General features: G+C 39.6%; 2 protein-coding genes across 12 annotated transcripts; one reads left to right on the forward strand and one right to left on the reverse strand.

Moving 5' to 3' along the window:
• Positions 1-16961: 16961 nt before the first annotated feature.
• GPR12 (G protein-coupled receptor 12) lies at positions 16962-35733 on the forward strand. 4 transcript variants are annotated; one of them, XR_014955581.1, is made up of 3 exons: positions 17021-17158; positions 28475-28585; positions 35597-35733. XR_014955581.1 is itself a non-coding variant. In XM_021542007.3 (2 exons), exon 2 carries the CDS (start codon positions 17748-17750, stop codon positions 18750-18752), a length of 1005 nt encoding a protein of 334 aa, XP_021397682.1. In that variant the 5' UTR covers positions 16962-17175; positions 17736-17747; the 3' UTR covers positions 18753-18896. The 4 variants fall into 4 exon arrangements, 3 of the variants coding, with proteins under 3 accessions (XP_021397682.1, XP_021397681.1, XP_021397680.1); XM_021542007.3 differs by lacking the exons at positions 28475-28585; positions 35597-35733 and adding an exon at positions 17736-18896 and having other exon boundaries at positions 16962-17175; XM_021542006.3 differs by lacking the exons at positions 28475-28585; positions 35597-35733 and adding an exon at positions 17733-18896 and having other exon boundaries at positions 16962-17158.
• Positions 35734-49569: 13836 nt separating this feature from the next.
• On the reverse strand, positions 49570-115069 carry WASF3 (WASP family member 3). Of its 8 annotated transcripts, none has more exons than XM_085580287.1 (11): positions 114993-115069; positions 96256-96346; positions 88197-88294; positions 72251-72393; positions 66171-66305; positions 62742-62895; positions 62196-62313; positions 58061-58236; positions 55226-55489; positions 52964-53319; positions 49570-52253 (listed from the first exon to the last, which is right to left on the reverse strand). In XM_085580287.1, the coding sequence occupies exons 4-11, from the start codon at positions 72381-72383 to the stop codon at positions 52096-52098; spliced, it is 1494 nt and encodes a 497-aa protein (XP_085436413.1). In that variant the 5' UTR covers positions 72384-72393; positions 88197-88294; positions 96256-96346; positions 114993-115069; the 3' UTR covers positions 49570-52095. The 8 variants fall into 8 exon arrangements, with proteins under 8 accessions (XP_085436413.1, XP_085436419.1, XP_021397686.1 ...); XM_085580293.1 differs by lacking the exons at positions 58061-58236; positions 88197-88294 and adding exons at positions 56161-56327; positions 95439-95530; XM_021542011.4 differs by lacking the exon at positions 88197-88294 and adding an exon at positions 95439-95530.
• Between the last annotated feature and the right edge of the window lie 6827 nt (positions 115070-121896).

A 121896-nucleotide genomic window follows, 5' to 3' on the forward strand; every position in this document is an offset into this window, starting at 1 on the left:
CAGCTAGACCACAGATTACTTTCAATTCTACCCTAATATATCTCAAGAATTTGCAGGATAAAATCTGCTCAAATGTCAGAACCTTCTCAGATTCTGCCTTTCATATGTGAACTGGTTTCTCCCTCACCAACCCACTGTGGCCTTAAATGCCTCCAGACTGAGTTCTATTATGTATTCTAGCTGAGCATACCTAGTAAACAGATACATGAGCCAAACTAATGATCAGGTTTATAAAAACCTGCTGCACTGTCATCTCTTCCCTTCTCACACATACCACCTGTTCTCTAGCTCATCTGGTTTGGGGTGTTTTTTTCCCCATCCATCTGTTACACTTTCCACTATCTTCACTGGTAAGCCCTGTGCTTCATCGTTGTATAGTAAGCGGCACAAAATTATACCTGCCAGCACTGAGATATTAATTAAGTTAGCAGTAGTGGGATGATAACAGAACCCCAGTTCAGTACAATTTTCACCTGAACCAGCTGAACACATTTACCTAAAGGAAACAAAGGCTGCTATTCCAGCATTTTATGAATTCACTATTTTTATTCATGGCACAATTAACCATTTATACCACTACAGACAGTGCTGGACAGTTTTATTTTAACAGCAGTCTGAGCAGTAAAGCTCTGACCTCTTGGTAGGGAACAGCAGACAGGCTTGCTTTTGCTCTGTAGTGGCAACAGCTCCCTGCAATGCTGTAATAAAAATGCTGTGACAACCAGTAATGACACTAGCCAGAAGACATCTGACAAATGCTGCAGTATTGTTGAAGTGAACAAAATATTTAACTCTGCAATTTCTTTACAGAGAAGCCAGGTCAGCTGCTTGCTGAAAGCAGGACCTGGTGCAGCTGCACAGGGCTGGAATGAGACAGTAATCTCTTTGGTGTGCAAATAATTGTGTGTAAAGATTGGAGGTTTTGGTTCCTTCTCTAGAAAGCAGAAGACTGTCCCTTGCATGCCCCACCTGATGTATGCTTGCACAGGTATGCATTAAAATATGTCTGCATAAAGTAACCTGCCTTTCTCCATCTCTCCCAGTCAAGAATGTGTGTTTATCACACAGCCAAGTAAGCAAGTGGAGTATTTGTAACCCTCCTCTTTTACCTAAAAGAGCTTTAGCTATGCATTTTTTCAAATTATTTTATACTTCCATGCTACACTTGCAGGGAGGAATTTCTCCTTCCCTGTGTCTGGACATATTTGGTTTATGGAGGAACTAACCATTTCTCCTAACTTTGACCTCAATTCTAAAGCAACCTGACTGTTTAAACAGGGGTTGAAAAAGGCTAATGAGGAAAACACAGCAGCTTTCTAGAACCTGTGTCCATCCAAGCATTTCACTCAGCACTGGCTGTTGTCACAGTCAAGTAAATCCCAGATACTCCCTTACCAGCTCAAGAATGTATCCTACAAAAGATGTATAATCAGGAAAATAACAAACTGCTACATTTAATCTCCCCATCCATGTATTTTGTACATACCCATCCAAGGTATGTACAAAATCCCAACAACCTTAAAGTTAAAAAATACTTACTGCTTTCTGGGTTTGATGTCTAAGACAGCACTTCATCAGGAACCTGCTCAAAATTATATAAACAGAGGGAATAAAACAAAGGGCCTCTAGACCCCAAGGACTGGCTGAATTCTCCCTTACAGCAATTTTGTGATTTATGTTTACATTTTTCATACAGAGCTACTGGCATTTTTGGAAGTTTAGTTTACATCCTGACAGCTCCAGCTGTCAGGTCAGTGCTGACAGACCAAGAGAATCTGAGAGGATCAGGGCCTTCTCTCCAAGTGTTAGTTGTTTCAAAAAGTCTGTAGCCAGTTACAGAGAAATAGAATGCTCCCTTCATGAAGTACTGCAGTACAGAAAATTTCCTCTTAATTAGTGAGGACATACAGATATTTGATTCTTTCTCTTTCCCGTTTGTATCAGAGATTTCTGTTACTTTTCGCATGGCTCTCACTCAAGCTTTTCAGACTACTTTCATTCTCATTGTAAAGACAGAAGAGCAGATTGCTCCATAGGAAAATGCACATGAAATAAAATGTGCTTTCCCTGAAGCACACAGCCTGCTCCATGGGGTAAAAGCTAAATGCCTCTGCATTGCCAGTAGATGCCTAATACGAAAGAAAGTACACAAAACAAAAGTAACCTGCTCTACAAAATACTGGCACAGATGCAATATTACTCTGTGCAGGTATCCAAAGTGCAATACTAGAGTCAAATACATATCTGCCTGCTGCTTTGCCTGAGTTACAACAGCAATGCTTTTGTCTCCTCTGTTTTCTTTAATTAGTGTCATATCAATTACTGAGCTGCAGCAAAACTGACATTTCAGGAAACAATGTCTGGCTCTTGCTAATCGGAAGGAGAGCTGTAAATCTCACAAGGAGAGCGGTTTTAATTTGTGCCTATAGGATTCTGATATTGAAATACTGGCCTTAAATATCTGCTCCGTGGGGAGTTGCTGCTGCACATTAATTCTGAACTTACCAATTGCTGAGCTGCAATAAGACCTAAAAAAAGAGTGATGAGTGACATAACACTACATGACATAGCACCAGGAATGCTGCAGAAAACACAGGAGTGCACTTACCCATGAAGCACACCATCCCAATATTCACCCCCTACACACAGCCTGTATTATCCATTTGGAGGAGGAACCAGCTTCAGACAGCCCAGCTTCACCAGAGATCCACTCGTCTACATACACGGAGAGATAGTTACAGGGAACAGCAACACACCCATCAGAGAGATGGGAGGTCACCATCTAATGTGCCACTTCATGCCTTATTTTGTTTCTTTGGCTATAATGACTCATACTGGGACATTTCATTGAGTCATCTTCCATGTAGCCTGTTAAAAAAAAAAAAAAAAAAAAAGGTCATATTAACTTAGAAAAGTTTTTGGAAGTGCCTCTCTCCAGCTTAACACACTTTTTGATTATGCACTTTCCTATTGTTTTTGTGAGGTGACATGAGATCATCATGATTCATTCAAGTTGTCTATGTTTCACTACATTTATTGCTGGAAATGGAACTCCAGAATGCAAATAACCTTAAAATTCCACAATCAATGGAAAAACTTCCACACCATATTTAGAAAGTCTCAAATGTCTCTCTGCTGTGGCCCTTCATAGAGGAACTTTTCCCAGGGATGGATTGCTGCTTATTTTTTAAGGTGCAGTAAGACCGTTTAAGGGTCTGTTCATTCTTTAGAAGTCTTGGTAATATACATACCATTATTTTTGTGCTTTTAAATAAGCTTGTAAAAATATGTAAAAATTCAGAATTCCCACATTTTACATGCAAAATCTTTCTAATACCAAATGGCAGCAAAAATAGATTTGGTAAATGCAAAACTACAAGGAAGTGTCAATTGGATGGAGACAAGCTCTCCTTTTTGCATTAGATAAATATTTATATTCATATAAGCTTCAATTATGATTCATAAATATCTCAAAATTATAAGCATCCTTGTGGCAGCTTCCTGAGGTACAGTAATGCTGTCATGTCTGCTTCAGAGAGGAGGAGCTGAAACACTGAGGTTCACCTCAGAACTTTTAGTTTCTTAATCTGAATTATTAACCTGGGTTCCTCACATCATGAAGTGAAAGAGAAGCAATCACTTTCAGAGTGACTGGTCCTTCCTAAACTAAGCCAGCTGAAATTACACTCAGACATTAACTCACCCTAAACTAGATACATGGAGAAACTGGAGGGCTAGCGGACACAAGACACTAATTTTTTTCCTGTGCATAAGGACTTCATTAACAAAGGAAGTATGCAGTAAAACATGATTTTGACCTCATATTTCTCAAAAGTCAGGCCCACATCTTAACTATTGAGTAACATAAAATAGTGGGCAAGACAATAAAATAAGCATTTGCTAAAAATTTTCTTTGATGGATTTGATGCAATAAGGAAATTACAAGATTAGTATAATCTATTAATAATTCTATAACACAGCTATTACAGATGCAGACCAAAGTAGCTTGTTTGAAAATGCTTGATAGGTATAATGATGTATGAAAAAGTTATTGCATATGAGAATGGTAAATCTAGTGACACAGCTGAATACTACAAACAACTCAAAACTGATGCAGCAAGTCGTCAAACACATAGGTGGATCATGCATTTGTTTTTTTCTTTTGAATCCACTAGGACAGGAAATTAAGCAGTATAGTCAAAAGCCAGTCTGGATTTCTGGAGTAAAGTGTACCAACTAATCAACTAAAAATGCAGATTTAAGGAATCATGTTGTTCATTTATCAAACATAATTTTATTTGGTTTTCTTTACTTTGTTTCTATTCCCTTGAAATATTCCCCTGTCACAAATCTTTCCTGGAGCTTTGGCATGAAATATGTCAGTTTTCAAGTAATACAAGGGCAGGAGAATGCACTAGCATTCAAAGAGAAAGGAGAGAATGAAGCCACAAGAGCATAGTTGAGTTTTAAGTGTGTTACAGTCATCTTATAAAATTCTCATCAGTTTGGCTACTTACACTGCAGTTTTTCCCCAAGATTTCTTTTCCAGAAGAAATGAAGTGTGATACTGTGGGTTGTGTTCAAAGTCAACTGCTATTGCTGATTTCAGTAGAGCTGCTTGGTGTGTAAAGCTAAGTGCAGAATTATGGTCCATCTTGTACAGCTAAATGAAAACAGGTGTTTATAACAGACAGAAAAAGGGTGGCCAAACCATAGGTCTATTTGAACTAGAATTAAATGTATTCCACATTTTGGAAGCTGAGTCACAGCCAAAGTGTTTTGGGTTTTACATAGTGTGATTTTACTTATTTCACTTTTACAATGATTTGACAATAACCAAGGTAATCAATTATGAATTTGAGGCAAAGTTCTGGCTTCTGCTGGACTTGTTTTTGTATGCTGTGGTATAGCTGAGAAATACATGAGGAATATTCCTTCTTTTTCTTTACCAAACTTGGCTGGTTTTCAACATTTGTATTTATTCTGAAATCAATTCTGATTAACGCACTTCTAATGAGCCTGCTCCTTCATCTACAATTTTAAAAGGGAACCAAAGTATTTAAAATAAATGTGTTCTAAACCTTGCTTACTCTGGTAAACAGGGTTCACATAGTGCACAGACAAGGAAATGTCAAAACACTGAAATAAAAGACCAAAGAAGTCAGTCTGCAGAACTGATACAGTTCTACGCCACAGCAGCTACAGAATCAGGAAAAAAGAAAAACAAAGGCATAGCAGAATGTTCCTATGGTTCAGACAAGTGGTGCCAGGCAACTTGTCAATATACTGGCTGTAATATCTCTTGCACTCTTTTTATGTGATGGAAAGGCATACATGAATATTTAGGTCAAATAAATAATACATGTCTCATAAATAGTACAAACCAGTGGGCGTGTCCTTGGAGGTTTCAGTTTAGTAGACAACATTTGTATCTTGAAAACAGATGCAAGTGTGCTTTAACCTTTTATATCAAGATGTGCTGGTTTGGGCTGGGGTAGAGGTAATTTTCTTCACAGTAGCTGGTGCAGTGCTTTGGATTTGTGCTGGAAACAGCAATAACATGGGGATGTTTTGGTTACTGCTGAGCAGGGCTTACACAGGGTCAAGGCCTTTTCTGCCTCTCACCCCACCCCACCAGCGAGTGGGCTGGGGGTGCACATGGAGTTGGGAGGGGACACAGCGGGGACAGCTGACCCCAGCTGACCAACAGGATATTCCAGACCATGTGGTGTCATGCTCAGCATACAAACTAGAGGGGAAGTTGGCTGGAGGCCAACTCAGCTCAGGGACTGGTTGGGCACTGGTCATTGTTTTTTATTCGCATCACTTATCTATAAGGTTTTATTAGTATCTTTTTTTATTATCTTCTTTTTCATTACAAGTTATCAATGTTAATATTATTGTTTTATTTTATCTCAGTTATTAAACCATTCTTATCTCAGTCCAGATGTTTTCTCACTTTTACCCTACCAATTGTCTTCTCCACCATCTTTCTGGCAAGGGATTGAGAGACCAAGTGCAGTGCTTAGTTGCCAGCTAGGGTTAAACAACAACACAAGAGCACTGGTGATTTAGTGATTTATATAATGTTCCTCTTTTTTTTTCTTTTAATATCTATATCCAGAAGGATGCACTTAGCAAAACAAAACAAAAACAAAACAAACAAACAAACAACAAAAACCAACCAAAAATTAAAAAAAAAAAAGAAAGAAAAAAAAAAAAGAAAAAATAAGAAAGAAAAAAACAAACAGGAAAATAAAAATCAAGGAAACCTATTCCAGGAATAAATGAAAAGATACTGGGTCAGTTGCTAGATCATTTTCTCTCATAAATAGGTCTCTTACCTACTTTTGTATAGCTACTGAGTAGTCCAGAATATTCCTCTTTCACTTGCCACAGGTTTGAATTCTGAAATAATGACTAAAATTAAGACTATAAGATTAATCACTTATGGAAGAGTACACAAAAGCATGGCAAATTAGGAATCAAAATGCAGACAGAGAGATGAAACTCTCCAGCAGTCTGAGACCAACAACTGTGTATTCCAGCTTCTCTTATATTATGTATTTATTTTTTCTTTACATCATACCGTACCTTTTCCTATTCATTATCAGCCAGCTACTATCAGGGATGAACATGTGCTCTCTAACTCACTGCTTTGCTTAATAATGCACTTGCTATATCTTCTTGTCTCACTTACTACACTTGTCACATTTCCAAGCACCCATTTCAAGCAGCTAATTACAGTCATAATTGGGGCACTTTCAGACCAGCATACATGCCTCGTGTTTGCCAGATGGTGGATCCAGATCTCCCTGTCTTGTGTGTACTCAGTAAACAGATATAACCACCGCCCAACATTTTGGAAACCTGTTTTAGATCAATGTTGCATCAGTATGTCACTGAGAACTGACTTGGCCTACATCACTAGAAGGTAGTTCTGCTTAACCTGTTTCATACTGAATTTCCCCAAGAGCTCTGACACTAAAAGACTTTTCACAAAATATTACAAAGATTCTAACCCCTAAAAGGTGTACTCTGCACCCCTAAAGGTGCAGCTTGCCTATCTGAATTTTAAGAGTGCTGTGACAGTTAAAGGCAATAACAACTTCAGGGTCCTGTCACTGGATGCACCACTCAGGATCTAACACGTCTGCAGCTCAGAGTTTCACAGTTTTTGTACTCACAGCTTGTCCTGCTCAGCACACAAGTAATAATGTAATGACAGACCAATCTCAAGCTGACAATGTATAGCCATAGAATTAATCAAAAACATCTAAGAAGAGGAAGAAATATTTAAGCTAGAATGCTTGGAGTGTTTCTGCCACAGGAACTTTACAGTTGAAAGGATATAAACTTGGGTATATTTATTTTTTCCATAAAATAGCCACCACACAGGATTTCAGAAACTTCTCATGTTGGTCAGCATTTTACTCCTTCATCTGGCCACTTAGCTTCCTTCTGTCCTGTTCCATGTGCCATCCCTCTGCCACACAGCTTTAGGAAGAAAGATGGAAAGAAGAAATTACCAGTCACTGCATCCATAAATGAGGACAGAGTATTGTTATAGCTTCTGGTCAGGCCATTTCTGCAGTGGTTATTGGCACATACAGCAGCTAGCCTGGAAACAGCTGAAACCTGAAGGATTACAGCAACCTTTGTGGCAAGACTGTTAAAAACAGAGCGAATAACAATAAAGATACAAAAAGCAAGGTTAGATTCTTCCATGCTGGGAATGAGTTTGCTACAAAGTTAAGCTATGAGTATGGACAGGCAGTGGAAGAGCATTACTTTAGGTTCAGAAGTGGTGCTTTCCCCAGGGAAGGCTCCCAGGAGAACCGCTTCCAACAATTTTTGTCCCACCCCCCTTTCCTCTCAACCATGTGAAGAAGTGCTGTATTTCCACCCTTGCCAGAGAGAGAAAAATGAGAGAAAAATCATTCTACCAGGCTTGAAATCCCCAAATGCTTTTAGTGGTTGTAATTTCCCCAGTGAGTAATTTTTAGCAGAATGAGCACATAAAATTACACTGTAAACCATCTGACTGAAGGATAGAATCTTCATGATAATCAGGCATCATTCTGGCAACTGTTTCATCTCAGGAATTCCTTGCATATTCATCCCTCTTAAAGGCAAGGGGACAGAGGTCTCTGAATAGATCCTGTATTCAGGAGTTCCTCCTATATTTTATTGCAATAGAAACAGTGGCTGCATATACAGGGCCTGGATTTGCTGTTCCATCGGGGTAATCCAAGGCAGCCCAGTGTTCCCAGTGTACAGCAGCTGTACAGTTGCACTGCTTGCACCATTGCTGTACCAGCCTTGGGTTCCCTACCAGGACTGTGGGAATATTAAATACCAGTCAGGCACTGAACCCAAATATGTACAGGTGACATTGAGTGGTTATAGATTTACAATAATGTAAATGAAATCACGATGAACCACCAGCTCTGCTCATCACACTTTTCCTCCTGGTCCTCAATCTGTCTTTCAAGTACCATTTTTTATTTAATATGACTGCTGTGAAAAATGATGGCTCTTATAAATCTTCAGATACTTAATCACATACCTCCTGCATCTATGATCAGGGTAGAAGCCCTATAGACCTGGATTTATAAGGCCACATTTCAATTATCAGCTCTATGGTCACGTATTTTACCATTCCTCTTTCCTTCACAGTTTCTAAATGTCAGATGCATAAAATATCTGACATTTAGGGAAATACCAGCATTATAATAAATATGACAATACACTAATTTTGAGACAATACATGCTAGTAAGCATGTAATATTCAAGATTTAATTTCAACCCTAGTATGCATATTTTAAAATCACCAATTTTAAAATTTAAATTGCTAGTATAAAAACATTAATTATCTGCATGATCACTAAACTAAAAATAGGAGTGACTTATAATTAGCATGCCAGCATATACATGCCATAATAGGAACTGATACTGGTTACAAATAATTGATTTGTGAATAGATATGTTCTCTGTGAACTTCAGAAATCTGTAACTCAGAATCATTGTCATTACAGAAACTGGTCATCTTAGGTGAAAATATGTCTATGGATGAATGATCCAAGAAAATTAATCACTTTTATGGCCACAGAAAGAGGTTGTTCTGGGTCACTGTCCAGATAGTAAAATATTAGAAGCCTGTGATCTAGTTTATAATTCATGATAGGCTATAGTTAGGTCTACAGATATTAAAAAAATCTTTCTTCTCCTGAAACAGAAATTGCTCTAGAGACCTCTACAGCTTTCAGAGTTTAAACACCCAGTCCAATGATTTTGTTAATATATGTCTGTAAATTACAAAATTTTTGAAGAAATTGTTTATTTGTATTTGAGATGGGCATGCCAAAAGAAAATAAACCTAGCTCCTAAAATTTCAGTATTGTTGTATTGTCCAAAAAGTACAATAGCAACTTTATTCTATCACTGTTTAACAGGGGAGTGAGAGTGAATGTAAGATGAGTCAATAGGAAACACAGGCTCTAACTTTTACCACAGCTTTGCCTTCAAAAGGGAATTCTGAAAGCAATCAAAAAGAAGTCCCTGTGTTGATGTTTCGTTATCTGTCACTGGGATCATGGTCTGCTGTCTAATGCCCAGTACCAGCAATAATAGCAATAATAGGTTTTTTTCTGTCATAAATTTGGTCTGTATTAGCCAAATGCATAGATGCTGCCTAGACAGTTCAGTAGCAAAAGGTGTCAGAGGAGGAGGAGGATTCTGAAGAGGCTATTTCTTCAAATATCACATAAATTAATTGAAAAATGCGATTATATAAAATAGAATAATATATATATAATATTTTATATAATTATATAAAATATAAAAATACCTCTGTTTTATACAAAATAAGAACACTTTTAGAAACATGATACACAGAAGTAAAATGTAGCATGTATGCCCAGCTACATACATGACACTGAGCATGCACAGCAAAAAGATCAAATAAAACTCAGAAATCATTGAGATTCCTAACATTTAGGACCAAAGTGTATCTTTGAATCAACAAGTCTGACCTCTGTAAGAGCACATCTAATAATTCTTACGTTTGAATTAATCAGTAAAAGCTTAAACAGTCATTTGAAAGGGGATTATGAGGTGGTGACAAAGATGTTTTATAGGACACACATGCCAAGTGTCAAAGGAAGTGATCAATAGGTAGCAGAGGATGGCTCCAGAAGCTCATTACAGGTGGTGAACACATCTCAATACTAAATTTAACATTTCTTGAAGAGTATTGAAGTATATATTTCATAGTTGAATATAACATCATATTTGAAATTTCAGAGGCCACAGTCAATGGAAGGTTGTTAAGAGGGGATTAAATTGTTAAAAGCACTGTTCTAGGTAAGTGACTTCTGCAAGCAGCACTTTGGATGGATATCAGCTGGAAAAGGCTCCATTTGTTGAGGTTGGTTAGAATTGTGCTTCAGTGATGGGGGACTGGGCAAGACTTATCACCATGCAGGGCGTGAAGAAAGGCAGTGTCCTAGTCTAAAGGACATAACTTGAGTCTGAAAGCAAAGAGACAGGGCTGAGTTAGAGAATAAGGGAATAACCTATGAAAAATAAGTAGGGAGGTGACCACTGACCAAGGTAGGAAATGACTGGGAAAGTCAGATAAAGAGGTGAGACGAGCAATGCCACTCTAGGGAAGTTTCATAACACAACTAAATGTGTTCCCTTTTAATAAAGTAGGGTAAATAGCTTCTGCTCCTGTCCAGAATGCTTTCTTTCACTCATGCATTCCCTAAGGAATGCATACATATATACACACACACACAAGTGTATTTCCTTTTTCTGAAGATGACTGGCTGGGAAAAAAAGTTATTTTTAACTTGCCTTTGTTGTGATGTCTTGAGAGAAAACTTAAAAGCAGTTCTGCTACTGCCGCTCTATAGATATGGTCATATGTGATACCCATTGTTAATATTTAAGATTCTGACTAAGAAGTTTATTGTAACTAAAAGAATATTTATATCAAGTAAAAATTAACAGTGATGTTTCCAGCTCCCCAGTTTTCCACATCATTAACTGTGATCACAGATAATTAAGCTTCTGTCTGACCTGTCCTAAATTGCACTTGCATTATTACACTCTTGGATTCCCCAGATGTCTGACACTATTTTTTACAAATAAACAATCAGAAAGGTGCTCTCATTCAGAGTGGAACTGCAAGCTTTTTCTTTCGGTGGATTTTTCCCAGGAAAATAAAACAACCTAACTTCCAATTGATTTCATGGATGGAATGAAGCATCACGCCTATGGATGTGATAATTCTGTGAAAGGCATGTGGGATTTACAAAGAATTTCTGACATTTTCTGCTTTGACACAGAAGAGGAAGTCAAACTCTTCCATTTAGTGGATTTTGCCACCAACCAAGCTCACAGCTAAACCTCTCTCACTGAACGTGCCATGTAAAACAAAACAATAATCAAACGATGAAGCTAATGTTTCTGCAGGAGGAGTGCATGTTGCTGGACAACCCCTGCATCCAACCTCCTCGCGCAGATAACATCTCCCACATCATGCACAGTAACACATCTGACTTCAAAATTCTTTTAATGACATTTGTGAGCTTGATAACATATCTTTAAGTGTTATTACCACAGTTTCCACCAAGGTGCAAGCATGAACATTTAAATAATTTATATGTCTCAATCAATCAATCAATCAATCATCAATCTCAATCAATCATCAACTTTTATCTGTCTCAACAATATTGTCACCCTTCAGACAACTATCTATTATAACTGGACATGCTTTTCAGAATGCTCCCAGAAATACTCTCCATGCTTTTAAGAGCCATGATGCCCATTATCTCCTTATAAAATAGCAGAATAATCAACATGCCTCAAATAATTTTCCACTTTGGGATATTACTTTGCTGGCCAAGAGAGCAATCAAATATAGCTGCAAGCCAGCCTTACTACTTAAGCATGGTCAATATAGGGGTTTGTAGCGCTAACTTTTTCCAGGACAACATACACCTTTTAATATCTTTAATATGCTGCTTTGTTTTCTCTTCCCTAATGTCCTCTGTGGTCTTTTGAAGAACTCCAAGTACTTTGTGGGGCTCTAAAGAAGCTCAGTGCTTCTCACTCATTCATCTCATGCTTTATGCCCAATGAGTAAATGAGGACTGTAATGAAAACCATTTTTGTTGAAGTAATAAAAAACTAGCAAAAAGCAGCTTATAAAAGCGTACTTTCTTCAGTTCCAGAGTAATCCACCCATGATAAATCCACCTCCCCCTACCCAAAACAAAACAAAACAAAAAAAAAGAAAAAAAGAGAGAGAGAAGGAAGTTATTTAAAGTACCTAAGAGAAGAAGAAGAACAGTCAGTTGTGTTAAAGGGAGCAGGAAAGAGACACTAGATACCAAGAAAAACATGAGATATATTTTCAGGGAAACATGCCCCCAAGACAGACAATTTTGAGGACTGTAAATACTCAGCCATTTATCAGACATAGGCAAAGAGCCCATCAGGATAGGACAACTCCTCAGAGCAGCCCAGACTACTGAGAACCCAAGGGAAAAGGGTTTGTTTTCAAACATCTCAGACCATCAGAGTACTATGCTCTTTCATCTGAAGAGAACAAACGGTAAGTTATAAGAAATTTCTCCTTGCTGTAATGGCCCACAAAAAGGAAAAAAATGAAATTACTACTAATTCACACTCATTTCTCAGTGCTTTTTAAAACACAGTGGCCTGGACTGTACAAAGTTTTCAAATATTGATTTCATCAGTTCCCTGTCCAGAAGAAATAATTATTTCCCTGCTTCTGATCATGATTCTCCTTTTATCACAGCAGCCCTCTGTCACAGCTCTGCATAAGAAACTTACATACAACCATCTACTTCCCATTCACAATCACTGCTGGCCCATACTTGGTACCCTATAATGTAGGAATGACTAAATAATATTTTTCTTAGAAATACAGTTATGTTTATAGCTGTATATACTAAAAACTAAATTGCCTGAGCAAGCTATGTGACAAAAGCTCCCCCCTCACCCTGAATCCACTGCTGTCTTCTTTGTTTACCATGATGTCCACTTGTCTTAATAACGTGTCCATTCTTTGTCTGTTCTGTGGGTTATGGAGTAAGTGCAAATCTAGCACAGGCTCTGGAAGCTGGTGTTTTAAGAGGTTGTAAGAAAGCAGGTATTAATCCCCTCCACAAGAATTTTAATGAAAATTGGCACTTCTGTTATAATGGCATATGATAAGACAAGTGCCTTTCAAAAATCTAGTGCATCTATGGAGAAACAAAATATGTCTTCCCATTGTAATAATATCTGTGTGACAAGACTTAGTTTTTATTAAATTGATATAAATTGGCAAGTATTCTTTTATGCTCCATTCTCTTTCTTTCCTTTGGAAATGGGCAAAGACTGATTTGAATAAACCCAAAATATCCTCTATATAACCCCTGCTTTAGTTATGCTCCTAATTGTTTGCAACTTGCCTAGCAATTTGGAAAACATAAGTGAAGACTTCAACAGTTAATTCACTTGGGAGGGAAAAAAAGAGAAAGTTAAAATAAAAAAAAAAAAAGGTTAAATGGGCTGTGCAGTGCCCAGGGTATGCTGGTTCAAAGATTCTGAAAGTTCAGTAATAACTGCACAGTTCTGTGCATGGGAAGAATTTGGTTCATTACATGGTCTGAGTGTCTAAATGACATTCATGTAACACTGAAGATTAAATCAATGTGAAGATGAAATTTCCTGAAAGGAAATTCTAACAAAAGCCATTTCTACAACGCACACAGGCTGCTGTCATATATTTAGGGTTTTCACAGCTTTTGTACAGCAAACCATCACTATCTGCAAGAGTTGTTACCAGAATATAAACTTTCTTTTCTTAATTTTATTTAAATTACTGCAAGACTACATATGGGAAAAAGTAAAATCCAAACGAAAAATAATTCCAGGTAATGAGGACTCACACTTAATTAGGTGATCCTTTAAGGTGGTTTTGATTATATGGATGAAAGACTAGGAGTCAAAACAGAGAGGGTGCTTAGGAACGAATAAGAGAGGCAGGGGACCCTGTAGGATTTCCTGAAGGGAGGCTTGCTAGATGGTAGGGACCCAGATGAAAAATATGTCAATATGTTATTTCAGGATCATTTTCTATTTGAATGGTACTGTTTAGTTTCTGTGGATAGCTTTATAATTTACTGGCTGGTAACTCCGGATGCATCTCAAAGCCTGATGCTCCTACTGTTCAGACCAGGAAGGCAATGGAGCAGATGATATTTTTCATCCCTCGACTGTATGAAGAGGCTCCCCATCCATGGCACATGGGGTCCTGGAAGCACACTTGCCCCTCAGGACGTGGCTGGGGCATGACCCTGGAGAGGAGATTGAATTGCCAGTTGCAGATACCTGAAGGAAAGAAGGGCATGTCCCTGAATTCACCCAAACCTCCTGGACACAGCAGGTCACTGACTGCCTTAAGAGTGTGAAACTTCCAGACTATGACCAAGACAGATAAGAGCACTAGACTCCACAGGTATATTATTCCACATAGGCATATATATTCCTCAGGATATGCCATTATTATGCAAAGTCATGTTGTGTTACCTGAGCTGAGCCAGAGTATCTTTGTACATCACCATGGCAGTCACAGCGTCAGACACAGATCCTAAGATCCTGGGTCCAAAGCCAGCACAGCCCGACCTCTGCTTCCAGTTCCAGCACTAGGCTGTTCTGTGCTAGCTTGGGGGTCAGCAAACATCTCTATCAGCAGGTTCATGAGAGGCAGAAATAAATAGCAAGATAGTGGTACAAAAGCTCTTTAGCTATGACCTATCACTAATTTTTGCATCTGGTAATCTTCATATTGCCTAAACAGAGATTTTCCTCTAAGTAACAAGTGTTCTGTTTCACTGGGTGAAATCCATGCCAATGCCATTTGCCCTAATGACGACAGTCTACCATCTCAGGAAAAAGTGACAAACTGGCAATATCCTGCAATACAGGATACAAACATTAGCTTGTTTATAATGTGTTATAATTGGAATGGAAATCATTCACAAATTAAATAAGTGGATAAACACAGCTCTCCAAGTCCTAAATTAAAATATTCAATTGAAACGCTTGTCTTAACCATTTGTGAAACAAATGTTAAAACATTTGAAGAAAAGCTTTTGTATTTTTATTGCAACTGTTCTAAATGGAAAAGTGACAGATGATGAAACACACTAAACATATTCAGTCCAGATCACAGGAAAGTATTTGTCACACTGTCACATAAGAAATTACTGGATAAAACTAGAAGACAAAGATCAGCAGCAATTTTTAATTCTTGCTATAAAGCAGGAGGGGCACCAGAAATATGAATGAATCATCTTGAGTCATCCAGCAAATTTTCACAAGTTTAGCACAGTGACTGAGGCTGATCTGAATGAAGGAGGGCACCATGCAGACCTGCTGAGTCCATAACTCAACAAGGGAGGAGGAAATCTTCCATCCAGATTCCAATCATTCCCCAGGGCCAGAGTTTCCAGAGGGTTTCAGGTGTATAGTGGTGTAAATGAGGACAAAGCGTGTTTTCCTAAAATTTCCCAGGTTCCTCTGTAGACCAACTTATCCCACTGTTTTGATATGCCCTGGAGGACACACTTCTCTCCACTGACTGTACAGAGGACCTCGGGAGACTATTTTCTGTGCAGAAACCATCAGTATCTGGCATTTAAAGCTGTTTGGTGTGGCTCCTCTGACCCAGCGGCCTATATCCGAGTCCCACTGGCCTGCCTGCACTACTCAATATCTAACACCTTTGTGTAAATATGCTCATGTGTCCCAAATGTCACCATCCAAAGATGGCAGGCACCCCCATGCCCATGCTACCCCAGCAGGCACTCTTTACAGGCAGAAGCTACCTGCTGTAGACCAGACCCTGGGCATCACTCTTTCAAATATTTTATGCCATATTTTCATTTTCATGTGGTTGTAGACCACAGAATCACAGAATGGTTGGGGCTCCAGAGCGCTTCTGGGCGTGGTCTGGTCCAGCCCCACTTCTCAAAGTAGGGTCAGTTAGAGGAGGCCATTCAGGACCTATTGGAACAGAGGTTGTAGCCAGGTGGGAGTCAGCCTCTTCTCCCAGGGAACAAGGATGAGAGGACATAGTCTTAAGCTGTGCCACAGGAAGCTTAGGCTAGACATGAGGAGGGATTTCTTCAGTGAAAGTGATTTAACATTGGATGGGCTGCTCAGGGAGGTGGTGGAGTCACTGTTCCTGGAGGTGCTTAAGGAAAGACTGGCTTGGGCACTCAGTGCCATGGTCTGGTTGACACGGTGGTGTTCGGTCATGGGTTGAACTCAAATATCTTAGAGGTTTGTCCAACCTAATTGATTCTAGCATTCTATGATTCATTTTCATGTGGTTGTAGACCACAGGATCACAGAAAGATTAGGCTCCAGGGTGCCTCTGGTGATGGTCTGCTTCGGCCCCACATCTCAAAACACTGCCAACTAGAACAGGTCATTCAGGACCACAGAATCACAGAACAGTGACGTAAACAGTAAAATGGTTTGGGTTGGAAGGCATTTTAAAGACTAGTATCAAATCTAGTTTCAAATGCCCTGCCATGGGAAGGGATGCCACCCACTAGATCAGGTCACTCAAGACCCCATGACATGTGGCCTCGAACACTACCAGGGACGGGGATGTCATCAGCTTTTGAGTTACCTCCAGAGGCGGGGACACCACAACCTCTGTGGGCAAACCCGAGCCGCCAGCACCTGACCAGCCCCACAGTACGAGGATAATTGTCATTTAACCATTTCCGGCCGGGCGGGCGTACCTCGGGGCGGAGGCGGAGCGGGCCGGGGGCGCGCCCCTTCCCCTCATCACCGCCTCCCCCGCGCGCACCTGCGCAGGCGCGCGGGCACGAGGCGCGCCCCCGCCCCCTCGCTCCCTCGCTCGCAGCCAGGCGCACGCTCACGCCCTGCGCGCGCGCGCGCGGGGGGCGCGCACCTGCGCTGCGCCCTCAGCTGCCCGCTCCCCCCCACCGCGCGCGCGGCGCCGGCCCCGCTGGCGCCTGGAAGGGAGCGCGGCGACCCCTCCGTGCCTCCTCCTCCTCCTCCATCCATCCTTCCTCCGAGCCGCCGGGGGACAGCACAGGTGATCCGCCGCCGGGGGTGCGTGGGGGATCCGTGCGTGTGCGCGTGTGTGGTGTCCGCGTCCAGTTTATAAGTTCTCAGAGGATATCGCCCTACTCTCCCCCAGCCCGGGCGGGGTTTCCTCTCTGGGGGTCGGTGAAAGATATTCCGCCTCCCCTCCTCCTTCCCCATGCTGTCCGCTCCTCCGTGACCAACGCAGCCCCGCGCTGGGGTCGCGGCTGCAGGGTAGCGGGGTTTGCGCTCCCCGCAGCCAGCCGCCACCCCGAATTGCGGCGCTTGGAGCGGCTTTAGCTGCTCTATGGGCTGCCGCCCGTGCCCGTGCCTCCCTCCCTGCGCAGGTTACCCTAAGCATCACTCAGCCTCCGTGCCTCGGTCCCTCGGAGGATAATCTCGGGCAGTTTTAAGTATCCTTCCCCCTCCCCCGTTTTTGTTTTTATTTTCTATTGTCACATTTATGTAACAAGTGCCTGCCTGCACATCGGGCTGGTGTTGCTGTCTAGGGCGTTGCATGCTCCGGGGGGGCGATGTATCCAGTGCTGTGGCTGAACATTAAAAACGGTGTCTTTCTGTTGAAGAAGACAGGGGTTAAAATGAATGAAGATCTGAAGGTTAATTTGAGCTGGCTGCCTCAGGATCATGTAGAAGCCAGCTCTACAGAGAATGCCTCAGCTGCAGGCTCCTCCCTGGTTCCTGCCGTAGACCCTGAGCCAGAGCTTTTGGTAAACCCCTGGGACATTGTCTTGTGTACTTCAGGGACTCTTATCTCCTGCGAAAATGCCATTGTGGTTCTGATCATTTTCCATAATCCCAGTCTTCGCGCTCCCATGTTCCTCCTGATAGGCAGCCTGGCGCTGGCAGATCTCTTAGCAGGCATTGGATTGATCGTCAATTTTGTTTTTGCCTACCTTCTGCAGTCAGAAGCTACAAAACTGGTTACGATTGGACTGATTGTTGCCTCTTTCTCAGCATCTGTTGGCAGTTTGCTGGCTATCACTGTTGATCGTTACCTCTCCCTGTATTACGCTCTGACTTACAATTCAGAGAGGACTGTCACTTTTACCTATGTCATGCTTATATTGCTCTGGGGAGCGTCTATCTGTATTGGACTGCTGCCTGTAATGGGCTGGAACTGCCTCAGAGATGAATCCACCTGCAGTGTTATCAGACCACTCACTAAAAATAATGCAGCTGTCCTTTCGGTCTCTTTCTTGCTTATGTTTGCCCTCATGCTGCAGCTCTACATTCAGATCTGTAAAATCGTGATGCGCCATGCCCATCAGATTGCCTTGCAACACCATTTCCTGGCCACTTCCCACTATGTGACCACCCGAAAAGGAGTGTCTACTTTGGCCATTATTTTGGGGACTTTTGCTGCTTGTTGGATGCCTTTTACACTCTATTCTTTAATAGCAGATTACACCTATCCTTCTATATACACCTATGCCACCCTCCTGCCAGCTACCTACAATTCCATCATCAATCCTGTAATATATGCTTTTAGAAACCAGGAGATACAGAAAGCACTTTGGCTCGTCTGTTGTGGCTGCATTCCTTCTAACCTGTCTCAGAGGGCAAGATCACCCAGTGATGTCTGATTGGCAGCCACCAGGACACTCCTTAACATGTTACTTTCCAGACATTCTGTCTTTGGTTTAGATGCATTCATTAAATGGTGTGTGATGGGTTCACCTAAAAACCACAGGATGGACTGACCTTTTTGTAAACAGAAAACTCCAGTGACCGAAATCAATCAAGTGGTTTAAGGAAGATTTCCAAAATCAAAATAATCAGTGTTCTTAACAGATTTATAATGTTGCTCAGGGTCTTTTTGTCATATTACCCAGACTTTGCCATGTTTGCCATGATTTTGCATTAAGTTTTCTAATTAAAATTAGATTGAAACACCATACTTCTTTAAAATCGTTTATGTGATTGAGTTTAGTCATACTGCATGTTACAATCTGTTGATTGGATATTTTTTTCCTCTTTAATTTTTTTTAAACAGAAAAAAACTCTCAAAACAAGTCCTGTTACCCCATCTGTATATCATCAGAATACTCTTCAAAATAATGGCCAATTGTACTGATTTATATGGAATTTATTGTAATCATGTCAGTGCAATGAATTTGCTCAAAGTGAGAAAGTACTTGTGCAGCTTTTTATTTTACATCTCAGCATGAACTAAGTTGACAATTGTTTTCAAGAGTTACCTGTTCTCTCATGTGTTCTGGCTGGATGTTAAAGCAAGAGATATGCGTTGCTTTCCTTTCAAAAATCAGACATATGTTTTCACTTGCATGTGGGACATTGGAGCTATGCTGTTGATTTTAAAACTGACAATCTTTGAAATTGATGAAACAATATGGCCTCTTTCAGCTATGCATTTGTAATAGATTGAAAGCTAGGTTTCTCAGACAAGTTTATCTTTTCAGGAGAGTATAAGAAATGTTTCATAAAACAATCTATAGATTGCTTACAGCACATATTTAGCACTACATGAAATGTTTCCCTTACATTTTTTACCAAGTCAATACTATTACCATTTGTTTTCACTGTTCTCCTATGTAATTTTAAATACTGACATTTATAAATTCTCAAAGCATATCTGGTTCATAATTATATGCAGCCAGGGCTGCAAGATGAAACAGTGTTTTCTCCTTTTCTGGCAGTTTCATTCTTTGCACTGTACGCACGTCAGTTCACTTCATTATAGTTCTGGTCTAGAAAGCAGAGCTTCCTCTCATGAATGGTTACATTTTGAACTGCTTCTAACCTTCCACTGAAGCCACATTAAAATGCGCTAGAAATAAAGCATTGTTTTCTGATTTGAAGACTACTTGATTGTCGGAGAGAAAATCTTCCTGGCACTTGTCTTCATGAAACTTATGATGTACCCTCATGTCAGCGCATGGGAGTTTAGGGTTCTGCTTCCATTAGTGTTGATGGGAGCTCAGAGTGTTCATGCCCTGGCATCAGCAGGAGGTTATACTCCCTTGGATGTCAAAGTCAGCATATTGTATTGTTGCTTCAGTACCTTCCATTAAAACAAAACAAAACAAAACAAACAAAACAAAACATCCAAAACTCAAGTGTAAAACTAGCAATATTTACAGTTCAATGAAAAAATATACCTGTGTAGTATAGATAGTATAGACAACTGTGCTACTGGTCTGGATTTTTCCAAATGGAATCTGTCCTTTCCATGTGGACGTTTGGATGACTGTAGCTTTTTGTGGCAAAGTTTCTGTGACGTTAAGAATCATATGCTGTACACAAAGCTGAATCTCAAATGTGAGTTGTCTGTAAACAAGGCTCTGTAGAGATTTTTATGAGCAATAATTAATTTTAGTTGCAATGCTGGGTTTAAATTCCATTATTTATTTGGTTCAACCTTCATGATATTTGGTTCTTACTTGATAATCTGATTAGTTTAATAATAATTGCATGGCCTGACCCAGTAGAGCTGTGAATTTAAGCTCCCCTGGCTTCCCTGTGATTTACAGATGCTCAGCAAGTTAGACTATGACCTCTGTTCAATGTAGGGTATCGGTGTTCTTTATCTACTTACGAATGTTACTGAAACTCTAGTCATTGAATTTTCTTACCATTTTTTGCATAAGAAATACTCACTTCATGAATATCCATGATACATATGTGTGCAGTTTTGCAAGTATGCAAACTATTGGGAAACAATAGCAGTAAAAGTCATGGGATGAATAATGTAGAGAGGCTGAATAATGTAGGATGGCACTTTTAAAAGAAAAAAATAACTTAAAGTCATGCAAACTTTGCTTCCCCTGCTTTTTTCCTTGTTTGTTCTTCTTTATCAAATTGCTAAAAGTATGATGAAGATGAGCAGCTATGACTGTGACCAAAACTCAGTCCTGAGGGCAACTGTTGTTTTCCCTTATGCAGATGTGTTCTCATCCTCTTGGATAACCTCACAGGCATTAGTGCTTTTCTCTAGGCAACACCTGTGTGGTAGGGATGCCAGAGAAAAACAGCACAGAGGGAGATAATGTCATTCCCTCTTCTCTTGTGGTTTCACCTCATGTCCTTGTCATCTTCCTCATTCCACAGACTGCTCAATTCTGCAGAGGCTCTCCAGTGTGCCGGGGGAGCCGACCTCTTCCTTGTGCCAGAGCAGAGAGATTTGTAATTGGAAGCTTCTCTCCTGAGGAGCAGAGCAAGTCAAACGGAGGAAAGAAGGATTAATTATAGCAATCCCACAAAGCTGGCTCACTGGGATGTGATTTGCCCTTGTTTGGGGAATTGTGCATGGTTACCTTCCACCACAAGCAGATGAGAAACATGATTCTGCCTCCAAAGATACTGCTGTGACCTCCAGTAAGGATTTTGCCTCTTCCAGAAATACGTTCCAAAACTGAGACTGTGCAGCATAGTCCAGAAAATCCTATTGAACATAGGTTTGCCTGCAGCTGTCAGGACAAACTTTATCATAGTCTGCAGCACCGGGATGGGTGCTACGTAACACACCTCTGAATGAGCTCTGGGAAATAGGGGCAGTGCTGTGGGTGCAAAGCTGCCTACCTCGCTCACCCACAATAATTGCTTGACAACCAGCAACCTTTCAGACCCTGCAGAATTAAGCAACTCTCTGCTCTCCCCTCAGAATGACAGTGGAGGCCCCTGTTCTCTATGGTGGGTGCCAGCATACATCCAAAGACCTCCTGGAACTGGCAGAAATCCAGCCAACCTGTAGTTTCCCATACTTTGTTGTCCCATCAAACAACAGCCATGCATAAGACCTGGGGGTTAGATTCACCATTCTGTGTGCAGTGAAGTAGCTTTCATATCTCTATTGTAATGACAAAAGGTGTTTTTTTTCCTTAATATGTCATTTAGTTTAAGGAATTGAAGTTCATATTTATTTATTAACACACTTGACCCAAAGTTAGTAACAGGTTAATTTTTCCTGATGGGAAAAATTTATTGTGGTCAGTTTTTCTCATACATTCATCCTCAAAGCTTAGGAGAGAATTTTTAAATAGTCTTCTTCTTTTTTTTTTTCTTTTTTTTTCCTAACCATTTACCCCAATAGTAGTATTTCAGCAATAAGGAGAAATATGGTTTTAGCACAAGAGCAATAAAATCCTCCATGATGTGGATACTATAAACTGCTGAGTAAACTCATAGCAATAGAGAGGAAGCAATATATACTTTAGACAAAAAAAGTAACTTGGATAAGGACTTTTAGTAAGCATAAGTCTTCCTTTGTTAAGCAGATCCTATCAGACCAATGTAAGATATTATTTCTGGTTGATTTGTTTTATAATCATTGAATTCCTGAATAGAATTACACAGCAATAACATTTTACCTTAATTCTTGGATCCTGAATTTGTGCTATTTGCTGGAAGAATTATGTACTGCATTGGGGAGTTTTATTCTTTTCATTGTTTGGCATATAGTTGTACAGCATTCTGTGGATAAATTAATAGTGCTCAAGAGTTCCAGTTATAACTTGATCCCGAGAATACCTGAACTGGTCATGCTCATCAGGGAAACTGATAAATGGTGCTAGCCTGTTCTGAAGACATCTTGGTTATGCTACCAGTGAAGAAAACCCCTACCAATACTCAGGCTCTTTGGAAGCAAGCTCAAAGGACTGATACTGCTTCTGTATCTTCCTACCATGGACACTCAGTGACATAAGCAGCTGCATCCATCCTTTAGTGTTCAGGGACCAGCCTTGAGGCATCTTGGAGTTGTTGAAACTCCTCCATGGACACCAGTGAACTTTGGCATAGACCAGTGCTCATGCTGTCCCCAAAGAACTATTATTCTCTTGCCTCATTTTTGTAGGGATTTTTTAGCTTTTAAAAACAAAATACATGTGACTTTATTTCCTCAAGTTGATAAGCAACCTGCTATATGACTGGAAGCTGGATGAAATAATATTGCTACAAATCAAACCCCTAAAGCTACACACTCATTGCTTTAAAAAAAAAAAAAACAAAGTGATTCTGTAACATTCAGAGAAATGTTTTCAAAATGTTGGCCCTGACTTTTATTAAGAGAAAGTATATAGGGTCTTTTTTTTCTTTGTACAAGAAATAAATAAAAATAAGAATTGGACAGAGCAGTTGCTATTTAAAAACCCAGCAACAATCCTGTCACTTTATCTGAGATACTGAGTGGTTCTAGATTGGCTTAGTGGTAGTTCAGAGATGTTCCATGGAGAAAAATAAGATCTTTCAATCTCTGCATATAGAGAAATAAAAGGAAGGTACTATAAGGGAGTGGTATAATTTATATCTCATGAATAAGCAATAGGTCAGGAAAGATAAATTAGGCATCTGTATCTCCCTTCTCTGTCAGTAAAAGAATGATGGTACTCCCAATAAACTTGAAAGGTCTCCTGACTGGAAATATTTTTTTGGTACAAGAGGAAATTACCTCTTAAAACTGGGTGCTGCTGTCTTATTCTGATCAAGAAAATGCAGTTCTTTTTAATGGATCAGAAATCTGAATGAAGTGCAAGGATATCTACTTTCATATTAAGTGGATGATGAAAGATGAGAGCTGGAAGTCTTTATAGCTTGGTGAATCAGCCAGATTCAATCACTCGGTGCTTGGCGTTGGCTGGGAAGGATGCTTGAATAAATGCACCCCCTGTAAGGAGGGTGTTTAGAACTTACCCCAGGCACACAGAGCCCCCAGGCTGGGGCTGCCCCTCTTCCAGGAGGTGGTGCAGCAGCCCCTTCTCCTTGGGGCTGGCAGTATGGCTGCCCCTCGTGAGTGGCGTTCAGAGAGCAGAGAGGAGGAGATACGATCAGAAGTGAGGTATCCCTTCCTTCAAAATATCGCCCCATATTTTATTCAGATTATTACTTGTCTTGTTAGCACAGTCTTGTGTGGCCCCACTTGAAATCAGAAGAGGGGTTTTGTGGAAAGACTACCAGAAGATTATTTTACAGTAAGTCATTATGTATTTCTGTTCCTTTTGGGGAGCAGCTAAGCCTATAACTTTGTAGTAAATGTTTCTTTGAAAACAGCATGCCTTTTTTTGCTCTAAAAAAGTCCATGCCGTGGTTTATTCACAAAGTTGTTGTGATCTTGTAAGCCCCACAAGAAGAAAGAGTTGCACATTTCACTGTTATAGAAGAGAAAGGAAAAATCCAAACTTGAATGTAGGTTAGATGAAACCATATTGCAGTTAATTAGTGTGTCACTGCTATGATGCAGACTAATTCAGTGTCCCGTAGAAAGCATGGGGGAGATTTTTTTTTTATTGCATTTTAACTGATGGCCATAGGATTACAGGTTGGGTTATTCACCTCCCCACCAGCCCAGCCCCCTGAAGTAAGATGTCTGGTACAGTCCTTTTTGTTTCAAGGCAAACATTGGTTTGCAGTTGGACTCAATGATCCTAAAGTTTTTTTTCAACCTAAATGATTCTTTGATTCTAAGTACCTGCCTCTCATAAGTACAGTGGTGCATTCCTAGGTAAAAACTGATTTACAAAGTATTTAATAGATTGTTATAACCCTTTCAAACATATCAGCAGCCCTTTTACATTAAACCACTTCAGTGAGCATTTCTCTTACATAGGAAATGTCTGATTCACCTGTGGGGAGGGAAAGCAAGTGTACTGCTACTGTTTTCTTTACACTGGTAATAATCTTTTTCCCCTAACCACTTGATCCCAACCATATGATCTACCATGATGCCCAAGCACAGACCTAGTCCTAGCTTCTCAAGGAAAAAATAATCCAATACCAACTGCACATGCTGAAGACTGCATCCTGCAATGATTTACCTTAGAAAATGGATGGACCTTTCCCTTTTAAGAAATAGATGCCAACAAAATGATTTTTTTTTCTTTTAAGTGTAAACTTATTCTTAAAAGGAAATACCTATGTCCAGGTTTAACATATTAGTTACATGCTGAGTAGAGAAACAGTTTCTTAGAGTATTTTAGTATGCTGTTAACTTGATTAAGTATGATGAGCTATCACTTTTAAATAGCATAATTACATACTTAAATATAATATATATACATGCATAATTATTATTATTATTTTAGTTTCTATATGTATGACATGCCATATATCATGCTCTATACCTTCATTGTGGATGTGGTTAAAGTGTAACTTCTTTCCTCAGCAGTTTCTTATGATCAAAGAAAAATATTTTCCAACGTGTATGAGTCTTGCAAACACTGAAAGATTCAGCAGTAATTGATATTTCAGCAAAGACAGGCAAGAGGTTTTGGAAGTGAAGCATATTCTCATGTCTTTAATTTGGACAAATCCCACTGCCATCTTTGAGATTACAGGAATGTTTTCCATGACCACAAATGGTACAGAATGTAGGAAGGGTACTTGCATGGAGCTATGGTACTGACAAGCAGGGGCCTATAAAGCAGTTATTACTTTCCCCACACACTGTTCCCTTTTCTCTCTTGATTTTTTCCATCTTCCATAGGTGCTTTGGTAACAGGACTGCACAGATCATGATTCCACAGTCGTGGGACACAGGCGGACACTTTGCTGGCTGATGCTAACCTGGGGTACCTAAAAAAATTTATGCATTCATTTTTAAAGGGCACACAAAATACATATATGCTTCAGGGGTTTTCTGGGAAAAAGGCGTAGGACCTCTAAGATTTAGGGCCAAAGTATAGAGCTCTAATGCATTGATTACTTACGAATTTTACCATAGAAATTTTCCGCTTTCTGATACCAATGTTCACTAAAATTAAACCCATCAAAATTATGAGGAATTGGCTTCCCCTGCTTTCAGGGGAGAGATATTTTATAGTATGCAAATAAAACCAGCATGACCTGGCCCTTCAAAAATTGAAATACCGACATCCAGAAAAGGACAAAAGGGTTGTGTCCCCATGGAGTGTGGGCAGTTGTGCCCCATCCATGAGTTTTTGTGTTGCCATTCTTTGGTTGCCCTCTGAAAATGTAGTTTGTCAGTATATAATCAACACTCAGTCCACCTTGTGGTGCCTCTGTCCCAGAGGGCTCAGGAGAAAAGAGTGCAGAGGTGAGGCTTTTGTGCTGTGTTGGTCACAGGTCACAGCACAAAGGGAGCTCTGCTCTCAGCACAGAGCTTTCTGAAGATGTGATAGAAAACAGAGAGCCTTCTTCAGTCACATTCCAGCCAAATCTTTTTTGTATTGCCTTCTCAGTGTAAGCAGAGCCTTTCCTTAGTTCAGGAGGAGGAGGGTGCGTGGTTGCTGGGAGTTAGCACGCTCCAGCACACAGCCTATTACACAGCAGCTATCCCAGAGCCAAGCAGCTGAAGGTACAGTAATCTGGTGCTGAACTCAGGCTGGTCCCTCTAGGAAGAAAATGCACTTTTCCAGAATGCAGGAACAGTGTGTGTGATTTGTGCCAAAAGTGTGGAATGAGTATTGCAGCTGAATAGGCAGGTAAATTGCCTGGATTACACATACAGCAAAATAGTCAGGCAGTCTCTAGGGTTACTTGCATGTACTCAAATATATTTTTTGTTGGAGCTGATAGCAGTCCTATATATGTATGGAGAAGGAGAAGAATATGGACTTTCTTGTTGGGCCTCAGCCAGAGCCAACCAAAGGAAATGGACATTTTTGGTTTTGTCATTGTTTCTGGAGAAAGACACATTACACCTCTGTCCATTTTCATGTCTATAGCTTTTTACTCCTTGGGGGCTAAAGCCCTCCTTTGTTTGGTCTGAGCTTTACTGTCATAGCCAAAATCTACAGAAGTTGATTGTAAATGTGTTTACAAGTGGAATTTCATAGGATAAGTGCTATAAGTGTGCCTCTGAAATAAAGCTGTAAACTCTTCTCTTTAATTTCAGGCTGTGGAATTTGGAATACCTGGGCTAGTAGAACCACTTGTAATTTTCTAGACTTACTAACTAGACCACCACAATTTTTGTTGCCAAATGCAACTACAAATAACCTATAGTTTACCATGTTCATGTAATCAAATCTTCAGAGAGAACTTTTCCTAGGAAACCTTGTACATTTCAGGTAGACACCTGATACTACTGACTGCAGTGTAGTTCCATGTTGAATTCTAAAAGCTTTAGCAAAAGCATCTGCATGAAGGATAGTTCTCATGCTCTACATCTCACTAGGAGCCAGGTGGATTGAAATCCTGCATGTTGTGCTTTTCATATGAGAATGAGTTACTGGTTTCGTACATAAAGGCCTGTGGCTATTTTTTATACTGATTTAGGTTTTTGGTCTGTTTTTTTTTTTTTAACCTTAACTGTGGTTGAAGTTTGAACCATAGCTTGCCAGTGTATGAAGTGATTTTAAAAGGATGTGAAACATCTTTGCCTCAGTTTCCCTTAAGCTTAAAGCTTTGAATTGCAACTACAGAGCTTCTTGTTGTATACAAGATAGTAATTTAATGCACTTTATTTTAAAAAGGCACAAATTATTTTCTTTATAAAATGTTACAATTGCACTATGCTGTAAGAATTGGTTATTAAATAGAAACTGTACAGTTTTGTAGTCAACATTGTGTTTAGTCATAAATGATTGAAACAATTACATGTTTCAGTTAAATGTTAATTTTATATGTGGTGTGTGTAGCCATAAATAAATCTTCCTTTTTAAAAAAAGAATGGTTAGTTGTTTTATTTCATTAAAGTCCCCATTCTGTTTCAAATAACAAAATTATATCCTTCTACAAATATAAGATTTAAGTGTGTTCCAGTGCAAAGAGATGACAGATGACACTGACTAAACTTGGGGGATTAAATTCACATGCACAAACTTAAGTTGAATTTCTGTAGATCCCCTGCATCTGCAACGCTGCAGAAGGAAATACTAAGTACTACAGACAAAAACTCTGAAAGAAGAGCTAACAGGAGATCTTGAACACAGAGTTTCAAGAAGCCTGCCATGTCTACCTTTCTTATTCAAGTTAATTTATCTATACTGCACTCCCTTCTGACACACTGCCTTTTATTATCATTGTATACACTCAGTTTTGGGGAATAAAATGCAATATGGATTATAAGAGGTTCTGCATTTGGTCATGCTAAATGGATCTAAATACTTAATACTTGTGTTAGCAGTCATTAACTGGGAGATGTAAAAGTTACTATGGAAGTAAGAAAATGTGTTAACCTAGATTTTTTTTTAGCAGTTTCGTCCTAATCCTTGAATCAAGTAACTGAAAAGTCAGATGCATGATCACAGTCCTGTATTTCCAATTTGACTGTTTTAGACAGGCTAAAAGAAAACAGTGGACTGTTTCCTTTTCCAAATTAAATTTTTGTATAAAATGTGTAACTTAATTCCTCTGAATTATTTTCTTGCACACCCATCTTATTTTCCAGGCATTTAAATCGATGGAACAAGTTACATCTCTAACCATAGGACTGTCATGCACCATAGCCATTGAAATGTGGCTTCTGAAAGAAATGGGACAGCAACTAACAGAAATCCAGGTAAATGATCAAGAGTGAGGCTGCTTCCTTTATTCTATGTAGGACTACAGTCCTGCATGTCAGATGGGTCCTGGAGGAGATCTTAGGGATGTTTACTTCTACCAGATACAGCTGTCCTCTCCACCTCTCATATCAGCATTAGGCACCACCTGTTTTGTCTTGAGAAGAAGGAACTGGTATCATGGTGCAGGAGTAGAGATCCAGTTTGTTTCTCTGAGGTTAAACTATATCCAAAAGGACTGCAGCCCAGTGGTGCCCAGGATGTATTTGCTAAAGGTAACAGAATTATGAATAATGGGTATAAAACTTATGTGGCCAATAATAAATGGCCACTGAATTTATAAGGATGAAACAGTTGAAACCTGTAAGGGTGTGAAATAATTTCCATGCTACAGTAAGCAAAACAAAGTATCGTTGTATGAGGCGCACAAGTGGAAATTAAAAAGTGTAGTTTCAGTGTTCTTTAGTTCACAGATGCTTGACTGCATCGTTCCAGGTGTGCCTGCCTATTCTTAGGTTCATTTAAGTGTCTGTAAGTCATGCCAGAAATGCAGAGTTGAACAGACTTTTGGACACATGCAGCATATCTTACCTTCTAACTAAATTCTTATGAATTGTCTTAGTTACAGCAGGATGTCAGAGAGCATCTACTACCTCACCACTGTCCTATACCATGAATCTTTGATGTCCATGCAAAGTGTGAGGCCAGTGCAGTTAATGGAGATTTTACATTCATTGCTGAAAATTTTATAGGATAATTCATCAATCTGACATGTATGACAAAGACAACTCCATTAGCAGATATTTTTTAAATCCTCAATTTTAAAGTTAATTTGAAATTATCTATAATCATACGCATCCAAGTATATTTTTTCTCTAAAATTGCTTTTGAAATTAGCAGCTCAAATCTAATTTTTCTTTTTTATTTTTTTTTTTTTAAATTTAAATGTCACCCTCAAAACAGAAATACTGCATGGGATTGGTGCTACTTTGCATTCTTCTAATGTGGATGTGAGCTGAGCAACCCCACTGCTGTACAGCACATTACAGGCAACACTGCATGCAGATCAGCTCTTACCTGAGCACATTCTGCTTGCAAATTTTATTGGGATTTTCTTTCATATCTGCAAAAGCCTTTCATCCCCATATTTTGCACTAATTGTGAAGCTGATGGCCTTTCAATGCAGACATTGCTTATCTGACAACAAAAGATATTTTCATGTAACCAGGACACTGCCTTCCCACCAGTGGCCTAGCAGAGTTGCTTTCACCTTCATTTTTATCATGATGTATGGCATTTAAGTGGCGCTTGACTGAAAGCCTATATAAACACATTTTCTAAGATACATTGAGTTTGCCATCATCATCATTTTGAGCTGTCAAGCTCAAAAACACACGATTTCCAGAACAAGATCAACACATTCCAAATCATTCAGCTTACAAGGGGAATACAGAGGATATGGCAAACTAAAGCGGGAGAGAGCTCTCACAACTCCAGTTTCAGGTATTAAACAGGTCTAAATGGCAGCAGAAGATTCCAAAATCTCAAACTAACCTCAAGATTTCCTTCACTCCCCTGGCTATTCCTACTCTTTCACCTTTCTATAATGGGTGATAAAGCGGGGGCTGGTTCTTGTTCCCCCCACCTCCCTCTCACAGGGCATCATTTGCTGCAGCCTCCAGCTCCACTTTTGTTTTTTCCAAGAGCTGGAATTCCTCAGTGGTACCACTGGTGATGCTGTGAAAGGACATACATGAAAATTACTGTTAATGTAGCAGATCATGTTGCTGCAAGGGCATCAGGCTGAAGAAGGAAGCATTTGCTATTTGCCAGTTTAGCCCAACCAAAAAAACTCCCTGACATCCAAGCAGGTCAGATAGCCCCACTGCTTTCAGTGCTTTTCCCACTGGCCCTGGCCTAGGGGCAGGGACTGTTTGGGTGGAGGGGCTGGTCCCTGCCCAGCCTGCAGACACTCACTTGGCTCTACTGCTCTGCAGACATTGTTGAGTTCCCTGCCTGACAAGGGAACTGAGCCAGGGCCACACAGCAGCAGCTCATCTCTCCCTTGATACTTTGGATCTTTCTGCAGCCTTGTTTCTCGCTCAGATGGGCTCCAGGATTTATTGTCAATGCTGGATTCCCAATTCCTCCACAGCTTTCTATGGGAACTAATAAAAGATATATGGTTTTTGTTGTTAATTAACCAGCCTATATTAGTGTCCCTGGAGCTCTCTGCACTGAGGTTAGTTTTGATTTGGGTTTTTACCCTCTCCTAGGAAGACGTCACAGAAAAATTGTGTGCTTTCTTCATGTTTGGTCCATTCCATTCATCATGCTTTTTCTGGAAGGTGTTTGCTTGCCTTCCACCCAGCCACAGCTTGTGCACAGCCTTTACAAAAACACAGTCAGCCTTGCCAATAGATGTGTCTGGTGTTAGATTTGCAAACCCCTGTGTCTGCCATCACAGGGTTATTCAGGCTGGCTCCCATTCAGCAGCTGCATGTCAGCTGCGGAATCGCGCTCAGAAGCCACCCCCTTCCCCAGGAGCAGAAGCAGCAGCGACCTGCCTTTGCTAAAATCAGGTGTTTCTCCTGGCAGAAGGGGTAGCCAAGAGAGTGTTCCTTGGTGTGCTATTTGCTGCTGCTGCTGTGGTCACCACATCCCTGGGGCCTGGGAAGGGTGGGTGTGAGGGTCAGGCAGCAACAGGCATCATTCAGGGAGGCTGATTTCCTTCCCTTGTGATCCCAGGTTGCAAGCAGGTGTAGGAACAGACATTAACCTGTCCAGGATATGTTTGCTGCTCAGCCATCCATGGTGCATCTTCCCTCTAAGATTCACCTGGCTAGCTGTGTGCTGACAGACACCAGTCCTGCCCTGTGGCCATGCAGTGATGCTGTGCTGTAGGAGTGTGTACACTGCAGACCCACAACAGCTTGTTGGCTTCCAGCTCATATCAATTCAATGTATTTCCTTGCCTTACCAAGGAATGTTGTATTCTTCTTCAGAGATGAGATAAAACATTCCTCCGAGCTCAGTAGTTTCCCTTATTTTCTTCAGTGTTTTTTTGCTTCTCCTTTATTCTATTAGAGGCTGTTTTAGTGAGCAGTCATTGATCACACACGTCTGTCTCCAGAGATCTAAACAGCAAAATCTCCATAATTTCCACTGCTTCACAAAATGATAGTGTTTCATTAAAGACAAGTTAAAAAAGAACAAAATGCTGCTCTATGTCCCTTTCAATCACCTCACCTTCAGCAGTCATTTGCAAAAAGACTGTTCCATTTTCCTCTGCTTAGAAGTTATTTTTTACACCAGTTAAATGACAGCTTAATCATACGATAAAAGGACTTCCCCAAGCACAGGTCTTCCCCTTGTGTCAAAACATCAGTGGATTCCATGTTTAACATCAGACGCAGCTGCATTGCAGCCGTAGGTAAAGTTTCCCCTGTTAATAGCTTGCATGGTATTCCATCGTTGTGGAGAGCGCATCCTCTTGGAAAGCTGCTCAGAGAGCTGCTCCAGCCCCCACAGTGGAAATCAGCAGCAAAAATCCTGAGCAGCAACTAAGTACCTGTAAAAATGTCAGTGTTCCTGGAAAGGTGGGGCCTTGTATAAAATAATTCAGACCTTTTATGATAAAGTAGCATTATTGTTTTGAAAGATACAGAAGGTTTGACAAACACTAAGTGCTTCATAACAGATGGCAACTTGAGCACAAAGAGGTCATATCAAGCATGTGGCACACCAATAATTGCTGCTCTTCCTTCTTGTTTCCCTGTGTTTGCTGTGAGAATGTGGCAGATAAGACTAGTGTTCTCTGCCACTGTGCAATTGTGGGATTAATGTATAAAATAAATTATTACAGTGGATTTAACATTTACTTAAAAGTTCTGAACAATTTCCACTCCTCAACTAGGCTACATCACATTACATCACCTGTATGTCTCCCTCTCAGTAGCTTATATCATCTGGAAAAGTGCACCACCACACAGCAGTTGTAAAGCTTAACATAATATTGCCTTGTTTCAATCTTAGAGTGTAAAACAGGTTGGCATCAGCCTTCTGCTGATGCAGAAGCAAATAGCAGTGTAAAAAAAGAGATGGCAATTTGAAAGGCTTCCAGTAATGGGGCAGGGGAGAGATAGGGATGCTTCACAGATTCTGTAGAGCTTTGGGCACTGTGCCTCCCCTTGCATGCCACAGACATGTCTCCAGTCTGAGCCAGGGAAAACCCAAGGGGAGAGACAGCAACTGAGAGTTTCTGGGCAGTGCATCAGGTTAGAATCTATGAGGCCTAAGGTTTATTTGATCCATTAAAATTTACTAAAAGCCTCATTTCCAAGAGGGTTTTGCCAGATGCATTTCTTTCCTGGTGAAGCTGGAGCCCTAGAGATATTTTGCAACCAGCATCCACTGGTTCAACTGCAGCAGAGGTACAATTTCCTGCAGAAAGGTCACAGGCCATTTACAGCTTTCTGAGTCAAAAGCAGTCTTTAAAACTCCATCTAAAAACCACCTGGCAGCCATTGTCAAGCACTGTAATTGCCCCTGTGTTGTAGCAGCTGACTGTGAGAACCAGAACTCGGAACAAAATCCTGCCCAGGAGAGATTATGGGTTTGTTACTGATAGTAAAAGCAGAGAAAATGTGTAAGTGGAAGAGCAGGATGTTGCTTTTGAGTGCACAGAATCATGGCTGGGATACGGTGTTCCAGAAATAAGTGGGGTAATGAGCTGGTGTTATGTGAGAGCTCATCTTATTTACAGTGAGCATTGTAAAAGAATTCAGGAAACAATGCAGAAACTTTTTGATAGGTCTGCTTTCCCTCTGTTTCAGCATGAGGAGAAAGAGAGGTCTGAGTAGCCGGTGAGGTATAGAGATGGTATTTCAGATTACTGTGAGACAAAAAGCTTGGAAACCATCAGGGCAGCTGAGAGGGACACAGCTTGGACCAGCCTGGATAAAAGGATTTTAATGTTGATGCCTGAGTTTTGATATGAAATCAAATTTAGTAGATGGAAGCACTAGGGAGGAACTGATGGGAAGCTCTGACATTTATGTAAAGCATACAGACATCTGTCCTTTAACCTACAAAGGCTTTATAATACCTAAATTGTCATCAAGATAACAGAGGTCAGACTGCTCAACAAATTGACATGATCTTGTGCTGATTTGGGTGTTAAGAGGTTTGTTTTATAAACACATATCCCTACAGGTAAGTTAGAGGTTGCACAACAGCCTGTGAGGAGACACTGAGGGAGCTTGGCTGGTTCAGCCTGGAGAAGATCTGGCTTCACAAGAACCCAACAAAGCTTGTGGGGGTGTTATCAAGACAACAGATCCAGGATCTTCACATGGTGCATGCTGAGAGCCTGCAGGCCCAAGTGAAACAGTGATCAGGAGACTGGATATAAGGCGAAACTATTTCCCCATCCCAACAGGAGGCAGTGGCACAGGTTGGCCAGAGAGGTGGTGCAATCTCTCTTGGAGGTTTTCAAGACTCCACTGGATAAAACCTTGAGCACCCTGGTCTGACCCTGCTCTGAGACAGAGGTTGGATCAGAGACCTCCTGAGGTTCCTGCCAACCTGAGCTATCCTGTGATTCTCGTGGACAGTGAGACACACCTGTGGGTGTCCATACCATGATCTGGAAGGCGTAGACCTTGACAGAGCATTATCATCGAATCATAGAATGTTAAGGGCTGGAATGGGCCTTAAAGATGATCCAGCCCCAACTCCCTGCCATGGGCAGAGACACCTCCCACTCAGCCAGGTTGCTCAAGGCTTTATCCAACCTGGCCTTGAACACTACCAGGGTTGGGACATTCACAGCTTCTCTGGGCAACCAGTGTCCATCCACCACTCTAATAATGAAAATTTTCTCTCTAATATCTAACCTAAATTTCCCATCTTTCAATTTGTACCTGTTACTATTTGTCTTATTTTTAGGTCATAACAAGGAGGTAGATGGAGACCAAGCCTTGGAAGATACTCCCCAGGAAATGGGGGATCTCCATCTCCTGCCGTGTAGATCAGCTACTGAAATGGCTTAAGCCAAGCACAAACTACTGGATTTAGTAGAATAATAAATGACACACAAATTAAAAGAGCCTATAAAATACTGGCCTAGCTCAAAGATCTAGTGGACATTTCTGGGCTTAAACAATGGGAATCAATGACCATGGTCACAGCAGAGGCATTGACACAGCCTCCACAAGTTATATATTGGATCTTCCTCCTATACCTCTTGGTATCTGCTGGCTTGAACAGCAACAAACAACTTCGGTGCTTTCCAAAGAGGAAGGGCAAAGAAAGAATGGGCCCCTGGCCATTTTTTTTTTCACTATGCCCTTCATAATTTTAAGGATTTCCCCTATTATTCATAACATTGGGTGCTTACTGAAGGTAACACATTTTAAAATTTCAGACATTACAAAAAGATCTGCCTTGGGGCATGAGCATTGGAAATAAAATTAATTAAAATTATACCAAGATCTTCATTGGCCCACAGTGGGTTTATGTCATATCAGAGGCAGTATTTAAAAAAAAAAAGTTAACACCTATGTGTCAGTCTACTCGACAGATAAACCAGAACAACAGAAAGACCAACAGAACAACAGAAAGAGTTACAGCATGAGGCAGCATTAGTATTTGGATTCTGAGTGGGAAACATTTCCTAATACCATTAAAAGCATGTTCTTTGTCCAACCAGACAGCTCACAGTTACTCAATTCCAGCCCAAGTTGTAGACAGATTTCAAGTCTGCAGAGCCATATCATCTGGCAGTAAAAGCAGAACCTTGTGTCTGCAGGGCATCTGGCACAACATGCCTTGGTCCTTACCTTAGAATCACAGATAAACTGTGTTTAATGCAAATAAAAAAATACAACTATCAATCACAATTATGAGTTCACCGTGATTTATTTATCTACTTGAAATAATTTGAGGGTATCAATCTAGTTGGTGGTGACTGATCCATTATTCCTTTGATGTTTGACTCTTATTCACAGACTGGAAAAGGACCAAGAGCACAAAAGTAACTTAAAGACATCCTGTCCCCCGTAGGACTGAGGTACAAGGAAAAGCTTGCACCATTTCTGGATGGAGTGAACCTTCCAGCCACCAGGACTACCAATGCTGAAGGCACAAGGGGATAAAAAAGGGAGGAAAAAAATCCTGCCTCTGCCAGCATTATTAATCAAGTACTAATGGTTATGACATGAACATTTTCTATGGCAGCTGGTGCATTGCTAAACTAATATATATTCCTTAATACTATTTTCCTTATGATTATGTCTGGCATTATCTCTCTAGATATAATACCATTTTGCTGCTATAACAGAATAAAATACTACATATCCACAGTTTATAGAAATGCCTGTTCCCTGCGCTGTCTTTACAGTGGACCAAACCACCTGAGTAAGTGAAGTAAAAGCTCATTTGTCTGTGTCCCAGCCACCTGTAAACACCCCTTGCTAGGAATCCTGGTCAAGCTGCTTTTAGGCTTTTGTCCTGTTGAAAAGATTAATTGAAAGTCTTGAATCTGCAACATGAACTCTTTCCTGATTTATATTGCTTGAATAAAGCAATATAAATTCTTATTGCTTTAAGAAACGTTCACACTCAAAAAATATCTGATGGAAGTCTCCATATCAGCCATCTGGACCAATTACAATGGGCCCACCACCATCCTGCCCAGCCAAAACCTGCTCACCTGGCAGCTTCCATCTCCATCAGCCAGAGAGTGAAACACGTCCCTAGTTCATTTGCAGCTGGTCACTGAAAACCCCAAATACTAACTCCTGAGCGATATTCAGGGAGCCACCTGAAACAGAGCAGAAGGTGCCCTACAAATCCTCAGCAGCTCAGCCTTGGAGGGTGTGAGGCTGCCAGGATGAGCCTGGGGATGAGGGAGGATGGGGGAAGGCTTGTTTTTAGTAGAATGTGGGCTAAACTGTACCAGGTTTCACCTTAAAAGAAAAGCATTATTTCCTAACTTTTCATATAAGGGTAAAAAAACATACCCACACAGAACAGGGTGAAAAAAAATGTCCCTCCTTGCCATATAAACCTGGACTGTCTGACCTGGGTTACTCTACTGACCACCAAAGGCCACCCTTTGGGTAGGAGGGAAGTTCTCGGGAAGGTGTAGAAAGTGAGACCTGGAGGACACATGCTTGCATCATTCCCTGAACAGTTGTGAAAATGAAGCTGTGTGGAGAATCCCTTCCACGTGGAGTGTATTCCACAATGGAGACTAGCAACAGAGAGATCATGAAGCTCCAGACGTACCAAAAATAATAGTGTCACACATTTACACCCACCCATAAGGTAAAGCCTGTCCATCACCACTCTGCTCCCTGACAGGAGAAGGAGCAGCTGAGGAGAGTTCCTGGGGGAACCTGCTTGGCATTGGTGTTTTCCCAAGTGGGGTCTGAGCAACAAAATGAAGTGGAGCTTACACAGCCCAGCAGAGCTGCACACCAGCTGTGCAGGGTGCCTCCCACCTACCTCTGCTACAGCACAAAATTGTGTGTGAAGAAGAAATCTGCCAAGAAGCTGATCTGAGGTGCACCAGAGCACATTCTCACTTGAAAGGCAAAGAAACTGAAATAAATGAAAGGAGAAATTTTGTCTTTATGAGTGTAACTCCCAGGATAGCAGGGCTTTCCCTCAGGTCTATATAACGAATAAAATGGAATTACAGAAACTACTTTACTAAAATTTTCTTAGGCCCATGCATATTCCTGCAAGCATTAGGAACAGATTAAAACCAGAGCAGCTAGTAACAATGTTATGTCATCCAAAAGATTTGCCTACCAATGAGAGACTGCTTGTGTAATGCTGTCCCAAGGAGAAGCCAAGCACCAGGAGCTGAAGGATCCCAAAGCTGCTGCAAGGCAGCCCTGGTGTGAGCAGTGGGGCAGAGGTGCCCTGAATGAAGCCCAAGGAGATGTGCAGGACAAGCTGCAGTGCCACCTCCCTTTTTGTCCTGGTTTGGTTTTTTTTGTTTGTGTGTTTTTCAATCTCTGCTCCATTCTAGTAGGTATTCTCTTCTCCCTTTCTGCTTCCTCTCTGCCTCCTGCCAAAGTAGTTCAGGAATTAGCAGGGGATGCTCTTTGGCCTCCTTGTCATTACATTTAATTAGAAGACACCCTCATCTGCTTTGCTTTTGCTCTCCTACCTGGCAGAGTAATTTGCATTTCATAGGCCATTCTTGAGTCTTGTTCTTCCTCTGCCTGAAGTGAGTAGCACAGAGTGTCACACTGAGTGGCTCAGCAGCAGCAGCTGTGGCACAGCCAGAGTTGACAGCTGAAAGAACACCTGGAAAGTCTACAGAACTGGTTAAAAATTAATGAAAAGGAAAATGCTGAACATGCAATAGGCCTGGGCTGTCTAAGGTCAGTGCAGACACAGAGCATCACAACTAGGTGGCACACGGAGAGCAAATTAAACCCTAAGCACCTCTCCAACACAGAGTGATAAAAAATTCATAGCAGTTGTATGATCTATGCCCTCTGCATGTACCTGGAATATCTGGACAGCAAATGTAGTTCTGGAATCCCCATCTCCTCTTCAAATGGCACCGCAGTGAGGCAGCAGTTCTGTTTCCAGGTCCCTTTGTTGTCCAGCTGTCCCAGTGCTGCTAACACATATCACATCCAGTGCTGAGTCACTCTTTTGGCTTCGTTGCATTATTTGCATCAGCAGTATCATAACAAACCATCTGCTTTCAGAGACCAGACATCTTTGCAACACCATGCCCCATACCATAAGTTAGTAATACAGCAACTCTCATGGGTACCCAGATGAAGATAATCACAAACACTTCCATAATGTATGAAATAAATCTGATCTCTCAGGAACAGTCACCTTCTCAGTGGATGCTAAGAGCTTTTCAGATCCCTGCTATAATAGTACAGATTACATTGAACCATTGCTCTTGACTTTGCTTTTGTCCCAGCTGTGCTTCCATGGCAGAAGCTTCCAGCCTTCAATACTTACAAGTGAAACTTGAACCTTTGGATGTGTGTAAGCTTTTCCTCAGGTCCACTCTTAAACTGGCACAGAATTACCAAAAATACTAGTGGGCCAGGAAAAATGTGCATGTTGCTACATCAAATCCTAAAAGAGATTCACTGCTGAGGAGGCAATCTAGGAACAGAATTATGAGAAGAATCCTGTCTGCTCTATTTCTTGCCACCTGTTCACATGAGGCTTTTTTAGCCTGGTTCACTTAAAGAAACAGCAGTCATCTGGCAGAGCTGAAATGCAAACACAAATCAAAATGCCAGCCCTGGAATTTGTTTTGGCTAGAGATTACAGTGATAGGAAAATATGATAACTGTACAACTCACAAACTCTAGGCATTTCAATAGAATTATCTATAAGCCACATTAATTACCTTAAAAGAAATAATTCAGAATCTGCTCTTTCCTAGAAAATATCAATATGTTTAATAAAATTTGCAGTATCTAAAGTTCTCTTCCATATTTTTTTGTCTAGATAGGGCACAAGCAAAGAAATCAAATTAATTCCTCATGACAGCATGGGAAATAAGGAATGCATAGTAGATACAGGCTTTAAATGCTGCAGTAGAGACAGTTTTACAGAAAAAAAAAAATTGTCTGTCTGTACATGGTTTTGCTGTACACACAAAAGCAGCTGCATTACAGAAAGTTATTAATCAAATAGGCTCAGCACTTTAATTTCTAATCCATAAGAAATTCTGAGAAAACCTCATTCTAAAGAAGTCAGTTTTGAGTAAACTACTTGGAAGTCATTACATGTTCTCTGAAGAAGGTATTTTTTTCAAGCTATTAAAACAGCCCATCTGAAAAGCCATCTATTTTCCTCCCACTCCCACAATTTTGTCATCCTCCTCCCCTACTTCAGTCCTCATACACCTGCTGGTTCTTCTTGCACATTTGTAAGCACAGAAGACAGACCTAACTTCTTTGTGCAAGCTGATTAAAACTGGAGGAGAAGAGGTGATGTAAAGAACCTGAATAAAGTTATATTGGATTAATGGCTGTATTCATCATACAGAAGAATAGAGAGCATTTGGGGGGGGGGAGGGTTAAAGAAAAATAGCACGACTTGGAGAAGGTGCAGGGAAACAGCCAGGGAGTGTCAATACTCAAGCACATCATGTTCACTGTGCCCTGCTACTGTGAATCACAGCACAAGGTTTTATGTACCAACCATGGCCATTCAGTCAATCTAAATTGTATTTCCTGTTGTGACATGCCTTTGAAAAGAGACATTGTTCTGACTGAAATGTTTTCTTTCACTCTCACTTCTCCAATCTATTCAGAGTCAAAGCGCATTATAGCAAAATAGAGCCCTTAGAATGGCTGAAGCAGATTGTTATATGGCTCCAGTTAGCTCAAAGGAAAGAACAAAAAAAATATCAAGTGGCAGCAATGCCTTTCCAAGACACAGCAGAAATGGATGCTGGACTGGGAATCACACCATTGCTGTAAGAATGCACTGGCAACACATTTCTCATTCAGAAAGGAAAAAAAAAAACATCTGGAAACAGCTAATATATCAAATTTATTAAGAGAGGATAAAATGATAAAACCTTTTATGCTATTAGTACTATTGACTTGTAATCTCTTGATGCAGTTTAGATATTATGGAATTTCAGATTTAATATTCTACCCAGAGGATGATATAAAAGCCTTTATTGATTTCCACTCCCTATAAGCAGACTTCATCTCTATGTAAATTAAAGATTGTATAATATATTTCACAGTATTGATTAGTTGTCATTAAACATTGATCAATTCTCATACCAACAGGCAAGTTCCAGGCAATAACACACCCACACCCAGTGGCCTTTGCCCGTTAACACTTGCATCTACAGGTACATCATCAAACACCATAAGGAAAATTTGGGATGTATTTCTTGTGAGAGGAGTGGTGTACACAGCAGTGCTGCAAAAAGCATCACTCACAATCATTGTCCCAGGGGAATAATTACACCCTTTCTACTCACCTGAGGAGGACAGGGGAAGACAGCAATGTCTTCCACCTACCAACTACTCAAATCCTTCAGATATTTGGAGAACTTCCAGAAGAGGGAAAGTAAAGCAGCAGCATCCACATGGTAAGGTCTCCCACACAGCACCCTAGCCAGCTTCTCCCCTAACCCACATGTGGGGAGCAGGGAACGCGGGCACTGCCAACAGCTCTCCCCATACCACAGCGAGGTGTTTCCTATGTGCTTGTCCCTTATGACCAGGAAGCATTTATTTTCTCCTCCTCAGAGTGACTGAGACTGAGGTCTCAATCATTTGGCAGGGGAAAGCTTAACCCCACCATGAACGTCCTTGTCACACACTGGGGGGAGAAAAAAACAAATGTTACTGTAGGCATTGGGGGCCACATCAAGCCTGGAGCAGCTTGGTTTGACCCTGTTCTGAGCAGGACACTGCGCAGGAGAGAACTCCTGAGGCATCCTCCTGCCTGAACTACCCTGTGATCCTATGAAAGAGCAATGGAAAGACTTTCTACCATGGAGTGGCTTCCACCACACAAAGGAGCAGCACTGGAACCTAAGGAAACAGCATTAGCTCTTGTTGCTGAACATACTTCCCTTCCTAACTAGGGCATGTGTTTCAAATCATCTCCCCATCCAAACCTGTGCTTGGACACGACAGAATATGGGGAAACTTAAGTCTGCCAAAACCCTGTTCTGACCCTTCAGTCCTTTTCTAAAAGGCAGCCACAAAACTCTTACCTCCTTGAAAAACAACCTTACCAAAACCAGCAAGGCCCTCATATTATTTCTCATTAGGTTGCTGATAGGCTTTAGAAAACCTCACTGGGTGGTGAAATTCAAAGCACATCACCCAAGCAAAGCTGGAGAATAATCAAGGTTTTCTAGTTTTGTATTAGGCTCAGCTCCTGCCATTGAAGTCTGATGATGAAACTTGGTGTGCAACTAACTTTTTCTTTAGTAATTCCTATTACCATGTCACTCAAAAGCTGAACATCACATCCACTTCTAATCACACACCATTTTCCCTGTAAAAAATGATTTTTAACTCAAACATTGCATTTACAGTAACACAGTTATTAAGCATGCATGGGCAGCATCTGTAGAGCTCAAGCACACAACTGAAAGCAACGGGCACAAAATGACACACAAGAGGATTCTTCTGAACTTCAGGAAATGCTCTTTCACTGTGACCCTGACTGGGCACTAGCACAGGTTACCCAGAGATGCTGTGGAGTCTCACTCCTCAGAGATAATCAAAAACCATCTGGACATGGTCCTGGGCAAACAGCTCTAGGTCATCCTCCTTCAGCAGGGGCTGGAACACATGACCTCCAGAGATTTCTTCTCACCTCAAGTCCCCTGTGATTCTGGGAATGAAAAGTTTAAAACATCCAACATTAAGCAATTCATATCCCTGTCCCAACTTCCTTGGAGGCCTCCTCTTCATCATCTCATAACCAGGGCAGGCTCAGGGGACTTGTGAGGACATCTATAGGTGGGAGCTCAGCCAAGGTGCTGTCAGACCTTGTCGCTTCAGTGCTTTTAACTTCATGGCAGTTTTACATTTCAGAGCACTTTGTTCCAAGTTTATCAAGAACGGAGACTCTGAGTCTCCAGCAGTCAAGCACAACTGCACATGCAGAGATTTTTTCTGTACATCCACTTTTACCATACTAGCACTCGATAACTCGGAGAGGAACGTCTCTCTCTAACTCGAACTTCTTCATCTTCTGTCTTCATACAGCTAAATTTTAATTAAAACAAGCTCTTATGATTGCCCCGTTTGTCCACTGGAGGTCAGTCTCTTGCTACAGAAAGACTGTCCCTCTTACCTAGTGAGTCTGCAGGGCACAGAAATCTTACAACACCTCATTTTCCTGTCACAGGATTTTAAGTCTTTAAAAGGGTACAAGGTGAGGAAAGAAGCCTAGTGCAGTCCATAATTAAGGTTGCTCCTGGCATGTTATTTCCCAGTCAAAGTGACACAAAGAATTGCAGGAAGCTCAAATGTAGCGTTTTCCCATCTATTGAGTAGGTTCGATCCAAAAGCTGCAAGTGCCTTCCTGCAGCTCTCCTGCCACCACTGCAGCATTGCAGGACCCAAGTGCCAGACTCCTCTCTTGGGTAAAAAAGCATCTTGTTGGGCAGAGAATTTGTAACTGATAAATGAGCATTTTGAAACATTTTCCTGCTTTCTGCATTACCTGGCCTTGTAAATCAAACACTAAAGTGTAATTACCAGCCAACAGATTTTTACTATCTAGTAAATCCTACTTGGCTTGTGTGCCAGGATGCGCTCCAGAGAAGGCGGCTGTTTCGGCTGCTGCTCAGGCTGCGTAGGAGAGGTGCTGCACCACGCTGCTTTCAGCAACACCCGCTCGTTAGCAAGGCTTCCTCAGCTGCTGCCAACACTTCGCCAGACATTCAGCACAAAGATACGGGTGTTTGCCTCTCCCAGGCTGAGCAACAGATGATGTTGAAGGATGGCAACAGCAGCGACCAGAGCCAGGGAGTGTGGCAAGGAAAGGTGAGCAGCCATGAGAACAGGGCTGTTCGGCAGGCACACACAGAGCACAGGCACGGGAGTCCATACCACTACTTTAGTTTGGATCAGAAGCACTTTGGAAGCAAATCTGCTTGCTCCATCTCTTCCTGCTGTAATTCCCATCATGGAACAAGCATGTGAATTCAATTCCTGCCAGATGCAGGTAAGCACAAGACCTGCTCTCACTACAGCTCCAGGCATTTAGTTTGCATGAAGCAGAACTGAAGCCCAGCGCCTGCCATGCCCTGGTCTAGGGACTTGGCTCCCTTTGAGCCCCATTTCTGAGTCACCTGGACGTGATCTCACTGGCCAGCTGACATCAGGGCTGTCTAGGCTGCAGTTTCAGCCATTAAGACTGATGAGATGAGACAGTCCCCATGCTGTGGATCAAGAGACCTGGAACTTTCAAGTTCTACTTTCTTTTCTTTAACTGCCATGCTAATAAATAAGTGGTGTCTGCTGTATCTTCAGTTCCTTCCTGCCAAGATCACTGATGTTCTCAGAGGGAAATTTTGTTCTTTCCATCCCACTAGCTCTCCATATAATTTCATATATGTTTCCTAAGGAACAACATTTTTCTGCATCCTTTCTAAAGCACTAATACCCCTGTTAGCATTCAAGCAGTTAGGTGAGAATAAATGGTTGCAGCCCAAACCCAGAAAGAAGCAATACCCACAGCAGGCTAGTAATTGCAGCAATTGTGCAAAGCCCACATCTGGAATCCTTAAAACAGAGCAGCACTTTACAGGTATGCTTTATCCACACATTCTTTTTATATATTCTACCACACTGAGTATAGTATGTTTTGCTTTCAGAGCAGAACACATTACCAGTTCACTAGATTACTTAAGCAATTTTTGTATTCATGAATTTTAAAAAAGACCTATTTACTATTTAAAATGTCAGTTTAAGTCTATTCATCCTAATCGGGTATCGAGGCTAGCAGCGCCACCAGTGCCATTTGTACCCTCATGTCTCATCTGATCAGTGAAGGAAATAAAAGCTGAGGCAGGCAGATGGCTGAATTGAAGGTAAAGGTCATTGCATACTGCAGCTGATAGGGTGAAGAGAATAAAATGGGGAAGGTGATCTTCAGGGAAAAGGTTAAAACATAGCCTCACCATTTGGAGGCTTCTGTATGGAGATAAAACAAAGAGAAGTATCATCAATTTCACCAAAGCACATTCTCCTATTGTTTAGAACAGAAAAAAAATTCCAGACCTTTCTCTTCTTCCCCATCTCTGTTGTAAAAATCTTTGTTTTCTACCTCCCATTTAAGAGACAGAAGAATGCCACAGATCTGTGCTGTTATTCTCCCCATGTAAACGATGCATCCATGCTTAAATGCTTTTACTTGGCTAAAACAGTAAATAAGCAGCAACGTTATAGACAACTGCCACATCTCCTCTCAAATTATTTTAGCTGTTTCAACTGCTTCACCATTTGGTGTATTTTAACTAGGTTTGAAAATCCCTAAAGTAAGGATTTATTATCTCTTTCAGTAAAGTATGAAGTAAATCTATAAAGCCATATAAATTATTCACATAAATTCTAGAAACATAGCAAATAGTATAGGACAGGAGGAGCACCTCAGGAGAGGGATGGCGCATCCTTTACTTAAAAGCCTTTGGTAGATCTAAATTCAGTTTTTTAAGCAGACCATGCCAATTTAAAAAGACGGCTCTTAAAATTTTTAAAAGCATGGTTGTCATGCTTTTAAAAAGAGTATAGGATATGATAAAAAAATGGGATACTCTTTCAGGTAAGCATTTGGCTGATGCCAGTCAGTTGAGTACTGATGTCTTAAGTTTTAGCTTTCATACTTTTCAGATTCTGTGCTGCCTTAGTGTATGACTCTGAACTTCATATAAAGTGTTAGCAAGTTTTCCTCACAGTTTAGTTAGACAAAACAATCCTTTTCCAGCCCAAGAACCAAGGACACTATTGCAGCTTCAGGCCCAAAAGGTATAAACAGCAAACTGAGGAGAGCAATCTGGGAGAATGAGACTTCATAAACTGAAGCTCTAACTGAACAATGAACCCCAATATGTAAACGGACCAAAACTTATAAAAGTGTGAAGACTCATGACTTGGGGTCCATCTTGGGTGGAGCCACAGCCAGGCTCTTGTACTGCCCAAGGTGTATCCTTTGAAAGCCTTTCAATAAATACCTACTTTATTCCTTTAACTCTGTCTAGCCTCTGCTCCAGGTCAGCCTCTCAAGGCAGCAGTCTGGCTTATCTTTCTGTAAACATTTGTGAAATGTCACAGTGGTGCTTAGCATCACTTATGCCAAATCATTGACTGGTACTGAGAGGAGCAGTGAGCCAGCAGGATCCAGGTGTTTTAAGGTAAACCCCAAATGCCCCAAGGAACTGCAGACATTTATAACTAATCAAGCTCACAGCACAACATTGCACACATTATACATCTTGAAAGTCTCAACACAGTCAGATTAAATATTCTGATGAACCTATATAAAAGTTCTTCACAGCAATACAAAAACTTTACCATCTGCTGTAAGGAAAACTTCTAAGCCTTTGTTACAGCAAAATGTGCTATAAATACAAGTTATATAGAAATAAATGTATGGGAAAACTTTAACAGCCATCCTTGAAAGTGTTACTTTGGTTGTCATTCTGAGCATATGAAACAAACAAAAATATTTCTTCCTCAAATACAGAAATAATGATTACAACATAATGGTAAGCGTAAGCACTGTACCCAGCTGTGTGAAGGCAACCTAAGAATTTTAGGAAGCATACTAAATTTCACAGGTGATACCTTGTGAAAGCTGACCTAGAACTGAGGCTATACAGAGTTAAATAAAGTAGGCATTTATTAAAAGGCCTCAATGGATACACCTTGGTCAGTACAACTGCCTGGTCAAGGCTACACCCAAGGAGAACCCAAAATGGTCACAAACTGGACAACCAGTCATGAGGTCTCACAGTTTTATGAGTTCTAGTCCATTAGCAAATTGTCCAATTATAGCTTTAGGTTATGAAGTCCCATCCTTCTTTCAATCTACATTGTTTATGCTCTTGGGCCTGAGATTTGGATCATTTGTCCTTGGTCCAAAGCTAGAGAAGGAATTGTTTTGTCTATCTACTCTGTGAACAGAGCTTATCATCCCTTAATAGGAAGCTCAGAACTATACACTAAAGCAGTACAGAATCTGAGAAACACAAAAACTAAAAACTAAGGCATCACAGGTAGAGCTGAAAACACCCCAAAACCAGACCAGAGAAAATGAATAGAAACAACCATGAAAGAGTGTCTCAAGTGAGGCTAAGCTGAGGCCTCACATAGTTGGAATAAGCAGCAACTTTAGAAAGTCTTTGTTTAGTGATAAAGTGTGACTCTGTGGTAAACAATCCTACTACCATCATCCTCCTCTATGGAGAGGAAAAGCCCTGTGCCTTGAAGCAGCACCCCTCTTAACATCCAGTGGTACCAGCACACTCACAGAACAAGGATCTACCCAAGGGAAAGACACCATGGCCAGCCAACCAAACCACAGGTCCTGCTGAAACGGGGAAGTGGAATACTTTTGGCTGGTAATGTGCAAACCACCTACTGAAAACCAGGACGAGACTCACAAGGAGAGGAGGCAGAGGGACAGGCTGCAGGTGACAGCCCATGCAGGGCTGCGGAGTTCAGGAGAGCAAGGGCACTGCCACCATGGCTGGTGACTGCATCCAGTTTGTGAAGGGTGACAGGCAGTGGGCATGGGCTATTCAGAAAGTAGAAAAGGTGACTGGTAAGGGACTAGAGAGTTAAACTCACTAGTGAAATCAAACATTAAGAGCAGGATGACTCAGGAAAACTTGACTAAAAATTGATTAAAAACTTAACTAAAAATTTCATCAGCACTGTCAGATACCAAGAGAACACCTGATTTCCAGGAACAGAGGAAAGAGATGAGTTCTGCCACCCCTTTGAGTGTAGTTGGCAGGACTTCTGTTTAGCATTGTTACCCCAGACAAAGAGGACAGGCTGTCCAGTATTAACTGGCATTAGGGTAACTAAGGTAGATTCCCAGGCCTCTTTTCCCTCCTTTACCCTACACTTGACTGGCAACAAGTGACAGCTGAACAGAGCAGTTTTCACTTGGTACCACAGCACAGAGTGATTGAAATGCAGAGTGATTCAGAAAGACAACATGCTTAAGACAAGCTGCTGAGATTTCTCAAAACAGTGGCCCTCAGCTCTAATCTCCAAATCACCCTGCACATAACCCCCGACAAGAGCAAAGCACAGAACTCCACCCAACCCTGGCTAATCAGATAAGAAGTTCTCTATTTATCTGCAGCAGTTACAATGATCTCCAAGAGACTATATTTAGCTAAGAATCTTAGAGGCAAGTTGTCTTCTTATGTAGCTGAAAAGCCCAGTCCAGCACAAACCTGAGAACACTTCCCAATTGTAGGAGTGTACATCTATGTCACCCACAGATGAGAACACATTTCTCCAGAGAAACCTACAGAGACTTGACAGCACATGAAGAGATTCTTTGCCTGTTAGTAGAGAAATATATGAAATTCCTTCTCCCTATTTATACCTAAAGGACATATTTTTCTCAGTATTCTTGTTCTTCCTCTTCTTTTTTTAACAAAAGATGGGCAATTGAGAGCCCACAGTCCTTCTGGAGTAGCCACACTTCCTTTAAAGTCCAAAGAAACTGGGAAGGTTGTTCCATGGTGAGCTCAAGTCTCTCATGACTGTTCTGCAGCTTACACCAGGGATTCTAGCAGGGATCATAATTTATTGTTATTCCCTATATATCACCTCCAGTGTTTTAGCACATGAATACATATCTGCCTCAATATCCTAGAAATCCTTGGACTTAAGTTCATGTATGTATGGACTCACTTTTACCAGGAATGCTTGACTCAGAATTAAAAATCCACACCCCCACAAGGCAAGCACTTTTCCCCAAAGCAGACAACAGCAGGCTGAATTTCTGTGTGGTTTTTCAGAAGGAAAAAAAGGTGTAATGTCACCTTAAAGAAAATTCACTGCAAAAAAACATCTCTGGATAAGCTGTTCTAATATTTATCTTACTTCTTGGCTAGGAACTAATACCTCAGCTCAAAATTTAATTTGTACAACTCCAGCTTCCAGTCATAGGATTCTAATGAAGTCTTCATTATTATCAGGTTTACACTCAGTTCAGTTCACAGTGAGATTTTAAACATTTTTAGAAATTACATCTTTCCTGTACTGTACGGTATGTTGTTTCAAGGGGAAAAGAACACTTCTTCATTATTGAAACATTGCCCAGCACAAGAGAGAGAACGCAGCTGAAAAATACATCAAACACCAATTTCTCAATGAGATGTTTCCTTCCCTCACAACTCCATCTGCATACTGCAAATTAGTTCAATTTTGAGCTTGTGCTCAACACCATGCACCCCCTTCTTACAACAAAGGCATTTTTCTTCTCCATTCATCTTGGTAAAGAGAAATCTCAAATACCCAAAAATCCAGTTCAGTTTAATTCCATGAAAATTATTTAAAATTCAAAGGACAATAACAAAAGCTGTAGAAGCAGCATCTGAGTGACCATCAGTCCTAACTCCAACCAACCTACAACAAGCAGTTATAAATGCTTTACTAAGAGAACCTTTGAACCAAAACATTTCAAGCTTGCATATTCAGTTTCTATGTAGAACTGGTGCTAAGAATTATGGTCTAAATTATTTGAATTAAGTTCAAATCAGAAAGTGGGAAATTTGAGAGAAGTAAGAACTGGGAGCCAGAGGACTGGGGTTTTCAGTTAAATAGAATAAAGATTAATTTATTTTCTCAATAAACAATTGAGTCTAAGATGCACAAACAAATCTGTTTAATTTACAATTAACCTACTATATTACACAATTGATTTATATAAGTTCTTCCCAGTAGGATGAAAAGCCTATCCTGTCTTTAATCTGATTACAATTAAAAGATTAAATTTAAAGTATTTTGCTAATAGGCCTACATGAGTTTGTATTTATAGTATTGTGTTGGGTGTCACTAACCTACAAAGATGACTTCTTATTAAAAAAGTGGGCAAGATTTGCTGATATAACTTGTATTTTCTGCCCATTTCTGTTCTTTAAGGAAGCAAAGCTGCCATTTAATGCATTACACTGGGAAAAAAAATCCCTAAAGTTACCTGTAGGGAAATTCATATCTGCTTAGGCCAACCACGAACTTGGAGCTTGAATCAAGGCTGCAAAAGAACCAAGTATGGATGCTAGCAGGAGCAGCAGTACCTCAGAGGAATCTGGTACTGTAGACTGCATCCTTCATCCCAGCAACATCATGCCTTGGGATCAGAGATAGCATTTGCAAGTCTTACATTTTCACTTCTGTTATTGGTAAGTTAAAATAAAGATTAACAGTAAAAATCTTACTCATCTAAGGAAAGAAACACAGGCTCAAAAGTGAGATTTTATTCATATTTGTTACTTACATACAACTCGAAGTATGATAAAACTGATAGAAACAGCCTAGAATAGTGTTTACATCACTAAATTCAATTCACACTTCGTCCATAAAATACCAAAAGGAAAATTACAACATTGCAAATTCAGAAAAACAGGTTGGCTACTATGACTGAAAAATCTACACTATCCTCACTGGTCACAACTGATTGCTTGTTTAATGCTTATTATTTAAAATAAGCACAAATTACAAAATTTCAGACACATCCAACTTCTGTGCTCATAAAATATATCTTCTGTCATATCAAATTGGAAAGACTGGAAAGAATTTTCTGTTGAGACATTTCATTTCAGCATGTATCAAAATAACATCAAGAGTGCTCTCACCACATATGCAGTGACATAACACTGAGGTCCCAGTTGCACCTTCAGCTACCTCTCCAAAGAATCATTTTGCAGGCCACTGTGCAAGCACACCATGATGGTAAGGACAACATGGTGTTCATCTGCAACATGGTGATGAAAGCCACCATCAGGCTACAGCCTAAATTCTGTCCTCCCTGGTGGACACACAGACCTCAGACTCCGGGACACAAAGCACACTTCAGCTCTGCATTTTAAGGCAAGAACAAAACCAGCTCAAACTGGGACGGTGATCAGCAAGTACTTTCAGCTGCCCCTGGTTACCAAGAGCATGGTTGCTCACCACTATGCAGAGATTGGTCACATTTTGTGTCATAAATTTTAACACCAGCCCTGAGGCAGCATGTTATCCCTCTACCATAAAGGCAGCCACCAAGGATTGAAAAATCATATGCAGATTAAACAGCAATGCAGTAGCCAACAGTTTGCATGCAAACATTGTGTTAGACTGTTACATTCTCAGGATTAAAACTGTTAATGATGTAAACACAGGTTAGATAATCACCTTCCACTTCTCTTTTTATTTTACATACTTCTTTTAAGAACAGATTGGGGGGGCCCTCACAAAACAAAGGAGGTTTACCAAATGTTAGACCTGGAATTACACAGACTTCTGTTACAAAGATTAAAACTGTAATCTGGTAAGGAAAGAAATCTTCCCCTGCTACGAATAAAATTTAAAAGCCTCATTAGGCAGAGCAGCAGCCTGACTCTTGGTCCAAAAAAAAAAAAAAACCAACCAAACAAACAACCCAAAAAAGAACCCAAAAAACCCAAAAACAAACAAACAAAAAAAAAAAAAAAAAAAAAAACAAAAAACCCACCAAAAAAACCCCAAAACAAGCCATTTTAATACTGTATGGCTGATTTAAAAAGTGGAAAATAAGGAAAACAGACAGTCAAAGCAGACTTTATGGGAACAACTATGCCTAGGAAAGGATTAAGAAAGTGAATGTGTGTGTGTATATATAAGGCATAATACTTCAACAACCATCAAAACTGCTTTAACTGCCCATGTTTTATCTATGGGATGTACTGGGAAAGAAATACATTCAAAATAAGAGCTCTGAATCAATGTGCCACACATCTACACATGTACAAATCAACCACAATAGAACTTATTTACACACATTTATACCTACAGGCATAAAGACCAAGTTTAATACTTGTGAAATGTATCTGATTGCTAGATCTGGACTGTTCCAATCTTCAGCAATAGCAGTAGCCTTTCTGCACTGTAACAGCCACAGGGTTTCCATCAGGTCTATCCTGCATCCAGTTGATCTTATTGTAAGACTGAAAAGCTCTACAGGTATTTTCATTTCCATTTATAACACGGACATGCATCTGCTACCCAGCAGAGACTCCCCCAACACTCTTCCCAACAAGCAACCAGCAACTTAAGAGCTGGTACTGTTACAGACAGATCTGACTGCTCACCAAATGTTCTTTCTGGATCATGTGGGTTCATTTTTCAAAGTATACATTTCATCAACTGCTACATTTTTAAGATAAAAAGGAAGATAGTATAAAATCAATTCTGTATGCATAAAAACTTAAGCCCAGAAGTGGTTAAAAATAGACTAAGGTGGGCATAATTAGTACCTAATAAAAAAGCTAATCACATTTATGGAACTCAACACTTCACTCAGCCATACAATTAGCTGCCCTCAAAGACTAACAACCAGACCAATTCACAAGTATCTAAGTTGCTTACATAATTAAAAGAATAAGATGTAAAGTCAAAAAAATATATTTTATCCCTTCAAGAACAGGAAAGTAAAATAAAATGCTGGTTCTGTAACAGTGCAACAACTGCATCATATTTTGCACGCAGCACAAGAGTTGCTACATTTAGTGGCACTTAAGTATTATGCAGTAAATACTGAAAGTAAGACAAGTTTCTGATCTGCATAAGCATAATCACATCATTATTACCAGAGTTGCTAAGCTACAGCATTCTGAATAATACCAATTCAATTTTAGCACTTCCCTCACTAGCCTTAATACATGTCAACGTCTTGCTTTACATCTTTCTAACAAAGCAGTCACTGAAGCCAAGTATTTAATATAGTTTCTAGCAGGCTTGGACGACGTTCAATCTGACCAGTCGTTCTCGTCAAACTCGGAGTCGTCGTCGGAATCGCTGTACTCCACGGCAATGCGCCTCGACAGGATGGTGGCCACGTCATTGCCAACGGGCTCGCGCTTCGCCTCCTGCTCACGCTGCTCCTGCACCTTTTTCAGCTGAATTCCTGCAGAGACAATCACTCTCAAAGTTTTCTAGCCAAGAAATTTCATATTTGACACTGTTATCGGTGAGTTTGTTGTATTCTCACAAAATACTCAGGAAGAAGGAGGGAAAAAGAAAGCAAGTATTGAGAGAGAGAGCCTCCTTGAGCAAGGAAGAGGGAAAGACAAAAAAGGCGGATGGGAAATAATTCTCAGACTGAATACTTCTGGACTTCTAAAACTGTCAACAATACGTTGAACTTAAATATTCAAGACTGTACAGGTCATCTTGATCTGAAGATGAAAGTTTTTAAAACTATATTTGGAAACAGTGTTAGACCTACAGCTCCATATTATAACTGAGGTCAGGAAGAGCTGTAAGCCACTGGTTAAAAAAAATCAGTGGGCTGAAGGCTGGCATTGGGTAATTCAGTTCTTCAACAGGAGGAAAAATCTGTGTACATGTATTGGCACTTTACAAAATGAACATAAGTGCTGTGTTCATTAGATTATGCCCACACAAACACTAGAACATGCTTGACAAAGCTGTGTAGCTTTAGTGCTAGAAAATAATCTAACCTCATGGCTGACAAATGTCAGAATGGGTGTGTAGTACCTGTAGTTAGTGAAATCTTCCCAGCTGGGAAAAGAAACCACAAACCCATTTCAGTGGAAAACACTGTGCTCTCACTGGAAAAAAGGAATACCTTAAGCTCAGTGAAAGTGCACTTACCCATCCTGATGGCAGCCAGCAGATCACTCCGTGCATCGCTCATTGGTGCCTGCTTCACCTCTGACGCTGGAGGAGCGTGCATGGGGGAGGAAGAGAGGGATGCACCTGCAGCAGGAGGGCCTGGAGGGGGAGGAGGTGGGCCGGGAGGAGGAGGAGCAGTGACAACAAGCCCACCAGAAGGAGGAGGATGAGTAGCTGCATATGTAGAGCCAGTCACCAGTCCGGAATGGGAAGGTGGCACAGGAAGCTGAAGGGGACTAACAAATGCAGTTTGTGCTGAAGGAATCATAGGAGGGGGAGGAGGAGGGGGAGGACCTGTAGGATTGTAATAATCCACCATCTGAGCTGGGAGCATCCTGTATAAAACAGAACAAAAACATTTAATGCATAAAAAGTTAGAACTTCCAAGATTATCGTCCCTTAAACTGTACTCATCCAACCTCAGGTAAAACAAAAATCAAAAGCAATTTACTGATGTCTTAAATATGCAAGTGATTATACATATAAGAATTGTCAAACTGTCAAATATTGCCGATTTATTGAGATTTAAGACAAATGTTGAAGTTAAAGGCAGTGTCCTTTCAGCATGCTACAAAGTGAGCTTCTTTATCCTAACTCTCCTGCCCAGTTAAGTACAAAGCTACATTTCTTATAAAACATCTACTCTGTGGGACTGTAAAGTGCAAAGTCTTTGAAGAAGAAGGGACCAAGAAAACTGCAGACTACACCCTTCAATTCCATAGGTCAAGAGGTAATAGAGGACACAAACATGGAGAACAATGGAAAGTATGAAAGAAAATATTCACCCAAAGATAAATGTATCTCATGTGCTTCTGTTGTCGTGTTTTTTATGCTTTTTGATGTTAACATATTTTTACTGGAGTTCTCACACACTGTTTATGTAAATAATGATTGCTTTGTAGTTCTTTTTATGGGAGGAGAAAATAGATAGACTGTTAGTTTGACTTGTGTAGTTAGAAAAGTAGTAATTTCATCCTCCAATTCACTGTCACTTTTAGAAGTGATATGTTGCAAGGTCAGAAATAAAAGTTACTTCCTTTTACTTTTTTGACCTTAGTGTGAGTGCATGAGTTATTTCATGTCATAGTGCAACATTCGTCAGTTAAATGTATCAGTTTAAATATCATTTAATTAAATTGATACATTTGATCAATTCTTTAAATAGGAGGCACAGGGAAGAGCTCATTTCTGTGTTAAAATGTCATTGAAAGAAATCTTAGTCAGACAAAGAGAATTGGTAAGAGTTATGAAGTAGGTAAAGAACTAGATACAGGAGACAAGAGTTGAAGCAAAGTGATTGATGACACTGAGTGACACATGCCAGCGTATAACAAGAGCAACACCCCGACAATGGTCATGGACCTGAGGATTAAGCCCAGTAATGTCTTATACACTGGAAACAACAGAGAAAGGGCAGGCTGGAGCAGTCACTCCTAACTCAGTCATCTGCAGCATGACAGCCATGAATCAGGCAAATGCTATCCCAGGATGTATCAAGAAAGGATGACAAATCTTGGCTTGCATAGTAAAAACCACAGGCAAGAATGACTATAACTTTCCTGGGGTTACAACTTAAAAGTTTAAGCTATTTACACAAAAGAACAGAGACAGGCTCATTATAAAAAAAGATGTTTTCTTACTACAGGAAAACTACAACTCTGGAGCAAGCCTTCCTTTGAATTCATTCAGGCAAAGTATCTACACAGGCATTTGATATATCTCCGTCTTGAATTAAGAAAGTGGCATTCTTCCTGTGGCAGTCCAGAATTTGTGTCTGAGGAGACTCCTTCCAATTCTGTCACAAGCTTCTCTAAAAAGGTCTTTTAGGGATTTCAGGGATGCAACAAAGACTGCCAGATTAATCATAATCAACAATACTCTTTCTGCACATTTCCTGAAGTTTAAAATATTATCCAAATTATCCTGCAACTACTTTCCACTTTAAAGGAAAATTATCCCTTCTTCAATATTGTATTAGGCACCCTTAATATTTTACAATTATACTGACTTCACCAATACACACTTCATTCAATACAAACTTGGTTATCTCTGCTTTCACTATTTCTTCACTTAAATTCAGTTCATACATAGGAATTATACCAATTTTCTTCTGTCCTCCCCAAGGAGGTAACTAATGTACTTGGGGTCTTTTTCTTTGATGCATTACACTTTACGATGGTTACAAAAAAACATGCATTCCTCTGGTTTTGCCAAGAATCCCCTAGAATAAATCAGACTTACCCATAATCTGCTGGTACCACAGGTACTGAGCTGTGCTGGCCATCTGAAGGCTGGGGTGGAGGTGGAGGTGGTTGCTGAGGTCTGTTTAAAGTGGCATGTCGTACAGTGGTGGAGGGTGGTCTGTATTCATGCTCATGGCTTTGGGATGCTGCCATGTACTGTGGACCATCTCCTGCTCCGTAGGAAGGCATTGCTATCTGCTGATGGAGGGAATGATTCGGAGTAGCAGGATAAGAATAATCTGTAACATCGGATGCATGGGACCTAAAATTAAGGTAAATTGATGCAGAAGGGCAGATTATGTGAGTATAACAAGGCATTAGCTAAATAATTGACAAAACAAGCTAAAAATAATACAATCAGCATTATTTTTCTTGCAAGAGGATTTCCCAATTTATCAAGTAGCACTCCCTTTTAAATCCACAGAAAGCACAAGAATTTTAGTAGCCATAATGAAGCTTAAGGTTTTTGTCAATGATTTTGACAGTCCATTGTTTGAAATGGCAATACTTACCAGTCTGCCTCAAGTTAACAATGGCAGCGGAAAAAGAAAAGCAATACTACAAGCACTTGCAATTATGCAGAAGAACACATTTTACCACTGCAGAGAAAACCAATTTTGAAAGTTAGGAAATGCTTTTTATTTTGTTTGCACAATTAATTTTATTGGAAAGGCTTAAAGAAACTGGGAAATGTAAGTATTAGTTGAGCAGAGAGTTCATAAAGATACAAAGCCTAGGATGTTCTGTCAAATAAGCCCAAGAGAGGGAGCAAAAAGATCTTTTCATCCCATTACTGTGAAGACTTGTTTTAGTAATGAACAATGGTGCAGCCTGGCTTTTAGTGAACACAGTGAAGGGATGCACTTATCTGTGAGACTGGAAGCAAGGTAAGCAACAAAAAGCCAGGGCTTTGAGCAAAACAAAATAACAAACCCTTTGGGCATTTTGTCCTCTTTCATGCTTCCTGCCTGCTCCATTTTCTTTGCGTCACTCATGAACTCAATGCCCATTTTCCTTCTCTCCCACTCTTCTTTTCTTGTTCTTACTTTTCTCACATTAATTTGCAGGTTTCTGTTTGGATTCAGCTTGTGTTTCTCTCTCTAAAGTACAATAAGTATAACAAATACATTGTAAATTGCCACAGTCCAAACACCGGGATGTCAACATTTAATGCTTAAGTCTTATAAGTAGCAAACAAGAAGAAATACGACTTTTTTTTTTTAACTTTAGCAGTAGAGAAAAAAGACCTGACTTACAAAACACTGCTCATGCAGTAGCTGGCAGCATGAAAATGTCTCTCAAACCAGTACATATTTCTGTATGTATGGGTTTTTTTAAAACTTAAGACTACTCCAAGGCGATAAAACAGAAAGCCCTCTCTCCACACCTCACTACTATTCTCAGGATTAACCCATTATAGATGTAAAACAGATTTCAGGATTCAGTCTCAGATATTTGATTCACTGAAACGTAAAATACTCCATGATTTATAAAATATAAAAGGTGTATGTAAGTACAAGGTATCTGTCACAGAAAAAAATCAAAATCCAACACAGATGCATCCTACGATTTCTGCTTTAAAAAATCAGATTGCAAATACCACATATCTGCAAACAGCCAAATACATGTTGACATTGCTGGGAGATAAAAACAAATCACTTCAATACAATAATTTAAACTCAGGAATCCTGGAAGCAAGGTGTTAAATCTGAAAAAAAAAATACTCAAAAAGTGTGAAACAGAACTCCTGATGAAAAAATCCACAGCTTTTACTAGATCAACCCATGTAAAGCTTTGTCAGTCTGCAGTGTTTCATTAAGACTAACAGAAGACAAAGATTTGCATTAGAAACTGTAAAATAAAACCAATCAACCAACATTTTTTAGACAGAGAGGTAATCTAAACACATTTTTGAAAGACCTATAGCAATATCAAGTACTATGTTTCAATTACAAGTTTATTACTTTTCATGAAGACCACAACATTGCAAAGTTCTGAGCCAATTTTTTTCTTTTAAATTAATCTCCTACTGGACAGTGGACTAAAGGTATCAGTCCACACTCTTGCAGTGGTAGCTGCCTACTCAACCTAGTCATCCAATAATTTAAGCACTTTTTCCAGTGGACCCTATTTATTTCTATTCTTATTGGTAGTACTTAATCACAACAGACATAGGAAATAAAATAAGTGGGAAAATCCACTGGTGAAACCAGCTTAGTGTAAAAACTGATACTTCAATGCACATCAGGTAACTCTCACTGAGCTGAAAGACAATCTCAGTCAATGAAGATGAATTCCGCTGCATATCTCTAAGCAGAGATTTTTCTTATTTCAAGCAGTAACATCTCATCTGGTTTGCTAGCTTGTTTTTTAGACTAATCTAACATGAAAAAGCTGAACTCTTCTTCCACCGAAGCATTCCTTGCAGGCAAAAGTATTCTTGACTGAGTAGATCACAGAAAAATATTTATTAAGGTACCAGCAGAGCAAACAAACTAGACACTAAGGAAGAGCTACTGACATTATCTAGTAGAGGCTTAAATGCTTTGTAACTACAGCTACTGAAGATGAAATACAAAGCATGCAGCAAACACTTCCTTCTCTGCAATATATAACATTAAGATGACAAAATGCTCATGTGAAGCTGAGGAAGAAAAAAAACATTATGGAATCTGTTATGTCATTTACACTTTAAAATAAATTTGAAAAGAATGTTTTAAACATGCATTGTATGTTTTGTCTAACTATTCCCATCCTGCAAAAACACCTAATTCTACTCAGTATTGCTGAACATACAACTGTGGTATAACAAACAGCTTTGCTGTAAACAGACCTAGTATCTGGGGATAGTGATCCCTCGGAAGATGCTCCATGGTACACACTCTGAGACAACCTGTTGTCAGGTCTAAGCTCTTTGTCATATGCCATCATATTCCACTCCTGGCGTCTGTTCCTGGCTTTTCTAACCTTTTTCACCTCACGGGTGGTGCCATCTATACGCTTTTGCTCCTAATGTCCAAACAAGAGAAATAAAGCATGCAAAGAGAGAAAAAAAGGAAAGGGAAAAAAGCTGGTTAATATGTAGTTAGAGTGCATGAAAATAAGACCAGATTTACAGGTGAAGCCAACTCTTCATAAAATTTCTCTACACTAAAATAAGAATATCTCCCTACACTATGAACCTCATTAGTAGCAGGAGTTTTGATTTGCCTTTATTCTGTAAGGATTCATGTGCGACTGTGATGCCAATCTCCTGGTTTTCCTAATACAAAAATGTGACCAATTTTAAAAGCCAGAAAGTTGAGTTTCTTCTGATGTCATGTCTTTTATTTAGACCACCCTGATGCACTTGTAATTTTCATCTCCTGAAAATCAAATTTCTGACAATGCTAAATAAGCTCAGGGCTATTCTGGTTATTCATTATGGTCACAATCAACAGGGCCAGGGAAGTCGGCCAGGGAGAAATTGGACACACTTCCCTAGTCTATTTGAAAGTATTTTTGTTTAACTTCCTCTCCCTTCTTAGCTCTAATTAACTACCAAAATTCCTCCTAGTTTCTCCTCATCATTGATATAAAAATGAATTACACTAATCCTCTCTGCAGTGAGTCAGTAATACTCAGGCCAGCAGTATGGGCAAGACAGCTTGACTGGTTCATTACAAATTTGGCTGCTTTTATCTTTCAATATAACATCATGCTCAACCATTGTCAGTGTTTATCATACCTAATTGTCTTTACCTCACTAGATAGCAAGATCTCCTAATATTGGGACCCAATGCTTTCACACCTTGGAAATGTTGTACTCAGTATCAATATAAAACTCATACTGGTGCTTCAGCGCAAAGAATGAACAAGATTGCTCAATTCAGACTGAGAAGGGTCTATGACTCCTTTTCTCAGTATTCATGAAAACACCGGGGTTTTTTTTCAGTCAGCTCTAGATCCCACACCTTAGAATACATGTCTGATCCATTAGTAGGTTGGTATTAGGCTTTTGGCTGCTAGAAAAATAGTTTCTCAGGAAAGACTTATACTACTATTCTGAGAATGCAGTCAATGAACTGCATGGAGAAAAGAGCTTGGTCAAATTCTGGTAGGCAAGCCTTTTACTGGGGAATCTAGACCCACAAAGTAAGGGATAATAGTTGGAAAGCTAGAAAACAAGAAGTTGTTCACCACAGATGAACACAGGTTCTTTTACTCCAACTGTTGAACAGCACTGAGCAAGTAATTCTGAAATAATGTGTTTGGCATTACATAATTAATAAAAAACTAACAAATTGTTTCCTTGTCTTTATTTTGGATCTCCTGCTCCTTCATGCATGTTTGCATGAGGGACCTGCTGACCCTGCTAACATTTAGAATGACAGAAAAGATTTCTTGAAGTTCAACACCAAATGTTTTGACAACTCTTGCTCATTTCTACAGTAAACAGATTTTTGGTCTGATTTATGTTAAATAACAATGATCATCTTGGCTCTTAATCAGTTCTCCTAAAATATTTTTCCTTCACAAAATTTTTAGAATCACACCATTTTTATGTCCGATAACCACTTTTTCATCAATATTTTATGGAAAGGTAAATAGATATGGATGTATAAATAATAAAAAATAAGCACAAAGCTTAACTGGTTTTAATTGGATCAGATTTCAGCTGGGCAGGTTGTTCCAGATCAGCATCTGTAACGATGCTAATGAATAAATACACATGAATTCTTTTCACTAAAGCAGTACTAAACCCTACCGGTAATGCTATTTTGATTAAATATTATATCAACACATCTCTAAAACATTAAATGTCTTCCAAAACAGTGGGGCACCCCTATTACTAGCAGCTAACAAAGCTACATGTACCTCTAAGAATAGTTTTAAGTTGTTCCAGTAGCAGTTTCATTCCCTTGACAATGGTGACAACTCTAGCTTTACTATCCAGGACAAAGATGACAGAGTTGTAGGGGAGCTGAAGCCTTTCTACTTAATTACAGCTGGAAATATTTCTCAGAAAATCAAAGTAATATTAAGAGGAGTTACTTTTTTTTAAACTAACTGTAATAGAAGCTGTGGCAGGCAAGTGGGTGCTGTAGATTAAGCCAGAAAAAAAGTCATTCATGTTGGCAGGAAATTATTTCAGCAAACACAAAACATATTAGAGCCTTCAAACAGGGTTGAATTAATTGTAAGTTTGATATGTGCATCAAGAATTAGCAAACAATAATTTAAGCATCTTAATAAAGAATTAAGAGCTAGTAATAAAAAGCAGCTTCAGCAAGTATTTGCAATACCTTAAAAAACTGGAAGCACAAATCTAGAGTATTTTCCTGACCACAAATTTATAAAATACTATCAAAACATCAAAAATTATTTCTGAAGTACAAGCTTTCCAAATTTAAACATTTTACTTGCTTGAATAGCTAATTATTCTCAGACAAAAAGTCAGCACAATGAAGAGCAAATTAGAACAGCTTATCCTTTGTTTCATCACAACTGCCCTACCTAGAGCCATTCAATTTAGAATACTATTGATACATACCAAGTCAAAACTACATGGAACTCACAGACACTGATCTATGAAAAGTAAAAAAAAACAGACTACACAAATTTTAAACTTAAAGAATTAAAATTGCATTTTTCTTCAGAAAAACGTTTGCCTGAAAGAGGCAAATTAGAGGAAGCCTGTCAGATATTTTCAATTAAACTGTATACAAAAACAAAAAGCATATTTGAGGCAAGAAAATGAAACCACTCATAAACCACCTGCTGCAACAGCTCAAGCACTTAGGGGAAATTATCAAAATAATACTGGAAAACTAATTCTCTGGTGCAGGAACTACTCTCAGATTTCACCAAGCACCTAAAAAATTTAGGCTAAAAACTTGCTGTATTTGGTCAGCTGAGTAGGATGGCATTTGGATATCTAGCTTATATTTTGTTAAACAATACACATTTATTTCACCTGCACAGTTTCCCAACATTTTGTGTTTCTGTAGAGCACAAATTGAGTAAAGAATTCTCATATAATAGATTGAAAACGTAAGTTCAGCTATCAAATTGTTAATAAATGCTCTGGATTCATTCCTGGTTACTGCTACCATATGGACAAGAACAAAAGAAAAAGGACATTTGGTTCAGCAAGCTGTAGAACAAAGTGTGCCTGAGAGACATCTCAACCAAACCATCCTGCTCTCCCAAAGGATGCAGATCATGAAATGCTTGAAAACCATTTTCTGGAAAGCTAAACCTCAGATTTCTTCCCATCACAAAATTAACTTACTCAAGTCTATTCTCCTTTCTTCTCAGTTGGACTTGGCATATATTTAATCAAATCAAATAGCACTTCTGCTAGAATTTATCAAGGGGTATTTCTGTGAGGTATGGCTATAATCAGACATGATTGGAATTGAGCGTATTTGTAGACTGCAATAAGACAATTAAAATCTACAAAAAATATACCATGGATGGAAATAAGCAGGATGTATTGCCTAAGTTAAAGTCTAAAAGTAATTTTTATATATAGTTTTGTAGAAATCATTCTATAGGAATAGAGAAATCCTCAAGCAATATTATTAATCCTTAGAAAACCATCTGTATTTTTTCCTTTAAAATCAGAATGGAAAAAATGGGACACTGGAATGGAAAACACTAATTCCAATTCCTTTCCTCTCCCATTACAGTGTCTTTTTCTGGAGCATAAGAGGGCCATCTTTCTGGGTACCAATAAACAGATACTGGCAAAAGATTCAAGACAGCATCTTGGAAGATAACCACAGCACTCCTAAAATCTAATTTGCTGCCATCTTAAAATAGACAGGATAAGCTATAAAACTGGAATGCACTAAATCTACAGCCACACAAGAGGAACAATCTTTCCATGCACACATACTAAGTATGACCTGGAAATTTTTATGTTCGGACAGCTGCCCATAAAGTTGTAATGCACAAATGTGCTATAATGTTTCTGCTTTTACCTTTTGTCTCCTCTTTTCTTTTCGCTTATCTTCAGTATCTTGTAACATTTTTTCTTTCCAAAGATCAAAAAAATAGGAAGGATCAGTATAGAATTTCAATCCATCTTTCTTATCATCCCTGGAAAAACAGAAGAAGAAAAGCTAAAAATACATTAATTACTATGCTTTAAATCCAGAAAACTTACATTTGATGATCACCCAAGCTTCAAGCTGATAAATAACAACCATTACTAACTGGAAGTCCATGAACAAATACCACCACTGTCTGTAGCAGCAGAAAAAACACATCCCTTGGTCCTAAATCCTACACATTTACCTTCCAATTAAAAATTCTTAACAATTAAATACACTGCAAATACTGTGCTATACCATTCTTAAAAAATAAATTTATTACTTATTGCAGATTGACGATTATGTTTTATCAATCTTGAAAAATCAAATCTCTATAATCAGTATAGCTTTTCCCTTCTGCTATAATTATTCTCTGCATACAATTAGGAAATAAAGGGCAAAGTACAAGAAGTTAAACAATAAATATTTCCTTACCTATAAGGTGAAAGAATATTCAGAGGTGGTGGTTTGTCACTTTGATTATAAATATCAGCCACCGGGTTTGGAATGCTGTTCTTTGAAACTACCTGCTGGTCTTGAACTGTTGAGCTCTTGAATGCTTTTTTCATGTTGATGTCCTGTAAGGATACTGTTAGAAACAGAAATGCTTTTACCATAGGTCTGAAACTAATGAAAGTGGATACACAACATGCATTTTTCACTAATTTTATGAAATATTTTCAGCAAGTTAACAGACAGGTTTTCCCTTAGTGGGTAATTCTAACATCTAAGGGCAAAGGCATGTAAGAATGCCCATAATAAAAAAGATCTCACTTGATCTAGAACCTCACTTAAAATAATGGGACCATGGACTGTATCTTGGAAGATGATGCAAGAATGCTGTCACATGCAGATGTCCAACCATTTCCCCTTTTTATAAGGTTTATCCTGGAGTTCTAACAGCAGAAACAAATCTTCAAGACTGAAACACAAGGTCTAGTATTCCTCTGAAATGGTGTTTTATAATTGTACATACCATCTATACAAATTCCAGCCCATTCTAAATGTAATTTAATTACAGCTGCAGCGATCTCTTGTGAGAGACAGAGTTCCACTTATTTTACCCTCTTTCAACTCCTATGTCTTCCCATATAACTAAACCCTCCTTGCTCTTAAAGTTTTGCTCTTGTCTCTACAGAGAGAAATACTTGTACTCTCGTACTTCCATTTTATCTTTCCACATACACAGCTTTGGGGGAAACAACATCGGGGTTTTCCTGCTTTTCAAATGAAAGGTTTAAGTTGGTTTTAATTGTTCCTGTCACTTTTATCAAGACTTTCACTCTTAATACATGAAATGCAGCAATCATTGTTAGAGAAACTCCAGTTAAAGGCCAATCACAATTCAGAAGTGGCAGTAACTCTTGATATCATCTTCCTTCCACTGCTAAGCACCTGAAATACAGGTTTTAGACTGCAGTTAAAGATGATGTTGAAGTCTTCACTGGGTTGTCTACAATGACAATGCCCACTCCTGGATTCAATCCAAGTGTTTTATAAGAGTGTAAGCTGTAGGACTTGTGCAAACAAAATGCACCGGCTTATTCTCCTTTTATTCCCATTCACATTTCATCTAATACTTCTTGCCCATTCATCCAAGTTACTGAGTCTCAAGAACAAACTGTGAGAAATTTCACAAGGTAAATTAACAGTAATGGCCAAAAAATGTAGTATACTGATGACCTGAAGAAAGAAAAAGGGACAAAATTTTACACTGTTATTGTCTGTCATGATGGACACCAAATCCCACTCAGACTTCTTTGCCCAACTGTTTTTGTTATCTGTGCTGAGGACTTGCTTCTCACTCCAAGAATTACTTCATTTCTTATATAACTTCTACAATAGCACAAAATTAAAAATAGAATATTTAATGTCTAATACTTGTTCCCCCACTCACATCACCTCAAGTATCAAAACATCATTTCTGAAAGTACTTTCTATTTAAATCTGCCTGTAAGTAAAAGGTCTTTCAGACGGATTTTTTGGATGTATATATCTGAATTGTTTCATTCTTGTTTGATGGAAGACATTCAAAAGAACAAAAAAATTCTGGAGATTTTTAGAATAGGTTATTTATATCTTTTATATACACTGTAATAGTTATAGCTAAGAATATAGGAAATCACTGATGTAACCAAATCTGAAAGGCTTTTTAAAACAACCTTGCAACTGACATTTTGCTTAAATGCCGAAGCTATCCAGAAACATTCTATTTCTGACAGTATAATGAATTACTATAAAGACTTCAACTTCTACAGTGAAAGAGCTAATAAAATTTACTGACACTAAGGTGACAGCAGTTTGTATATATAGCTTATTAATATGAAGCATGATTAGCAATGCAAGAGTAACAACTGCTGTCAATTTAAAATAAACACTGATTAAATTCTCAGTCCATACACGAGTTTCCCCTTCCAAAAGATTGCTTTTAATTATTCTCCAACCTCTGAAAAATAGCTGGGTGGTACTGTATAACACTAATGAGACATTAATGAGGCATTAAACCAAAAAGGAGGGAAGAAAAAAAAAACATGAACCAACAAAACCAAGATGAAAACTGCCCTTTCCAAAAGTACAGGATATTGATATCATCTAGTTTGTTCATAGTACCAATACAATATGGCTCAAAAACTAAGCTGAATAATGATCTCATAGGAGCTTATTTACATTCCCATATAACTTAACCCCTTAAGCAGCAAGATGCAAGTGCTTGTACCAAAAAATCTCAGTGGTTTGGCTTGGAGGGGATCTTAGCGATTATCTCATTCCAAAACCCCTGCCATGGACAAGGACACCTTTCACTTAACCAGGTTTCTCTGGAGATAGGGCATCTACAAATTCTGTGGGCAGCTGAGAGTCTAACAGTTAATATATTCCAAAACCATAAAATGATGACATGTAATAATTTCCAGACAGTAACCAGCTAAAAAAGGAAGGCTAAATATCACACCATTACACTATTAAATATCAACAGTAAAATTTAATATTAGCACTAATAATTGGCACTATAAAATATATAAACCACAAAAATCTGAATGGCATGTGAAATATATAAGCCATATAAACAGCACTGTTAAATAGTTCACAAGTAGCATTAACTACTAGTGAGCCAATATTACACTACTGTACTGATATAAAAAGCTTTTATATTTTAGTAAATGTCAGGAATCATCTAAACAGGAAGTACAGGCATTGGCTGGCTCAGACATGTAGCATGGAGGCCAAGATGCATGTTAACAGCTTTTAAAGCTAGACAGAGAAATGCTTTATCTACCCAAATAAGTGCTTTCAAACAACATAATGATGTTATTTAAAATTCTTTGTTTTTACTGTGTATTTATTAAGGGAATGACCAAGCTCATAAGTGGGAAATATTTTTAAAGGAAATACAGTTTCTAGCAAGTAGAACCCCCTAAAGAATTTCACCTAGTTGATCCAAACACAGCACCTTGTTTAGATACAGAATATTATGTGATCTTTGATAACCTCAGAACAGACTAATATAGTTTTTGATTACCCTACTCTGAAATTGATATGGACACCCAGTGTCTCAAACTTTTTCCAATATTCTGACTTACTCCCAGTAAGGTCTGTGTTTATTCATTTATGATTTACTGCACTTACAAACTCAAAGTTTTCCTCATGAAAATGGCAGCTTAATAGCTCCATTACTACAGGGGCTTCTTGACTCAAGAATACCTTCACTTGCTCTGCTAAAGTGATTATTCCCAGCTTGCCTTACTGAGACAACAAGATGAAATATCATTACAGGATTACTTTGAAAAGAGAGAGGTTATTGTGCAATTAAATACTGTGCCCTTGTCAACATCACTTCTGGTTCGATGCTTTCATGCAATTACCTACCCTCTTCCACAGTTGAATCCAGCTGGGTGACTTTGACAGCAAGGCGATCAATTCTGTCTTGGAGGGAATTTGCTCTGATGTAGAAGCTGTTGGCCTCATTAAACAATTCACCAAATATGTCTTCAGCATGTTTGCCTGTGTAAGAAAACAGACAAGGAAATCCCTTTGCTAGTGGCTTACAAAACACAAGACAAATGGCTTCAGTATAATGAAGTATAATAAAACACAGTAGCTGTAGGATTAGAACAGCACAGTTTGTCATTCAGCAAAATTTGAGGCAGCAGGTTTGTAGAAAAAAAAGTGAAAATATACCATAAATTCTGCCTGAAGTCTATTCTTCTGGGCATCCTGGTTAGCAGTCTTCTTAAAAACACAAGAAAACTTACAAATTCTAATCCTTCTGTAGCTGAGCTAGTGCCAACTGACAGACAACTGAGTATTAAAAACTGGCTCTGTGATGAAAAGGCCTGAAGTTACTGCAGTCAATAAAAACTTCTGAAGTAGATTTTGAAATTAAAATCTTGAAATCCATAGGCCAATATCAAAATTAAAACAGCGTTATAAAAACAGCAGTCCACTTACCTCTACAAATGCTGACTGCAAACGCTGCTGTTCCTGGAGTAATTTGAGAGGGGGTCAGAGGCCACAGACCACATTTACCCATGGCCACAACTGGACTTATTGCACAACCTTTTCAGCCTCTCCTTCACCTGCTGTATGTTCTCAATCACTGTGACAGTGGACAATGCAGTCCAGATCACCAAATCATGGAATCAATTAGGTTGGAATAGACCTCTGAGATCATCAAGTCCAACCTATGTTCAAACACTATCACATAACTAGACCATGACACCAAGTGCAACATCCACTCTTTCCTTAAATATCTCCACGGCATGGTGATTCCACAATCTGCTGGGCAGCCCATTCTAATTCCTAATCACATTTTCTGTGAAGAAATTCCTCCTGACATCCAACCTAAACCTCTCCTGAAGCAGCTTAAGACTTTGTCCTCTCATCCTGTCACCTGGCAGAAGAGAACAACCCCCACCTGCCTACACCCTCCTTTCAGGCACTTGTAGTAAGGTCCCCCTGAGCCTCTTTTTCTCCAGGCAAAACACCCCCATCTCCCTCAGCCGCTCCTCAGACTTATGCTCCAGACCCTTAACTGGCTTTGCTGTCTTTCTCTGAATCCACTCCAGCACCTCAATGTCCTTCCTGAACTGAGGGGCCCAAAAGAGGACACCGTACTCGAAGTGTGGCCTCACTAGTGCCAAGTACAGATTTGCAGCCTTGCCCTTCCTTGAAAGCACCACAGTTGACAGAAGGTGCCACAAGATAACCCAAATCCCTCCCTGATGCACAGATCATTGTGTATGGCCATTCCTCTCCCAGTCCTTCCACAGGACTAGGCACTCATCCACAGTTTGACTCTCTTCATACCCAAGTCCACAACTCTCATCCACCCCAGATCAGTGGTTCCAGATACCCAGTTTAATAGTTTGCCTGCCCAGAACTTCCCCTACAAATTTCAGTTTCCACCCAAACTCATTGTTCTCGCTCACTGAACTGATGGTCCCTCCTACCCAAATACTGCTATTTCATTTAAGATGTCTCCCTCTACAATTTCTGCAGCCCAACCCCCTCAAGAAATCCTTGTAGAAAGAAAAGTCCTGCCTTCTGCACTTAGTCATGCTTTATAATCAAAAACAAATTTTAAAATCCTACCTGAATTAAGCTCATCTTGTTATGACCTGTATCAAGAAGAGTCTAAAAATGGAAGAAAAGTTCCAGAAGTGGAAGGGGGAGGGGAAGTAAAACTATCCAATTTGTTTAAAGAATATGGAATATGCATTAACCACCTAAATGACAGGGACTTCCAAAGCAGCCATTATTGACATTTTACATTGGTCCCATAACCAACCTTAATATTTTACAAAGAAAAGTAAAAAGATAATGAAAATTTCAATTTAAGATCCCATTCTGTGGACATCTGGAGACAATAACTCAGTGTAAAAAAATGGCCCCACTTAGGAAGTCAGCAGGACTATCTGGCCTTTTCTAGGTCACTTGCCTGGGTGGCAGGAGGAAACAACAACTAGATTAAAATATTATCTGAAAACACTGTGAATGACAAAAAAAAAAAGTAATGGCCATTGAATGAAGGACTTGACCAGTAACACCAGTAACAGTTTTCATTACTACATGTAAGATCAGCCAATAACTAACCCAAAATGTTAGGATATGTCAGTGTATGCAAGCTCTGCTTAATATATACATGCAGAAGATGGATAAGAAAGGTATGCTATCTTCCTGCTCCTAATCTCCTCCCCCTCCAAAACAGAAGTCACACACAAGCACAGAATAGCTGAAATTGAGTATCATCTGGTCCAACTCCCAGCTCAAAGCACAATGAGACAGGACTCTGACCAGCTGAGTTTTGAACACTTGCAGGGATGTAGACTCCACAACTCCTCTGGGCTACCCGTGTCAGTGTTCAACTGCCTTCATACTCAAAGTGTTCTCTAAGGGTTCCCAGCAGCTAGTTGAAATTTACTTAAAATCCCCACTTGATTTAGTTGCTCCAAATGAAGATGTTATTCCAAGCTATGGAAAAAATAAGCTTTTTAACTCTTCAGCTACATAAAGTAGTTATTACATTCTTCAGCCACCAATATTCAGAGCTCAATCAATTTTAACAGATGTTAGTTTATGTTAATATACTGAAATCAGCCTGCTGAGAGAGGACTGCCACATTTTAGGATTAAACAGATCACCCCTAGAGAAGTCAAGGGGATGGATATTTGTTAGTTATCTTTCAGAAGGCAAAGTGGAAGAAGCATGCTTCTTTTAATACTTGATTTTTTTTCAACACTTGCTAGCCCAGAACATGTGAAAGACAGATTGTCAATCTCCTCTGTGTGAAAACAGTGACAAGGTGAAGTAGTATTGGACATGCTGTTGTGATTAACATGATGCAGTAAGTTTCAGAAATAAAATACTTGAAGTGTTTTCTATGTTACCCTTGTTTAAATTTGATCTTTAACAAAACAGAAATAAGCAGGAAAAAAACATGTATCTTTCAATTTAAGAGCTGATTTTGGTACTGTAAGACAACAATTTAAAAACAATAGGTGTTGTCCAACATGTGGCCAACCTATGCATTAGTTTAAAATCCCATCTAAGACATTATGCAGTCTTTTCTTCTAAGCTTCCCTCCAACCACATAAGACAGTGATTCCATGGATTGGTGGAATCACTGTAGCTGAATTAACTAGAAACGTAAGAATCATGCTTTACCCCTCCTCTTTTTTTAAAGATGCAAAAGTGGTAGGCTGTTCCTGACTAGGTCTCAATTCCCATCTCCTTTCTCACAGTACCTTTAGCATGATACTTAATGGCAAAAATGCAACCTTTCCAACCCAGCCTGGTTCAGTACTACAGAGAGATGCAGTGTGCTCATGCCTGCACAAAAGCGAGTGAAACTGAGCCAATGGCCAATCTACCCAAGAAAATACTAGGAGGCAAGTTGGTGGACGTTGTTCTCTGCATGAAGAAAATTGTCTTTCAAGTCTCCAGATTACACTTCCTCCATGCTGCTTAGAGGTACGAGCTGCAAATGCTCCCTGTCTTTCCTCTCCAGGAGATTCTTTCCTCCCAAGTGGAGGTGAATCCCTTAGACAAGGTCCTGCCTTACATAAGATTGAACAGTTTCATACAGAATTCTGCTCACTCTGCCTGTGCTCTGAGCCTGCTGGCTGGAAATAAACCCAAATCTGAAAAAATAATACAGAAAAAGCTCTCCTGAGAGCACATTCCCTTTGGATAGGAACTTGTTCACATCTCCCAAAAAGAGCAGAGGCAGAAGCAAGCCAAGTCTGTATGCAACAGTGCAGACCTAACAGTTTTTAAAATCCACATTGAACTCACAATGCAACACTAAAAAAACAGTGTGATTGCAAGATAGACTTGAACTTGCTTGTGCTATGCCTGAAGCTGTGGGAACACCAACCAGCCCTGATGCAGTCAGCAGGACATACTACTTCAGCTCCAGCACAGCACTTTCTTGTGATCATTTCCTTGCAAATGCTGTCTGCAGAAAAAGCCCTCTGCAAACATGACATATTTCAGACTGTGGATAAGAATGGTGGTACATTTCACTTGTTAAATACCACACATTCATCTGTTAAGACTAAGGACACATCATTTATTTGCATAGATCTTTACCTTGACACTAACAGAATTTTAGGGGCTGTCTACAAAGACTTCAGATGACCGTAGAAATCTGCTAAGGGAAAACTGCTGGATATGAATATAAGTAGTCAGTTCCTTAGCAACAATCTTAAGAGGATCTAAAAACACTGTATAACAGATTAGCCCCAATTCCAGATCTGGATAAATGAAAGCTGTACACATTCCTAGCCAAGTCAGACAAGTAAAAAGTGTATTTTCCACACTTGGACAATCCTAGCACACCACGTCTTATAATGTCTCCTTCAGTGTAATTAGAACATTAACCATTCTTACTTTCCTGAAATTTAAGGATGGTGCTACTAAGCAATTGTCTGAGAAAACAGTAAACGAAACTCAATGACAATGCAAACACAAAGTAACTCCAATAACATCAGAAACCAAGTCGTCAGCTGCTGCTCAAGAAAAGCTTGCAAGTGATCCTCTGATCTATCTGAAAATAATAATTCAAGGCTTAGCAACAATCCAAATTCTACAAATTCCTAGGGGAATGATGATAAAACAGAAGTCTGTTTTGAATATGATCTTAAGTCCTCAACACTCCACCTTAAAAAGCCCACAACATACTCTAACTTACATATCCAAAGCAGAAATAACAATGTTCTGAAATACAAAATAGTTTCTATACAAAAAGATCACTTACAGAGCAGGATGCTTCAACCTGGAAAAGACATCATCAAGAGAACAGGATAAAGACTTAATAAAATCACAAATTATTACGGAAATGCACAAGATGAAAGCACCTTTCATTATTTTTCATCACACCAGAATGAGAAGGTATCAGGAGGAAGTACAGGTCAACTTCCATTGTGGGACATTCTGCCACAGGTCACTGGTCAAGAAGAAGGTTTAATCCCTATTTCAATGGATCTAAGCAATACCACAGATGATATTTTACAAATGCTCATTACATAGGATGATTCAGATGGACCTCCAGCTCAAAAATCCCTAAATCCCTGACTACTGCGAACAGGAAATGCTGTGTTTCTTGTTCTCTTTCCCTAAGCAAAGGCTTTTTCCTATCATCATGAACTGAACACCAGTGGGCCCCATAGTCAGAGCTCCATACAGACTCTCAGTTTTAAAACCACGTCCATTTACAAAGAGAAGCAACTGATGAAGCAGTAATTTCTTTTCTAGGAGTAGCGTTATCAGCACAAACAACAGCTGCTGATTGTTAAAGACTGTCTGAAAAACATCTCTTATCCCTTTCATCAAAAATATTGTTCATCGTGCAAACACTTCAGTCATGCTTCTAGAATTGCTAGTGGTGGTGTCACCTGACAGGTGTGGTGTGTAGGCTACTCTGTACAGAGCTGATGTTAGCCTGCCTCAACTGTAGCCTGCAGGCTTGTTCAGCAAATGGCATCCTTTCAATGCGCTTAATTTCATTCATATGAATTGAGCACACATATATATAAAAGAGAAGGCTTCAGAAATACTAGCACACTACGAAAATCTAAAATTTCAGTCAAATGTGTCATTTGATGCCAAGAGGCAGAAGATTTTGCTGGCTCAATCCTGTAGAACTCAAGTGCTGGTCTTGTTTCTTGAACTAATTTCTCTCACCTTAGAAAAATTTCTGGTCTTCTATGCTCCGGTCTTTTGGTTGGTAGTGGTTTTTTTTCTACTTGCTTTTTGTTAATTTGTTTTTTGGAGTGGGGGAGGGTTGGGTTTTTAAATAAACTTCAAAATATAGAAGAGCATAAAGGCAATTATTATTATAATACATACGTGGTAATGTCCCATACCATACTTTTGCTATTGAAAACAATCCATCTCAAAGCTTTGCATCATGAATCAAATACTTGCAGGAAGTTACAGGTACTTACTTAAGCTGCTTAGCTGGCGTATGATAGCAGCAAGGGTGCTATTTGTTACACATTCCAGTTCACTTGTAATTCCCTCTGGCAGAGCTCCTCGGCAGAGATGCCTTGGTTCAATGTTCCTTTTCACCAAAGGCATGGCTCACAATCTGGAATTTACAAACAAATATGTATGACATTTACAAAAATGAAATTAAGAGCTCTGAATCAGTGTAGCACACATTCAGGTTTTTTTTCTCCAAAAAGTACTTCACCTTTCTTCTTTTAAAGCCTTGCTTCAGCCTAAGATACTGTACAATTCCTACTGGGGCACTGGAGCTGTGCACTCATGCCAGAATATGACAAGAGCACTGCAGAGCAGCAGAGAGTAAAGGCAATAAAGGTAATGTAGGCTTTTTGCCTTCGATTTGGTGTAAGATTTACTGTATGCACAGACTTGTGCTGCAGTTCCAGAATCACTGGACTTCAGTGCACATTTGCATTTAGAAAAAACTGGCAGTCCCCACACAAGTGGCAGGAAAGGTCACTGTCTGGAGCATGCTGGCATTCTGCCTTGGCAAGCTGGCCACCAACAGACCAACCAAGCACTACAGCCCCCAATTACGTCAGACACCAACCTACCCCAGCTCTGGCAGTTTTCAGTAAAAATGATAAATTCATCTGACATATAAGGGCAAGTGCCTCTCAGAATTAGGCTGCATGAGGAAGAAGATGGTTTACCACAGGTGGAGCTGTATGGCATTCTGAATGGGATAAAAGCATTTACTGAACAACTTTTGGGAACATGCCAGATGCAGGAAGACATTTATCTGAGAAAACTAAGGTTGTCAGAACTGGTTTTCTTGGAAAAAATGAAATAAATAAGGATGGTGTCCTGGTTCCAGCCCAGACCAAGGGGAGAAGCCAAGACATTGTGTTATTTGATACCATCTCACATCAGGGCCAAGGGCAGGGAAAAGGGATTCCTCTCTCATTTCCAAGAAGCAGTGCATTCCTCTACAGTCAGGAACAACCTGGCTTCTGTCAAGTCAGGCTCTGCATTTTTTGAGCATTTTTGCACATGAATCATTCTCTCTTTTTATATATTTTTCTTATTAATATTGTTGCTGCTACTGTTTGTTTTCTTATCTCATTGCTCTTTCCAATAAATTGTTCTTATTTCGAGCTGCGATCTGTGCCTTTTACACATCCAGTTCTCCCTGGCTACCTGGAGGGGGTGGGGGGCAGAAGCAGGGAAGGAAGGGGAGCGAGCAAGTGACAGTGTGGTTTGGAAAGTCTCGGGAGAAAAACTAAATTGTGGAGTACCATTCCTAAACCACAACAGATGGGGAAAATAAATGAAAAAAAAGAGCTCTCAAAGCATCACAAAAGGACACAATGGCATAGAAAACACTGTCCTGCAGAGAGCAGCTTTCAGAGCAAGGATGCCCAAGTGAGACAGAATTCTCCCAAAAGGGAAGCAATATAAAACAAAATCAGTTTTCTTGAAAACTACATTAACTCAATAGTCAAGTTGATTACATTTTTAACAGCAACAATTCAATGCCCATGTACTACTCATTAATTATATTCTGTTTAAAACTTCATGGCATGCAAATTTTCCGGAACAAGAAGTTACATTATTACCAAGGACAAAGTTCATTTGGGAAAGGCTTAGCTGAAAATTTCTTTTTTACCATACTAAAGCAATTAAACTAGCCTTTCAATTTCTCTAATTAAAATCACATTAGTAAATTAAAAAATCCTTTTGTCTTTCAAATGTTGCACAGTAATTTTTGTAATGACTTCCACCTGAAAATTTAAATATTTTATTCTCAAGAACATTTCTAAAAGCTTAACAGCCTTAATGAACAAAAAGAAACTAACTGTAAGACTCTTTCATAACAGGTCAGGAAGGAACAAGCTCATGACTTCTAAGCAGTAGTCTTGAATTATATTGTATGTCTTTCATAATATGAGACAATTTGAATAAGTCAGAATTTAAGGTTAGCTGAATTTGCTAAATTTTACACAACAACACATCAGAGGTAACAGAGGAACAACTTCTGCATTTGATTAAAAAACCTTCCTGTTTCTGTTCTATGTTTTTGTATTCCTCTACAAACACAAATATTTCAAAATACTACTTCACATCCACTCCAGATGCTTTTCTGAACTTGATAAAAAAATAAGTCAAAACTGGAAATTCACAATTACTGAAGAGGAACATCTAGCACCAACACTGCCAACAAGCTAGTGCATTGAAGCTACAAAATAGAAATCATTATGAGGAATTCTTCCACTGTAATGTAAATGTTACCATGAAAAAGCATTTCATATAAACATAACTTGTAAGACAAATTAAAAGGAGCAGAAATTAGTGCTAAATTAACAGTTTATATGACAAGGCCTGTTTTTCCCATGGCACTTTCTGTCTAGCACTCTCAGAGCTGCCCCCTGCCCTTACCCTCTGGAGTTCACCCAACTCCCTCACCTGCCCACACAGCACTCTGGCCCCAGCTGGAAGCTGGCTGCGCACTGCCCAGCTAACCTCTTGAAACACCTACCTTATTGAGTACAGTCAGAATGCCTTCCAACACAAACTCTTATTTAAGTCCCTTCTCCACATAATGTTCTTTCTTGCCTGCAAAAGCTAATTTGAAGAAAACTACAACTGCAATTCAAGGTTTTTGTTTTCTTATCACTTACTGACGAGATGGTCCAACGTGTTCAAGAGCTACCAGGGGACTGACAGACCAATGCAAGAAATCCCACTTCTTTAAAGAGCATGCTAAAGCACACACCAGGGCTGAGGGTAAGGGAAAATAAACAACTTTCATATTTGAATGCATGATTTAAATTATTATGTAGCAATCTCATTTCAGTTTGAAGTTTAATTACAACAGGTAAACTGAACACCAATGAGTAAATATATGCAACAAATTAAGCAATCCACTACCTGCTCCTGATCAGATGAAAAGAAACTCTGCAACTGCAATAAGTTTCTTCTAATTTAAAACCTTTATCTAACTGAATTAAACACCTACAGACCTATTCAGATATTAACCCATTACTAAGTAAAAAGCTTGTGTCCTTACTACTAAAACACAGCCACCTTTTTCTTCACCACACACAACTCAGATGAACTTAATCCTTTTTAACGAAAATGCATGAGAAGTGAAGCTAACTTCATTTCAAAATCTATGTAGCAAGAAGTTAGATGAGAAATCAAGACAAAACACACCTCAATTACAGAGTCTTCATGAGACACAACCACACTGAAGGGAGTGCGTTACCAGGAGCAGAAAACAAGAATTTGCAATGGCAATTCCACTGCCTTCCACATTCATCTTCCGCCTCTTTTGAGTCACACTCAGTCCCAGTTTCTTCCTAGACAAGATAGTCACTGTGATGTCACTATGTTAAATATACTGGCATTTAGAAATCATATTCGATTTTGCAATACAGAGGTTTAACAACTTCCCTTCTGTCATGGTTTAACCCCAGCCAACAGCCAAGCCCCCCAGAGAGCTGCTCTCTCTGTCCCCCACCAGCTGGATTAGGGAGAGAATGAAGAGACTAAAAGATAGAAAACTCATAGGCTGAGATAAAGACATCTTAATAGGGAAAGCAAAAGCTGCCCACGCAAGAAAAGCACACCAATAAATTAATTCACTGCTTCCCACAGGCAAGAGTTTAGCCACCTCCAGGAGAGAAGGGTTCCATCACACATAATGGTGACTTGGGAAGTCAAAGTACTGCACCATCACTTCAAACATCCCCCCTTCTTCTCCTCACTTCATACACTGAGCACAATGTCACATAATCTGGAATATTCCCATGGACATTTTGGGTTGCCTGTCCCAGCTGTGTCTCTTCCCAAATCTCCTAAGCACCCCCAGTATTATCCTTGACAATGTCAAAGTCCAATAAGCAGAAAAGGCCATGGCTCTGTGTAAGCCCTGCTCAGCAATAGCACCTCTAATTTATCAACCCTGGGTTAAGCATAAATCTGAAACACAACTTCCTGTGAAAAAAATAACTCTACCCCAGCCCAAAACAGAACACCTTCCATCCACAAATAATTGAAAAATCTAATGCAAATAAATTACTATTTTCAAAAATTATGTCAGTGTAGTAGATTGGTCCCAATCATAAAGTTGTAAATTTTTTTTATTCATTTTAGCCCAGTAAGAACACAATGGAACCAGGGACTTATAATTTGGATAAAAGGGTTCATCTCCACTGTGAGGCCACCCACCTGACAGCTGCCTTTAAACCATCAGCTGCATTAAGCACAAGAGAGGAAGACTCTAGAAAGATGCTATACTGCACATATACAACTGGCTGAAGTGGAAATGTATGACACATTAGTGTCAGAACAGAAAAATCAGAGGAGTCAGAAGGGGAGAGAAGAAAAACTAAGAGGGTGAGATGTCACTTAGCATCTCACTAAACCCATGAGTGCCTCACTGGACATGGATCAGATTCAACATCTGGCTGGACTGAACTCTGACTGGAGGACAAACGGACACTGCTCCCCAAACCCTCCAGGCATCAGCAACTCGATTTCCACACACATTCTGAAAGGACAGGACATCAAAAGCTTGAATTAGCTTAGATCAAGCCATTAAAATTCAGATTTTGCACGCTTCCTCAGTATTCTCACCCCCCTTTCTCTTCTTTCTCTCTCCCCGTCCCATAAAAACTTGCATAACAACTCCATAAAAACTTGTCTTTTGTCTTAAAATTAGAAGGCACTTATCCCAGTAGTCATTGCTGTAGAGGCAAGTGTGCTACAGAAAGACTTAAAGCATTTTTGCTTTTCTTTGCATGCTTCCTCTGCAGCCACAGAAGTACCACTCCAGGTCATCTCAGACCACCTTCCCTTGGCCACCAGCTGTTAAACTGCATGCAAGAAGTCTGACACTGCCTTGGCAAGTAAGTCGGATTCTTAAAAAGTCATGAAGAGAGCAGATGTACAGTAACAAACTTGAAAGATGACAAACACCATGTGAAATCTTTCCAAACAACAGCAGAACACAGCTATTACAAGAGACAAGATGAATTTTTCAAGTATTTGAGCTACTGGCAAAACTCTAAGTACCAGCTGTTCCGCAAACCTGCTGTTTGCCCTTTCACATCCCCAAAACAGCACTGCAATTTACACGAGTGCTAGAAATAATGTACCTGAATTCCATGGTTAAGTTCTTTACATATTCACTAATGCCACAAAACAAATTCCAACTCATTAAGCAGCCTCCCTTCTTGTGAATGTTTACATATTACATTTTCTCAAAGACACTGTTCAATCCCTTTCTTAAACTCTTCAGAAATTTCTTCTTATATCCTCTAGTAAAATATGACAAAGCTGAACATTTTACCATGAAAAAGACTTTACTATACATCAATTCTAAATTCTCCCTGAATATAGTCTATTCTTTTCAGAGAGCATTGGAGCTTTCCATTGATGACTCTCCCAGCTCTCTATAAAAAGAGAACATACCATAATTCTTTCTATGGAGAAGAAAAACGAGACAGACTGAACACACAGCTTGCCATGAGTAATGTACCAGATGGGATTCCATTCAGGATTAAGCACCTAAATTTGTATGGCTACATATATATGAGCTCAGCAGAAACCCAGAGAGCAACCAAATCCCTGCATCTCTTGACAGATACAAGAGGGACATGGTGTGCTCAAATACCTCATGTGTAAGCTCTGATAAGTACTCACCTAAATTTCAGTGTCTGAATGTAGAACTGCATTTCACCTCATCAAAACCAGAGAAATACTGTTGGCTTGCTCACATCAAGCCACACAAGTTACACTACCTCCTAATCACAGTCTCCATGTCAAGGGCATTTCAGCATTTAAAACCTTTACAGACAGTTAAGTTTTCCCATATGTGATGTCCTAACAGTCAATTCAACACACAGCTTCCATCTCTGAATGGTACCAGATTTGGAAATACTGCCCCTATTTTCCTGTACAAGTTTGTAATTCTAGAAAGCCTGCCATCACCCACTTTCAAGATTCATGTATATGCTAAAATGGAATAGAAGAGAAAGCAGAAAGGTGAAAGATCCCAAGCACCAGCTTTACAGATGCTCTCCCATCCCCATTTTTTTTCCTCCATGGAGGTGCCATTGTCAAAGATTTCCATACCCTCCAAAGGCTCTTCATCCTTCACAAATGAAAGAAAAGGGCTACATGGAGAATAAACACTGCTATCCCTACTATTCTAATGGAAGGAAAGGAATAAATATGCCTTTAATGCATGCTCCTTTCTGGTTTTTCGTAATCCTAAATGACTGAGAACCTGATGTTTTTGAACCTTTCCTACTTGCAATCTCTGAATGTCATTTACTATCTGATCAGTAATGACAAGTTAAAAACAAACCATAACTAGCATATATTCTGAAAATTATTGAATTCAAGATTAATGTAATGTCATTCTTCTGTACTTTTAAAAGTTTTGTGCTTTTTTTTCTTTTTTTTTAAGCTGGCTTCATTCTAACAAGAATCTGAATCCACACTTTGTATACTGCAAAACAATACAGAATATTTAGCCATCAGTTATTGTCTCACAGTGCTCTCTAATACCACAGAATTATTTTTTATCAAAAGGCATCCAAACAAGACTATTTAGCTATTTGAATTCTATCAAGTATGCAATTTCTCTCTCAGCCACCTTACTATGTAATTAGTATCAAAACAAAATAGTTTTACTAAACCACAATTATGCTTTAAGTACCAAGTACTTTACTTTTATTAGAGCTAACCTTATCTAAGGGACATTGTATTTTTTAGTCAATATATGCATTTTTTTACATTTGCCATAATTTTTAATGCAACTCTCTTGATTTTGAAAGGAGTTTGGTGATGCAAGGACAGACTTTTGATACAAATATGCACAAAATTTAATAGAATTCTATTTCCTAAGGATAATTAAAAATCAAGAATATTTCTTATCCACAACAATCCATATCTTTCAACAATACATGTAAAGTAAAATGCCTAGAATATGTCCTCCTCACTACAATTTAATATATAGCCAATTCTATCACCATCCTTTTCACAGCTCTTCCTCCTGATTGCCAGGTCTGAGTGAAAGGAATGAGTCAAGGCTGGAATGAAAGCAGGTTTTTTTCCTCTCAGTATCAGACCACCACTTCTCATCTTCCTCTCGCATCATACCAATCTAAATACTAGCGATGATGAAAAGGGCACAGAAATTCCTAAAGCTATTTTGTTTCTTTAATAGAGCTCTTCAGTGTCTGTTGCAATGAGCTGCTTCTGAAGGTTCACCAACTTGGACAGTTGCTTTGTTTTCTTTTCTTTATTTGGCAGAGTTTTTGTCTGTGCTGAGATCTTCAGGGCAGATTTTATGGTCCAGTGATATTATGAAGGAAATCAAGACATTAAGTAATGACAAGAGAAAGGACAACAGGAGAACGGATGGTAATTAGTTCTGCTTATCTGCAATCTAAAATTTTATGGATGCACATTTTCCTAGTCAGCCCTTCATATCTCAAAAAAAACATGTAAGAAGCAGAACAATAGCTACCTCTATTAATAGAGTGGGCCTGCAATACAAAGGCTTGCAGAACCATTAAAAGGTGAATGCATTAATTCAGGAATTTCCACTAATTAAAAAGCTGGGAGAGAAAAAAGTGAACAGATCTTCACAGTAGTGAACATTTACAGGTACTTTAAATTTAGTTCTCAATATTTCAGATTAACTATAAACCTGCATAGGAAAGATAACATTCACAATGTCATCCTGAGGATGATTCAACCTAAAATAAAGTAGCTATTCTTTCCTTGACACTACAGACTGTAATATAAAAGGCTTTGAAAACAACAACTATGATGCCAGAAATTGACTTATTTTCTCTACAGCTTCCAGGATGAGTATTTTGTGGTCTTTTCCCCTTTGTTCTACAACCCTGAGTTTGCATTATCTGTCCACTGTAGCTCAAGATGCTCTTTGGGCACCTGCCATTCTTTGATAGAGTCAAACGTCTCCTCAACTTCTGCTTAAATACTTGTGTCTACAGTTTACTGCCAGGTAAGTCTCCCAGTGACGAAAAGACAACTGAGGGACCACTTCAAAGTTATTGCATTAACTCTTCCCTTTCAATAGAACTGTAACATTTCAAAGCCACAATCCTAAGAATAATTCACAATACTTTTCACAGCTTCTAAGAAAATAAAAAGCTTATCATCAGGAAGTACAGACAGATTATGATGAAGTTTCATCTCCTGCTACAAAATAAGGGATCACATACATCTCACCCAATTAAATGGCTTCATCATTGATCAAGGAAGAAATAAAGGTATTTCTCACTCACTGCTAATGAAGCCACTTAACTAAAGATTAACACTGGTATATCTCAATTTCCAAGTAGGCAACTTTTCAGGGCCAACTGCAACATACTTATGGAATACAGAATGTATTTCCTGTATTAAGTTCTCACTGTTCAAATTAATGGACTTTGCCATTTGACTTTGCTGCCACTCGCAGCATTTTTAACACTGCCCAATATGCAAATATCTTTGCCAGTAAACTGCACTGAATTTTTAAACTCCTTTCACCTAAATCTTTATACTTTTTAAATAATTTATTATTTAAATTATATAATTATCATTGATCATTATATACTTATCATCTTCATAAAAATACAGGAAAAGCATATACACAGTATATTTGTCATCCTGAATATGAATATTTACTTAAACATGAATATTTACTTAATTCCATCATCCTATTTCTTCACATAAGTTTTCCCCAGAACATCTATGCATATCCCTTAACTAGTTTTACCCTCTCTGATTTTTCTCATGCTTACGTTTACTCTGAAAATAGTGATCTGAAAGCTGATATCTTGGATTGTGTCACTTTCTTCTGATTATCTTCCTCCTTAGAACAACTTACAGCACTACAGTAGTAAGTAGTTTCAGACTGTAAGCATCTCAATTTCAAATAACCCTCCTGAATCTAATTTCAGAATTCCATTATTTAAAATTCTCTTACTTGAAAGAAACACAAAACAATGCAAGAAATACACTGTGGTACCACTGAACCTGTGTGTTAAGCTTTGAAAAGCAATTTCTCCTTCACTAACACATTTTAGTCTTCCTTGACACCCAGTGTTACTCAGGTATCTATTCAGAAACAAATTTCTTACCTGAAATCTAACAGAAGTTCAGAGTGCACAACACAATAGCTTGCTGTACTGAATCCAATCAATCTGCCAGCATCAGATCCACCCACCCTTTTATTCTCATTCTGTTTCAGAATAGAGATGATCCAGGGCACCTTCACACATGACTGAAGTCCCTCGTTTCTAAACCACAAGCTGTCCTTTCTGCAACCAAAATTTTGTTCATTAAGCCAGAACACTTACACTTTATCTCAAAAGATGTAAGACTAAAGGGTACTAAAGAATCCAACTCAGTAAACTAAAAGACATCCACACATGGTATACTTGTTTCTGTAAAAAAGAAAAATTCAAGGTAAAAAAGTTCATTAAGAGCATGAACTGAAAAACATGTACAGAACTTTCTTCCCAAATAAGTAAATTTAAATCTGTTTTAACAGAATGCTATTACCTTAGAGTGTGCTTAATGGTAAGAGGTGCACAGTCACATCAATACAGCTGAATGGGGAAAAAGTTGGTTTGCATGTGTCTAAGTCCAGCCTGACTACCATTAAATTTATTAATTGTTCTATATAAATCAAATTTTCCCTTCTGCCTTCTTTCCATAGCCACGTGAATGATCTTAGCACACAGGGAGTCATGAGACGCCCCATTGTTTCTTTCTGCTGAACAAACAGTGACCAGTTTAAAGTATCAACAAAAGATGCCGACACGTTAATCTTGTTCTTAGCGTGATGGCTGCTCATCCTGCTCCTAGTCCCTTCCAGATGGCTCAGTGTGAAAGAGATGGTGGGATGGGGAACAAGGAATATTCCATGCTGTTCTGAACATCTGTTCCACTGCATTCATACATTAAAAAAAACAATAAATACCTTACCACCACCATCAATTTTACATTTCAACCTAACACTACTAGACTAACACCAAATACAGTGTAAATGTTATGCATGCACTTGAGAAAGGAAAAAAATCTCCTTTCAAATCATGTAAGAGCATGGGTTTCATTTCTGCTATCTTAAGAACAAACTTGTTTGAATCACTAAGTACTTATGCTGCACTGAAAACACAGTTTTCTTTCATATGACCTTTCTGTATTATACCCCAAGCATTTATTATCATCCCTTCTCCTATTCAAGCAAACAGAATTGAACTGAGTCACCATTTGTTTCCCTTTGGTTTTTTGTCTTTTTTTTTTTGGTTATTTGCCTTTACTGCAAAGATGCACACTACACATTTGTTGGAGCTTGTTTAAATTTTATTTGGGCAGTTCGGTACAGCAGCTAAAAAATAATTTGCTTGTGCCTATAAAGAAATAGTGGTAGCCTTTTGTTTTTTAAGCAGGGTTGAAATAAATGAAAATATAAATATATTACTACACTATACTGCCTACCTCTCAAGTGACATTTACCCTTTAAAAATACCACCTCTTTCTTGAAAAGAAGCACCCAGCCAGAGTTAGGAGAAACTCAGAACAGAAAGGAAGAAGCAGTGCTTTGTCCTACAGCACGGGAAAGAAGATTTAGATTGATCATCCCCTCCCTTTTGTATCATCTTGACATGTGCAAGCCATACGGCTGCTGAATTATTCAGCTCTTTGTACTTGGAATACCTAATGATTACATGAAAATTTAGAAGTACTGAAACACTGACTGGAAGAGGAGCAGATTGTAAAATCTAATTTTGTTTTGGCCTTTAGTACCCTACATGGTAACATTCAGTGAGAAGTATAAACGAGATGAAGTCAAAAGGAACAAAATCACAAAGCAGCAGAGAGTTAGTTATAACACCAAGCTAATTAGGTCAGGAACAGCCCTCCACTAGCAGGTCGAAATGTTTCCAGATGTCATCTGGATCTTAATCAGATCTTAATCAGATGTGAGCAGAGTTTGTTATGCAGACAGAGCCACACAGTTCTCACTTTCTAAAGCAAAACTCAGCAGCCCAGACAGCTGAGAAAATGTCTACAGGCATCTCAAAACCCAGAAGTATTCCCATAAACTGGCTAAGATAAATTAAGCCTTAAAAGTAAATGGTTCAAGTAACTTGCTGTGTACTGCAACACTAGTCATTCCCACCTGTTTAGTACCTGTTCATTTTTCTAGCATAGTAATATCACAAAGCAACAAACAATAATAAAAAAAGTTTTAAAAACATGACATAACCAAGAGAATTGCTATTGAATAAACATTGGTACTTAATTAACAATTAACCATACCACCACCTGAAGGAAATTTCTTTGTTCCCTACCCACCTACTGCAGTCCAAAAAGTGTAATTACAAACAAACTCCTTCAGCTGACAATTAAAATAATAAGACAAAGCACAGCTTTTCATGTCCCAATTTAGGATACACCACTGAGAAACTACTCTTAAGTATGACTCACTCAACAGTCTCTTGAATGACAGCATTAAACACCTTGCAGTGCTTACTTTAAACCTGTTTTGATTATCTGATGCACATTCTTTTAAGAGTTTAGAGTTATATACAGTCACATTCTATCTGCACTACAGAAGTGGAAAAATTCTGTGACAAGAACCATTATCCTATAATTTCTTGACACTGCTTCAGACAATTTGACACTAGAAGAACTCGTAATAGAATATTGAAAGTCTGCAACTGCAAACAAGCCTTTTCTTAGTGTACAAATAACTCCTGCAGACCATTTAAAGTACATTTGTCCTAGCTGTCCTCCTTCACAAACAGTAAGGGTTATCAGAAGCAAATGCCTTGATTATATAAAGAAAACCTAAGATGCAGCTAGGCTTGCTGACTCGCATTGATCCCATTTAACAGAGCCTTACTGGATTTAAAGTGCTCGAAATAACTGTCTGGGTCACAGTCCATGCAATAAAGGCCACCTGGTGAGGCCCCAGGAGACCTCCTGCAGGGACAACATGCCATTCAGATCCTCCAATGACCTCAAGCTAAGCCAGAAGCAAATTCAGTAATTTGTTTCTCAGAACTCCAATTAACCTTAAATTGGAAGGGAAAGTAAAAAGGGGATAAAGGATTCCATGTTTTGTCAAATAATATCCATTTTATGGCTATATACAATGTTCCTCATTTCCCATATCTAATATTCACAATAAAAAACCTTTTAAAACAGGATTTTTCTGGGAAAAAAAAAATCTGTTCTTAAACTCTTTTACTCCCAGCAGTTATCTAAAATGTCACATGGAAGTGTTACATTTTCAGATAATTCAATTAATCCAAAATTTAAAATGTCACAGCAAAGTGTCAAATTTTTTAATGGCTCTCTTCTGCACAGGAAAGCCTCTGTATGTCAAATATGCATATGCAGACAAGTACACTCCATGTATGTTTATGTTCTATATATACACACAAGCAATTTATACACATTTATTATACATATGACACACAGAGATGATGGAAGACAGTAATAATGTAGGTCAAACAGCAAAAGAAAAAATTTGCACTTAAGATTAATGCTGAATTGCCATGACACCTTCCCCACCTCTATTCCCAACAAACCTCCTCCACTCCCATTTCTCACAAGTCAGGAAAGACTTTACCACCGGGAAACACGTGCAATTATGCTTTTTCAGGCGACTACACTATGTATCACAATCCTGAAAATACTTTGCAGTCAAAGCAACTTTATTATCCATCTGAACAGCCACACAACAGCAGCAGAACTTTCTTGGTATGTGTCAGGAAACACATGGACAGCCCATGAAGATTATAATTATTACAAAATAAAGCAAGATCCCTGGAGTTCCTCAAGGTGAAGCTTTACACCCACACTACATATTTTCCTGATTTTGACACTCCTACCAACACTTGACTTTACCTATATACCAGAAACCTGGAAATGGCAACTAGTCTGTGTAGAGGAAAACCAGATTTATTTTGGGTGCTTTCATGGAAAAACTGAACTAAATATTTTGTGTCTGGATTCAACAGCTGAGTCTAAATGAATTGAAAATTCCCAACTATTTTTATCCTGAGCCAAGTGTGCCATCTGTTCCCATGAAGTCCATGTTCTGGTTAACTACTATACTGCAGCATTATCACAAAGTGCCATGTGATTGAGGACTGGAATTCAAATCAAGAAAGATACTAAGTGACAGAAAGCAACACTCAAGACATTTGTAAACATAAAAATTAAAAAAAAAAAAAAAAACCAAAGAAAAATAACACAAAACCACCAAACCATCATCCCCCAAAAAATCACCACAAAGCTCAAGCAGCCTTATCGAGATCCCCTGTTAATACAGCTTTTTATGTTGTGGTTATTTCGCTCTGTTGCCTAAGGAAGGCAGAGCTCTGGTAAGAGACCTTCCTACACTGGGGACACATTTTATGTTTTTCTTGCACATTATCTGCCTGTGCACAGTAACCAAACACTAAGGATGCTACTCCCCTCTTCCAGCTAATCTTCCTCACTCTCTTCCACACAGTTAACATCTTCAAGTTAATCACAGAAACTACTCCTACTTGACCCATGAGAAATAATATGTAATTTCTCAGTTCATAAAATGAAATAGTAACAGTTACAGATGACAGCAGAATATTCAGTTATCAGAAGTACAGGAGCTCCCTGAACCCTAACAACTGAATCACAAGTGAGTAACATGGGTCTGGCAGAAATCAAGACAGATTGTACTCATTTTTTCTTCCCTTATCAATACCAAAGACATTTCTTCAAAACTAATTTACATAGGCAGAGTACCTTTCACCATAAACAGAATACTAAGAAAAATTAAGCTGCAGTAAAAAACTTAAATCTAAACACACTTGATATATTTGTTATTGATATGTAAGGCACACTAAGACTGTAAGCAGATACAAAACATCACATCCGCTCTTGGTGTTTCGGGTTCTTTTGTGACAGATCCTCTCTCTTGCTAGGATCACAAACTCAGATGTTAAGGTTCTGCCCAGCATTACCTTCTTAATAATTTGACATATAATGCTGGCCTCAGATTTTTCTTTTTCTGCTGTTCTGAGGTTTTAGTAGCATTTTGTGTTGGAGTTCTGTAGGGTCTTTGGTGTTTTTTGGGGCTTTTGTTTGTTTTCTGGGTATGTTTGTTGGAGTTTTCTTAAGAGGGGTGTTAAAGCTAAAATCAGTGTCAGGCAGTACTACAAGTAACATGCTTTGATACAGTAACACTGGCATACAAAACCTCATTTTCAGCATTAAAGAGATCTCCTCGTTACACATACAGCAACTCCCATTGTGAGACAAATAAGCTACTGTAAAACCATAGTGAGTTTCAGACAGAATTCAGCAGTTAGTCTTCTGTAAAAATCCCCTTTCAACACTGAAGGCTGGAAAGAAAGTTGTGTTCCATGAAATTTGGCATTGTATCAACAAATCTCCATGGAGCTGGCAGGATAGAAGTGCTCCAGAAACCAGCTTCAATGAAAAAAAGTTTGTACATTCCTACCATGTACAAATAATCACTAAGAAGAGGCTTAAGCAACTTTTTCTCCTAGCTAAAAATCATCAAATCACAGCTAAGATTACTGAGGATGCAGAGGTTATCAATGATAACATGAAATTCTTTAAATCTGCTTTATTCATATATTTCAAATCAGTGCATTAAAATATCCCTTGTGGAAAATTTTGTCTTTCTTCAAGACACATATATTTAAATATGACTTGAAAATGTAAACTTAGCTTCATAAAGAACTATGAAATTTCAGAACCTAACACTGCGTACTTGAAAGCATCACACTGATTTATAGCTATGTCTGTAATTCTCTTCTTTTAGTCAATGCCAAGAGTGGGTGAATGATAAGTGTGAGCTTGGAGGAAAACACTCTTACATAGAATAATAAAAGCACAAACCATCAAAATACATGGAGTCCCTAACAAAGAACAGCATGAGCCATCAAGTTTTCCACCTGTGAGCCTCTGGGGATATTCAAAGACTTTAGCGACTGCATTAGCAAGTTGTGTGGTACAACAGGAGCATAAGCACCCGTGGTGTTACGTTTTAGTTAAACGGTATGCTCTGTCTCACCCCTCGAAACTGTATGGTTTATTCCAAGCCTGTACTCCTCCCCTGAGGTATCCTGTCTCTGTAATCCCATTGGCCCAAATTTCACCCCGCGCCCACTTTGAATCTCCCAGTAAAGTGTGCCAGTGGGACCAGGCTCTCTCTCTGAGCCAGCTCTTGTGGCCAGTGCTCTCTCGGCTCCTCTCTCCCCCTTCCCTCCCTCAGAAACCCTGATGCTTCCTGGGGGTAGGACCCCCAATAAACCCTCATCTAATGAGCACCCTCTGAAGCCGTGTCGAGTCTCCTTGCCTGTTGCTACCAGCAAATTTACAGCTTAGGGGGTCCCCCAAATGCACCACAACAAGCACCTTCAGAGCAGAATAGCTGCTGGTGATGAACCTGAGTCCATCTCGTATACACTCTTTTTTGTAGGGAAACAGGAATATTTGTTCCAACCTAGTGCTCTCCCAGTCCTTGGACCATCAGATCCTGATACTGTCACATATGCCCCTACAGACAACATTTTGGTTTTGCACTCACATGAAAGTGTTCATACACTTCACATCTGGGAAATTTGCATCATAAATATAATCCTGGATCCAAACCAAACCTACAGCATAATACATCCTACAATGTTGCTTCAGCATGCTTTAATTTGCTATATAAAGGCTGAAAAAAAGTTTTCTTTTGTTTTAATTTTGTCAGGACACAATGTAAGAAGAGAGGCAAATACAGGTTAGAAAGAAGAAGAATCATCTTAGGGTTGAAAATATGTCACAGTATTTTTTAGTTTTGCTTCCCTCCAATACTTACAAATGAAGGTTACAGGAGTCACTTACCTTGATCCTCTCACTCCCTATAATGCACTCAGCCTTCCAATGCTTTGGGAAGGATCTCATCTTCTTTACTAACTGTCAGTCAAACACACAGCAAAATCCTGGCAATAGAGCCAAATAAAACCCATTGAAAGAGGAACAGACTGCCTAAATCTAGCAAGGCTGCAACTGCCAAAGAGGATCACCAAGCCTATTACAGTAAGGTTACCCAATACCTTCACTCCTACAGTATCTGTACACTCTGACATTAAATTTACTCTCCAAGCATAAGAAAGGCAAGAAGCAGCATCTCATACTGATGAGCAGCACAAGAGCCACTTGTGTGCTGCTCAGCATCATCAAGGCCTGTAGAAGGATCAGAAATTGGACATAGATCACATCAATACTTTGCAACAAATGTTTCAACCACAAGATGAGTTATGCTTCCTTCTCAGAAGCAAAATCCAGTCACTGCCTTAAAATCTGCTCCACTTAAAGTTGTGCTTTTTAAGACAGCTGCAAGCCAACCGCTCCTTGATTTAATTAAATGGATTCCTTTTCCCATTCCTGTTTCAACATTTGTGCTATTATAGCTGCTGCTCCTGGCTGAGCTGCTTCTCATGCTGGAATCAGATTGGAAGTCAGCAAAAATCTAATCCAGGGGAAAGAAGTCAAAGCAGTTTACGGAATTACTATCCTTATATCTGAGAGCATGGAAGTGATAGTGAAAGCACTAAATCTGCTTCAGGACAAAAGAAAAAAAAAAAAACAAAACAAAAAAAAACCCAAAAAAACAAAGCAATTCAAGATGAACTCCCATTTCATAGCCAGTTAAGAGTGATTGGTTGTGTAGGTGAACAGCAAGCTAAGCACAAGTGACTAGATAACAAGGCTGAAAGACTAGCAACTGTTTCCTACAAGAAATGGCACCAATATTGTCACATTAAAAGAATTTTACTTGAGTCGTAGAATATGCCGAGTTGGAAAGGACCCATGACGACAGTCCAGTTCATCTCCTGACCACACATGGAAAGCCCAGAGTTAATCGAGGTACTTAACAGTGTTGCCCAAATGCTTCTTGAACTCTGACAGGTTTGGGGTGATGAGCACATTGCTGCAGAGCTGGTTCCAGTGCTTGACCACAACTCTCAGTGAGCAACTTTTCCCTAACATCCAATCTAATCTTCCCTAATGCAGCTTTGTCATTCCCTTGCATCTTGTCACTGGACATCTGACACAGCCTGGATCAGCACCTCCCTTTCCACTCCCTCACAAGGAAGTTGTAGAAAGAATAAGGTACCCTCTTCCTGAAGATTACACATAGTACCTTCAGCTGCTGCTCAGAAGTCATTCTCTCTAGTCCTAGTCCATCTTATTAGTAGCAACACAAACCAATGACACTAAAGACCTCACAACTCTTGCAATTTTCAGGAACTTTCTGATGACATTTCCCAAAATCACGTAGGCATCCCAACAAACTCTGAGTAGGTCAACAAAAAATTTACTGAACAGAAGAAAACAGATATCCCCCTGTGTGCATTACAAATTCTGCTTATCATGTTAGCCACATAAGTAATTTATGGCTGTATCCTTTCCATCTCTTTCTGAAAAACATGCTTTTAGTGAATACTAACCTAGTATACATTGATTTCTCTGGTTTATTTATAAAAAGAAACAAGCAGCATATACTCATAAATATTTAAGACCAATTTATTTCTAAGGAATGAAATATTAAGTATGTACTTTTTTAATAAATACACAATACACTGAAACAGCAGCATGGATAGCAGCTCAAGACAAAAATTAGTGTCCTCTTCTCAGGAACAAAAAGTCACTTATCTGATGAAAGATACTGTCACATCTCAAGAAAAGTAGTTGCCCTTAGCTCCTGGTAAATTGTGAAGGTCCCTTTTTTCTTTTCCAAGAGACTACAAGATAGAATCAAGGACAAACTATTGAAAAAATTAAGGAACCATTCTCTCTATGTTTTCAGTCTACAATCCAAATTGATCTTTTAAATCATAGAGAACAGAATATTTCTTTACCTGTTTACCATTAATCATTAGTCATAAAATACAAACAGTTAGATTGCATGTTGAACTGATCGCATTCGTATTTCCCAATTGATGTATCTATCAGCATTCCACAGCCAAACACCTGAAGCCACTCAGTTTTATATTGATAAGATGCCCTGCCCATCTTTTAGAGCCACAGTTCAACCTTCTCCTTTATAGGAGTCCTGCTGCTAGTGCTTTATCTCCTCCTTCACATCCAGCACCACTGCTTTGTGCGTATTTGCCATCCCAGCTGCCAACACAGCAACCAAGATTCATGTCCATCATGTGCCCTACAGCCACTTTCCTCTACTAACCTGGACTCTGTTCTCCACACTTCACTTCTGCAATGCCATGTCTCACTATTTCTTTGGAAGCTGACAGCTGGTCTAACAAGAGTTGGAGGCATTGGTAGCTAAGAGAAGAGAGCTAAACTAATCCTTTCAACTACCCTTTCACCCCCGCAGTTTTACAATCCAGTGTTTGCCAACAAGCCCTATTTGGTACAAAACATTGATTTTTATTTTTTTTAAATCATTTAAACTGTTTACTATTCAGAAACAGATTTAAAAGACTCTTACTTTTAGAAGAGTCCACTAACTAAAAGAATGGAAGAGTGTAACTGCTCTTCCCCCTTTCCTATCCACTCCCGAGCCATTCCAAACTCCCCTCCCACTGTCAGCGTAAAACATCCTATTCAAAGTCTGTGTTCTTCTTTGAATATGAAAACTCTTCCAACACACTCCATAGTATGTCAACTCTTTCCACAATCCCTCAGAAGTAAATGCTGCTTCTCCCCAAGTAATAAGGAAAATGCCCCTAGCTTACTAAATGCTGAGAGATTTTAGACCAGGCAGCCACCTGCAAAGACTATTTTTTTAGTATAAGGAGACATTAATGCCTCATTTTAAGCTGTTTTAATGCATAGCTGAGGCTACCTTGTAGTTGCAACCAGATAATTTCAGGGCAGTCTGTTTTATCTTGAAGGCTCTTCTCAGTGGTGCCAAACAACAAGACAAGAGGCAATGGGCAGAAATAGATGCACAGGAAGTTTCACCTGAACATGAGGAAGAACTTCTTTAGTGTGCTGTGACTGCACACCAGAACAGACTGCCCAGAGAGGGTGAGGAGTCTCCCTCGCTAGAGATATTCAGGAACCATCTGGACACAATCCTGTGCCACATGCTCTGGGATGGCCCTACTTGAGCTGGGAGGTTGGACCAGATGCCCCACTGTGGTCTCATCCAACCTGACCCATTCTCTGAAATACACAAAGCAAACAATAAATGAGGAAGCTTTACACATTAATGATTTATTTACAAGTAAAAGTATAACACTGCAACGAGTATTAATGAAGTACGCTTTAATTTTATTCCTGAATTTAAAAAAGAAAGGGCAGCCATCTAGATACTGATGGTCACAGTAGTCTCTTGTAAACCTAAAGAGAGCAGTTGGAAATCAATTAGGACACCTGTTTCCAAAGAAAGAAAGACCCAGCTGATGTTTTTCACCCCTCCAGTTCCACAATGGTTAGCAGTGAACTTTGCCATAAGTTTGCCTCAAAATATTTTGCATACTGGATCAAAACACTTTCAATATTTCCTATCATTAAATTGCTTTGAACAAAAAGATTTCCTAGATGTTCATTCTTAACATTAGGAAGTAGACTTTGAACCTAAACATGTTTAAGTGAAAACAATGGGGGGAGGGGGAATTAAATCCTGGCATGTTAATATTCAGGATGCCTTTGTTTTTCTTTAAATATAGAACAGAAACAAAGAAAGATGCTGAATTCTGAACTGAACCTACTCTAAACTTGCCTCCCTCACAGCAGAGCTGTTGCTGTTACACTGGTGATAAAATCTTCTCCTGTGAAATGCAATTATTAGTTTAAAACCCATTGAGCGAATGAGATCCCCCAATCCAAGAGGAATAGATTTCTTAACTACAGCTGTGACCAGCTGGCTGCTGAACAGAAAAAGGGTTGCTATTGCCATCTCTGTGATGAGGCTCCAGGGGCAATGCTGCGGTTGTTGGCACCCTTCCTGAGGTTCAAAATCACATCAAACCAAACCAAACCCATTGTGACTGGAGACCAGTTTGTTTTTATGGACTGACAGGGTGACTGTAGGCATAAACACATTGACTCAAAGTCTCAAAGACTGTAATTTAAAGTTATCTGTGATTACATGGATCTTCCATACACCCCACCAAATTATGTAACAAACCTATCAATACTTAGATTGCTCTTAACTACACTTTAAAATAATCAATGTAATCTACACAGCCTCCAAGCACATATGGAAAAAAATCAACCCATTAGAGACTAATCTATGCACAGTTCAAGATGTAATTTAACTACATCAGTTAAATTTAGAAGCTGATTTATTTAATCATTGCACAGGCAACCAAGATTTAAACCTCATCTTCAAGCAGACCCCTGTGCACAAGCTGCATAATTCAGAGGGAAGTTATTATGATGCCAATCACAGAAAAGTTCAGAGAAGAGGCCAATGATTTCATTTATTTGCAGAAGTGAAAATTTCCCAGTCTCAGACTGTGATAACAAAGACTATTTCTATATGTGATGAGCATGCTAAGACTCACAGTGCAGATACCAGTTTTAATACAGAAAGAGAAGAAATTTGCTAACAAACCCATTTTGCCAGGCTGCAATGTAATCCAACTCCATGCAGTCAAGTCCAAAATGTAAATAAGTGCATACTGAAAAGAGTTTAACCCCAGACAGGCAACAGCTAAACCCAAATATGCAGCCTCTCCTAACACCAAAATTGGACAGAAAACAAGAAAAAGCTCATCAAAAATGCATGTAGCTGAAGATTGAAATCTGTGATGTCTCTATCCTGTTTTAAGTTAGTCTCTCCCAAAACCAGTTCCACCTCCTTTTGGCATTACCATTTGTAATATAAGAATTCTGCAATACTTCTGCCTTTCTTATAGGTCTTTTTCCACCCCTGGGAGACCATTGGAGAAACACTGTCCTGTTACTCCCCCCATCCACTGCTATGCAATTAGTGATCTGCAGCTTTTCACTGGTCAAGTATTCCAAAAACCTTCCACCATTCTCCAGAGACTATTTCTCTCCTGCCCAAACTACTTTCCACACTCAGTCTGCCCCATTCTGACAAGCTTATTTCTTTCAGGGGACTATTCTTAATGGTTTGTTTTAAATCAAACACTTAATTTACTAAGTAATTCTATAATTTAGCAGCCATTAAGGTTAAAGGATGAGTGAAGAGTCAGATAGTACAGGCAAAAGTCTTGGCACATAAATTTGGTTTAACCCTGACTGAAAATATCTAAGTTGCTTTCTCAATAAAAGTATTTTTGAAGACTGAAGTATTATCCACACAGCAATCACAAACATAATTTTAACATCTTTTTTCAAAACGTGTAAGTGAATACACAGTATTTTTTTCTGCCAAGCTAAGTGTAAAGGTGCATTTCTTAGAATTGTTTGAATGTGATGCAAAAGAATTCTTCTGGTAGTCTACTAAATTGACAATTGGAGATAGTAAGCACCAGAGGCTGCTTTCAAGCCCTGCATGTGGTATTTTATTCCTTGCTCCGCGCTCTCTAACTTTCTTTGTGGAAGACACTTTTGTACCACTGCGTTGTACGTTTATAACAGACATTTAGAAAAGCCAGTGTACACTACTCACACAGTATGGCATTTTAAGCAATCAGCAAATTTATAAACATTTAATATATAGTTTTTATCAACCTGACAACTTTTGGGGGCATTTATACTAGCAAAATACAGTAGGAAATCCAGAGAGAAGCGAGATAAGGCACAATGATAAACCAAATGACAAAATGAGTGACTTAATTCCAAATTCAAATACCTTACCCTGCATGCAGAACAGGTAAATTAAGCTGTTTAAATTTTTATTATGACTTGAAAGTGAAATTCTTTGAATAGAAATTTAATAATTTCTGTAAAAATCGACCATTATTTCAAGTACAAGTTTCTCATTTTATTGATCAGGTAGTTTCCAAATTTTATGTCCAGTCTGAATGTTTGTGATACATGAATGATCAATGCTCAAACAAAAAATTAGAATCTGTTTACTAGAGTTAGATTTTAATTTTTTTTTTTTTTAATTTAAAGGTTGATATTTTTAAGTATGTTCAGCATTGTCTTTATACACCATCAGTTACATTAAACTCCAGACTAGTTAAACACTTGGCACTTCAATTAAACTCTACATGAAATTTGGACTTTAACTGCACAAAGAAACAGAAAAAACTTGATAAAACTACACTGAGAATGAACAGCAAATGTCTCAAAATAATTTTTGAAGTTTTATCAATAAATATAGCCTAGGTAAAATATTCCAAAACCAAGGTTCTTATTCCTGTAGTAATTAATTTCTCTAGCTCCCTGTGAATAAAAGCAATGATGTTCCCATGCAGCAAGAAAGGCAACTGAACTGTAATAGTGCTGTAACATTCACTAGTTTGTTAATTAATAAGCAATACGCTGATCTGCTAATCTAGTGAAGCATATTTTCAATCCTGGATATGTCCACTTGGTTTACCTTTTTTTTCTTTGCAGACTACTTTTCCTGACACATTTCCTCCACTTTTGACATTTACGGCAAGAGATCTTTTTTCCAAATTATTTCAGTACATAACCATTGATTTACCTTTCCACTGAATGGGTAATGCAAGAGAGGTAAAGGGGGAAAGAGTGGGTTTTCTTTCACCCTTCTCCTTCAAAAGTTGCTACCATAACCCTCCCACTCCTGTGTGCACCATATTGCTTCCTTATTCCTTCATTCCTTTAAACAGTTTCCTACTTGAAATTGTGAATGCATACATTTTCCAGAATTCTTCCTTTTCTTAACTTAAAATGCAATCTCTTTCAGAACATATATGCTGAAAAGCATCTTGAGTATCATCAAGAATCTCCTCAAAACTTAAAACTGAAATAAGCATAAGTGAATTTCAGCTGAGAGGAAAAGTGTGCCAAAGGATCACAGCCAGGGTTATAGACAGTCAGCTCCAGAACACAAGAGAACAGTATCCTAAACAACAATCTCCTAAAGCACTGCTGCATACTTTACTGTTGGCTCAGAGACCTTGAAGCAAGGCTGGCCACGGTTTCTGGCAAAGGCAGCACTGTGGTGTGCAATGCAGGAAGAAAACAGTATCTTCTACAGGTAGCTAATACTACTTTTAACCTCACCCTCTCTGAAGGAAGAGCAACAAATCTGCTCTTCAGCTTCTTCCCAGGCTCAAAAGCTTTCGCTCTCCCAGACACCAACAAGCTGCAGTTCCCTGCAAATACACACATGCACACACTTAGCAGCTTTACTTACTGTAACAAAATTGTCTGCACTTTGCCAGCAGTCCTTCATTAGCACCCCAGGTGTGTCCCACCTCTTATGTCACAAGGTGAGGAAAGTGCTACTCTTCCAGCAGAGCAACAGATAATCCTTATCTAAAAGTCCCTGGTGTTCAGTGGGGGCAGCTGAGACAGATTGGGGGTAGGGAAATACTTCCCCACACAGCTAGTTTAATAACAATAAGTACAAATCTTTTATTATCCAATGCACTTTGATGCCAACAAACATTCAACTTCAGCAGATTTAGATTAAATCTCTTAGACAATACACCAACAAAGTACAGATTATACAGGGTAAAAGTAATTAACAGATGCAAATTTATAAATCTAGTATCTCATGAACAACTATGAATAAAGTAAATTTATTCTAGTTTCTACACAATAAGATTAGTATTCAAATGCTACCAGCCTCCTGGGTGAGCAACACTTTTGACGTTTGTTTCAGGGCCTAGTCAACATTACAAAATATAAACCACCTACGTATCAGAGATATAAACTTCCTTCCAAAGGCTAACTCAAAACCTCCTGGACAAGTTTCTAAAACTCATCACTGGTCTTCAGTTGAGGGACTTATCACAGTCAAAGCTATTTGTAATACATTCACACAAATGCAAAGTTGACAAGGAACATTCAGCAAGAGCTCTCTTGAACAACTTACCATTTAAAAAGGAGCGTGGAATATCAATACTATTTACTTGTTTGAGAAGACAGCTGTTCTCTAACTTCCTGGCATACTCAGGTGGCTTCTTCTGCAAACAAAGACAAATCTTAGTCTTTCAGTATCAGAGTAATTAAAAATATGCATTAAAAGTGGGGTTCAGTTCAGTGATCAGCTAAAAAAAAACTTAGTAAAATATGCATGAGTAGATTCCAGACAGTTTTAACCATTTTGTACTAAATATTTCATGATACAGCTTAATTTTTTTTCAATGTAACAAAATAGCTTGTATTATTTTATAATCAATTTTTAAACAGAAATAGCAGAGAAAATAACATTTACCCACTTGAAGACTGTGGGGATGGAAAAGTGACATAACAACCTACAGTAATGCACAATAAAGCAGCAGTCTTAAATCCCTCTGAGATTCTTCACAGCAAATAAAATATTACTGAACAGTAACCCATTAAAACAGACTAAAAAAAAAGCTATGGGAATCTTTTGCAAAAATTATGTAGTGAGATGTTTCCATGAAAATATTACAGTTCCTAGCATCAAGAGAACATTGTGACTTATAGATCAGCATTTAGTCATATACTGACTTTTTATAAATTAAGGTTTTTTGTAGTTAAGATATTAATGTCCTTTCTGCAATAAATATATAAAAATTCTCTAACACAGATCACTTGCTTAGAGGAGGCTGATACTATTACCAGAATTTTAAAGAGGTGCTACTATGCATTTTTTTTGCCTAATATTTCACACAATTAAAGTTTACAAGAGGAAAAAACTTCTCTATCTCAAGAAGGCAATTATAAACCATGATGTATAAGAAAGACAAAGCATCTAGAAGAGCAAGACACTTGAAGTCACCACACAGATGTCTCAAAGGCAAGACAGCAGTGTCCTGCTTGCTCTCTGTCACCACCTGCCTTACTCACATTGCTTCATCCTCCCTCAGAATACCAGAGCTTTGAGGTGCCTAGATCTTGATTCCACTAAGCACTGGTGCAGTAACCACCTATTCCAAATAAAATATTGTCCTCTAGTTAACCTGCTCAGCAATCTACCAGTTTGCCAAGGTCTTGGTCCTCGCTTAAGTGTTTATGTGCTTAGAGAAAAATTAAAAAGACACCTTATAAAGGCTCACATACATACAACTCATTCATGTTCCCATTACCAGGACAGATGTACTATATGGGGAAAGCTATTTGCCTAAGGCAACATAAGATGGACATGGACCTGCTGAAGGGATTCCAGGAAGGCCACAATGACTATTAGAGGGGCTAGACCACCATGTCCTATGAAGACAAAATCCTGGACAAGAGAAGGCTCCAGGAAGATCTTACAGCAACTTCCAGTACCAAGAGGAGACCAACAAGAGCACTAGAGATGGACTTTTCACAAGGACATGTAATGAAAAGACAAGAGGGAATGGCTTTAAACTGAAAGAGGGTATATTTAGGTTATATAGTGGAAAGAAATTCTTCACTGTGAGAGTGGCAAGACACTAGAATGTGCTGCCCAGAGAAGTTTTGGAAGTGCTCAAGGCCAGCTTGGATGGGGCTTTGAGCAACCTGGCTTAGGGGGAAGTGCTCTGCCCATGGCAATGGCATTGGAACTAGATGCTCTTTACGATTCTTTCCAACCCAGGTCTTTCTGTGATTCTGTGACTTCAACCAGCAGTCATTTAAGTATGCCTGTGGCTCAAGAAACAATAAATCTACTTTGCAGCAAACAGCACTACATTAAAAACACTACAGAACAGACATCGTAGAGCACTTCTAGTACAAGGCAACTTGAACTTCTTATAGATTTTAAACCCTCTAATACTATCACGGTGTCTGAGAATATATTTACACATTATGCTATCCTCAGCAGCAAAGGCACTTTAGGAAGTTCTCAGTTCCCCACAGGAGTGACAAGCTTTTGTCCACATGCTGCAGTTTGTTTCCATCATTTACATTTACAGGTTGTCTGCAGTGTTGCACTACATAAATAGGATCCCTGAATCCATTTTCTGATGAACTCCTCACTCAGATCAATACAGAACCTATACAGGGATGGAAAGAAAGCTGAGAACTTCCACCTCTGAAAATAAAACTCAGTTTTCACAGTGAAAATCAAATCGACTATCTGGACATGTATTTCAGTCTAAATCCTTATCTGGCTAAATAAAAACATCAAGATGTGGTCAATGTCAAGAAGTTTTATCTTTTTTTTGTTTGTTTGTTTTGCAATCAGTTTTTTGATTTTTTTTTTTTTTAAGTAGAACATTGAAAAAGGCCCGGGATAAGCCAGAGACAAAATGTTGGATTCTCTATGTGTTCCACATTTAAGACACGTAGCTATGATAAAAACATCAGATACAGGAAGGAAAATATGTTTTGGTACATCACTAACAGTCCAGCAATACCTATCTACTACCCAACTGTGAAAACACACACAGTCCGTTTTGAATGGATTCTTTCTTTCCCATGAAATCTCTAAGAGGGAAAAAAAAAAAACAAACAAAACAAAAACAACAAAAGCCATTATAAAAGGATTCTTACTCATTATCAAGAACAACGCTGACTCCTCTGCCAAGTGCCTCATTTGACGCATTCACGGACTAAATTACAGGAAGTACTAAACAGTTTCAACAGGATAAGAATTTAGACAACCAGAATGTGTAACACAATGTATAAGAAATTTATATCCAGCTGAATTTTGTTTAAAATCAATGGTTTAAAGCTCTTTAAACAAAACTCCTAGAAATGAGGATATTATAGACAAGCAATTTGAAGAACAAGCTATATGGCACACAGAGGATTACCTCAGAAATCCACAGAAAAAAAACAAAGGATTTAATGCAAGACATAACTTTTACATAGATTGAGGATTAAAAGTACCCAAATGGCAGGTCATCATGAAAATGGTGAAAAAAGGATTTTATTTTGAAGTCTGCTTTCTGGGGTCAGGGAGAAGGTTTTTAATACACGTTTTCATATATGGAGACCCAAAGCTTACCACTATAGTTTCAATTCAAGTGCATATACACAAAAAAGGAAGTGGTTTAAAACTTCAGTACTGGTTTGCCTTGTTAAATTTGTGTATGTATTCTATCTTAAAAGCATGAAATTCAATCTTGGAAGCTACTGTAACTCTGCAACACACATTTGGAAAATCCAGACAGGTTCTGAAATCTTCAAAGAGTAGAACCATACATCAATTCGTGGTTAGGTCCCCCCTGATCTTAAGTACTTCCACAGCAGGACAGAAGCTTTTTCTGTAAAAGAGCCATACAATCAACTACTCTAAACTGAGGGGCCTCTAAGTAGCAACTTTCATAAGATTGATCAAGACAACTCAAAAGTTTCTTATCTTTAAACTAGACTATCTTTAAATCTCTAAACTAGATTGTTCCATATGCCAGTCTTAAATTTGAGTACAGAACAGGAGCAGCATAAAGACATGGCAACTCATGTTTTCCAGGTGGTCTTTAATTAAAGATTCACTTTTTGTCCAATCCATGAGCCACTGCAGCATCCAGAAAATTACTTGGGATAAATACTGTCCTTGGAGTGCAGAGAGCAATCTGCCCTTTGACAAGCCCTCAAGGGATAATTTCCTACTCTGCATCTTCTTGAGAACCACTCTGACAGTCAGACTTAAGTCACCATACCCAGTGTGTCCTTTGCCACCAATTCCTTCCAAGGAACAAACAAGTTCAAGTTCTTGAAATTTTTCTTCAGTACACAGGCAGATAAAGTAAAAAAAAAAAAAAAATCCAACCTGTGTGGAGTACCTGGTGTCTCTTTTATTCCATTTCACTTGCTGGATTATGTTACAAATACTCACTGCTTGAGTATAGCAGTCCTTCAGTACTGGACAGAGGAAACCGACCTAAACAGCAGGTTTGCAAAATCCTGAACATCCTGTGGAATTTATCTGAGGTTAAACATTTGATCTTCATAGATTTTGCAAGCCCAAAAAGCCTAAAGCCAGCCAGTAACAGGAGTTTTTTCTGGTAAGAAGCATGACGAGCCCTACATCTATCACCTCTTTGGTGTCTCCACAAGAGGCTTGCCCAGCACTACGCTCTCTTCTTATGGTCAGCACTGACTCTTTACTGCAAATGAAGTCAAACAAAGATTATACCAAAAATTACTAGTACCAACCACAAGAGACAGGAAGTAGCTCTCTTGTCTTTGATCAAAAAAGAGAGGGTTCTTCCACCACCAGGAAAGACAAAAGGCCAATATCTCTGAAAAGGAACAGATTTCAGATGGGATATCAATATCAAAATGTTTTCAAACACTTGAAAAGTTTTGCTGGCAGCATTCACCATCCTTAAATTCTTCACAGATAACAACCTAATATCACAGTACAAGTCTTCTGTACTATCAGCCTGCTCCTTCTCCCAACACAGCCCTGCACTCTTCTCCAGAAGGTCAGAGTACACATCTTTGCAGAACAGCAAAGAGCTCCCTTCTAGCTCCACTCCTAGCCTCTAGAGACATCTCCCTAGCGCTTCACAAAAGGAATGCTGATGACTTTACTCAAGTGGATCCCCACTCTCATATAACACTAAAAATGGGTCATCCTCTGCAGACAGCATCTCTAATTTCAGTTGTTACCTACCCAGCATTACACAGCACAGCTTTTAATTAGTAATATTTAAGAATATTTTTCTTGAAATAGAAATGTCCCTTAAATTGTACTTTCTGGAGCAATCAACCTCACTTCTTGTTGCTAGCAGGCACTGCTAAAAAGCATGAGCATCTAGACAGATGCTTTGTATAAGTACTCCAGACAGAAAACCTGTGGGGTTATTAAGGGGATTAGTTCAAGGCTAGGTAACGTGATTTTCAAGTTAAATGCTCCATTAAAGTACCTGAATTTGGTGACAAAATCAATCCAAGAAATATTGTCAGGTCATTAACAGACAACATTCAAATCAAGTATCAGATTTCATCTTGTGCTGAACAAAACTTAATATTTCCTTTACTCATATGTCTCCAGAAGTAATAAAGGGTAATGCAGGTTGTACTCTACAGTTTCATAATGTTAGAGAGAAGTGGCAGAGTAAGGGAAGCATGAATCAGCACAGGCCACAGAACCCTGCTGAAAAGCATTAGCCAAAAATACCTTATATACACACACAAACCACAAATGAGACACCTCAAGATTGAGAAATGAAATCTAGTAGGTTTCAGAATGTCCAGGAAAAAAAGAAATTAAACTGAACTGATGTGGTTTTTAAAAAGGGGAAAAAACACCACACCAGTAAGGAAGTGCAACAGGGAAGGAGGCAGCATCAAGGTCCTACTAAAACGACTCAGCACTGCTGGAACTGACAGCTAACTTCAATGCCATGGAATCAAAATTATGCAGATGGTCACAGCCTGGATCAAGCAAGCAGCTGCCCTCTCTAGCACAACCCATTCACGGCCAAGATATAATTTTACATCTGGATCTAGCTGAAAGCAACAACTCACATCACTCCATGGCTAATTCCCCCACATCTTGGTGGTGAAAGAGAAATGAAAAAAACATAAGAGCACTCAGGTTTAATGTTCAGAGAATCCTTCACCCTAGCAGACAGAATAATGCTTTGGGAACTAGAGCTGGGTAGATACATGGAAAAATTTCACCTTCCCTGTTATTATGTCCTCCTAAGAGGCCACATCCTTTGTTAAAAAACCACAACTGAGATATGAAGCTTGTTTCTATTGGAAACTGCTTTATGATCCCTTAAAATGGCTTTTTAAAGTACATAAATAGCAAGAGGTCTAAAGCAAACCAGTGGCTTGTGGGAGATAATTAAGTGACTGCTAGGGATAAATTAAAAAGAATGGCATTCAGTGGTTTGGTTTTTTTTTTTCCATTAGAGAATTACAGAATGGCTTAGGTTGGAAGTGACTTCAATGATCATCTTGTTCCAAACCTCCTGCCATGGGCGGAGACACCTTCCACTATCCCAGGTTCCTCAGAGCCATCTGGCCTTGAATACTTCCAGGGATGCGGAATCCACAACACCTCTGGGCAACTTGTTCCAGTGCTTCATCATCCTCTGAGTAAAGAACATCTTCCTATCTACTGTCATCATAAAGCCATTACCTCTTGTCCTGTCACAAAAAGCCTTCTCTTTCCCAGGCTGAACAGCCCCAGCTCTCTAAGCCTGTGTTCAACAGAGATGTGGTACAGCCCTCTGATTATTTTCATGGTCTTCCTTGGGATTTGCTCCAACATGTCCACATCCTTCTTAGGCTGGGGGCCTCAGAACTGGATGCAGCACTACAGGTGGGATCTCACAAGAGCAAAGCAAAAGTCGAAAATCACCTCCCTCAACCTGCTGGTCAGGTTGCGTCAGTCACAATACTGATGGACCTGGGGCTGCCCAGTCCCAAGTTGGAAGACCATGAGTGTGGGAAGAGTGAGCTTCCACTTGTTGACACTGAAATTCTAAGGGACCAGCTGTATCAGCTGAATATTTCCAGTTCCGTGGGGAATTATGGGATTCATCCCAGAGTTCTGAAGGAGCCAGTGGATGCTTCAGCAGCACCCCTGTCCATCATCTACCAAAAGTCTTCAGAGTTGAGAGAGGTCTCTGTGGATCCAGATCTAGTTTTACTCCAATTTACAAGAAGGATATGAAGGAAGAGCCAAGAAACTACACACCTATTAATGTAGCCTCAGCTCTTGAAAAAATTATGGAAGATTATACTGGGTAATACTGAAAGGCATTTAAAGAATAATGCAATTATCAGGCACAGTCAATATGGTTTCACAAAAGGAAAGCCATAACTAATACACTTATTTGGTAACCTTTTCCAATAAGGTCACACATGTAGTAGATGAAGGGAAGGCAGCAGATGCCTTTTTCTGGATTTTTAGGAAAGCTTTTCCTACTCTCACAGCATCCTTCTGGACAAGATATCCAGCTGCAGGACAAGTGGGTTCATGGTTTGCTGGGTAAAAGACTGGCTGAAGGGCAGAGCTCAAAAGGCTGTAAAGTGAAGGGGGCCACATCCAGCTGGTGACTGCTCCCCAGCAGTGCTTGTCAACTCCAGGGCCAGTCCTGTTCCTGCCCTTCCCAACAATCTGGATGCAGGAATGCAGTGCACCATTACTGAGTTTTCCAGTGATACCAAACTGGGAGGTGCTTCTGGCTTTCGTGAGGAACAGGGTGCTCTGCATAGATTGGAACACTGGGCTATGATTTATACCATGAAATTTGACAAGTCCAAATGTCACATTGTGCACCTGGGACAAAGTAATGCCAGACACAAGTATAAACTGGGAGAGAGAGGGATCTGGATTACACGGTAGAAGCTCAGACTGAGTCAGCAGTGAGCCCAGGCACACAAGAGGTCAAACCCCATCCCAATATGCATCAACTAGCATCACCAGCCAGGCAAAAGAGGAGATTTTCCTGCTGCATTCAGTGTTGCAGTGGCCACACCTCAAGGACTGTCTACTATTCTCAGCTGCACAATTTATGAAGGTTGTGAAAGTGCTTGAATGTATCCAGAGAGGCTCAACAAAGCTGGAGAGGGGCCTGTGAAGAAAAGCCCTGTAATGAGTGGCTGAGGACTTGGGGTTTCTCTAGTTTGGAGAAAAGAGAGGCTGAGTGTGACCTTATTGCTCTCCACAGCTTCCCAAGGAAGGGATGTGAAAAAGAGAAGTACTGAGCTCTACTCCTTGGGACCCAGTGATAGGATACATGGGAATGGCTCAAAGCTGCAGCAGGGCAGGTTCAGGCTGGACAGTAGGAAGTGTTTCATCACCAAGGGAGGGGTCACACACTCAAACAGGCTTTCTAGAGAGCTGGTTGATGCCTCAAACCCTGACAGCATTTAAGAGGCATTTGAACAATGTCCCTAATGACACGCTTTAACTTTTGGTCAGCCCTGAAGCAGTCAGGCAGTTGGACTGGACAATGGCTGTAGGTGCCTTCCAATTGAAATACTGTTCTCATAAACAGCTCTCTCATATGCACACAGTTAGGGATGCATGTGGCCAATGCTATAGTTATTTCCTTTATAAAGCCTTGTGTACCTACAAGTATACATAGAACCAGTATGTTTTATCTCTAGGAAGGTATTTGTAAAAAGTGTGGGGTTTTCCCTCAATTTTGAAGTTTCAAAAACCATATAAATTGTTTTCAAACAGACAGAGGTATCACAGATTAATCATTAAAGAGTCACAACTTATAAAATTAAAACTCAATGCAATTCAACAGTTAATGACTCCTTACAGCTGACCTATAGGGTTCAATCAAGGACATTATTATGTAAAGAAATAAGGTGAGTGAGAAGGGAAGGACAGAAATTAAAGCATTTTAACAGGTGAAACTTATGTATTGAATTATTCCTTATTTCATCCCAGCTAAAAAGCTGCTCTTGAAAGAAACTGGCATACTTTAGCATTAGCTACATGGTTCAGGTCTATCCCAATTTCTCTAGGGTTTTTTCCCTCCCTCCTCCTGTTTTTAAAGGGCCGGATGCAACAGACAGTTTTGTTTGTTTCTTTTGGGTCTTTTTTGTTATAAACATTTTTATTTACAAGCCAGTTAAACTAAAGCAGTTTTGCATGGATCTGTGACCTCAAATCTCACTCAATGTAGAGGAGCTTAGCAGTTTAGGAAGATCAAACAAATCACCAGAAATCCAAAAGTATGTGAAATAAAGTCCACTTTTTCTTTTGAAAAGATGGCTGAAGTGGCTCAAAACAAGTATGCCTGCTGATACCATGGGATTTTTATGGTTTTAATTAAGACCTGTTTTCATAAAAAGGAATTTTAAAATACTTTTTTAATATGGGTAATGAAAAATATTGACTTCATTATCCTAATCACATAACCCATCCAGGTCATCTACTGCCTTACCATCCGATTCAACACCACACAGTTGATACTAACTAAAGAGACTAATTTTACCTGTTCCCACTACATATTCCCATAAATTCAATAAATCTTATCCTTCAGATTACTTCACTATGATGTTCACAGCCACATGTAGTATTTTCTGCTGGGGGTGAGGAAGAAGAGGCAGTCAGCTGCCACAAACATAGAATCTTACAAAGTAATTTACATTAACAGATTTAGAAACAATAACTAAGATATGATGTGACCATAAAGAAAACCTAAATTACTTAATACATACAATATATACATCTCAGATATCTCCATAATAATGTGATGCAGGTAAATTATCCTGTTCTGGATTGGTTTCTTGTATGCATCCCTTCCTCAGTCTTCCAACAACCAGAAAATATCAATTTCAATTTTGCCTTCCTCTATTAACATTTTGAAATCTATAAGTAATTTAGATTTCCAATAATTAAATGCAGATTTGCATCATGTAGGACCCAAAATATCTTGACTTTTGGGAAAAAAAATAAACATTTAATGTGGCAACTGGTTGCTGAAATACATAGGCTGCCAATAAACATGCAAGAACTTTTTTTAATTTGAAAAGCAGCTATTTTGTTTAACCCTATGTAGGCAGGAGTGGAGGCAGAGGAAAGAAGGCCTGCCATATCCCAGGGCAATGCCATGGCTGCCCAGGCAGCAGCTGACAGCTCCAGAGAAATGTGTGGCTTACATTCAGAATGTAAGCAACAATATTCTGGATATTACTGACCACTTCATTCTGGGATGGGGAGAGAACACCCAGCACAGCTTCAAATCCACCTTTTTCCAGCTCCATATAAAAAAAGCAGAAACCACACAATGCTTTGAAGAGTAACAACTCTACTTGCCAGAGGGCAGGGCCAGAGCTGTGACACGTGGCTTCCTCTTTCCCTCTACTTAACAACCGCTTGGTGCTGGCAAAAGAGCAGTAGAGGAATAAAATACAACCAAACGGGGAGGCTCAATTAAAACTACTGATACGCAGTGGATTAAGCTTTTGTTCAAAGAGCACCAGCACATGCACTGCAGATGGGTGGAAGGTTGCGAGTAAAGCCACACCAGATGCAGAATTTGATGCCTTTACTCTTCTACCACACCTGACCTCAGTTTGAAATGCTCATGTAGCTCTTCAGACGTGACTTCTATGACCAACAAATGCTCAGGAGGTGTAAGCACCACAATCATTTGAGCTGACCATTTATATTATTACAGGTTGTGAAACCTCTGGCAAATTCTGCATCAAGTACAATGAACTAAGATCAGCCAAGACGACAAGGAACCTTGTTTGTTTGGGGGTTTTGGTTGATGTTTGGGGTTTGTTGTTTTGTTTCAGAGCCTCCTTCATGAAGTACCACTTAAAACTATCATCTGATCGCAAATAATATTCCTTCTGTACAGTGCAGATGAATACAGGCTTTGTTATTTTAGAAAACCTTGCTGCAGATTACCATGGGAATCACACTATTTTTAAAAGAGGTAAGTGCCCCCAACACTTTCAAGATCCTGTGTTTTCACAACTACCTCATTTTCAAATATAACAACAGTACAGAGATATTTTGCCCTTGAGGAGTAGCCTATTACCAAGTTAACATGTAAATAAGTCTGTTCTGCAACAAAACTGCTTCTTATGAGCCAGCTGTTCCACAGGTCATGTTCTCTTATATGCAGAATCACCAAAAGTTGTTTCAAGTCTACAATAAAACATACTGCTTAAGGTTCCCACTTTGGCCAAGTTTGTTATTCTTTTAACACCCAATAAGAATCTGATTTAAATCAAGTCCTACATGCTTTGAACAAGAAAAGAGGATGAATACTTCATCATACACCTGCAGAAATGAGCAAAAAAAATTACGGAAGGCATATTTCAGAGAACACTACTAATACAATGCAAATTAACTAATCCACAGTGGAATTCAATTATTTCTACAGTCTTATCTTCCTACAGTTACATTTATTTTAGTACTTTGTTCAAAGTGGATTTAGAAGCCTCAAAAATACACTTCTGACAAAAGAACACTTGTCCTTCAAGCTTCATATTTCAGACAAGTTTTTGTTTGAAGGTTTCCTCCATATTTTAGCTCTAAAATACCAGGTTAAACATCTTAAAGAGATTATAACAACTCTCAGTAACCCTCAATTAAATTCACTAGTTTTATTCCTCTAGATTCAACACCCATACTTCTCGCCCTCACAGTTCAATCTCCCTGATGTTTCCCACCCAGTGCTAAAGCAAGTAGTTTTGCTCCTTTCTCAGCCTATCCCTATAACTGAATGAACCTAGACAAACTTCTTTGAGTAACCCGGACTGCTCTATGCTGCGTTTATTGTTCTGTGATGAGGCATGAAGGCAGTTATCTTTGACCAACAAATCAAAGCTGTTCACTATTTAGACTGTCATCTTAGGTTCACAAAACCGAATTCAGTATACTTTATAATGCTTTGTATTCAAAACCATTAACAGCAGTAATTCCACCAAGATGAATAGTAGCGGGGATACATGAACTACAGATTTAGTCACAGGTCTTTCAGTTAACATCACCATTACCAAAGTATAAAATAAGGCTACATTTTTTATCTTAACATTTAAGTTTGCTTTAAAAAACTTGATTATTACAGGCTGCCTATGTGCTTCTCTAACTTCCTCAGCTCACTTGGCTGAGAAAAACACTTGCCAATCTTGGATTAGCATTTAGCAGCTTTGAGGCTAGCTGTGCTTGTTGTTTCAACCTTGACAATCAACTGTATGGACACACTATTATATTTAAGCTTCCAGAAGCATTTAACATTTGATTCTGGTGAAAATACAGTTCTACTATATGTTTTGAAAATAAAATCACTTTTTCCTCTTTTAGAAGCCTATGATGATGCCAAACATATGCTTGTTTTCCAAACAACAACTGTTTAAAAGAAAGAAAACTCTTTCTGATGTTCCTGCCAAAACCAACATTCTGTGGCTTAAAGAAATCTGATAGTAAGCAGTTCACTCAGCTAAGGGAAGAAGGCTTTATATTTGGCAAGGATTTACACTTCATGTCTTCCATCTACTTCCCTCCATTTTAAATTTTTTCAGGGATGCACGTGGCAACTGGGAAGGGTTTTCATGGTTTTTGTTGGGGTTTGGTTTTTTTTACATCTCCAAGTATTTCATTCTCTAAAAATAAGGCATCTAGAAATCACACAAAGCAGAAGTTCATCATAATGTTTGTCTTTTTTACAGGGAATACTAGGATATATAAGTGAGTTTCAAAGGGAAGTAAAAGATTTCAGAAAAAATGCATGAGCGAGAGTTTGCAGCAAGAGGAACAGAAAATGCAGATGAAGTGGCACACAAAACATTTAACAGCTTCATTTTAAAGCATGGAACAGGGGGAGAAGGCAATGAATTTGGGGTTTCAGCAGTCATTGTCACAGGCAGCAGTAAAACATACTACATACCCACTAAAGGTAGTTATTTCACTGCTGCCTCAATAGTTTCAGATTAAGAGAAAAAATGGCTAACATACAGATTGGAGTACATATTATATAAGATTTATTTCTGTACATCTCAGAAAGCCAGAGGTTTAAGATGAGGGTTCAGTCTGCTACAATATTTGACTCTGTCCTTCATTAGTAATGCACAGAAATAGTAACTGGACCAATTTACTAAATAACATAAAATATTTAATCCATTCCAAGCAGCTAAGACAATAGAAATTCTGAAATTCTCCCCAGCTGTGGAGTATTACCTGTCTCTCCCCAATTTTTGCAAGCAGAGTTCTAAATCACATTGAACAGAACCTTGCCATCACCATCCAAGATACAGGAATTACTGAAGACTGCTAAACCTGCTCCAGCATCAAGCCAACTTAGTCAGACAGTGCTTCAGCCAGCTGTGTGACCAAGCGTGACAGCAAGCTGCAGGTCCACACCAGCTTCAAAGCCCTCAGAATTGTCAGTACAGCAACCAGAACAACACCTCACAAAGCACACAACTTCTCTGGTGAGATGGCAACTACTCTAGAAAAAATATCAGAATCCCAATGGTGCTACATTAGTATTTCAGATGCAGCTATTTTGGGATGATTAAGAATCCTTAACATTAAGACCTTAACCACTTCTTAGTACACCAACATGGAAGCTTCACTTGTCCTTACCAGTGCAAATCCAGTACAGAAATTCAGCAACTAGACATGAAGGTCTGTCTTTACAGCATGAATAGCTTGAGCTATAACTAGGTGTAGCTCCTAATGTTCACTATGTGCTTGTGTAAACCCACCCTGAATCAAAGGATACCTGAAATTTCATCATAGTCTGCAAGAGCATGAGCAGTGCTTGATGACAGAGGCAAATGTTATAATAGCTACACTTCATGTGAGGGCTGAAAGATTATACCTCAGTGTGTTCTCAGGCACTCCTCTGGAAGGCATTTGCACCTCCTCCCTTCAACCTTCAGGTATATCCCGCTTACCATGCCCAAGCTTCACAACTCTCTATTAGTTATAAACATACAAGTGAGTGCTACAGTGAACACGTACAAGACATGTAGGATTTGAAGGGAAAGCATCAAGAAAAGCAAGCTGGCTGAGCAGGAGGAGACAAGATCTCCTCCATCTAGGGAAAAGAAAAAAAGAAGCTGCTGAAATGCTAGTTCCTGGTTCCTTCTGCCAAAAGAATGGATAGAAAGCACATGGCTTGCACATCTGCTTGTCTAGCAATGCAAATACCCTTCTCCTACTATTCAGTTAAATAACCTGACACTGTAACCAAAGCACTTGTATATCTGTACCAAGATGTCCTCTTTAAATATGACTTCAGATTTACCTGCAGCTCCATTCCAGCTCAAATTGGCATGCAGAGATGAGAAAAAACTTCAATATTCTGTGTGCAAAAAACATTGATACAAGAGTGTCTTCAAATTCAGCATGAAATCAAAAGCTTCATTTCAAGTGATGTATTCTTGTCCATGCTTGCAGCTGTTTAAGCATTCAAAGCACCAGCCAAGCTTCATAAAGAAAAACACTACTTTCCCAGGAAATAACTCTGCAGTAAATCTGTGCTGATATAAGTTCCAGAGATTTCAACATTCTATAGAAAACTCATCAGCAAGACCTAACTGCTACAGAGAAACAAACTAAAAAGCCACATTGCCACTAAAGCCCCCCTTCTAATTCACAAGTTCAAACTTCATTTATCCATTCACATGTAATGAAGCAGAAGAACTTCTCAAAGAAGTGTTTCCAAAGGCTGTTTGAAGTTCCAAAATAAAACAAGCTCTGCAGGCCTTGTCTTCTAGCACATTAGTCCCCACAGCTGCCTGTTGATCTGTTAGGACAGCACCAAGACCATAGCAGATAAATGGTTTTCTTCGGCATCACTCGATACTGACCTTTTCAACTGTGGGATTTCAAAACCAACCTCAAGAGATCAATTCCAACGTTCAGTGGATACTGTTAACATGTTTTGATGTATCATGAATCATCCATTACATACACAAGCAAAGTAGTTTGCCACTGTGAATTATGCCCAAGAAACCTGGGACCCATCAGCTGAAGTACTGAATAACAGTAATTTTTTCTGCTTCTAAAACATATACTTGAAAACGTAAGAGTAAATCAGTTGAAGCATGCAAGTGGCACGAGGATAATGAATACTCAAAACCAATATATTTAATAAATGAAGCACATTATGCTTTACACTCAGTAAAAGCACACTGTTGCCTATCACTGAATTTGGCTATCAAAACTCTGTTAGAATAAAGAGATTATATTTCTTAGATAGGAAGGGGCTCCAAGAATCTTGAAGGAGTAACTAAAATTCTACTGAATTGAGAGGTCCACAAAAAAAAAAAAATCCCCATACATTCTGGCTCATCTCTAGAGGCAGAAAACGCCACCAGTTCAATAGCAGAACATTTCAGTATGTGAAAGGAAAAACTAATTTACAACATGTTGAAATTCCAGACACCTATAAATCCTTAACAATCCTTAGCAAACCAACAAATATTTACCATACTTAGAAGGCTTCAAAATAATTCTCCAGCTACCTCACCTGCCAAAAATGAAGAAATCAAAGATAAGCTCCAAGTTTGCAGATTAAATCAGCACAAAGGCTGCCATTTTGATCTCCAGCTGTTTGTACAAATTTCTTAATTTCTTCCAAAGCATTTTGATTCTTCTTGTGGCAGAACAAATTCCATCCATCAATAGCTAAAAATATTTCAGTTATTTGAATTTTCAAAACAGAGGTGAAAAACACCTGTGCTTTACTAGTTAAGAAAACAACCCAATGCAACATTTCAACAGCTTTTATCAAAGGTTTTCTTAGATCTAAATAATAGTTAAATGTGAAGGAAAACATTTGGTTAAAATATAACAAATAATTCTGGTGTAACTTGAGGTTATTATCATTATTACCCCTAAAGGCAGACTAAGTTCTAAGGAGAGAACATAAGTGCTATGGCAGTTCTGCAAAAGAGCTAAGGGTCAAGATGCTTCAATTTAATTCTCGGTCAATACACTAATTTTTCTTAGATTACAGGTATTCTGTACATGAGCCTTCCATACAGAGAAGTTAACAGTCACCCTCTACCTTTCAAGAGAATAAACAGTGACAGCCTGCAACTCATCACATTGCTTGTACAGGGAAGCTTCCAAAGGCAAAGTACAGTTATATCCTGCACTGGAAGACATTTGTAATCTGATCCTATCAATGATCTCCATATACTACATGCCATTAAGATTAGAGAACTAAGAAATTAGCCTGACAAAACCAATTGCTCCTCATCAGGACTGTATACTAATGTATTCTGCTATTGAGGTAATTAACAAAACCTAGTATCATAACCCACTGGGCATGCACTGCCTGGTGAGTAACTTATACCAGTAATGCAATTCATGTGATATACTGCTTGTGGCTCAGGATCCTATGCAAGCAAAAATAAAAAACAAGTTAAAGGTAATGACCACAACTTGTCTAATAATTTTAACTGGAGACACACATGAACCAGGAAGTAATAACACATCTCATTTGAACTGAAAAGTCCAAGAAGAGTTGTGTTATACAACCTGTATTAGACTTCAGTGCAGTTACAAGACAACAATAAGTACACATCAGCTAAAGACAGGCCTGCAAGAACAGAATCAAATTACCTGCAGCAGTATTTTTTGCTCCTTCCTCACACAAAGCAGTCAAGAGAACTCTAGAAGACAGAGCTCTGAGACTGCTCAAAAGAACGAAGAGTACTTTGTTATGTGACTGTTCATGCAGGAAGTTTAATAAGAAAACAAAGACCTGCAAATTCATGAAAGCTAATTCACATCCAAGTGACACTGATACAGTGATGGAAACATTGAACCACCATCAGCTCCTCTGGAGTGCTTCACCAAAGTATCTGCTCGCGTTTGGTTAGCTCTTCAGAAACCCAGTTCTTCTCATCACTGTATAAGGCACTTCAAAACACTATCATCTGTCAGATGATGGCTTTTCTTTCTCTTTCCTCCATACAGCAATACTGCCCACAGACAGTGTTATTCTTGTTTCAGGAAAGTAAATGGCATGTACCTTCTACGAAGTAAATAAACCTGAGCTAAAGTAGGGACACTAAAGAGTAGCTGATGTACAAGTAGTTTATATTGCTACTCTTAAAATCATGATCCCTTGAAGCATGTTTTACAGATAAGCATATACTGGAAAACAAAACAGGTTTATGCTGTTTTAACTATGAAATGTCACATGTTTTATACCATATAAATCAAATGTGAAGCCACAGTAATTTATTCCTGCTATGAAAATAATTTTTTAAAGCACAAGCAATTCTATTTCTGTAAAGTAATTTTAATACTTCCATGGACAAATAGGAAGATTAACAAAGCCTATTCAATTTCTGTAACCATTGAGTATAATCAAGACTATTGTTTCAGTATCTGATAATAATAATGTTTTCTATTTTCTCTTTATTTGAGGAAAATAGCCATGGAAAACGAAAAGAGGGCTGGCTCAATTATACATTATTTCATGTACAACAAAATCTCTGTGTTCACTGCCTAATAACTCCATTCATACTGCCGCTAGCTATATAAACACAAAACTAATCTTCCAGCAAGGGATAGAAAAAGTTTGCTTTGCACAACTCATCCCCAGAATTCAGCTGGAAACAAATCAAGTTTCCACATCACTTAAGGGAAACATAATATGGTCCTAGTCTCAAATGAATAGCTACAGATAAAACATCCTAATTCTTACTAAGAATGACTTGGGGCCCGTGGGCAGTTAACTGTCCTATCTTAGCATTTTTTTTTCTGATGAGAAATTAAAAGGCAAAAAGCTGTAGCATAAAAACTGACAAAGCTCAGTTCCACGGCTTAAACACAGGGTTTAATCTTTAATCACTGAAATTTGCAAGCAGTGTAACCAGAACTTTCACAGATTTCCAGCTTGAGCACTAGTGGAGCATAATTATTTTGTAACATGTCAACCTCCATGTATTAGAGACCACATAACTTTGCATCTGAACTACAGAGCACTGTAGTGTGGGACAGCCTACAGGAGGATAAGAACTGCAACCTTATTCCATTACTTCATTCCTCTCCAAGTACATTCACTATTAGTTTATGGAAAAAACTGTATCAGCCAAAGTCAAAACAACAGTCTGTCTTCTCTAAATGTTTCTTGATTCCCTATTTGAAGTTTTAAAAAGAAGGCCAGTCTTGCAACCTCCTCATCCCCAGATTTAAAGTTACTTGAAGTTCCTGGCTGCTTTCATAATACGCCCCCATCTTTTTCTGATTGGAATACCATCCCCTTATTAGCTGCAGTTTACAAAAGAGGCACAAAGAATTACAGCTTTTTCTTAGTCCTGCACAAACAGCACACACACTACACCATTTATCCTTTGAAGCGTTTTCTATCAAGGAATCTCACAACTGTATCCAATAACCCATCACTGAAGTACTGGCCCCACGTCACAGATTACTGCTCAGCCTAAAACTATCAGCCCTTCTCCTGTTATCTGCAGCGATTACTGAACTGTATCAGAAAGAGAATAAACAAAGCATTTCTTAACTGCTTTTAGGTCAGTGTTAGACATTGAGCAGTTGAGATAAATCCCTGTCTTCACACGCCTGCACTCACTCAGACGCCAGGCTTCCTCTCAGGGATACATTTACTTAAGAGACAAGTAGAAAAAAAAACATTTAAAAAAACCCCAAACGTGGCGGGGCGGGGAAGGGTTTAAAAGTTCCCGAGCTGTCAAGGACTCCCAGCGCCCTTCGAAGCCAAAGACGATTATTTCTTAAGTACTTTAAGAGCGCTGGACAGCAGAAAGCCTCGGCGGTGCCCCGGCGCGGGGGCCGCTCTCGGGGGGCGAACACGAGCGGGCAACGAGTCCGCGGGCGGGCGGCTCCGGGAACGGGCGCCGTGCTCCCGCCGCCCGAACGGAGCGCTGCGCACAGCACCGGGAACAGTGCGGGGCCCGTCCCGACCCCACGCTCCGAAGCCTCCCCCCGAGAGCGCGGGGGGAAAGGGACCGCTCCGAGGACCGGCGAAGGGCCGAGCCCGGCGGGAGGACTCGGAACAAAGCTGAGGCGGGAGGGCCCGAGGACGGGCAGCTCAGCCCGGGCCGGCGGAGCACAGCCAGCGGCTCCGGAGCCACCCACCGGCGCCCCCGCCGCGGCCGGGAGGAGAAAGGGGCTCCCGCAGGGCAGCGCCGGGATTATCCCCGCCGGCTGAAGCCCGCTGAAAACAGCTGCTCCCCCTCCGCGCTCCTCGCAGGCGGGGAAAGGACCCTCTAAGCGCCGCCGCCCGCCCTCCTGCCCTCCCTGCACGGTAGTTGCGGGGGGCTGGAGCGGAGCCCCGCACCCACCTGGCGCCGCGTTCCGTCCCATCCCGCTCCGGCCGCCGCCGCCTTCGCGGGCTAAGCCGCCGCCGCCCCGCCCCCTCGGCCGCGGGCCCCGCCCCTCACCGCTCTTATGGCTCCTGCCGAGGGGCGGGGCGGAGCCCGCCAATGGGAAGCCGGCCGCGGCGGCGCCGAGCGCTGATCGGCGTGGGCAGCGACCAATGAGAGCGCCGGGGGGGCGGTGTCAGCTGTCAATCAGCGGCCCCTACCTGGGGCTGCCGAGCGGCCGGCCGCGGGGGATGGCGATCCCGTCCCTCCTCCCTCCGTCCTTCATTCCTTCATCCATCCCTCCCTTCAGCCTTCAGCCTTTCATTTCTCCCCCGGCCGGCGGGCCCATATCCGCCGCTTCGACCCCTGCCCGCCCCTGCCTGGGTCCCGCCTGGCCCCGTGAGGTCGGCAAGCGCCCAGGGTGCGGCGGCTGCCCCGGGCTCCCGACGGCCGCCCAGGCCCACGTGCCTCTCGGGAGCAGCCGCCCCTTCCCCCGGTGCCCGAGCCGCCCCTTCCCCCGGTGCCCGAGCCGCCCCTTCCCCGCCCGGCGGCGGGACGGCGGTGCCCGGTCCCTAGCAGTCCCCGAGACCATCTGGCGCCTCCCCCACGATGCCCGCGGGGTCGCTGCAGTCACCCACCCGCCGCCCCGGTCCCCTTTCCGCCCGCAAGAGACCTCTGCGGCGCTTCTGCCCCCATTCCCGACTGCCACAAACACACCCACCCCCGCTGCCCTTTTCTAGCCCTTGCGACCCAGTTCCTGCTGAATCCAGCTCCTGGGCATCCGGGCCCCCAAGAGCCCCATGTTTATCCCGGCGGGCTCGCTCGCCGCTGGGCAGGTGCATTGCGAGGGCTGCAGCTGCTGAGCGAGCCCCAGCGATGCGCCCCTCCAGCTTCGCCTGAGCCGCCGGCCTTTGTGGTTATCCCTGCAGCGGGGGCTGGTGATGCGCGCCGTAAAGCCTTCAGGAAAAGCGGACGTGGGAGTGTATCATGTGAATCAGATTTTGGAGGGGCAGGTGGCTAGAACAACTGCTAAATTTATTTTAATGGCCCGGGGGGCTTCAATAACTGATGACTACTAACACAGGACACCCAAAAACAGCGAGCTCGTGAAGGTGACGACCAGCTGCTCTGTCCCGTTCAGCAGGCTGCCCAGATCGATAGAGTGTCTGCTTGGCCTTTATATGGGACAAAGAGGTCAGGGACACCCCCGTGATCATGGAATCATGCTCTACAGAAGAGGAGCAGGCAGGACCCACCGCGATGATGGGCAGCAGTCGATCTAACCAGCTCAGCAGCTTGCCCTCATCCATGGGGGCTCGGGCTGCTCTGCTGCGGACACTTGGACCCCGAGGAGTGGTGGGGCAGTGGTGTCTCAGGCTGTGGAAAGCTGAAGGGGCAGCCAGTCTCTCTGGAGTCATCTTGAATAAATACTATTTAGTCAATAAAAATAATCACAGCTGAAAGTAGAGTTTTTAAAACACCATCTCCAGTCAATTGGCAACCAAAAGTTTACTGAACTCAACCCAGTTGAACCACTTCAGTTACGCACATCTTGCCTTACAGCAAAGTTGCAGGCTCCCAAGCACCTCCTTTTCACAAAAAAAAAAACCCCAACAACAACAACAACAAAAAAAAAAAAAAAAAAAAAAACGCCCTGTATTCCTAAAATTATCAGTAAAAATTATTTGTATTTGAGGTACTTGTGTCAGTCATGGTAAGAAGCAACAGCTGAGAACCAGTGCTGTAATCACTCCAGGTTACACAGCAAAAAGTAGCAAGACAGCTTTGAACTGCTGATGGTGACAGTTTTATGATCGCTAGCAAAGTAAACAGAAAAGAAGTCTTTAAGTAACGTAACCCTAAAAGAAGGAAGCAGCAGGCTTTTTACTCAGCATAAGGGCTTAGTGGGACAAAAATCCTAAGAGCAAAATAGTCTCAAGGTTTTCAGAAAAATTCATTCTCTATACAAAAAAAAAAAAGAGTATTTTTCCTGAAACACATATGCAGCAAGTGGAAACTCTTCAAAGACTGTAAAACAAAACAGAAGGAAAATTATTTGCTATTGTTAAAATACAGCTGCATTCGTGCTCACTCCGTGGTCCTTTTTTCTTGTTGAAAATGGGATCTTGAGGTTTTAAAAATATTAATTGCAAACAGACCTGTCTTTACCAGTACTTTTTTTCTGCTCCATCAATACAAGTAAGTAGCCTGTGTGATGCAAGGCATTAATTAACATTTATTTCGTTCCGGCTGCTTCCCAGTCTCCTGGATTATTTCTTAGCTTTCATTTTTCTCCTCTGTATTCATGACATTTTTAATGCCATTTCTAATAACATCTAGATCTTGTAAGAAAGGAACTCAGGCACAGCTTTATTACTGCTGCTTTGACCTTGCTTTTGAATTTGCATATAAGGCAAATCTACCAAACAATTTGTATTAAATTGGTATTGAGTTTTCATTAAGAGAAAAAGAAAGGTTAAATTAAATGCGAGGAATAATTGAATCAGCATTTGTATGAACCAATATTATTTTTAAGTTAAATCAGGCTTCAGAAAAGCCCTCTGAATGCAGTAAATAGAGGTTTAGATTGAGGCACACCAAGAGATATCCAGGATTGATCTATTAATTTCACTTGAAGGAAGAACCAGACTTCAGAGGGTAATGAAAAAGGAGGGTTATTGGGGACTCAAACCAAGATGAGTTAGTGGAAGTGAACATGACATTTTCTTAATATCTACTTATAATATCACTGGTTTTAGATCAAATTTATAAGGACCTCATCTTCCTTAATACTTCACACACACAAAAAAAGATACCATGTAAGAAGAAACAATATTTTGAAAGCCTGTTATACAGCTTGTTGCTTACTGCTGGAGAGTATATTTCATCATATGTGAAAACCTTTTTGTCTTTCAGGAAACACAAAATTGATGAATAATGTTGAAATAAATAGTGTTGTGCAAATGATTTACAATGCCACTGCTAATCATTACAGCATCTCTGATTATTAATGGTACATTGATGGGCCCCTGCAGAGTTTGTTGCTGAATCAGCTTTTGAAATAAATTGCTTTCCCTCCATCCACAGCCGCACCCCAGAGAAAGGGGAACCACGTCTTGACTGAAGTAATTGATTTAGGATAGCCAGCAGATATAGACACTGCACAACAGAGGTGCTCTATGAATTACTACATCTCTGTTAATGGAGTTTATTTTCCTTTATCACAAAACTGTTTAGCCTTGATAAGGCTGCATATGTATTTCTCATACTATTCACACTTTCAGTGTTATTGATACTACCGTATGACTCACATTTTTTGGGAATACTTTCCTGACACTATTAATTATTTTGCTTTTTCTTTATTGTTTTCCTTCTGCTATCCCTGGATTGCTGGAATACTGAAAGACTAACAAAGAATATGAAACCAAGATGCAAGTAGATCCTCAAAGAAAACATTCAACGTAAGTTCAAAGAGTCACTGTGTAATCAATCTTGAGAAAAAAAAATGCAGGGAAGCAAGAACAAAAGGAAGCCTAATAACTTTTCAAGACAGCTACTTTCATCAACTAAACAGGAGTTGTAATTCTGCCAATTAATAGTAAGGTCCATTAACTGTAAGTCATAAAAACTATTTGCTATGCAGAGCACTCGTTTTTCTTTGCTGGCCCTGACATTTTGGGAGGGCAGTGTATCAGGATATCCTATGAAGCAAGGACTGGTGATCTATAGCAGGAGTGGACAGCCTCTCCTAATGGTTTTACAGTGCTGCCAGTTGAACAAGCTCCCATTATAAAAATAAACACAGGAAAGACATGATGCCAAGTTCCCTGAGAGATTAAAAAATTATATTCAGAAAACTGTAGTTAGTAGTGCACTGCTGATCTATTGTGGCACAGCTAGGACTAATTGGATAAAACTAAAAATTGGGAACCAGGGTGAATATGGGGGAAGGGAAGGGAAGGGAAGGGAAGGGAAGGGAAGGGAAGGGAAGGGAAGGGAAGGGAAGGGAAGGGAAGGGAAGGGAAGGGAAGGGAAGGGAAGGGAAGGGAAGGGAAGGGAAGGGAAGGGAAGGGAAGGGAAGGGAAGGGAAGGGAAGGGAAGGGAAGGGAAGGGAAGGGAAGGGAAGGGAAGGGAAGGGAAGGGAAGGGAAGGGAAGGGAAGGGAAGGGCACAAGGATAGTTGTGTTTCTGCAAACAGGACAGTCTGAAATGTTTCAAAGACTACTGTAGCAAACACTTTCCCATCCTCTAAAGATGAGCTCATTTTTTTTTCTCCTGGCTGGATTCACTATAGATTTTTGCAAACCCAGCAGTCCTTTCCTAAACTTCTGTGCCTCCTTGTGTTATGGCCACCAAGCATAACAGGGGTATAATGTCAAAAGAAATCTCTTATATAGGTAAAAATGGGTTTTCTTGGAGAAAAATAAAAGGGTAAGGAATAACAACATATTGTTCAGTTGGATTTATGCAATGCTCTGGGAAGTCCCTAGCTGTTTTCTCACTCTACCAAGCCCATAAACAGACATGGATATTGAAAGATTCATGATAACTATGCTGGATTGCTCCCAGCCTGATATCCAATAGTTACTGGTAGCCTCACTCCATTTGATTTCTTTGTCCATCTTGTCTCTCTCAAGGGTAAAGTTTACCAACAGAGATTGCATCCGTCCATTTCCCACTGACTTTCAGCAAGAGGTTATCATCTAGGTCCCTTAGGGCCCCTTAGAAATCTCTCTTCTCATCCATAGAAAAGAGTGAGTGCCTCAGTGTTGTACTCCATTACCATCTCTGACTTTGGGAAAGTCAAGGGAACAGAGTGAAGATAATCTATCTGAACAAGAAGTGGCTTTGGCTTATATGTGACCCCATGTGATTTGCCTTAAATATGAAACTACTTTGAATGACACGTGGATGCCCAGAACTGCAGAGCCAAACCCAGGCTTGTTCAAAACTTTGGAATGTCCCAGCAGCATCCCACTTCTTTGGACAGACATCAACTGCAGTCTAGTATGTGAGGTAAAGTGAGGGAGGAATAATGAAGGAGATAGCTGTGATGAAAGGATTAGTTATCTTAAATTATTTTTCTTTATTCAAATTCAATTTTAAATATCACAGTAGATGCCAATAAAAAATATGCTCCTGGCATATCCTGGACTTGTTAGGAGGAATATTACACAGCAAACAAACATGAGGAGTACAATGAAAAATGGATAAAAATGGATAAAAATAGAAAAAATATAAAATCCATCGCTTTCAACCATACATACCTCATGAGAATAAAGCTGTCCTGGGAGCACCCTGATTACTGATGTGAGTGTCTGCCTCACAAAGTATCAGCTTATTTTTAGAAATGGAACAGCCATTTAGATGGCAGGGATCAAATGACCAAGTGTACAAGGATGCACAACAGTGAGTACAAAATGCTTCTGAGCTTTCCCTGGCCCATTGTACACAGCTTCCTCTTAGGAGTGCTGTGACAAGTGAGCTGTTATATCCTGTTATGTGACAGGGAAGTGACACAAGGCCAAAGAGACTGTCTCCATCCAGCTTGACCAAGGAGTTTATTTTACAACTGAGATGACACTCTCTAACTCCCTGTCCCCAGCTTCTAGATACAGTTGGATCACCAGTTAGGTTTGCCCAGTGGACTTGGCATCTGGTGTCCCAGAGTGGAAGAAGCTGAGATGTAAAGGATTAAGGTGTGAAAGTAGACGTAAACATTGGAGAGCACCAGAAGAAAATTAAGTCTATAAACCATAGAGGTGAGATGGAGTTTTACTAAGACCATCTTTCCAAAATGTATGTAAATTAACTGCAGATAGAAAAGTTAACACTAGAATTAAATCATGAGAGTAGTGATAGAGACATGGAAAATAGGGCCAAAATGGCAGAAAGAGTTATCTTAATCCACCTTCCTGTGCCAAACCTGCATAAATGAGAGAGATATGATTATGGACTGATGTCTGCTTTATTATTTTAAGGTATTTAATCTAAAGCAGAGAATGTCACCATTTCCCCATGTATTCTTGCCTAGTTTCTATTGTCAAAAACTTTTTGCTAATATCTAATATAACTCTTCTATTATGTAATTTTAGCACATTCATTTCTCTTGATATCCACAATAGATACAGAGAGCAGATGACAACCTGTGATTATTTGAAAGCTTCTCACATCTCTCCAGTCACTGATTCAATAAACTAAAGCCCTAGCTTTGTTTCTTGCCTCATTGGACATGTTTTCTAATTCTCTGGTCATTTTCCTTTCTTTCTTTTGAACTGCCTCCACATATACTGAAGTTCACTGCCCAGAACTAGACATGCAGCTCTCAATAGCAAAGCCTCATGTTTACTTTTACTGTAATAGTATGACCCTGTTGATACATATCCCACTTGTGAGTCACTGCAACCTCAACATCTTTTTCAGCAAAGTTGCTGCCTAGTCAGCTGTTTCCCATTCTGTGTTAATGCACTTGATTTTTGCAGATTAAGTGCAGACCTTACATTCTTCTCTTTGAAGTAAGTTCATCCTAGTTTTTTTGGCCAGCTGTCCCATTTGTCAGGATCACTTTGATTGTTACTCCACCAGCTTTGTGACATCTGCACATGTGCTAAACATACTTTCTACTTCATCATCCAGGACCCTGAAGTAAATACAAAACATTACCAAACTCAGGACACATCCCTGGGGAATCTCAGGCAACAGTTTTCATTTGTAGTAGTGAACCTTTACTAACTATTACCTGATCACTGCTTTCCAAACAATCTTCTCCAGCTTCTTAAAATAATGTCTACCAATGTTACAAACCTTTCCCTATACCAATGTTTTAAAGGGAGCTGAAGTTAAGAATTTCCTTAAAATTCGTGAGTATATTAATTTTGATTGAT

This window comes from Lonchura striata, chromosome 1, assembly GCF_050655825.1.
Source record: "Lonchura striata isolate lonStrDom1 chromosome 1, ASM5065582v1, whole genome shotgun sequence".
Classification (NCBI taxonomy): domain Eukaryota; kingdom Metazoa; phylum Chordata; class Aves; order Passeriformes; family Estrildidae; genus Lonchura; species Lonchura striata.

Excerpts from the sequence above, each read along its gene's own strand:
- GPR12 (XM_021542007.3), top strand. The coding sequence starts at position 17,748 with ATGAATGAAGATCTGAAGGTTAATTTGAGCTGGCTGCCTCAGGATCAT.
- WASF3 (XM_021542010.4), bottom strand. The coding sequence starts at position 72,383 with ATGCCTTTGGTGAAAAGGAACATTGAACCAAGGCATCTCTGCCGAGGA. Across the intron at positions 58,237-62,195 it reads AAGAAAAGAGGAGACAAAAG|GAGCAAAAGCGTATAGATGG; the intron begins GTAAAAGCAGAA and ends TTTGGACATTAG. Across the intron at positions 55,490-58,060 it reads TCACTATCCCCAGATACTAG|GTCCCATGCATCCGATGTTA; the intron begins GTCTGTTTACAG and ends CCTTAATTTTAG.